This window comes from Gordionus sp. m RMFG-2023, chromosome 4, assembly GCF_954871325.1.
Source record: "Gordionus sp. m RMFG-2023 chromosome 4, tfGorSpeb1-WG-v2, whole genome shotgun sequence".
Lineage (NCBI taxonomy): Eukaryota > Metazoa > Nematomorpha > Gordioida > Chordodea > Parachordodidae > Gordionus > Gordionus sp. m RMFG-2023.
In genome coordinates, this window is record NC_088778.1 from 1,582,837 (window position 1) to 1,727,015 (window position 144,179).

At 28.7% G+C, this 144,179-nt stretch overlaps 3 protein-coding genes and 4 long non-coding RNA genes across 8 annotated transcripts; 6 read left to right on the forward strand and 1 right to left on the reverse strand.

Annotated features, from left to right (window-relative positions):
* Positions 1 to 14,187: 14,187 nt before the first annotated feature.
* On the forward strand, positions 14,188 to 34,957 carry LOC135927916 (uncharacterized). The gene is made up of 11 exons (XM_065464184.1): positions 14,188 to 14,413; positions 19,050 to 19,264; positions 20,070 to 20,263; positions 20,934 to 21,032; positions 25,690 to 25,794; positions 26,127 to 26,237; positions 32,086 to 32,172; positions 32,289 to 32,486; positions 32,687 to 32,809; positions 33,679 to 33,893; positions 33,978 to 34,957. The coding sequence occupies exons 1-11, from the start codon at positions 14,246 to 14,248 to the stop codon at positions 34,386 to 34,388; spliced, it is 1,926 nt and encodes a 641-aa protein (XP_065320256.1). The 5' UTR covers positions 14,188 to 14,245; the 3' UTR covers positions 34,389 to 34,957.
* A 3,071-nt stretch (positions 34,958 to 38,028) lies between these two features.
* On the forward strand, positions 38,029 to 65,882 carry LOC135928154 (protein sneaky-like). Its single transcript, XM_065464520.1, has 15 exons — positions 38,029 to 38,149; positions 38,249 to 38,452; positions 38,667 to 38,884; positions 39,049 to 39,117; positions 39,977 to 40,172; positions 40,657 to 40,776; positions 41,089 to 41,228; positions 42,616 to 42,702; positions 42,801 to 42,955; positions 43,330 to 43,661; positions 44,043 to 44,159; positions 44,232 to 44,374; positions 64,384 to 64,497; positions 65,229 to 65,426; positions 65,793 to 65,882. Exons 1-15 carry the CDS (start codon positions 38,029 to 38,031, stop codon positions 65,880 to 65,882), a joined length of 2,304 nt encoding a protein of 767 aa, XP_065320592.1.
* A 1,701-nt stretch (positions 65,883 to 67,583) lies between these two features.
* Positions 67,584 to 81,232, forward strand: LOC135928999 (carboxypeptidase E-like). Its single transcript, XM_065465484.1, has 9 exons — positions 67,584 to 67,889; positions 67,936 to 68,135; positions 76,965 to 77,195; positions 77,402 to 77,565; positions 77,868 to 78,004; positions 78,141 to 78,280; positions 78,599 to 78,722; positions 78,929 to 79,182; positions 80,903 to 81,232. The coding sequence occupies exons 1-9, from the start codon at positions 67,631 to 67,633 to the stop codon at positions 80,915 to 80,917; spliced, it is 1,524 nt and encodes a 507-aa protein (XP_065321556.1). The 5' UTR covers positions 67,584 to 67,630; the 3' UTR covers positions 80,918 to 81,232.
* Positions 81,233 to 90,845: 9,613 nt separating this feature from the next.
* LOC135929076 (uncharacterized) lies at positions 90,846 to 91,615 on the reverse strand. The gene is made up of 3 exons (XR_010572478.1): positions 91,504 to 91,615; positions 91,381 to 91,438; positions 90,846 to 90,965 (listed from the first exon to the last, which is right to left on the reverse strand). It is a non-coding gene; the product is annotated as an uncharacterized LOC135929076 (long non-coding RNA).
* A 3,499-nt stretch (positions 91,616 to 95,114) lies between these two features.
* LOC135929158 (uncharacterized) lies at positions 95,115 to 101,290 on the forward strand. Its single transcript, XR_010572498.1, has 4 exons — positions 95,115 to 95,302; positions 95,365 to 95,422; positions 96,118 to 96,168; positions 100,964 to 101,290. It is a non-coding gene; the product is annotated as an uncharacterized LOC135929158 (long non-coding RNA).
* Positions 101,291 to 129,323: 28,033 nt separating this feature from the next.
* On the forward strand, positions 129,324 to 131,037 carry LOC135928375 (uncharacterized). The gene is made up of 4 exons (XR_010572301.1): positions 129,324 to 129,454; positions 130,046 to 130,097; positions 130,300 to 130,347; positions 130,767 to 131,037. It is a non-coding gene; the product is annotated as an uncharacterized LOC135928375 (long non-coding RNA).
* A 7,626-nt stretch (positions 131,038 to 138,663) lies between these two features.
* On the forward strand, positions 138,664 to 140,485 carry LOC135928438 (uncharacterized). 2 transcript variants are annotated; one of them, XR_010572327.1, is made up of 3 exons: positions 138,664 to 138,780; positions 139,096 to 139,314; positions 140,090 to 140,485. It is a non-coding gene; the product is annotated as an uncharacterized LOC135928438 (long non-coding RNA). The 2 variants fall into 2 exon arrangements; XR_010572326.1 differs by lacking the exon at positions 138,664 to 138,780 and adding an exon at positions 138,876 to 139,010 and having other exon boundaries at positions 140,090 to 140,483.
* Positions 140,486 to 144,179: the final 3,694 nt, after the last annotated feature.

Consider the following 144,179-nt stretch of genomic DNA (forward strand, 5'->3'; position numbering starts at 1 on the left):
AAATATAGGGAGCAACAATATCGCCGAAAGAATTTCATTGCCAGGAAGGAAATCCCTAAAATGTTGTAAGACAGATGTGTTTTCCAGTGTTGGCAATTTTAACGTGAAGCCCAAAGAATATGATTATTTGTATTTCATCGACCCCTCCAGATCATCCCCTAAACCAATTAAGAGAAATGGATCCAACAACATAAATAATTACTTGAAGACGACTACAACCAAATTGGAGATTTTAAAAGCTAGAAACAAGGAATTAACTTCCATGACCATATGTTTAAGCGTTACGTCTCTCATATGCTCTCTTCCCTGGATTATTTTTCTATTCATGAAATCGCCATCTTGGGAAAACGAATTTCTGGAAGATAAATCCCCGAGCGAGTTGAAGATATACATGTTGATGTACAGTCAATACTTTCTGACACCTTATACGATAATTCTAACTTCGGCTAAATACAGGAAACATCTATTCAGAATGCTAACTGATCGGACCAAATGCTAAAGGATATCAAAGAAGCTCAACTTATTAATTTATTATCATTCAAATTAAAAAAAAATAAATTCATGAAAAGCTGTGATAAATAAATGTCAATCAAACTTTAAATCCATATGTACCACATGTGATTTTTGTTAGTCTTTTTATTTTTCCTCTCAAAGCCTTAGGGAGGAATTTAGAATTGTTCGAAGCATTTTTGTTTAAACAATATATAATTATCGAATAAATAGGATATATATATATCGGATAACTGTTTTAAACGCTATAGATGAACATGGGATGTACTCACTAAACTCTGGGGGTCTGTATACAGAAAAAGTATATTACACAATTGAACTCTCTCCTGTTTTAATAATGTTAAGAGGGGTAAGCAACGCACAATATCGAGATCAAGGATATCGAAAACATTTTAGAAAAAAAAAACAAAGCCATAATTTAGAATTTCAGTTATGAGAAATAGGCAAAGATATGTCTTATTTTTTTTTCTAATTGGTTTCTAGGAATCAAGTGTAGACTTTGTCGATGTATTCATTGCCGTGCTGAGTAGTTCTAAACGTATCCCGAGTATAGGTTGCTCAATTATGGAGTCTCTTTATTGATAATATACGGAGACAGTTACTTTATTCCCAATGTTGTTAAAAGCTACTTTTATAAAATATCGCTCTATAATGGAACGTTAATTTATATTCTCTAAATATTATCATTGATTTTTTAAAGAATATATTGATCAAAAGTGTACTCATTTCTTTCATTTTACTAAGTCCTTATCTTAGTATTAAATATTATTTTTTTTACAGAAATAAAGATACTAAGAGCACTGATTCTACACTTTGTTAGTATAAATTAAGGCCTAATTCAAATATTTTTAAACTTCAATGTCCACCACCAGTTCAGAAATTAAAAATATGAAGGTTATAAATATGCTTTCAAGATTAAATTCCGATAGATATGATCACAGGATCTGACCATTCTTTAAATATATTAAGTAAATTCCGCCAATTCAACCCGCCCCCTCCTAATCGCCCACATGAAGTGAGGATCGTTAAACCCGTTTGTTTACCCGCGATCAAAATTTTGAAAATCAATTATCGCATAAAGAAATTTAGTAATTTTTTATGTTAAGTAACGAGCGAGTAAAGCGATACTTTTTCTTTGAATAGCGGGTATCGCGCGCCTTGTAATTAACGTCATTATTTAGATTAACGCTTCCGAATAATTCGCCACTGATTCACTTTGCCTCTTTCTATCTCGAGTATATAAATGATATTGGTTATATAGTATATATATGTGGAAATGGAAAGGTTTGAGAGTGTTGTTAAACGGTTCGATTTTAGCCGATGCCAACTCGATATTTTATCCAGAAAAATATTACGCATGCGCAAAGATTTTGCTCATAGATGGAAACTAAGGCTTGGACATCTATTTGCGAAATTTCTAGGCTTAGGGAATATTTTCCTATTTACAATACTGAGCCAGCTGTTTTTTACGAGCCGTTAAAACAATGCTAGGTATGAAAGTTCGAAAAACAATGACATAATTTATGGTTTCATTTATTTCATCGCCGTTAATTTATTATAAAAATTTATAAATTATATAAAAGTAAATTTATTATGTAAAATTACAATTTGGCCGGGCCGGTTAAAAAAAATATCCGGCCCTGGCCGTGCCGGTTAAAAAAATATCCGACCCTGGCCGTGCCGGTTAAAAAAAATATCCGGCCCTGGCCGTGCCGTATATTTTAAAACCAAATATTTGAAATCGCCATTATTAACTATAGATAAAAATTAAAAATGAATTAAATTATATTTTTAAAAAAATCCGGGCCACTGAAATTTTTTTTAAAAAAAAACCGGGCCGGTACCGAAAAACCAGTCTGGGCCGGGCCGTAATTTTTTATAAAAATTTTACATATCTTCCCACAAATTAATTATATAAAACAAAAAAATTTATAAAATGAAATTAAAACATAAAAATTAGAATGATATAATAAAAAAAAAACCATGGTTAAAAATCACAAAAGTAAAATTAAAATATTATATATAATATTTTAATTAAATATAAATAACCACACCCATATACCCAGCGACCATTTTAAGGCTACTAACGAGATCCAAAAACATAATTTTTTTTAAAAAAATTTTAAAAATATAATTCTAGCCACCCCTAGTGAAACGAATATATTTAATATTAAAGATTTTTAAACCTTTCTATTTGTTATACATTAAATAAAATATGTAATTATCAATTTTAATGTCTACTTTGGGCGAGCAATATGTCCGATATTAAATTTAATTATAAAATAAGTTATTTAAGTATATAAGGTACTTTAACCTTGACTATCTCTATCGTGTCTCAGTCAAGCTATTAGAACTAAAAAATAAAATTGAATTAAGCTTCTAAGCTGAAGCCTCAACTTGAAGATTGATTTGAATATTTTTGGTTGAAAACATGGCCGCGCTGTTTTATGGGTAACTAAAGATAGGTAGTTTAGCTACACTAGTAGAGTTGTTAAAGGATCTAGATACAAGTATCTAGATCCTGTATCTTGTGGTATCTGTATCTAAATAGATTTTTGATAAATAATCTGTATCTAGATATTATTTTAGACGTTGTATCTGTATCTAGATCCATTTAAAAAGTATCTTTTAACAACTCTGTACACTAGTATAAGGAGATGACTTAACTTAATTCATTAGAGTTAATAAATAATTTAAACCACATATCATTTTGCGATTTTCGTAAGCGATTAGCAATTTACCATCACAAATATAAATAATTAATATTGATAAAATACTATTTATAAACTTGCTTTTTTTTAAAAAAAAATATTAAAATTTATATGGCTTTTCCCAAACATTTTGCCAATTTTAGAGATTAAATTAATTTTTTATTTTTTTTTTTTTAAATTTATAATAATAATATTTAAAATAATTTAAATAAAAATAAATATATTTAAAATTGTATAAACTTTGTTAAAAAAATATTTAATAATTTCGTAATTTAAAAAAAAAAATTTTTTTTTTTTAATTTAAAATCACATGTCTGTTATTTTCAAATATTTCTTCTAGAGGTTGCAATTCTATTTATTTTTTGAAAATCAAAGGCTTATCATTTCATCCAATAAATCAAATAAATCAGGTATTGATAATTTTTTGAAAAATTAAAAAGAAAAATCAAATTTTATTATTTAATAAAATCAAAAATCACTTTAAAAAATATTTTCAAATTTCTTCAAAAAAAAATTCTTTCAAATAATACTCATATTGGAATCTGTTGTAAGATAAGGTCTTAATTATCTTATTTACTTTATAAATTATTCAGAGACCAGAAAGCCCGGCCCTATATCCGGCCCGACTTGGTCCGTTTCGGGTATACTAATTTTTTAATATACCTTACCGGGTCGGTTCGGGCTTGAATATAAGCCGGGCCGGGCCGGGTCGGGTCGGGTCGGGCCGGGCCGAAAAAATTAATTTGCATTCCTTTTTTTTTAAAAAAAAATAAAATTATTTATATACTACCCAAAACCAAAAATATGTCTCTTTTGTCAATCTTTGTACGCAAAATTTTATATATGTAAGGGAAAGTGTTTACCTAAAATGAGTTCAATGCTGTATTCTACGGTTAGTTTCCCACATTCCGATGAAGATTTAATATCATTGGATGAACTAATTTCGAAATTATGGTGATTTATAATAGGAAAAATAGATGTTTTAATCAATTGTTTCAAATGCTCATCATAACTAATGTCAGAATGAGAGTCAGTAAGATCATCTGCTTTTAAATATCTTCGAAGAAGACAATAGTTGAACCTTAGTTGTTGTTGTTTACAGAATCATTTTGAATTCCAATTGGACCAATGTTTCCGGGAGAAAATTGGTGATGCACAGGAAGAAAGAATGTCTAAGCAGAGAAATGCTCAGAGACAAAATTAGTAAATTAAATTGACACCCGTCAAATCTGTTAGCATTCGCCTTCAAGAGGGCGTCAATATGTGACATGATTCAGGGATAAACGCAGTTTGCAACAAATTACCCGGGAAAATAGCGGATCTAATCTTGTTTGGCTCAAAAAATTAAGAGATACTCTACCGGAAAGCGAATGCTACATTCTTTGGGTCACAAATTTTATAAAGTCATTTTTAAATTTTTACACCGTAACTGAATACTTCGTTAGGTTAACTATGAGACCAAGAATGGAAACCACATACTATTTCGCATATAAAAATATAAAGATTTGATCATTAGCGAAGTGGACACAAAGTTGTTTTTGGCTACGGATCTAAGTTTATATCGGAATTTGAGAACATCGCAGCAATATAGTACGTAAAGGCGAATGAAGCATCTTCCGATGCCAGGCACTGTTCGAGAACAATGTTTTAGAAGGCTTGAGTTTCGTAATTAGAGTTTTGTATTTATTATAACTTACAATTACGGCAATGTATAAAATATTCATTCCCATTCTTAGCAAAAAGTTACTAGGGTAAAATCAGGTGTTTATTTTGGTTTTTGGGTGGTATATAAATACATATTTTTAGCGTTTATTGATTCATAAATATCATTAAATCGATAATTATTATGTTAATGGAGAAATTTAATAAATAAAAATACCTTTTCTCTAAAGGACACAAATCTTCTTTCTCATTCACACCAAACGATATTTTACAACAACAACAAAAAATGGCGATGTTAAATGAGTCCTTCTTACAAGGATTAGATGTCAATCGGACAATCCTGTCAGATATCAATACGAAATTAAGAGAAGAACATCTGCGCGGTACTTTCGCCCGATACCTAAACGTCATCATAACAATGGGAATATTTGGTAATGTAGTGCTATTACTTTTAATCTGGAAAATGGACTCTAAGAATTTCATAGAAAGAAGGTCAAGATTTTATTTTCTCGTTTTAGCTATATCGGGGATATTGTTATTGTTGGTTATTCTTCCGTGGATAATTTACGAGGCAAGGGATCTCGATAGGATGATAACAGTGGCCTCTACCATATGGTTCACCCATTTCGAAAGGTTCTTGGAGAACTTTCTAGTGGGTTTCACCAATTATCACTTGGCCCTTATGTCTTTGGATAGGATGATAGCAATCTCGCACCCTTTCTATTACAGGTCCCATTTTAAATTGAAGCAGATCAAAAGATACGTACTGGGATTTTCTATATTTTGCCTAGTTCTAACGATTCCTTATTTAATCTATTTCAAGATTTCTAGGATCATAGTTATAGGTGAAGAAAGGAATGTTACCAAAAATATTATAAATCTACTCAATTTTACCAATGATAATCAAAACGAAACTTTTAGCCTAGTTAGATATATAGGGTTTCAAGGTATGGCCAAGATTAAATACAAAACCACAATTGCCCAGTATTTAATTAAATTCTCGATGGTATACGATAAAATAGAAGGCGTTTTAACAGATTTGCTACCTTATCTAATTTTGACCGTTTGCAATGGCATAACTATTTGTGTATTCTTGCGACGATCTAGACTCAGAATCAATAAAATAAACAATTCGTTATTAACTATAGGCAGCAATGAGAGACATGTCAACCCAATTATAAGCATTGAGATATCTATAGATCTAAGGGATTCGAATAAAGGTTATAGTCAGTTTCAGTTCGACAACCATTTGAATGCCTATAAAAATAAGGTCCACCTTATCCTACCGGATATAAATATTGCTAATAGGATTTCATTGCCTGCAATCAGATTACCTAAATTCTATAAGGAAGATTTTTCGTCAGGTGTCGGCAACCTTAATAATCCCAAAATTAAAAGTCGCTCTTCTGTCAATCCATCTAGATCTTCAATCAAATCAATCATAACAAATAGATATAACACGAGTAATTATTTTAAGATTATCGGATCACCTAAACTGGAGGCTATCAGAGTTAGAAACAAAGATCTAACGATCCTGACCATATGTTTGAGCATCATGTCAACCATATTCCTACTTCCGTGGATCATTTTTTTGTTCGTAAAATCGCCGTCTTGGCAAAACGAATTTTTGATTGGTAGCACCCCATGGCAGCTGCGGATATACATGCTGTTATACAGTCAATACTTTCTGACACCTTACGTAATAATTTTAACCTCGGCTAATTACAGGAAACCCCTATTCAAAATGATAAATAAATGTTTTAGCTAAATTGAACGTTTTATCTATAGATTATTCATCTCAAAACTTCGTTCCTATACGTTCATTAATTACTCGGACCCCTAGTACTAAATCAAGGAGATAAAAGTTTTGGAGATCGAAACTTTAGAAAAAAAATATAAATATAAAATTGGGAAAATCCGAAAAAATCGGGAGAAAGCGTATAAATTTAAAAAAGGCGGGAGATTATGCCAATGGCAACTTTGACTAATAACCCCTATTTCTAAATCACCTAATTTACAATTATTCTTCTTGTTAGGGAGTTTAGCTAATTTTTTTTTGGATGATATCTATGTTTGGAGGATATGTCTAGATCTTAAGATCTCTAGCAGCTAAACTAATACTGTATTAGTATATCCATTCCTTTCATCAATCATAATAGTCAGGCGATAATCATTTCAAGTAGTGGAAGAGAAGGAATTGTATTCCTTGGCAGATTTCAGCCGGCATTCATATGATATTCCGGGTCACGCCACAATCTGAGTCTCCATTAACAACCTCGTATCGCTTAAAAGCAACTTATAAAAATTAAAATGTCAGGTTTAAAAGTTCTCCAAATTATTCGTATGGAGAAATTAATCAAATATTTGTTTTATTTAATTATTAATAAATCGTTCATTTATTAATAATTTGATTATAGTATATATCAAAGACCTGCAGGACCGTCCCTAAAACCGGCCCGGCCCGTATTTTAATTTTTTTAAATTTACCCGGGCCTGGCCGTATACAAACCCGGTTTTTAAAAACCCGGTTTTTAAAATAAAAATCCGGGCCGGTCCGGGCCGTACAAATGGTACCTCTGCAGGGTCACTGGTATATATTAAGTTCATTTATACTCGTTTCGTGTTATTCGTTGATTAGAATATTTTTTTGGACAAAAATTAAAAATTCAAATATTAAAAAAAAAAAAGTCAAAAAAAAAAAAAAATTAAAACCACAGATTCCCTCGAAATATTTTGAGAACAAATATTACGACTTCTTACTGTCCGACCCAGGTCCAAACCAAAGGAAAAGGTCTTTAAAGTCCGTTCCCTATCCAAGCCCGAACCGAGATCTAGGGCCCAAATGTCCAGTCTGGATACCCTCCTAGTTAATTTATACGTTTATAATGTCCATTTTTTAAAGGACAATTTATTTTTCTTAAGATCTTAATCAAATCGGTAAGCCCCATATACCGGTTAACGTGACAGAAAGATTGGTTGGTTACAAACTTTCTTTGCAAAACCTGTCCCTAACTCTCCAAGACCAAAACATCCCTGCAGTCATTAAACCAAGGTAAATAGTTATGAGTGGTTAAAAAAAAAACCTCCATTCTTATGATATTATTTCTAGGTATATATTCTAAATTATATTATTTATAATCATAAGCCAACAGAATCTTAAACAAGCATCATTCAGGCATCACAAAAAAAGGGGGAATAACAGAAATAGACATTAGTTGGCAACCCTATATACATAAATAAACCGTAATTTTTTTGAGTAGCGGGTATGACTCAGCCCCTAAGTACTCTGGCACTTTGACCGAGGAATCACTATAGGCTAGAATGTCGATTCGAATCGAGGTAGGAACTAGATTTTTTTCTTCTGAAACCTCAGGAGTTTAGGAAATATTGAGTATATATATACTTGTGTTTGGTGTTTAATAGATACCAAAAAACGATTAAAATTGTGTATTAGTTTATTTATTTAAATGATGATCTTATGATTAGAGTTTACAGAAAAAGAAAAAAAAACTATAGATACCTTATCTGATTAATCTTCATTTTAAATAAGAAAACTGAAGAAAAAACATTTTTCGCGAGATGGAATTATAAGATGTAGATTCCATTTCCGCTGAGGATTATTTATTTTACTGTATTATTGATGTTTATTAGATAATTTAGTAAAGCATCGAAAGGAGATAACTCACCACATTTAGAAATGTATTTTTTTTTGCAAAATCTTCTGAAATGAATGATAAAAATAATATTACTTTTTCTCGAAATCTTTTGTAGGCCTTTAGAATTTATTTTCTATATATATTCAAATACATTTAATTTGAAAAGTTTTCCATGTTTTTTAAAGTTAGCAGATATAAAACCAGGGCATGATGGACCAAATGTCCATCTATTAATACATACCATAACTATGTCTCTTATCGCATTTTATTGTTCAGTTAATTGCGGTATGTTGATTGACGTTATTCAACATCCCACGCATGTCATCTATGAGTGAATGATTTAAAGAATTTATTTTTCAACATTGAAAAAAGAAATAAGAAAGAAGAAAAGAAAATTATATTACTATCACGAAATATTTCACTTAAAATGTATAAAATATTGTTTATATAATCCTTTAACCGTTAATTGGTTCGGTGGAAAAAAAATAAAGAGATTTGATTGGCTAATGGCATAGCTCTATATCTCTATTAAATATTTACTACATTGGTTTATGCAATGACATATAATATTACCTAGACTGACGATGCATTCATAATACTGCATTTGAAAGGTCAGCTGGATCCGCCATTTTGGAAACCTATATAGTAATTATTCTCATGTTAAAAACTACTATCACAAATTGATAAACTTGCTTCCTTATAATCTCGATGATCAGGCAATTCTTTTAATAAAGTTTGTGTCCGACATAGGAACAAATTGGACTCTCGTAAATTTCTTAATAATCATATGGGAATTTAAAATGGCATCCCCAGCTGTTTTAATAAATGCATCGTCAGGTCATTGGATTTATGATAACTACAAACTTAAAAACTTTTTATGGCTTAGTTGCTAAAAATAGACAGGCATCCAATTCGTAACAAATAATGATTCGGTTCATATTTAGGTTCAGAAAAAAAATAAAAGTTGGTGGTTCGGGTTCGGTTAATAAAAAAATAATAATAATATCGGTTCGGTTTAAACTTTTAAAGGGTTCGGTTAAAACCAATGCGTAATAGATGACGATACTATATAAAATATTGAGGCGGTATAAAAAAATTAAAATATTTTAAGATTTCACTATTCTGTCAAATTATATCTATTTGGAGGATCTGAGAAACACATTTTATAGGCTAACTTGGATTTCCAACAAATGCAATATACAAAATTATTCTAAAAAGTAATTTTACTGATACTTATCTGTCAGACCTGATTATTAATCATCTTTTAAAAGAGTTAAAATATCAAAAGAGGTTTAAACCGGTTCACAGTCATTTTCAGAGGTTCGGTTTAAGTTTGGGTGACAAATTCTTTGATAGGTTATAGCTCGGTTTAAGTTAGGAAAATAATAACGGTTAATACAGGTATAATTAGTAAGAAAATTTATATACAAAATAAAATAACATATTATAATAATACCTAGACTGACGATTGATTCATTAAAAGTGTACATCAATCAAGAACAGCTGGGGACGCCATGTTTGTTACCCGTATCATTATTAAAAACTTCAAACGAGAGGCCAAAGATTCCTTTTTCTGTCGCAAACTTTATTAAAGAATTGCCTGATCATCGAGATAATAAGGAAGCAAGTTACCAATTTAATAGTAGTTTTTTAACGTGAGAATAATTACCATATGGGTTTACCAAAATGGCGGATCCAGCTGATTCGTATTCAACGACGCCTTCAAACGCATTATTATGAATGCATCGTCGGTCTAGGTATTATATTATATGTCATTGACAAAATGCAATATATTATAAATTAAAAATTTGCATTTTTAAAAAAAATAAAATAATAAACAGATGTTTGAAACGCGACATTTTTGGGTAAATATTACAAATTGAATATAGATCTTACGTGATACGTGATAAAAGCGTTTTCGCCCTCTGGTTGTGTGGATACAACAGAGCTACGCTAGGTTTTCCTCAAAAATCCATCAAACTGGATAGTTAATTAAGGGGAGGAAAAAAAAATGAGAAGCCCTTCACACGTTTGTGGGCAAGCCGCACGTACTTGTACGCGCAACAGTCCGAGAACTGTTGCTTAAACGTCTATAGGCTAATCAACAAAAAGAAAATGGGCAAAACAAAAGCCTATACCCATGAACTGCCAAAATAATTTAATTACTTTAAGGGTGGGTGGTGGCTAATTTTAAGTTTAACATCTAATGTAAGCCTTGATAGTTACTAACAATAATTGAGAATGTGTTCATATCAATTGAGATTAGAATTTATTCATGAAAATAAGGAAAAGCTAAATGGGTTTACCACAAATTGTTTAAAATAGGTGAAGATTCCAGTGAATAGGCAAAAACTAGTCAGTAATGAAATAATGCATATCCAATAAATAGAATAAGGGGTCCTTAAACAAACACATTTTTAACTTCCTGTTCCTTTCCATAGTCTGAATCGTTCTGGAAGGTGCTCCTTAAACAAAGCAAAAAAAATCTAATTTTATTTACATTTTTATTAATTATACAATTATTTTTTTATTGAATAATCCTTACAAATAATAGCTAAATTAATACATCTCTCTAAATATTAAATTTTAAACATTCTCTAAAATATTATGATTTATATTTTCCTAGTGTTGTTAAATGGCTCGTTTTGAAGCCGATTTTTAAATGACTGCTGACTCAATATTTCATCCAGAAAAAATATTACGCCACCCTGAAGATTTTGCTCATAGATGGAACAAAGGGTTTATCGACAGAGTTGTTAAAAGATACTTTTTAAATGGATCTAGATACAGATACATTGTCTAAAACAATATATAGATACAGATATTTTAATCAAAAATCTATCTAGTTACAGATACAGATACCACATTTTTATATCTAGATCCTTTAACATAGACAATCTTTTTCCCGCTAAAATCTTGAGTGAGCCGTTTAACAACGCTAATATTTTCGCTGTGGAATTAATAAAAATTTGAGCGCCGAAACGTTCCTCAAACACTAACTAGGTTAGTGAAATTAATTTAGAAAATTTAAAAACTTTTAATCGACAAAAATTATTAATCTTACGAGAACAGAAATAATTTTAAATTTAATTTTTATTTTTTTTTATAAAATATTGAAAGTAGAAGAAAGCAAAATTTATAAATAAATTTACGTGATAAAATTAAATAAAATATTAATTATTATTTATTTATTTTTGGAATGTTCCGAACCGTTCCACGAACGTTTAAGGAATTACAGTTACATTCCGCTAACGATTCTATTTCCGTCCGTTACATTTCCGGAAATATAATATATTTTAATAGGTGGTAATTTGTGTGGTCGGAAATATTTATGCTAATTTTTGAGTTTAGCTCAATATTGACAATTATCTGATTTGTATAAGCTCATACCTGATATTCATGTTGGGCAAGATCTATAAATAGAAACAATATATATATATATGTGAGAAATGGCACATTAATTCCACTAGGTAATTCAAATTGCGTGATGTATGGAATATTATGGAAAATTTACTCCATTTTGTTTCACCCATTCCGAAATCTAAATTTTTAATCATTGGAAATATATATTATAATTTATCTAAGAAAGTATATATTCTTTTTAAAATTTAAAATTAAAACTTTCAACCTTCCTAACTATACTTTCAGTTTTATCTAGGATTTATTGCATTGCCAAAATAAAAAGCTCCATTTTGGAAAATATTGCTCTAAAAATATTTTAATTTTATTGTTAACAGCTGATTGCTTTTTTAAAATAATATTAATTATATCTTTAATTCTATACATGATAATAACCTAAGAAATATTGGTTTTAATAAAAAAAAATTGATTCTTATAAACCGATTTAAAAATCGATCAGCTGTTAAATAGTGTTGGATCGGATCCCACCGCGTAATCGCTTAGCCAATTGAAAATATTTATTTAATCGAAATTCAAAAGTATTCATATGTGAGATTTATTAAATGAATGTAATTTAAAGCCCTAATTTTTTATAAATCAAAAAAAAAAAAAGGAGGCAGAAATGAAAAATAAAAATTAATAAATTTAAAAGTTAAAAAAAATAAGAAATAGTTTTTCTTAAAGAAAATGAATGTGCATGAATCAGGGTTGTGCATTTGACCTGTCAAATACGATTCGGTCAATTGACCGACATGTCAACCCGGATATTAAGTTAAACTTTTTAAAAAAATAATAGAAATCAAGCTAATATATTGTGTTAAAAAAAATATAAGACAGATTTTTAAAAAAATTTATAAAATTTTGAGCGAACGAGAACACGTTCCTTTTTTTTGGAAGTGGCGAATGTGTTCGATTTTTTTTGGAAATGTTTACATCACTAGGAATCATAAATAAATAGATATCACATAAATGTGAAATATTGGATAACTGAGAACAAATATATTCTCCAACATTCTCATTTTAACGGTTTAAACATTGATTTATCTTTTCTTGTTATTATAACCCATTCTAGAAAAAAAATATCTCTAGCTGTTTTGAATGGCAACTTTAAATATCCATTAAATAATAATGTAAATTTTTTAAAAATAAATATATTTTAAATGAAAATGTTTTTCAAGTTTTATTAAAATATAAAATTAATTATTTAAGGATATAAAAATTTTATAAGTGAAAAAAGTGGTTTATAAATACACGCGAACCAGTTTGGAATATACAGGGTCAAAATAACTGGAGAAAGGCGAAGGGATTTGAGGAATTTCTCCTCTATTAAATTTCTCCCCTCCAGAAAAATTGCATTTTTTGTCATTTATACACTAAGTGAATATTAATTTAAATTATATATTACATAAATTAACCTTAATATTACAAAAATTATTATTAATATTATAATTTATACAAATTATTTATATTTAAATATTTTTTTTGCTTTATTTATATAATAATCTGCTCGCTCATAAGAGAAATGATTAAAATATGCAATATCCGGATGATCCTATCGAAATGTGCGATTTCTGATTAAAATACCAAAAATACTAGCCTCTTACCCTTGCCCCTCGAGGAAAATTTTTAGTTACTGCACTAGGAGCAAAAAAATAGACGGACATCCCAGCCAAAAAATTCTTTATATCTTAAAATCCATTCATTAAAATTAAGGAAACTTTATGGTTTCGCATACAATAGTAGGCTACCAAAAAGACCATATCAAAATAGCAACATGCATTTTTCTAGCTACAACTTAAGTTGCTATGTCCAGTAAACCATTCAAGGTTTAAGAATTGGAGATAAATGACTCCCCCTCCCCCCCCCCCCCACTGCTCACTCAGGCGCTACTCCTATAACAAATCAAATTGGCCTGAATATTTTACAAATTCACATATATGAGCTTAGGTTTATATAATAATAGGATATATATCACTAACATTTTATTTAATTCAACAAATAATTTATACTACACATTTGACAACTTGGTCATGGTATAGTGCTTTTTAGAAAAATATTTTATCTATAAATTTTAAGATAGGAATAAACGTTAAAGATATAACAATGGTTACATTTTAAAATAAAATCAGACTACTTTGATATGATTGTTTTATATGAATCAATATCATATTTGTATAAAAGCATTATAAATTAAAATCTATAGTGTAATCATTATGATTACCATTCATTCATTCTAAAAATCTAATTTTTTAAAAAAAACCTAACAATAGAATCTTAAGAAATAAATGACATATTGACGTATCCCTAATGATGAAAAGTGTAGTATGGAAACATTTCGATATAAGTCCCATGGATGAAACTAAAGCAATATGCCGAATATGTACCACAATCATATCACGAGGCTCGAAATTTTCAACATCAGCTCTTCTAAATCATTTGAGGACCAAACATAATCTTGAACTCAAAACTTGGGAAGTAAAGATCACCTATTTTATATGAAATTTAATATTTTTTGATTAAATTACATCAATTTACTATAAAATATGGGAATATAATTTAATATTTATTTAATCTGCATAAAATAATGTGAGATGTGATATTCTATTTAAAGTTTGAATGTGATTTTTTAAACTGCCTTGATTTCTAATTATACTTACCTTTGCTTTATGTCAGAAATTATTCTGATCTAATTTTTTTAATATTTTATAATAAACAACTGGATCTGTTATAACCAGATATCAGAGCCTATAAAAAATCATCAAAATAAAATCCTAGTGATTTGGGGTTTTATAATTAATCACTCAATACGATTATCTGAAAATAAATGTTATTCATAAGATTAAATTAAAAAAATTTTTTTTATATAATTATCTCTTATTTTTATATAGAAATGAATAATATTGTTCAATATAAATTTACATAATTATCAATATAGAAAATTAAATTTGTCTCACATACATTTTAAATAAATTCTGATGAATCTTTTTAGAACCAGAACCTAAAAAAAATCTGAAATAAAACTTTAAATCACCTATAATTAAATTAAAACATAAAATTATTTTCAATTTTATGAACATGTTCACTTATTTAATTAATTTCTAATAATAAATATGCTGATGTTTAATATTGGATTAGATTACGGTGAATACCTAGTATTTTTAAAAATATCTGCCAATATTTTCCTATATTAATATTAGTTTTGAATATTTTATGATTATATATATTATTATTTATTTTATTCATAATTTAATAATAATAAATTAACAATATGGTATTAAATGTATCTGCCACAAGAAATTTTTAAAGTATCAAGCAAGTCACATTCAGTTTAGTGTTGAAATTTATTGACCAAATTTTTGGCAAAATTTTTAATTTAACCTTAAAAATTGCCCACATTGTTTTAAAATGAGATTATAGAATTCATGAAAGTCAGCTGATTTTTTTTGTATGACATTGATTTATAGATAGATGGTAAATAAATACTGCTTTCGGTTATTGGAATCAGTTATGTGATAATATCGAAGTGGGTTGGTGAAAAATTTAGGGATGGGCACAGTCCTATATCTAATGGATGCCTAAACAAAATGGAGTCTGTCTGCCTACTCGAATATTTATTATTAGATATGCCCTCTGAAGTAATAATTCTAAATGTTAGATTCCTATTTCAGGCATATTCCGATTTGATTTTATATATAACAAATTTATTGGCTCCCTATTTACTGTTAGTTGGTTGAACATATTGATTAATTGAATACTAAGGCTGAGACACCTGGGTTGCCTTTCCTCTGATATTCCACTATTTTAAATATAAATCATAAAAAATAACTTTTATCCCTTACCAAAAGTAGCTGGATTTTATATTTTAAAAGTACAATAAAAATTATTTGTCCTTTCATATTCTGTTATAAAAAGAATATTTGTTTTTTAACCCCCCCCCCCTTCATAACCTCTTCCTTTCTCCCTGAGATCATTTGATTCTTGAAATAATTTGATAAAAGAGTATTTTAGATTTTTCGTAATAAAATGATATTTTTAGAGAAGAGGAAGAAAAAAAAACATCAGTTAAGTTAGAACCGCGTAAAATCGAAATAGATTTCTATTCGCTCAGTTTTAAAACGATTATCGGATAACGCACTTCGATTTTCGAATTGCGAATATTCGAATTATTTTAGATTCGAATCAATTTTTTGAAAAAGAATAATATTCGACGATTAAAAGAACGACAATTCGAATTATTCTAAAAATAACATAAATTTAAATTGTCAATATTTAAATATTTATAAAATAATTTTTCTATAAAAAGACAAGATAATTTAACCCTCCTCCGAACACAATATTTGATTTTGTGAACGGTTAGCTAAACGTGATTTTCTTAAAGTATCAAATATGTGTTTGTACGTTAAGTTGGAAATTGAATTCCAGCACCACAAAACCATTGAAACTATGATGCCTTAATTTATATTGTGACATTTCATTAATGGCGAAACGGTCTGAAATCAATAGGTTGTATAGGTGGTTGTCTAATGTAACTTCTAATTCATTTCCTGGTCAAATTAGGAAATTTTTCAAATTTAAATAATGGGCCCCATCTAAATTATTTAAAATAGAGGAATTCCAAATCATCGCGAGGTTCCCAGATTAATCCCAATATCCCGCCTAGACTTGCCACGTATTATGAGGCAATGTCAATCATTTACCCTTTTCACAAATTATACAATTCTCTTTGACAATGAGAAGTCGAAACATTTCTAGTCTCTCACAACTTCAATTCAATTTTAAACCGGAAAATGTCATGTTCGTCGACACATTTTTAAAATAAAAAAAGCGCGCTTATTTTCCTTTAAAATTATTCGAATCGACTAAGATAAACGGACCGAATAGTTCGAGTATTCGTTTTTGAGATTTCGATTTTGTGTTTGGCGCGAATAATAATTTCCCGGTTAAATTTTATATTTTAAAGTGGTAAAGGGTAGGTTTCTTCTTAATCGAATTATTCTCCCCTCACTAGAGTCGTTGTTTTTTCCGGTTCGGTCTAGGTAATTATACGCTGTAAGAAGTCCAATTTCTTAAGTATTCATTCATCTCTAGGGTCGATTAAAAGGAGAAAAGAAAAAAAAAGAATACATTTAAAAAAAGAGAAATGCAAATAAAAACCGATAAATACCATTTTTAGCCGTCCATTTTGAAAAATTACACGTATAAAAAACCGATATTACCATTTTTAGCCGTCCATTTTGAAATATTATTACTTATAAAAAACCGATAAATACTATACACGAAAAAAAACCGATAAACACCATTTTTAAACGTCCATTTTGAAATATTTATATACGTAAATTTTTTTCTAAAAATTTGGAAGAAAAATTCCACCCCTCAGCCATAAAAATTTTTCGGATTTCGAAAATAATACAAGAGCGAATATATTCATTTGTATTATTTTTCTTTCTTTTTTTTAAAAAAAATAAGAAATTTATAAATTGTAAAAACGAAAAAACGAAAAAAAAAAATTTCGTTATCGATTTTTTTCAACAAATCAAAAACTTGTTATTCGTTATTTTTTTTTTTACATCCGCTTGGAATATCGATTTTCCGTTTGTTGATGTTTTTTAAATTTTTTTTTTTTTACTCTTAGCCATTTTCTGTTTTGTTTTGTTGTACATTATTAGCGAGATTATACGAAACGAATAAATAAGCGACGCTAATTCAAAAATTTAAAACGCGTGTACATATAAGATACCCGCGTCGCGTTCTTAAGATCAAATCGGCCGCCAGAAAATGAGGGCGATTTTTGACCGCGTTTGAAAAGGCGCGTATTTTTTTTTTTTTAAATCTCGGTTTTAAATGGAATTTTGGAATACTAACCCCCCCCCCCCCCTCGAAAATCGAAAATTTTCTAAAGGCGCTGCATACTTAGAATCGGTATAGCTATGGGGTATATATTAACCCTTTATTTTTTGGTAAGCAACCCAAAGAATTCTTCTACAGAAAAGTAAATTATTTTAAAAAAATTTATATATACATATTCAGTGTTGAAGTATTCTCGGAAAGATGCGCTCTATAAATGCTAAAACCCATCCCCGTTTTACTACTTACGTTTAAATAATTTTAAATAATTATTTTGTTGTTAAAATTTTGAGAATTAAAAAATTCTATATAGATGGCGCTACGAGTTTAAATTATATTTGAAGGGGGGGGGGTGAGGGGGAGACAATTTAAATAACGAATGCATACAATGGTAACGATATTACCATCGTGATTACATATGCAAAAAATAATCAAAAATAGTAAAATTAATAAAAAATAAAATAGGTAAAAGGATTTTACATAAGATGAACTCACAATTAGGAGAGGGGGGGATAGATCAATAAATTTTGAGCATATGTTTTTATAATGCCTGTCACTTAAAATTGTCAGAATGAGTTATCAACTTAAACAGCTGTTGGTGGGAATAATTCGAGATTTCGGTTGGCAGGATGGTCGCATACGGGGCAAACCGTTTTAGTATACGAAGAAACGTGTAAATTTTCCGCACCCCGTGGCGACCATCACTCTCATTATTTTTATTCGAAACGGTACGGTTGCTCCATTTAAAACAGATGATCGTAGCGGTAGATTCTAAATAACTTTCGATAAATACGCGTTCACTATATTCCTATAGGGAATTTAACGGGGTTCTAGGCGTGCCCTGGAACTATCGAATGTTCCATTTTGGGGCTAAAATTTACGACCTATTTATGTATTATCGCAAAAGTTCCACTTATTTTAAAGAGTCTGAGTTAAAGCAACTGTCGATTTTGCATGGAATGACTCATTCAGCTTGATCTTTTCATCGAGCACAGAAAAACTGTTTTAGAAGAGGTTTTAGGATAATCTAAAGAACAGCCGTGAAACTTTTATCAAGTCACGTGGTATACTTTTGTGGGGAGATAATTTATCGAGATGCTGTGGTTTTATTTTTACGAAGGGCATATGTATCTTAATGCATCATGGCTTTCATAAAGAACGAAAGAAAGAAAGAACGAAAGAAAAGAAAAGAGTGTTGAGAATTTTATAAAACTTTATAAATAACTCGTAAAATAATTTATACCATTTTTTTTCTTCTTCCACCTAGTCTTCGGATTCGGATTGTTTAGACGGCACTAATTTCGCCAACGGTTACCGTTACCCGGTTCTCATCCAATCCGACGATGGTTCCGGATCGAATAAACCATCCCGTAGGCCAGGCCCTTGCGAGGCGGTGTTCTCTGGTAAAACGGAGCTGGGCGGGGCCCTCAAGGCTCGCGATCCGCGTCTCGGTCTCATCGCCCGCGGCGGGAATACCAAGAGGTGGTGATAATATATATATATTTTTTTTAAATATCTTTTCGGGGAGAGTTTTTGAATATTTTTTCGAAATGCTGACCCGAGTTTCGATTATTGGAAGCACTTCCGGTTCCTAGAAATTAGTATTCTATGAGATTTTCGTTCAAGTTCTTTGATTTATTCACAGTTAATATATAACTCGCATAAATAAGTAAAGCCTGCCTAATTTGGGCAACTCCTCAATTTGTCTTATAATATATATTAATTAATTATTATTTGTAATTATGGCTTCCATATAAAAATTTGGCGCGTTACTAATTAATTACTTTTTTGAAAAATGTATTTGAATTCCTTCTTTCTTCCCTGAACTAGATTGCCACATGGATGGATGGCAACAAATGTAAGGAATATATATTATAGGCATATTCGACAACGAATCGAGTAAGAATTCATCCGCATTCAATTTTTTTAAACGGATCGAATAAATTACTATTCGTGATTATTCGAATCGGATACGAAGAATTTATTGTTCGATCCATATTTGTTTTTCGAATAGGCCTATCAACATTTAGCATTCTATCCGGCAAAAGTATCGTTCCCCGGACTTTGAAAAGTATCTTTATTTAAAATTGATTGCACAATGCAAGTTATAATTGAAACAATTTCAAATCGTTCAAAAATGGTAAATTTATCTATCCATTTCCGGTCATTGATAAGGTAGACTTGTTTAATTCGAGCGAGAATAACTCGTCCCTACTGCGTTACTGTTATGGTTTATTCATTCCATCATTTTTTAAAAAAAAATTTTTTTATATTTAATTATTAAAAGCCCGGTGTGGCGTACGTTTAGGGTGGTCACGTTCGAGGGCAAAAGGACCAATCACATCGCTTGCCACACGTGCTTGCAGGTCTATAGATACGATTCTCATCACATGGGAACTTCCAACCTTTATCGGCATAAGTGCATCCTCCTGAATTGCGAGAATTCGCAAGAGGAAGGCGAATACGCCAATGGCATAACTGGTAGTTTTTTATGACTCGAATTTTTTTTCAGGACTTTTTATTTTGTAGTAATCAAAATTAAACTCAAAATTTATTTCACGACGTAAAACGTCGAACATCAATCTAAATCAAATATCATAAAGCTTGCAAACAACGATTTACAGAGTTATTATAGGGGGGAGGGGGTTCAAATAGTGAAGGTCAGCCAAACCTGACCGCTCCATGAACCGAAAAAAATTGCTAAAAAACTGTCGAGACCGGGATAGTTGGATTCTATGTGGTTTCTAAACTAGTTCTAAATGTAGCCAACCTTTTGGATTATGGAGCTGTTAGAAATCGTTCAGGAATCACCTTCACTAGGGTCAAATATTAGGAGCTTTAATTAATTAGGATTTGTCCCTAAATATAGAATAAATTCGAAATCGATATCATTATCATAATTACAAGAAGGAATATCGATTGAAGGAATTAATATTTAGCATTCAGCATTTTTCATTGTAAATTATTATTTCTTTGTAAAGAAAGAAAGTAAGAAAGAAAGAAAGAAAGAAAAGAAATAAAGAAAGAAAAAAAAAAGAAAAGACTTACTTTACATAATTTAAATTTAAAAGATATTCATAAATTCCTAAGTAATACACTTTGGATTATATTTATCATTTTTTTTTAATAATTCTAATTTTATGAATCTTAGTTGATGAAGATCAAGATTTGATGGATGCTTCCTACCATGACCACCCCTTCAACGAATCTAATCTCAATTCTCAAGATTCTTTCTTCGACGATAAACAAGGTTCACTTATATAAAATACTCAAAATAGTTACTTTTATTGAGCCCCCCTTCGCCCTCCCGCCATTTTTTTTGGGTGTATTTGAGTTAGAATGAAAAGGATACATCTGCTAGGCGTACAGCTTTAGGAATATCATTTTTGAATTCTCTAACTTAACCTTGACTGGCATCGATCAATCAAATCTTTCGAGTTGAAATGAGCCAGCTAGGCTAAGTACATGTCAGTTCCTTTCTACCGGTTAGTGAGTGAGTGTTATAATAAACCCCCCATAACTCCTACTACTTTCAACCTGTCGTTAATAGATCTTTAACCGAAAAGTAATTTTAAGCGACTTTCCATTTTTTAAAAGTATTTTCGGTGTTTTGCGAATATATTATCGAAAAACCGCCTTCTACATTCTATTTAATTTACCGGTGGGCCAATCATAAGTAGGGATGAAGAAATCTCCCCCAATTTTTAGCCATTTAATAAAGACTCATTTGAAACGGTATTTATTACCACCTTCCCTAAAATCTATCAATCATATTTTAGATAATTTTTTCGTGATATAGAAATATTCCCAAGCCAAAGTTCTAACTCTGGGAAGGATTGATTCTGTTTAATAAGACGATGATTTTTTTATTATTAAATTTTAGTCCTATAGTTCTTTTTTAGATGGAAATATTAGTTAATCTCTTAGGTTTAGGATTTAATATTCAGCGTTTTCTCTGTTAACTCAAATATATTATTTTAACGTGGAAACACTATCACTTTGAACGCTACAGTCAGGACGCGGCCTTAAGTGACTATCGAAATATCGCATAGAGCTGCACCGATATTAATATCAACGTTGATACCTAACTTTTGATAGAAAACGTCAGATCTAAGCTAATCTAAAAGTGTGTTTTGATTGTGTTTTTTTGAGCGCTTATTAGCAGTTAAAAAACTCATTTTTATTAACTTTTATTTTGATGAAAGATTTAATATATATATATATATAAAAATAAAGTATTTTTATGAAAATATTTAGACCTTTTTTTTTTGACACGCTTATCAATGAGGCGTTTGTGTCAATCACGATCGATATTTCTAGTCATTCGGATCTATTTTGCTATTTTTCCTTTGCATTTTTTTTTAGGCATCCCTAAGTCTGGCCTAGTTCTACATTTTTTTTTACCGCAAGTGGTATTTATCTTAAGATTAAGACTAAGGTCCCTAATTGGAAATTTATTAGACTTCGAGCGAATCGCAACATATTTTCAAATTTCTTACCGAAAGCACTAACAGTGATAAGCCTGCATCTTCGAAGTAATTTTATAACTTTACAAAATATTACGGATTCATCGAAATTAATATAACTGCCGAACAGACGATAAAATATTTAATGTGCGAACGCGTAAAAATATCCCAAATATTTATATTTTTTTTGAAAACGATATTTCCCAACCGATCTTTGACTCGCTATCTTTTAACGTTTTATGCCCTTAAACGCTTTAGTATGGCCTTAGCCCTAAAAAATATATTTGTGACCTTAATTTTGGAGCGGTAAATTCCCTCTCATTTTTAATATAATGCTGTCCAATGTAAAAACGGTATGGGATGAGTGGCATGTAATAATAATATGGTCTAATGTAAAAACTAAGTGGTCTAAATTGCTATGTTCGCACACTGGCCATCATCGATTAACACTGACTCTATTAGATCAATTTTTCAAAATTTGTCAAAATTGATATTGAATTAAAAACGATCCACAAATATAAATATATTTTATTATTTTTTAAAAAAAAAATTTATTTAGTCCACTTTCTAGGAAAATTACGTTTTACACTTCTTTTTTGGTTGGCGGAAAAATTTCTCATTTAAGTTACTGATATTATGTATAAATATTAGGCGTTTAGCGTTATTCGCACAAATTTTTTTTTAGGGATTATATACTTATTAAAGGCACTCAATAATAATGGACAAGTGAGTATTGCTTGGCCAAGTGTTGAGTGGCCCATATTCGCGATATAAATCTTTCATACAAATTTCACAGTATCAGTGTCGATTAAATTTAATATTCCTAGGACAACTTTTAGAGCGATAAAGAAACGCAAAAAAGATCTCGCGGTTATTATACAGGACGGAATTCAAATAGATTAATATTCACCAAACCTCAAGAGGGAATTTGAAAAGATTATATAATACAAGCTGTCAAATCATTTATGTGGTTTAAGCATAAAGTAGTTGGAACTTTTAAATATAAAACATTTTTTTGACGATATTAATTATATTGTTAGAATTACTTGTTAGATAAGTTAGTTTTCAATAGATTTTTTTATGTAAACTTTTATATTCATTTTCATTGTGTAAATCATTTATTTTTAGCAAAAAATATGAGTTTTTCCCTAAATCTAATGAAGGATCTGCATTTATTTGCAAGAGAGGAATATTCAAAAGAACGAGAAAAGAGGAAAGATTAAATGCAGGCATCGTGAAGATTGGACTTATGCTCAATATGCCGTTAAGTTTAAGCATCACGAACTTTTAAATTGATGAAGGATCGAAATAAACATTGCAATGTTGTGGACGACTAAGAAGACACCAGGCCAGAAGAGGAGGGGTCTGAAGAAACTTGTAATAATCGTCAAATAAAGGGGTGGTTAATTTTATATTGAAATTTAGCCATCTTTAAACTATATAATCATTATAAATCGAGATATAATTTATAGGTTTTTTAAATATATATTTTTTTTAAAAAAATGAAGAAATATTATTGAAAATTATAGTATATTTTACAATAAATATGGCATTTGGAGCATAAGCCCATTTTTCACGATGCCTGCATTTAATCTTACCCCCACCCCCTTTTTTTTGCTCTTTTGTTCCTGCTGGCATACATTGCACAGGCAGCCCCACATTTTATCTTTATTATATTCCGTATTCATAACAAAATCTTTAAAATAATGTATTTAGCGCTGGCCGGTTAATACCTTCGAATAGATTCGTCTAATCTCGAAAATTATTGATAGATAGAGCTTTGATTCATAATTGTATTTTAAAAGAAAATAAAGGTTTTGGGGCTACCATTGATATTAAATTTATTTGAAGAAAGGCGAAATCCGTGTCAATCATGCCACTTCACCCCTAATTCCCCCCCCCCCCCTGTTTATGTCATAAATAGCTAGAGTGAATTTAATATAACTTGGATATTTGCTTCCTTGCGTAATCGCGGCCTGGAAAATGGCAAGATTATTTGAAATGGCTTTTTATCGCGCGGAAAAAAAGGTGTCTAGGACAGGGCCTAAGCTCATTCTTTTAAAAAACTCGGAGTAATAAACATAATAATTATATAAACGAAGGGTGTAATTTAATATTTACCTTAAGGTTAAAAAAAACATTTCAAACACAAAAAAACAATGTTTTTTTAAAAACAAAAAAATATTTGTTATTTTAAACACAAAAAAACATTTGTTTTTTTTAAACACAAATAAAAACAATTATACTCAAGTGCCTTATTGTTATTTATATATAGTAAATAAACAATTGGTTAATGGGTTATTATTTATTGGACGTTGAATTTTATTGTAAACATCATTTTATAAATTTATTTATGGCTTTTAATTTTATTTATTTTTTTTTATGAAATAATCAATTTTTAACTTTTAAATATTTTTACAAATCGCGAAAATAAAATTTAAATAAATATTTATATTAAAAAACTTATATAATTTTTTAAAAAAAATGTCAATCATTTGGAATTTCTTTACGGTGGAAGAAAATAAGGAAAGTTTCGCGAAATGTACGCTCTGCGATTCGCTCGTTTCGAGGGGTGGGACAGCGAGAAAATCATTTAACACTACCAATTTGAGAAAACATCTGGCAAGGTATCACTCAAAATCATTCGAAGAGCTACGAGTAAGGGAAGACGGGACGAAATTGAATCACATGAAAACCGACATTTGCCAAGAATTTTCTATTAAAATAAGCGATATAATTTTGGACCGGAAGGATATTCCCAATTATTCCACCAAAGATTTACTATGGGCATCAAGTTCTGGCGACTTTTCCCCGATTGGTTTTTTATTTTTTTCTCACAAATTATGATATATTGAGCGTTAAGGGCCACGTAAGACCACCCTATTTTGGTTTATTTATTTAAGTATTTTATAGCCTTGCTATTTTTCGTATTTTATTCTCTTTTTTTGTGTTTTTTTTGGTTGTTTTTTTTTGACTATTTAGTCGATACTTAAAAGTCGGCTAAATTAGCCGGCTATTAAGTATTAAGCCGACCTAAGGACAACGCCCAAACCCTTGGTAGGTTTTAGGGTGGGGAATACATCTACAGAGCCTTTCTTGAAGGTTGTTTTTGTTACCCATCTTTACATTCATTCATACCCTAAAATCATCAGTGTGCGAACAGAATAAATGTAAATTAAAGGTACAATAAAATTTATTGTGTAAACCGGCAATCTACGCAAATTTCGGTTAACGGATAAGCTTTTTTTTATCCCCAAAAGAAATCCGGTTTATTTAGCGTCGGACACTTTTTATCGATATCGGTATCGGCGTTTAGGCCCTTAAAAATATTTATTTATTAATCATATTTATACATTAGGTATAAACAAACAGGAAATACTATTATTTTGGGTTCGTTATCCGATAATGAACGAATGTTCTTTTTTTCCCCCATCGATTTAGATGCCCCTCATCAATTAGTGGCCAGTCCCTCGCAAATCAGTCCGCTTTCCGAGTTGGACTACGCCCTCGGCTCTTCCCGGTTATCCGGCAAATCCAATTTGAATGGTAAACTAATTATTTCGATGTTACGCATTACATTATTTTTATTTATCCTCTCCAAAAATAGGAATTTTGAAATTCTGAATTAACAGGTGATCGGTTCCTTTAGAATTTGATCCCCCATCACTATATTCTGGTTTCCAAATAAAAAAATAAACCCACCCCGTAATAAAAACGGATAACCAATATTTGCCGCTATCCACGGGAAGTTCCTAATTTCGGCGATTCCTTAACCGGGGCAATGTGGGCTAAGAGATAAAAAACAATGGCTATTCTTAATGAAGCGTGAAAATTTTATGCAAATGATAATGAATTTTTTGTTATATAAACGAATACAGGGCACGATAAATATTTCAAATCCCATCCCAAATTCAATTCCACGCAAATATCCGAAAATATCGCTTTCGCCGATCCGACTCAATCGAACCAAGAAAGCGTTAAAGTTGAATGTAAATTAATTTATTTTTTAAAAAATAAATATGATAAGCTAAAACAAATATCAAAAAAAATGTGACATTTTGAATCGTATGAGCTTATTAAGAAGACATGGTGACAGATTTCTTAATCAAATATGCTATTCATTATTTACAAAAGAATATTATATTTTTTTTATTAAAAAACATCAAACCATTTTAAAATTGCATAAAAACAAAATTAGCAACGACCTTCAAATATAAATATAATATGAACGGCGTAAAAATACGGTTGAAAAAAAAAATAAAATTTCTATTATTTTTTTTGAGGGCAACATATGATTAATTATTCGATCCGGTTAACCTCGAGGGGTATCTGATTTGGATCCTTTTTTTTTCTTCTTCTAAAAGCTTTTTTTTATTATAGAGTGTGCTCTGTTTCCCAAAAAGTTCCAGTGGTAAAGATGACTGTAAAAATCGAGAGAATATTCTGCAGAGAAATGCCTATATTAGTGTACTCTGTTTCCCAAAAAGTTCCAGTGGTAAAGATGACTGTAAAAATCGAGAGAATATTCTGCAGAGAAATGCCTATATTTCTCTTTGAAATCTTTAAGGGCGGATATTTCGTTCAAGAGTTTTTACACGTGAATTGTTATGCTAAAGGGGGTGGGGAAAAATTTTGTAACATAAATTATATGAAAATATAATAATTTAAAATTACGATTCGTGAAAAATAGTTGTTTCTTTCAAATGACATATATTATTACTAATCAGTCAATACAAATCAGCCGGTGAAACCCCCTTCCCCCCCCCCCCCAATTTTTGGGGGTATAAATTATTATTTTTGAAAGAAATTCATAAAAATTCTTTTACGTAAAACCCAAGAGAATAGCTTATAGCCAGCTGCTGATTTATGTATTTAGCTACTTTTCCAAAAAAAGTGAATGTATCGTCACTCTAGAGTATTGTATGTTATCGGCCTCTTTATGAGGTGCCATAGGGGTAGGGTTACCAGATGTCTTCCTTTGAGATGGCATGATGACATGTCCTATTTTGAGATGACATGTCAACAAAAATTTATTAATATTAGAGTGAATTTTTATTTTTAAAAAAAAATCAATTCATTCTGGTTACTTTTTTTTCTTCTTCTAAACTTAATTCCTATTTTTAAAATCTTATTCTGTATTAATTTTTTTTAACTTTTTAATGCAAAAACAATTGTACTTTTCTTTCGACAATAAATAATCACCTATTTTCATAAATAATGTTGGAATTTTTTGTATTGTAAATTTATGAGTACGTTTAAAATCGAAAAATAAGGGAAAACATTTAAGGCACATGTTTGCTTTCGATGCTTATACATACGTATATAGCATTATCCTAAAAAATATTTTGATTTGACCGATAACCGACCGGTAACCGACCCAATGACTAAGCACCGGCGTTGCTGGCGTTATCCGTGAAAAAAAAATCTTCATTTTTGGGTTTTTATACGCGTATATCTGTGTTGAGCATTATTCCTAAAAAATATTTTGATATGAACGATTGCCTAATTGAGAAATGTTCATTTTTATTTTTATAAAATCTAATAAATATACGTGTTAAACATTATCCTCCCCCACCCCCCAAAAAAAATATATTTTAAAAATATCGTGATTTGACCGATAACCGACTCTTAACCGAATAAAATTATTTGTTTATTATTATTACCTTTGCGTACTTTTCACTAAATTTTTTTTTTATTTTTTGGAAAATTTTAAATTTTAACGAAATCGGAACTTAGCTGGCGCTTAGCCGGGAATTTTCTACCGGGGGGGGGAGGGTGAGAGATGTTTTGTGTATAATTCCGTATTAAAATTAACCGAAGATCCTACCCTATTAAATTTGTTTAAACGATTTATATTATTTGGAGCGACCAATAGAGATCTGCGAAAGTAGCCCAACCCGAACCCGGCCCGAAGCCTAATATTTTTTAAGAAAATTCGGGCCGGACCGGGTCGGGTCTTAGAAATCTCAAATTCGGGCCGGGTCGGGTCTTAGAAATCTCAAATTCGGGCCGTCGGGTCTAAGAAATCTCAAATTCGGGCCGGGTCGGGTTTGAAAAATTAGACCCGATGCGGATAACATACTACCGAAAAGCTGGCATCAGATATCACGATACCCCTTAGAATAATAACTTGATATACGAGATCAAATCAGGTATTTGATTAAGTCTGTTAAATATATTATTACTATCGTTAATTAATACATTTTTAATTTTATCTATATCATTTTCAAATCCATTCAATATCTTACAACAACAACAATCCGGAAGCGTGAAGATATTGCTTAAAATGTAAACCCTTGCGGTAAGACTCTAAATATGAAATCTGGGTATTATTTTATTCATTCCAGCTTTATACCGGCATATTTTAATTTTTGGTAAAATATAATGATTCAATAAATTTTACCAATGGAGCACTTATATGTGTAATAAACCCTTGCGGTAAGACTCTAAATATGAAATCTGGGTATTATTTTATTTATTCCGGCTTTATACCGGCATATTTTAATTTTTGGTAAAATATAATGATTCAATAAATTTTACCAATGGAGCACTTATATGTGTAATAAACCCTTGCGGTAAGACTCTAAATATGAAATCTGGGTATTATTTTATTTATTCCGGCTTTATACCGGCATATTTTAATTTTTGGTAAAATATAATGATTCAATAAATTTTACCAATGGAGCACTTATATGTGTAATAAACCCTTGCGGTAAGACTCTAAATATGAAATCTGGGTATTATTTTATTCATTCCAGCTTTATACCGGCATATTTTAATTTTTGGTAAAATATAATGATTCAATAAATTTTACCAATGGAGCACTTATATGTGTAATAAACCCTTGCGGTAAGACTCTAAATATGAAATCTGGGTATTATTTTATTTATTCCGGCTTTATACCGGCATATTTTAATTTTTGGTAAAATATAATGATTCAATAAATTTTACCAATGGAGCACTTATATGTGTAATAAACCCTTGCGGTAAGACTCTAAATATGAAATCTGGGTATTATTTTATTCATTCCGGCTTTATACCGGCATATTTTAATTTTTGGTAAAATATAATGATTCAATAAATTTTACCAATGGAGCACTTATATGTGTAATAAACCCTTGCGGTAAGACTCTAAATATGAAATCTGGGTATTATTTTATTCATTCCGGCTTTATACCGGCATATTTTAATTTTTGGTAAAATATAATGATTCAATAAATTTTACCAATGGAGCACTTATATGTGTAATAAACCCTTGCGGTAAGACTCTAAATATGAAATCTGGGTATTATTTTATTCATTCCGGCTTTATACCGGCATATTTTAATTTTTGGTAAAATATAATGATTCAATAAATTTTACCAATGGAGCACTTATATGTGTAATAAATGTAAGAAGGCCCAAGAATTCTGCAAATTAAATATTTTATTTCTTTCCGAATTTTACAACGACATAAAAAAATAGTAATCAATAAACGCCGATTTTTTGCAAAATATAATATATTTCTCTTTTAATATTATTATTTTTTTTTATCAATTATTTCTTATATAATAGATAAATATTTATTATAATACAACAATATTAAACCAGGATTTGTTGAATGTTGCTTTATTACGAGTAAATTTTGCTCTGCGAAGTTTGGGAATAATGGGGAAAAAAAACATCCTAAACAATATTATATTAGAATATAAATCATTAATTTAACCCCTTTCCCGAGAACTGATTTAGCAGCTGCCTCAGAGTCTGTTTGGCCGAATTTAGGAGTAAAGGATATCTGGCGTTAGGCACCAAAATTAATAATTTGAAAAAGTTTGATATATGTGTCCCTTGTTTTATTCGGAAGCAGCACATAGACGAAAGGTATCATAACACCTTCCAGTGCCAAAAACTTATAGGTTGCCTGTTCCATGGATTACAGAGTCTTTATTACTAGTCGTAGAATATTCTGCTGATATCTCAATCTTCGAAATCGATTCAGGCATAGGGTGCCGGTATTTCGTCAGGAAGTGCACTCCTCAAGTATATAAATGATAGTATGGCCTCAGGATAGTTTTCTATCTATTTTTGATCAAACATCTTTTACCCATCCTTTGTTCATAAATATTTAACCGTGTCTCGAAGGGATTGTGAGCTATCATGTTTTTTAGTGCTTCTTTTTTTAAGCATCTCGAATGACCCTATTTCAAATAGATGATCATGTTTACCAGAGGCTATGCATATACCATCACATATACATTTGGCAATGGCAATCTGCTACCTATGGAACAGGGCAACCTATACGCTTTTGGCATTAATTCCATATTGCGCATGACCGGAAGTTCGGACATGATCTACGTGGATGGAACTGTTCATGTAGCTCCTAGCTTGTTTTATCAACTATATACCTTACATGTTATGTACGAAGGTGCTATGACACCTTTCGTCTACACGCTGCTTCCGGATAAAACAAGGGAATCATATATCAGGCTTTTTTTCATCAATCCCTTGGGTTAGTGAGCATGCACTTGAACCACACCAATGTTCACACAGTTGTGAGGCCCGGGATAACTGCCTTTTTGTAACGAGGATGACATACATCCGGTAAGGCAAAATTTCTATACTATGGCCTCTGAAAGTCCCATGCTCCTGGATTTTATGGAATATATGGATACGACACGGCTAAGCCACAATGCCACCCCATGGCATATATACAAAAAGGTATTTAAAACATAATTAATAAATTCAAAAATTTTTCTTATATAACGGTCCCCGCACCTATAAACAATTTGGAGGGGTTTCATTGTGCCTTAAAGAGAAAAGTAGCGCACCAAATGTTTATAATCTCATAAAATTTTTTAATAAATCTTCAGCATTTTAACAACCTTAAAATTATTCGGATCAACAGTGGATCTATGGTGTGGCGAAGACATTTAGAAATATGAACGAATTGATGAACAATTTAGCAGGAATGTATGAAAGAATGTTTGAAATTTTAAAAAAAATTTTTGAGATAATGTTTTATACGTATTTATAGCTAGATATTATAAAACAAAAATGAATATTTTTTTCAATTTATATTACTATAACAATTTTGATCAATTGAATATAAGTGCCCGGTTTTGAGTGTGTCAATTGATCAAATGTTTTTTTTAAAAAAATTTTGGAATAATGCTTACCACATAAAATATACGCGTATTAGACCAAAAAAAATGGACATTTTTCTACGGTTAACGCCATAAATGCAAGATTTCTACAAACTTTTAAGGAAGGGGACAAATATAATTGCCAAAATATATGGAATAAAAAAAAACATATGATTTGTAATTTATACGAATTTGATTCGAATTTCAATAATTTATTTTAAACTGACTGCTTCGGTTAAATTTTTCGAATTCATTTTTAACGCCTTCACATAAAATGCTGTTTAAAAAGAAATCTTCTTTTCCGCTAAGCAGCATCTGATGACCCTAAATGGAGGCGATGGGGGGGGGGGGTTTAATACACGGATACATCAGACCATACAATGAACAACAAAAAATTAATGTACATTTAATAATAGAAGCAAAGAGGTAAAAACAACTAATTGCTTTTTCGTATATTTTTCGATTGTTATTCATTCTGATTCGCATTAAAATGAAATCATTTAATAATTTTCCGCCGGTTCCTTATCGCTCCCCGTCTTCTCAGATTCCCCCCTCCCCTTCAAGTAGGAAATAACCCTCTTCTTCTGTATCTTTTTCTTTCCACTAGGAAATAAAGAATGGTTGAAGTAAATGGTATGAAAATGTCTTGGAGAGATCTACATTTTATAATATATATATGCGTGCCAAGTAAATTTTTTTAAAAATTTAAATTCAGATATGTCCAACGAGGAGATGGATTCCGCTGACCTGATTTCATCGAGCGTAACCGAATTTTTCCGCGATTTCTCATCCGATAACGAGAGTAAAAGAAACACCTTTTTTCTTCTCTTTATTTCTTCCATTCTCTTTTTTTTTGGATATTTGTTCAATTTATTTATCGATATTTTATTTGGAAAAATACACCTTTTTTTTCTAAAGGGGCCCTGGATTTCTGGAAAAAGATATCGGATCTGGGGTTGATGAAGCATTTCGTGAGGGTCATCAAAGACAGGTTGGATCATATGGAAGGTATCATATCCAAAAGTAGCGCCGCCGATCAATCGCAGACTAAATTGGAAGATTCCAGCGCCGATAATCGCAAAGATCCTCTAACCATGCTTAACGAGCCCGTTATATGTAAAACTTTTATCGATTAATTTTTTATTTTTTTGGTTAATATTGAAATTCGAAGCGAGTATTTTAACGGATCCAATGAAAGATTCCAATGATGAAAGGAAGGGAACAAGGAAAGAGTGACTTGCAGAAAAAAAAAATATCCTTAAATTTATATATTTTTTTAAAAAAAATTTTTTAATTATAAAACATTTCGAATAAAGGCGCCAAAAAGTTGAGTGTTTTGGTCAACAGCTTAGGATTGAACGCGACACTCAAGCGGATGTTTTATTATCACCGTAGAAACGTCGTGATCGAGCAAGACAAAAATAAGAGAGAACTCATTAGTATTGGAAAAAAATATATATATATTTATTTTTATAACGAATTTTTCCACTTTTCTTCTTCTACGCCGTTTAGGGACACTTTTACAGGGTTTTCCCTGGTAATCTTCAACCTTTCTGAGGTCCTGGGCAGCTATGGATCAAACCTAGCGTTTTCGCGTTCTTTTCTAACACTTTCACCCAGCGTGTTTTTTTGGATGCCCTCTGTTCTGAGCCCTGTATAATTTCTACAAGAAAACGCGATAACGAAAGGGATATTAGTTTATATATTTATTAAATCGTAAGGGCCACAAACGTGATCCTCGTATAAAACCCCCCCCCCCTGTTATTGACTTTTTACGCATTTAAAATAATAGGATAGCTGTGATTGCCTTAATATCTAGATTTCTTATCATCATTTTTTTGGAGGACTACCTAATTCTTTCCATTCCCATCTCATTGTGCCCTGCCATCTTTAATCTAATCTTAACAATCATCGAATTCCTTCATTTTCTTCCTGGTTAACTTTAGAGACCTGTAATCCGATCTTTTTATAGGCTCGGTCGTTCGCTTGAATTTTTCTAGCGAGATTAGCCATCGTCTTGCCCGAAGATTTAGAAAATTTTTTAGCTGGCAGATGGATGGGTGTTTCTAGCCCACCCTTCTCTCTTACCGTCTATCACCAATTCTTCCCTTCGCTATGTATATGTGACATTAAAACCGATACTTATCTTATTACCAGTTTAGTTTTTGCGATATTTCTCAAACAGAGAAGAATGTTTTGATGTCAAAATATATTGTCTTTGTGTCTTAGATACGAATATCCAAGATACTTGCAGAACCCTGGTTACTGTTTTATTGCAGATTTAATAAATTATTTAAAAAAATGAAAGATTTGAAGAGAAAACTGGAGGCGGAACAGACCAAGGGCGAAAGATTAAAAAAGAAAAACGCCTGTTTCATAGAATTGATCCAGCATCAAGATCAATTGCAAACTCTCACCGACGATCTGGAAGAAGCAGAAAACGGGAGGAAAGACGTCCCGTTGTCGCGCGACATTGGAAAAAAAACTCCCAACTCTAAACCTCCCTCCTCTAGCGATATAAATGTAAACAAAAAATTTTTTTTTATATTTTTTTTTGATCTTTTATAGGCTATATTAATTTTTCTCCATCTTTTTCTGTATATTTAGCAATCTGAGTCATACGGTAGCAAGAGTTCGATTAAAATCGAAATGATCAACAAGGATCTTAAGGAATCAGAATCGGAGGTTCTATCCGAAAATCAGGATTTGATCGATATATCCCGAGCGTTCTTTCCCGATTCCAGCTCTCCTCTCACTTGCCTCACCTCTTCCTACCAACCTCTTCCGACTCACTCAGCACGATCTCATACCCCGGTCACCGAAACCGAGCAACAGCCAACGACAATCGAATCCGATGACAATAAGATCGGTAACGACAATAATTTGGAAATCGTGGAATTTATGTCGCCAAACACCGTCGAGGAATATGCTCACTTCGTCAACTCGAACCGCGATTTGGATGACGAGAATAATTTGAGGCCCGAAGTTGATAGGACAAATCTTAAAGTGGCGGAATAATTTTTGTTTTTTTTAAAGTTAACCAGTACCCCTCCGCTTACCTTTGCTTCGATTTCTTAGGATTATAAAATACGGTAAAATTTATCTAATTTTGGCTCTCTCGATAAATTCTGGGCAATTCCCTAATTTTTGAATAAGATTCTGAGTATCACTTCAAATATTTCCTATTAACTGCTATCGGCCCTTGATAAATATGGTCAACTGTCTAAGTTAGGAACCCAGCGATGCCAAAATTAGACATGTTTTGCTGTAATATATATACTATATAATATTATTTTTTTAAATAAAAAATTTGCATATGTAAATATATATATATATATCCTTTTTGTATTAATTAATTCTTATTTTATTTTATTTCATTCTTTTGCATTCAACCAACTTGTCATTTTTTTTTTCTCGATTAATATAATTATTTATATTTTACAACATTTTTATTTTACACCCCAATTGTAAAAATACCCCTTTATGATATTATTGTTTAATATATAAGTGACCTGTTTTATAATTTTTTTTTTCTTTAAAAATGAATCTAAAGTTATGTGCAAAAATTTTATCTTACACCTTTATTTAAAAATAATTTTGGCGCGAATTTTTTTTGTTTAATAAAAATTTAAGCGAGGTTTGAAGATTAGGCGCGATAAATTTTTGACGAATACTATTTGAATGATTAATAAAAAACGTTTATTTAAATAGTTAGTTTTGTGAGTGAAAGAAATTTTTGAAGTTTTATACCCAATCATTTGTTAATAAACAGATGTTAGGAGCCTGTGTCCAAAATTTCGCTTTCCGCTATCTAGATTTAACGCGGTGGTTTTTTTGGTTTAAATTTTTCTTAATAAAATAGTTAGAACCGATAAGACCTAAACAAATTGATTCTTTTTATTGAGTCCTGTAAAAAAAATTTTTATTCGGTTATGTGATCATTTTATGAAACTGATAAAGCCGCCATTTAATATAGGTTGCGTTTTTGAGATCACAAAACACTTTGCAGAAATTTTAAATTCAAATTTAGACTTATATAAATATAATTTAGCTCACATTTAGCAATTTGATCCTGTTCGAAAGAGAACACAAACAACTAGCAATAATCTCCCATTGAGAAAATTAAAATGAAATCGAATAAAACTGACTGCAAAATTTCCCAGTAATTATCTAGGAATAAATGCCTATAAATTTCCCCCCCCACAGTGGCAACTCTTTTTGTCGGCTAATGTAGACCTAAAAGGTTCTCTGGGGTCTGAGTCTAGAATAAGGATCACGGTCTCCTCGATGGGGTGTAAAATCCACATAAAGGGTTGATGTCAGGAAGGGCATCCGATTGTAAAAACCTTGTTACAAAATTTGCTAATGATCAAATCACAGGGTAAACCTACAAATGAACAATAATATTTGCCGCAAAGGAAGTCGCTGTCGCTTTTAAAAAGGATGATAAGCCAGGTCATTCATCAAAATCCACAAAAAAAAAATTATTGTTAGAATCATTGAATAAAGGTTTTGGAATACTCACTTTAAGGGAAAATATTATGAGATATTAAAAAGAGAGAGATATGAAAGTAATGCAAGTGATGTGGTCTTGCACTGAGAATTTGTCGATAAAAGTTTTGGAATCTGTAGATAATCGTATTTATCTAAAGAAAAAGTTTTTATTCTATCTTTTTTTCATTTAAAATACATATATATATCAAAATTAAACATAATTTAATATAACTAAATGCCCAATTTACATATCACGATCTACAAATATTGCTTTAAACAGTAAACATTTAAATAGACATGTATATCAACGCTTTAGACAATAATAAATAAAGAAATATATTATAATATGACATTAATGTCTTTATAAACATTAAACTTTAAATTGAAATAAAACATCATTATTAATTACGTGTTACCAACATGTAACAGAAAGCATCCTTGTAAAAATATAACAGATTTTATAAATAGTTAACAGAGATTTAGTATAACATTGTATCGGAGACCTTAATTCAAGTTAGAATGATTAGGGTCTTTCAAAGCAAAAGTTGATATAACATTTAAGCACTAAGTTTTATATATTTATGTGGTGATCTTTTTTTTTTATATATATTGAATTACTTCCCACTTTGTTGATAGTTCGGAATATGGCTAGAGGAAACAACTTTTTTATCTATACTTAATGGCATCTATGAATGCCTGCACTAGTCCTATATCACTAGGACTTTATTTGGTCCTTTTCGAATTTGTGCTGACCCAGGGATCTATCACTCTAATAGGGTATAGAAGGAATATATATTATCATTTCTCAAGAGCTTATTTAGAACGAAGACTTACATGTGTTTTTTTTAATGATATGGAAGTTGTATTATAAAACAACATATGCAATTTATACATTGGTAAAGCTGAACTTAAAATTATTTCTGATGAACGATGATTCTAATACCAGTTGTATCGCTAATTTTTTTTGTCCACTCGAAGTAGCTCGCTAGTATTAAAAAAAACGTTAATTATTATCTAAAATGAATTTTTAAAAAAAGAAAAATTCTATCTAAAATTAGAAAAAATAGTAAATTCAACATCTAAATTTTTAAAAGAGAAAATTATGTCTATCATTAGTGTTGTTAAACGGCTCGTTTTGAGCCTATTTTCAAAAACGGAAGACTCAATGCTTCATCCAGAAAAATAGTACCCAAGACTGAAGATTTTGCTCACGGAAGGAACAGAGGTCTAGACATATATTCTCGAAATCCGGAGGCTTAGGCAATATTTTTCCGGTTAAAATATTTAGTTATCCGTGTTTAAAATCGGCTCAAACCGAGCCGCTTAACGACACTACCTATAATTATCGAAAACTAGTAAATCCACATCGAAAATCAATTTTTAAAAAAGAAAAATTCCATCCCAAAATTAGATAAAAACGAATAAATCCACATCTAAAATAAAAAAAAAATTCAGGGGGTGTTTCTTCAAAGTTCTAAAGGCGCGCGAACACATCGGCAAAGAGAGGGTTAAAAAAAATTAAACATATAGTGGGTGGGCCAATGGGGTTTAAAATATTTTTTAAAACGATAGGCGATTGGGTGAATTTAAAATTGGCCTTTTAAACAAAAAAAAAAATAGACCAATCAAATCATTTTGAAAACGATAACGCTGGCGTTAGGGTTCAAAGACTTATCTATTTCAGACCTATAATCCGCATCCCCTCCCTGCGCTACTCTTTATAATAGATTAAATGAGGGTAAGGGAGTATAATATACTTTTAGAATACTACCTCAGGTTTTGGCGGTAAAATATCTAAAATTTTCTTAACCCCCATAAATAAGGCTTGCTTTCATTTATATCTACAACTTCAATATGTATAATGAACCAATAGGGAGCGCACACATTATCTAGAATGGAACAGATGTTTTTTAACCACATGAACATAAATCTTTTGGTTGGGGAAAAATTGAGATGGATAAGGCATTAGTGATCACCCAAAATCTACTTTTATCGTGTAAACAAATTTTAATATCTAATGAAGTAAATATTTTTAAAAATTAATCGATTGTTAAACGTTATTTTTATCCAAAAAATATTGTTTTTCTAAATGACAATCGAATTTGAAGAAGAAGAAAATAAAATGGAACTGAATTTAAATTCGATATATTAGCAGATACATCCAATGGGTAACTGTATTTGTTCGCCATGCTCGTTTTGCAAAAGGGTCTTGACGAGTCTTCCCAACGAGTACAAAGTTATCAAACAGCTGTTAGGATTTCCTTTCGGAATTTCTTTAGGAATAGGTATCTTACTTATTCTCATCTTTTCATTTATGTTTGTTATGGTATATGATATTACAATTACAATTACTAAATGGATGGTAAAAAAATGAAATAAATTAGGATTCCATTATCTGGTGGTGGAGAACTTGAAATTAGAAGATTCCAGTAAATACCTATTGTCCGGAATAATATGCCTATCCCTAGGATTCGGGTACGCCCTCTCCGTGCAAGTCAGATGCATGGCCATTTTACTTGTCCCCGTCTTGTTCACTAAGGCAGGTCGAAGTGTTATAAGCGCGGTCATTATAGGCATGTTAATCGCAGGTTTAACAAAAAAATTTTTTATTTTTTCTAAGAAATATGGCTAACTTCAAATGTTCTATCTATAAACTCTATTGATCGCCCTTTAGATAATTTTTATATTGAACCATTGTAGGAATTATGAATTTATTAGATAAATTAGATAAAATTAAGTACTGTAGATGGGGGGGGGGGGTGGTGTTTCCTAAAAATGAATAATAAATTGCTTGTAAACTAGTTAATAATGATGGGCTAAGGGTCAGCTGTCCACACTTAGCCACTTATACTGAGTATGCTATTATTCAAAATAAACAAGGCCCAATCGGGAACATAGTATACAATGCCAGAGAATCAATCCGTTCGTTAACTTGCACTGTGTCTATGGGATACAATTTGACCAAGCAGATCATGGAACTCAAGTACAAGCCCATCGCTAACGTCTTGTCCGATATCATGGTAAATAAATATTTATAAATCTCTTTTCGAGCGGTTCTACAAGCGTAAAGCGATACTTTTTCGTTACTTTTAATGTAACTAAGGTGTCCAACAGCGTTACTTTTTATTAACAGCGCCTTCCCTAGACAAATTAGTAAAAATTCAAATTTAAATTTTTGTTCTAGGTTCAAGCTCCTAACCTCAAAGATATATCCAAAGAAATCAAAAAAAACTTTAGCATTCTCAACAAAGAAGTAAAATAAATTAATATGAAAATATAAAAATTAATTATAGATTTTTTTTAAATACGATTTTCTTACTTATTATATATGTGAATATCATAAATGTTAGCTATAAGAAGCTATTAGGATTAACTCAATTGCCAAAAAATATTTCCTAAGCCTCGTGATTTTTATAATATATATATAGATCCTTTGTTCCTTCTATTAGCAAAATCTTCAGGGGTTGGATAATATTTTTCTGGATGTAGCATTGAGTTAGCAGCCTTCTAACAACACTAGAAATTATGATAAAATAATAATTTGGGTTATGACAATATTTCTATTTGGGGGTTAAGAGTTTAAAAATAAATATAAAATATAATTTTCCAATATATTTATCATTCATAATTAATAAATTGCAAAAGATTTGCTGTTTAACTCAGTTCGCTATGGATAAAAACTTGCATTCTAGGTAAACCACCCCACCTAAATCTTTAAACAAATTTTAACTTAAAACAATAGAATCAGCCTAACAGAGATCCAATTTATCGCTCATAGATTTTCCCCATTCTCACTCTAGATCTTATTAAAATTTCTTCGTTTTTAGATAAATTTTGACACTGCAATGAAATAGTTTCATAATTTGTAAATTTATTTAACTTTAGAACCGACATTTTTCCGGGTTTTTTAAAACCATTTTGCTAACTCAGTCCGTTTCGTTACGGATAGTTGGGCCGGTTTCCTAGGCGGACCTGCGGGTCTCCGCTGTATTTTTCGGGGAAGACGTGTTATTTATAAGGTTCTTGAAAGTTTTTATTTTTTTTTCAAAATTGATTTTGAAGAGGAGATGGGCTTGTTTAAACCTTACATATATAATTTTTTTAAACGTCAGGTAGAAGACAACAAAGAGATAGAAGAATCTAGAAATCGCACGAACGAAGTTGACGGCAAATTAGAAGGTTGGGGTCGGGCGGCCATAATTGAAAAGAAATTCACGGAAAAAAGGACTAAAATCGCCACGAAAGTCGATCATAAGGGTTCTTTCGTAGAGTCTTTCTATGCTAAAAAACAAGCCTTTAGATGTCAGGGTATGATTTATTTAAGACTAATCGACTTTTTCCTAATTAAATTGTTTACTCGCCTCAAAGAAAAAATAGGGGAATTAGGCAGTGTTCTGGGCCCGAATTCGTGTTCAGATATCAAAAATTGTTTGGTCGGGCATTTTGAGACCGCGGACCAAACAGAGACCATGGGCAACCCATCAAATTCGGAATAATATGGACCTGGGGTGGATTCGAACCTCTTTTTTTACCGTTATTTTCCGTTAAATAGAGTTTAAAATTTCTGAACCTGGATTCAGGTCCAGAACCCTAGAATTTAGTTCAGCGAACTAAAAATGTTTTTATTATAGTGTCATAAAAGTTTTTACGAGGTAAAGGCACGGAAACAGCGAAGAATTGAGATTAAGAGAAGCATTTTAAAACTATTCCAATTATTTGGAACCGGAAATTGGAAAATTCGTTTTTAAAAAAATTTGAATGTCTTATATCCATTATTTTATTCTCCCAAAAGATATATTCAATTTCGCGGCAGATAGGTGCCAAACGGTGTTCAAAGACATGGAAAAAAAATGCTTCAAAAAAATCGGCATCTTAGGAGTCACTTCCGTCATATGTTTGGCCTTCCGCGTCCGTAAAATCTGCAATCTGTTAAAACGTAATTAAATTAATTTTTTTTTTATAATTTAAAATAAATTTGACAAGCTCCCGATTTAGATGCCACCAAAATAAAAAATGGCGAAATTTTCTTAAATTTATTTAATTAATCATAAAAAATCAATCATAAATATTGTTAGTGGCTGAAAGTTCTAATAATTGGCGCCAAAACTTTCACGAACGAGAAGGGTGGGGGGGGGGATATAATAGATAATTTAATAGGAAAGCCCTTTTTAATCTAATTGTTTTTTTTTGGTCTAATCATTTCGCGAAATTCTATCATCTGAAGTGATGCCAACCACTAGCAAAAATGAGAGCTGCGAATCCTCCGACGACGCTGTGAATCCCGGATTCGGGGAAGGGTTTGTCGAAGCCGAAAAAGCCGCCCAAGATTTCGACAAAAATTTCGATGTCGACATGAAATATCAAGTTAACCCTATCTCAAATCCCCTTTTTATTTTTTTTAAATCCTATCATTAGTCACGTGACAAGGGATCGAAGACTGGCTGTTAGCGGCCATGGCTTCCCCTACTCCTATCTCTTCGTTTGTCCTTTACACTATAACCCTAGTATTTACGGGTGATAAGGTTAGCCATATTTTATTTTGGGAGTTATAACTAGTACAGTTAGTTTGCTAATACGATACCTTTTTTGAGGCAAATGTATCGATTTCTCGTTACATGTGTGAAGGATAGTGTTGTTTAACGGCTTGACTAGAAAAATATACGGCTCACTCCAATATTTTAAGCCAAAAAATATCAATGCACAAAGCCTCGATATTTCGTTAATAGATGTTCATATCCTTTCTTAGCAAAATCTTCAGTCTAGTGCAATATTTATTGGCACTAATATTGGATGTTTCAGTTTTTTTAAAAATGGAGCCATTGGGGAGGGTGTATTAGCCCGCATTAAGTGTTTCAAACGCCGCGTTGCGAGTGAAAGTAACGCGTTTTAAATGGCCTGGTACACAAATTGGTAAAATTACCGTTTTGGCGTTTAGCAACCATTCTAAAAAATTACGCAAGTAGGTTTTGCTAATTCAATACTTTTCTGTATTCTTCGCTTTGTAATATTGCATAAAAATGTAATATAAATAAACTTACTTTTGAGAATCCTAAAAATGGAATATTCTTTTCTTTCTTTCTTTTTTTTCTTTCTTTCATTTTTTCTTTCTTTCGAAGAATTAAAAGAAATAAGAAGGCATACGATAATATAATTTTTATAACTTATTTAAAATAAAAGGAATATTCAGAAAATTCAAAGAAATAAGAAAGCAGACGATAATTATAATTTTAAAAGACAAATCCCTTTTTTTTTTGTTTTAGAACTTTTTTAAAATTTTGAATAGGCGGATATTAATAAAAAGACAACCTCAAATTTAAACGAGGGACGCGTTATGTTTTTCTCTTCTCTTCTCTTCTCTTCTCTTCTCTTCTCTTCTTCTTCTCTTCTTCTTCTCTCTCTTCTCTTCTCTTCTTCTTCTTCTCTCTCTCTCTTCTTCTTCTTCTCTTCTTCTCTCTTCTCTTCTCTTCTCTTCTCTTCTCTTCTCTTCTCTTCTCTTCTCTTCTCTTCTCTTCTCTCTCTTCTCTCTACTTTCTATGACTACGAATTGTTTAAATAATTGATATTAAAAAAAATAAGAGATTAAAGCCCGAAACCATTCATTCAATTAAATATATATCGATTACAAATCAGCTGTTGACAAGCAATTTTGGATTTTCTATCTAAATAATTTGTGACAGTTTCTTTTTTTTAAAAAAAAATTATCAATCACATTTATTTTGTAAAAATTTATTTACAAATACTCGAAACCAAGATGGCGTTATCACCAGCTGTTTTGTATTCCACGTCCCTTCAAAACGCATTTTACTGGATCAATCGATCACATGAAATCTCTAGAAAAGTATTATTATGACACGTGATTGATCAGAGTCTGATTCAATTCTAGAAATTTCTTTCTTAGAATTTAACGATTTCAATGATTCTTTGTTTTTTTTAAAGTTAGTTTCTGAGGAGGAGCCTTTAGATCTGAAGACGGCGGAGGACGTTTCCGCTCAAATCGAATACGAGTTCAAGATCAGGCAAATGTGGTTCGAAATAATCGCCACGCTTTTGCAGAGAATCATGGCCTTGCTGATTTTAATCATCATTAAAGGGTTTTGATTTAAATCAACTTATTTCTTTTAATTTTTTTTATAAAAACAAAAATGATTGGTCCTGGAAAATCTGAGATTAACCTGCCAGTGCTGGATCAAGCTAAAATAATTTCTTAAATTTAATAAAAATGAAAGTGATAATAAAAATTTCCAAATATATTTTAGGAATTTAAGATGAACGTGATGTTAAAAAATTTCGCGACAAAATTGGCAAAATCACATACCTTTCCATAATAATAAAATATTTTTTAAAAAAACAGAAAAAAACAACATTTGTTTTTTTTCATTTATTTTTTTTCTTCTTCAAATAAACCGGCTTGAATAAACTATTTAATTTCGATCAAACATTTTATATCAAAATAATATCCGCGAAGTGCTTTCGATTATACCAACGGGTATTTAAGCGATTTCCGCTTTGACAACAACTACGTGACGAGTTACTTCAAGAAGATAGATGAAAGACGTTACTTAGCCGGCAAATCCAATTTAGATATCCGGAAATCTAGGAAGGCCCTAAAGTACGCGGATCTCGTCTACCCATGGAGTCCCCATATTTCCCAAAGCGAGAAAAAAGGGGTATTTTCGGCATCGATCAAAATATTTTTGGATATCGTGACAGCTGTCATACTCATCCTGTTCGATAGGTTATTTTACGAGATTTTGAGCATAGTCAAGGAACACAGCACGATGACCGTCACTCAAAAAGGTTTCGCTAGTTTTGAAGATGAATAATTTTGGGGTCTTCCTATAGAAGTTGAATGCCTAATGATAAAGAATCAGATTACTTATATTAAGATAGAAAGAAAGAAAGAAAGAAAGAAAGAAAGAAAGAAAGAAAGAAAGAAAGAAAGAAAGAAAGAAAGAAAGAAAGAAAGAAAGAAAGAAAGAAAGAAAGAAAGAAAGAAAGAAAGAAAGAAAGAAGTAAACCAATCGACCAATATAAAACATTTATTTCGTTTATTTAGGCGCATAGCATCCTTTATAGTTAGTTGGATTGGGGAATATTAGTTTTTTTTTTTAAAAAATCCACACCACGTGATTAAAAAAAACTGTACATCTTCCTTAGAATATCTAATTTTAAATCTAGGAGCTCACAAGATATTGTTCCAAGTCTACGGGAACAGCATATTGGCACATATTTTCCGAAAACTCTTCAAAGGGATTAAGTCGGATCATACGTTAGATTCCTACACGAGTAATCTAGGTAATTACTTTCGTTAATTTATTTGATAAATAATATATTTTGTAATTATAATTTCGAAAAAATATAAAATAGAGTGTCTACCGACTGCCAGAAAATTAGAAACGCGATTTATAATCCGTATAATTCTGATGAACGTTTTTGCTTTGATCATGCTGTATGTGCAGGCTTACGCCCTGAGAACGAGAAGGATCATCTGTTCATTCTTTTATCCAAAAGTATCGTCTTTAATATAAATTGTATCGTTTTTTCTCTCCCCCCCCCCCTTCTTGCTCTGTAAAATGGAGAGGAAAATATATTAATTTTAGAGGCCCTATTCTTTTTTCTTTTTAAAAAAAGCTGAAGGTTATAAATAAAATATAAATGACACATGACTATCAATAAGGGTTCATTTTTTCCTCAAAATTCTCTCTATCATTAATATCATAATTTTTAAAATTTCAAAATTTAAATTATGATTTGAAAATTTACACAAAATTGTCTAATTTTTGGTTTACCGGCTACCATCCATTTTTGTGGTTGTCAGTTATAACCTGACAAATTTAGGAAAAAAGGGGGAACCAATAGAAATAGAGAATCGGGTTTTATCGATCTTGAAATTTCTTTATTTCCGGTATATAGTTACACGATATTTTTAATACGATACATTTCAAAAAAATGAGATATTTTTTGAAAAATATTATATGATTTGTGTGGGGAGATTTTATGTAAATTTTTTTTTTATTTGTAGTGTATTTCTTGAAATATCAAAAATGTAAGAAATGTGTTGAGTCGGGATGTGGTATAATCAATATGGTAGACCTTGAGACCCTGACAGGGGAGGGAGATGTCCATTTTTATTAAAAATATCACCCAATATTTTTTAAAAACAGTGTAATTTTATTTATTTATGAAAATAAATACTTGGAGTTTATTGATAATCTAAAACGAACGCGTCCAAACTAACCGCGTTTCGCCTTCATCAACGATAACTACATTAAAAAAATGTTGACGAACGCGTTCATTCAGTTTCAGAAAATCTTTTTTTATTTTTATTCTTTTTGATAAAAAAAAAGGTTTATTTTCTAATCAGCTGTTTCAATTATGCATTGGAATCTTTTTTTTTTATAACCAGCCATTATTTCTGTCCTATCATAAAAGTTTACTAATTTGAATATCATTATTAGGTTATCGTAAGCATGGATGTTGTTATTTCGTCATCATCATCATCCGATTCTGAAAATTCGGACTCAGACAAATTAACATTTCCATAGCCTAAATATAATAATTATAAATTTTACAGTAATATTATATATTCAATCAACTAGTTTTATTCCTTACTAAATGCAAAAATGTGTTCTAAAAAGGAATCATATCAGTTCTCAAAATATTTCAAGTTTTGATTTAAAAGAGATATACTTGAAATGTAATTTGCATTATTTTGTATAATATGACTATAAGTTGTATCGTCAAACGGCTAAATTTTATACAGAAAAATATTAGCAAAGCCTAAAGATTTTCTTCAAAGATGGCACATGGGATCGAACATCTATTGGCGAAATTTCGTCGCTTAAGCAATATTCCTGGCTTTAATGTTGAATTAACCGTTTAACAACACTAACTATAAGTATCCTGTTGATATAATTTAGCTTAGATTAATCGTGATAATTTACGATTATTATAATAGATACATAAAGTAAAAAAAAAAATCGTTACGGAGATATAAAATAGTTAATATCTTTTTATAAATTTATTCATTTTTTAAGCCTAATTATTTGAAATTTCGTTAGGGCTTTGTATTGTAATAGTCGAACAATAGCACATCAAAATTATATATATTTTTATAAATAATTAAATTTTGTATGATATATTATATATAAAAGTTTTTCTATATAATTAAAAGAAGAGAAAATTAAAAAGTTAAAAATAATATAATTTAGGTTTAATTTTGGTGGGTGGGGCTTAATGATCCATGTATAGTTAGTTATATACAGTTGGATCCGACAAATTTCGATTCATATTCTTTATCGTGGCGTTAGGGTAGAAACCTTCTTTAAAGATCACCCGTGATCTATTGTTTTTTTAATAATTTTAGGGGCTCAGGGTCCAAATGATCCACTGGCAAAGGATTATTATATTTTGCCTTTGGCGTTTTCAGCTTTCATGTTGGAAGTTGAGACAGAAAAAAAGGATCTGACATGTTTATAATCCCCAAAGCCAGGAAATATACATTTTGAACGAACACGTGATATACTTTTATAATAATTATTGATAAAATATAAGAGATTTATTATAAGTAAAAAAATTCATAAAGTAGAATTTATATTCTAGTGTCGTGTGCAACCTTTTTTTTAGACGGATATTTTAATTCTCATTTACATTTGTATGTATGCTGTTATTTTTGAAGTTTGTAATATCGTTTCTTTAAATTTGTAATGCATACCATTTTCAAAGTTTATACGAATTCATTAATGAGAATCTACGCATCTTAGTTAGGAATGTCGTTAGGGCCATAAAAGCTATAGCCTTTGAATAATTAATATTATTTTTACTTCATTAATGTTTATAAAAATGTTAACAAAATTTGGTCCGCTAGTGGGCGCTAAATGTTAAAAAGTGATTCAAATATTTGTTTGAGGAAAAAATAAACTAATTTATTGGAAATTAACACAGGATCTATACACGAGGAAAGTTTAAAAATAAAATTAAAGATTTTAAGATTCTTTGAAAATTTAACCTAATACTAATAAACCAGAATTTGAAAAAAAAAATCTTAAATATTTAATTCAAAAATGTGTATTTTGTTTTTTAAAAAAAGAATAGAGAATTTTAGATCAAATTTTATCTAAAAATACCATAATCTTGTTTTAATAATATTCTCAAATTATGAACCAATTCAATATTCCCAAAATCTTTTACTATGCCCTGAGGTCTTAAAGAGAGCGGCAAATGCAGAGATTTGCTAGGTTCTCCTGAAATTCAAATCAAGAGTCTCTTTGAAAATATATTGAACATTAAATTTTCGTACTCATCCTGGCTGAGGACCACACTCCAAGGCAAGTCAGGTGGCATCGGTTTCCGATCCCCGTTACAACTTTCTCTTTCAGCCAATATCCCTTCTAGCTGCTCTAGTTAGCATCAATAATGTATCCAATTCTATAGATCCTTACCTATCTCAAGCCCTTACATTATGGGATAACAACTACTTGACCACCTCCTGCCTTCAACCTCCAGCATTCAAAAAAAAAACTAGAATGCACCTTTGATAGCCTGTTTCGTTAAATACCTCATTTTGAACAGCAGGTACTTCGAGGAAAACCCAAATAATATAATATTAAATGCAAACTCTGGCTCTGAATAGTTGTAAGCCATCCCTAGTTCCAATCTCGTCCTCCTCATGAAAGATGAACAAATATATCTATAGCTCTTGACCTTGGCTATAAGGCAGTTGTACCCTCCATTTATGTCAAACATGGCCAGTCCTTCGAATGGAATGCCCGCCCCCACCTTGCACTGAAAGTTTTCACATGGGTGACAACCGCGCCATAATTAACGGCACTCTCCTAGCCGCCCCTCAAAAAAATAATATCCCGTCCACCCTTGAACCAATGGGCTTTCAAAGGATTTTTGCCCTGATGGTATATCACGTGTACCCTGGACGGATGGTCCCACTGACCTCTACATCTGTATCGATTTCGCAGCTAAGACTGACTTTCCATTCTTTTGCCATCAAAAAGGCAAAAGTCCTTAGGAAAAAATAAATACGCGGGTCTAACAAACAGAATCTTCATAACACTAGTTGCCAACCCTTAGGCATGTTCGGAATTGGGGACCTAAGTTTTATCGAAACCCGGAGACAAAGAAAGGAGACAGATTACAGGCGGCCCCAATGAAGAATTCTAGCTTCGTCAGCAAATTTTACTCGAAATCTACCGATCCAATTTCCTAAACATTCGCTCCTCTCTAGAGTGATATGCACACATTTTTATTTTAGTTCTTTTTATTTTATGTTTCTTGTATAAATATTCAGTTTTTTTATATTTAATTTATTTTATTTGGATATCGATTATAATTGTATTTTATTAAAAACGTTTTTTTTTTTAAATAAAAATTTTTTTTAAAAAAAATAAAATTTGTATTTTTTTTATGAAGATTAAAATAACAAATTTTAAAAATAATAAAATAAAATTTTGATTTTCTTCCCGGTTAAGATTTTAGCTAAAACAATGATGTAAGCAACGAAATTTGGCAAATAGATGGCGGACCATTTCTGCCAGCTGTGAATCTTTAGGCTCACGTGATGTTACAATGGTTATAATCATAATCGGGCCGGTTTTTAAAATCGATCCTAATCGGGTCTTTTAACAACACCACTGCTCACAACACCGAATTGTGATGAAAAAACTTGCACTAATTGCTGGCAGCTGATTGCACAATTATTAATTATTTGATTGGGCAAATTGGTAAAGCGTATTTTTTTTGGCTTATATAAAAACGCTGACTTTAACGCAGCGTCATACGCGTCTCTATCAATTTGTAAGGAGATTATAAGAACGGTGAAATTACGAAGCCACCTATTGGCTGCTAATTTTGATTTGAAAATAATATATATTGTTTTTTATTGGTTGACCTTTTGAGAACATTAGTATGGCGCTCATACGAATGGCAGAGTTTTATATAATAACGCTACTGCGCAAAATCCTATAAGTTATGACAATTTAGAATTTTTCAATAGTTAACCCTTTACCACATGAAGTTTGCAATAAGTTGGAAAAAATTCTCAGGTATTCCCTTTGACATATTAATCAATAATTGATTCAAAAAATTATTTTTCTATTTTTATTTTGACAAATAATAATGTATGATATGCATATAAGTCACAAATTGTATTTAACGAACAATTTATTTCATTTTATATACTGGTAATGAAATAAAATAAAACAGTTTTTTATTTGCATGGAAACATAGTGTGCATATTAGCATTTCGATCATTTTACATGTGTAAAACGCCTTTGCATAGGGGATTTTTGCACCTTTCACGATTATTCGTCTATTTTCCTGCTCAGAATATAGTTCAAAATCATAGGCATATTCTGATACACCGCATGAAAACGAAGAATTTAAAGCCCCATTTGTGAGGCTTCATTGGTATATATATATTGTTTTAAATGTATACGAGTTTTATTTGAGCAAATTAGCTCATCGATTGGTAGGCATTCCTCTTTTAAGAATTGTACGAAATCTATCTTGAAAGTGTTTCACAATTGAATAAGCCTATTATGGCCTCTGGTTGACCTTTTGCTATAGAATTGTCATTTAAATGAAGAATGGATCGATTCTATCAAATTTAGTGATAGTCATCGTCTTTTTTATAAGATCATTGCCAATTACATTTTTCCAATAGTCTCTTATGGTGGTAATACTTTCTTTCTTTCTTTCTTTCTTTCTTTCTTTCTTTCTTTCTTTCTTTCTTTCTTTCTTTCTTTCTTTCTTTCTTTCTTTCTTTCTTTCTTTCTTTCTTTCTTTCTTTCTTTCTTTCTTTCTTTCTTTCTTTCTTTCTTTCTTTCTTTCTTTCTTTCTTTCTTTCTTTCTTTCTTTCTTTCTTTCTTTCTTTCTTTCTTTCTTTCTTTCTTTCTTTCTTTCTTTCTTACTTTCTTTCTTTCTTTCTTTCTTTCTTTCTTTCTTTCTTACTTTCTTTCTTTCTTTCTTTCTTTCTTTCTTTCTTTCTTTCTTTCTTTCTTTCTTTCTTTCTTTCTTTCTTTCTTTCTTTCTTTCTTTCTTCTTTCTTTCTTTATTTCTTTCTTTCCATCTACATGAGAATATTAATCCCAAGGTAAACCTTTTTTAAAATATAAAAAAGGAATAGAATATAGGAATATTTTAGTTATCTGGTTCATATTTTTTTTTGAAAAATGATATCAGAGTTTTTAAAATACATGTAATTAAAAAATTTCGAAAAATGTCCATTATGAAATATAGAGAACAGCTGACATTAAATACTTGCACTTTAAATAAATATAAGAATTTCTATTTTTTTTTAAAAAAAAGATTTTTATATAAAAGAAATGTTACTTATAAAGACACAATTTAAATTTTCGCGCCAAAATAATTTACGCGGTGAAATAGGTCAGAAAATTCACTATGTGGCTGATATGGAGTTAAGCGACCTATATGCAAAATTTAGTTTTCATTTTGATGATTGCTTTATGAGATATCGATTTTACTAAATATTTACAGCTCAGAATTTTTTTTGAAAATGATTTTTTGCTATAAGCGTTTGTTTTTAATTTATTTTTATAAATGATTTAAAAAATATATAAAGATTGTATTTAATTTAATGCTAAAAATAATGTGTAATTAATGGAAAAATAATTTTAACGGATGGTTATTTTAAAAATTATTTTATCATATTAAATAGATTTTATTTTTTAAAAAATATATCATTGGCGATATGGTATCACGTCAATTCGGCGCGGAAAATTCTGCGCGGCGTCAATTCGCTTTTGACGCAGCCCCGAATTGACGTGGAACCATTGGCGATAAATAAAATAATGACTCTAAATTTGAGGCCATGTTTTTAATTTATTTTTATAAATGATTTAAAAAATATATAAAGATTGTATTTAATTTAATGCTAAAAATAATGTGTAATTAATGGAAAAATAATTTTAACGGATGGTTATTTTAAAAATTATTATATCATATTAAATAGATTTTATTTTTTAAAAAATATATCATTGGCGATATGGTATCACGTCAATTCGGCGCGGAAAATTCTGCGCGGCGTCAATTCGCTTTTGACGCAGCCCCGAATTGACGTGGAACCATTGGCGATAAATAAAATAATGACTCTAAATTTGAGGCCATGTTTTTAATTTATTTTTATAAATGATTTAAAAAATATATAAAGATTGTATTTAATTTAATGCTAAAAATAATGTGTAATTAATGGAAAAATAATTTTAACGGATGGTTATTTTAAAAATTATTATATCATATTAAATAGATTTTATTTTTTAAAAAATATATCATTGGCGATATGGTATCACGTCAATTCGGCGCGGAAAATTCTGCGCGGCGTCAATTCGCTTTTGACGCAGCCCCGAATTGACGTGGAACCATTGGCGATAAATAAAATAATGACTCTAAATTTGAGGCCATTCATATCCTGAATGCTCTTCCGTTATTTAAGTTAGTTCGTATTTATAAAAATATAAACTTATGACCGAAATAGTCGGACCATGAGTGATTGCTGACAACCATGATTGATGGAATTATTTATTCAGCAGTTTAATCTCGAATGACCAATCTCTCAATAAAATATTTTTTTCAAAAATTATATTAAAATATTGTCCCAAACTTAATCATAAAAGGGTCCTTAAAATTTATATAACATATTGGTTGCCAGTTTTTTTTTGATTATAATATTGATTAAAAATTCTATTAGGTATTATGGATCACGTGCATTCTTCGAATAGTAAAAACTTTTGGCAGTTGCATTTCAAAAAAAAAACTAGTTACAGTTACTAGTTACAATTTTTAAACTTACTAGTAAATAATTAAGCCAGTTACTAGTTATAATTTTTAAAATATAACTTTTTAATCAAAAATGTAACTAGTTACAGAAACTAGTTACTTTTATTAGGAATTTATCGTTTAAGAAGAAAAAATGTCACCAACATTACTATATCACATGTTTTATTTGATTAAAATGATTAGTTTAAAAGTAAAAATTTATTATTCAAAAAATTGGCGCAGTCGACAAATTTGATTTATGCTTTTTGCCCTGATTTAAACTTAATTTGCCCATTTCTTTAAGATACTGGGTTGGATATCAATTTACACTCATCAATATATATACTGTTCCTTAATGTCTACGTCATTTATTAATGGGATTCGATGCATCTTATCCGCCACTCAGAATGTCGTTAGGCGAACACATCAAATTTTAATATACAAAGATGGTCAAATTTTTTTTTAAAAACTTATCCAATCATTAATATTAATGTAATTTGGTCCGCTAGATGGCGCCAAATGTCAAAAACGTTTCTATAGAAAAGTCATTAAAATTTATGCGGGGAAAAAAAATAATAAAATAATATAAAATAATGATTGTAAAATGAACTATTTTAAAATATATTTTGAGGTCTTGAGGAAGGTTTAAAAAAAATTTTAAATTTCTTTGAAACTTTACACCTCGTGATTTACAAATTAGTTTTGAAAATAATCTTTTACAAAAATCACAAATTTTTACAAATTAAAAAATTAGAAAAATTTTTGAAGAATTTTTTTTGAAAGATCTACTTACAAACAAACACCTGATTGTGGATAGCAAACTTGCGATCATCACAATATTATGCCGTCATTTTTATTTTACATAATTAATCACGTGACATTTTTTGGCATTTGACGGGGTTTCCAATATCCGTGGTTTGATATACTTTCTCAGAATCGTTAATTCGAATGAAGCAATCAAATTTTTTATAATTTTTAGAGAAAGGAAACAAATTTAATTTTTTTTTTCGATATAAGATTTTTCTAGGGGGGTGATAAATGGATTTCGCGCTCCCAAGAGATTTGCTCCAAATAAAAATATCAGGATCATAATAGTTAGGTGCGCATGCTCACTCCGGATCTTTAATCTTTTGGGCCATAGCTGACATTCAAAAAAAAAAATTAAATAAAAATAATTCACCCAGCTTATGGGGATTTTTTTTTCAAAGATATTTTTTGCCATTTATGTGATGATTTTCACTGGACTTAATTTCTTAAGCCCGACCGACCTAAAATATATATTTCCAAAAAAAATGTCCGAGTAAACCCGATCCCGATATGGATTTTGATTTATCGGTCCCGAATAGCTCGACCCGAAATTAAAATTATTCGACCCGAATTTATGTAAATATGGAAACCATTTTTGATTTTTGATTTTGTCCGTCTCGAAATTTTTCTCGACCTAAGCCCGAACTTAATATTTTTTTTTTCAGAGGAGTAATCAGAGGTCCGCGATGGGCGGAGTTTTAGTTCGACCCACCCACACTTCGGAACGGGCGTGGTCGAGTTTTCTAAAATATTTTCAACATTGGGCGGATGCCGGGCGGGTTATAAATGTGTTAGAATTAATTCTACATCGAAAAGATCATCAGACTCAATGATCCTGATCAACATCGGAACCTTAAAATATAATTTAAAAAAACGTTCGCTCTAATTCAAATAAAAAATTTGTCCCTCTTTTCTTTCTTTCTTTTCTTTCTTTTCTTTCTTTCTTTTCTTTCTTTCTTTTCTTTCTTTCTTTCTTTCTTTCTTTCTTTTCTTTCTTTCTTTTCTTTCTTTCTTTCTTTCTTTTCTTTCTTTCTGTAGGGCTAAACTAATCTTTCAATACTTTATAAAATAGATAGATAGGTTATAATAATTCATTAAAAATTTAATAAATTTTTGAGTATTCATTTAAAATTCATATAATTTATATTCTAAATCCTGTTGTTATCTTCTCTTTTTTAAATAGTTTTTTTTTATAAGAATTATCAAATATATCAATAGATATTGAAATATGAGTTTTAATGTTTATAGAAAGAAAGAAAGAAAAAAAGAAAGAAAGAAAGAAAGAAAGAAAGAAAGAAAGAAAGAAAGAAAGAAAGAAAGAAAGAAAGAAAGAAAGAAAGAAAGAAAGAAAGAAAGAAAGAAAGAAAGAAAGAAAGAAAGAAAGAAAGAAAGAAAGAAAGAAAGAAAGAAAGAAAGAAAGAAAGAAAAAGAAAGAAAGAAAGAAAGAAATTATCAATGAAAACATATTTATTTATCTAATGTAAAAAAACATCCTCTTTCCACCATAATTTGAAGATGTCTATTTCAGAGACCTGCAGAGGTACCATTTACCCGGGCACAGCCCGAGCTTTTATATTTTCAGGCCCGGCCCGGATATATTTAAATAAATTCGGGCACTGCAGGCCAGGTTTATTATTTACAAATATGATATATAAATTATTTAAATTATCAAAAAAATTAATGTAAAAATTTTACATTTTTTATATTTAAACTGAATAAAATTTATATGCAATTAAACGCAATTACATTTAATTACTTTTAAATCTATGGAAATGTATGTAACATTATTTGTATCTGTATTATATCGTTACTCTTATTTGTATAGTTTAAATGGGATTCATTGTATCTTATCCACTATGCTGAAACTCGTTTAGGGGCGATGAAAGTCCTAACCTTCTTATCTAATAAAGAGTGGTGATATTTGTTTATTCAAACATGTTTTTGAAGGTTTATTTAAAATTTAATAAAATTTGGTCCGTTAGTTGGCGCTAAAGACAAAAAGTGCTTTTTAGAAAATATAAAATGAGAAGAAAAAAAATATATGAAAATTAACATTTTGAAAGATTATAAATTTCTTGGAAATTTAACTCCAATCATCTAATAATGCTTCCTGCCACCCCTCCCCCCTATTAGCAAAATCCTGGATACGCCTCTGTCAGAGATATTTGCATCAAATCTTTGTAAGATTTTTTTTTTATACTGAACTAAAATTATGGCGGCAAACTCGCTGCTGGCAGTAAAAAATGAAGTTTTGTAGCTAGGTTGGACTTGTTGAAGAATAATAGTTCCTTATAAATTGAAGCGTTTTACGTTTTTACATTTTATTTCGAAATATTTTTGAATAATAACAATGACAAGTTGTTACTTTAGATAACGAAGCTTTGTGTTTTAAGAGGCAACATAACCGTTAAACGCGTCGGCTCAATTTGTAAGCGTTTATAAGAACGGGTAAAATTACGAACCTCCTTTGCGGTAGTTTCGATCTTAAATATTTATTCATTTTTTTTGTAGTTTAGTCCATAAATTAGTTATTAGCAGCACTAGGTATGACGGATCAAAATATACAGAAGAATTTCATAGATCATCTAGAATTCTCAGTAGTCTAATAAATTTTAGCTAAGCAAAACAAAATTTATTTACTTTTTGATAATTCCTTTTTTTTAGGTGACAAAGATTTTTTTTTTATCAATTTCTTGATGCTCAAATTTTTTTTTTAAAGTTACATAATTTAAAAAAAATTGTAAATTTTGGGGCTAGAAATTTGTTTTAATAATTTATAATGATAAAAATAGGAATAATGTTTCAGGTCCGCGTACAAGGATACGGTCCAAAAGGATTTAACAGCTGATCGATTTTTAAAATCGGTTTATGAGAATCGATTTTTCCTCATTAAAACCAATATTGCTTAGGTTATTGTGTTATAGAATTAAAATTGATCTCACGAACAGATTTTAAAAATCAATCAGCTGTTAAATAGTACCGGATCGGATCCCACTTTGAATGCGACCTTAATGACTAATTCCAATAGTTATCTCGTGATATTGTTATTAGTCGATGAAGTTTTTAAATGAATCACAAATATATTATTTATAAATATCATGAACAAAAAAAAAAGAAGTTTAATAACCGTTAAAATTTAAGTCCGTATTTACCCCATAAATATTTACCCCGTCAATGTTCTCTAGCCTTATTTTTTCTTGCCCATTTTTTTTAGCATGCTAAAAAAAAAGGTTACGCATCTGGCTTTAAACTTATTAAGCCCGGCCCGGCCTGCCCCTTAAATATTTTTTAAAAATAATAACTAAATTATTACAAAGATGCAAAACTAATTAAAAACCTGTGAAAATAATTTTTTTTTTAAAAAAAGTTGTATTTATTGGGTCCACATGCATCCTACAAGTAAGTGAATTTAATTAAGTATTGATGAAAATGCAAGAATTAGGAATCATTTTACAAGGTGGGTGATGATCAAAATACTTCAAGTGTTATCATAAATTTCGGAGGTAAATGGCGGAATGTTTAATATTAAATTAAGTGAAAAAGGAGTAATCTTCGATAAGAAAAAATAAGATTCCGGGTTTGCATACCTATGCCTATTGAGAGGAATACCATTTTACTGACAATTCTTGGTCTCACTTTTCCTTCTTCAATAAAGAAATTGGTCGATTCGGGTTTAATATTCTTACTAAAACAGAAATCGATTGAAGATCTCTCGACAACAGTAAAATTGATTTTAAAAAAAAATATTAAAGAAATTGATTATACTTTGAATATGAATCAGAACAAGACTCTGAACCACTGAAAGCGAAACATTAAGTTATTGATTGAAAATGAAATTTAAAAAAAAATATTTATAGATTCATTTAATTATTATAATATATGAATATAATAAAATTAATAACGTCTTAATAAAAAAATCATCGGATATTTTTTTAAAATTAAAATCAGTGCCGGGCCTGGAGATCTCTGGTCTTATTCACAAATATATCATATATATCATTAAAATATGGAAAAAATTAAAAGAAAAATTTTACATTTCTATATTTAAAATATGGCATTCAAAAAATCCAATAATCACTTTTAAATTTATGGAAATGTGTATAACATTATTTGTACCTTTTATTGTTATCGCTACTCTTAAATATTTATATAATTGGTTAATGGGATTCATCTGATCTTATCCACCATTAGGAATATGGGTGGGGGGATGAAATTCATAACACTTTATCTAACATTCACTAAGAGTAGTAACATTCTTGAAAGTTTATTCAAAATTTAATAAAATTCGGTCCGTTAGTTGGCGCTAAATGTAAATGAGAAAAAAATAATTAATTATCGAATTAGAAGATTAAACAAAGTTTAAAAATAAAATAAATGGATCAAAAACGTGACCCTTCAACCCCGGTCAGACCCACCCCGATTAAAACAATATATAAATTATTGAAAGATGAGAAATTTAATTTTTTTTAAAAAAAAACCTTAGATAAATAATTTTTTTAAAAAAACTCGTTAAAAAATCATCATATTGAAGAAAAAAAAGTGCATATATTTCCCGAAAACCCGACCGGAATAAGTTCGACCCGAGTTAACCCTACCTGCATAAGCCCGACCCGAATTTATGTATTTTACTATTTCCCTTTTCATATATTTTTGATTTTGTCGAGCCTTCGCGTCTTTTCCCGGAAATGTGTCTATTTTTTCAGCCTTTAGATAATTTTTTTTAGCGGGGTTCTAATCTGATTTTTCCTGAAATGTATTCCATCTTGTTTGGAAATACCTACCCTATAAATTCCCGATAATTTTGTCATGAACCTTTGATAACTTAATATTAGTTATATTTTCCATGAATTTTGCGTATAAAATTATAAATGATTCAAAAGTTTAACCGGTAGAATCTACCTAAAATTCTTAAGATAGATTTAGATTTTTCTAAACATTCTCAGATACATTTCCCGCTCTCAAAATGATTTTAAAGTTAAAAACGTCTATATGGAAATCGGCGGCGAATCGGTGTGAATTTCATGAACGGTGGCGTTTTCGGATCGGTCAAAAGTATGCCGACATGAAATTGTGAATAATAAAACTAATTTAAGACGTTTAAGGCTTGAGATTAATAAGACTAAATTTCTTTTAAACTGGATATATAATAATAATTAAAATTGGCAAGTCGGTTAATTGACCGGTCAAATTCAGTCAATTGACTGGAGAATTGACTGAAGGAGTAGTTGATCTGGTCAGATATGGTAAAATACTCAGAAAAAAATCTGAAGAAAAAAAAAATTAAAAAATATGTTTTTAAAAAAGAGCGATACATATACATGTGATCACAATGCTGCTTATTTATTGGGTCCCCAATATCAAGGGGAGTATCTTATTAGTAGTGAATTTAATTAGGGCAACGATATTATACAAGAATTAGGCATTTTACAAGGTGGCGATGATCAAAATATTTCAAGTGATTTACCATAAATTTTCGAAGTAAAATGCGGCACATGTTTAATAGCAAATTATGTGAAAAGAAAGTAACTTCCATATGTGCTAATCAGATTCCGGCCTCAAGTTAAAATCGGCTTTGCGCGACATGCCCATTAAGAGGAACCGCATTATAGTGACAATTCCTGGTTCTACTTTCTTCTTCAGTAAAGAAATTGATCGATTCTGGTTTAATATTCTTACTAAAACGGAAGTCGATTGAAGATCTCAACAACAGTAAAAAATGACAATATTGAATATCAATCTGAGCATGCGCCACGGAGAGCGAAAAGTTTTGATTGAAAATGAAATTAAAAAAAGAAAGAAGTATATATTTATTTAACTGTTATTATATACAACACATATATAAAATAAAGTTAGTAATATCTTAATAAAAAATCATTTATTGGAAACCGGTCAAATACCGGTTATTGACCGAATAGTATTTGACAGGTCAAAGTTCAAATACCGGTTATTGACCAATCGTATTTGACCGGTAAAAAAGACAACCCTGATGATAATAAATATAAAAAAATTATTATATATATATATTTTTTATATAATAATCCTTGAAAATTGCATAAACAATCAATTAACCCAAAAAAGCATTAGGAAAAATATTACATACTTAAACAGTAATTACATAAAATAGATATCTTATTTACAAAAATCAAAAAAAATTGATGCCATTATGGTTACGATAGCCAGCAGAATGTCGTTTAGGCGATGAAAGTCTCTCAACCTACTACATTTAATGTTCAAGAAAAGTGGGAATAATTTTTTTTACTTAATTTATATGTCACCGAAAGTTTATTCAAAATTTGACAAAATTTGGTCCGTTAGTTGGCGCTAACTGCCATAAGTATGGAAATTCAAATATCATTTATATCTATATTATTGGTTAAAATTTCTATGAACTTTTTGAGATATCAAGAATTTTTAATCAATATAACCACAAAAAAGCAAAATTTTAAATGAATTATTAAAAATATTATATTGAAATTTTGTGCTAGAAGGGACATTATATTTAGATTTTATACATGTGGAAACTTTAAAAAATTAAAGTTAAAGATGATAAAATTTTCTTTGAAATTTTAACCTGGTAATCACTTTAAAAAAAAAATTTTTGAACAATTTTTGTTTTAAAAGAAATTAAGATTGGTTGACCATAAATTATCTTATAATAAATATAAAAATCTTTAAATAATTAAATCTATTACTCTCATAAGTAAAAAATATTTTCGATATGAAATCATAAATTTAATTAAAAGTATCAAAAATTTATCGTATTGGCATCAATAATCTTGTCTTTCTTTCTTTCTTTCTTTCTTTCTTTCTTTCTTTCTTTCTTTCTTTCTTTCTTTCTTTCTTTCTTTCTTTCTTTCTTTCTTTCTTTCTTTCTTTCTTTCTTTCTTTCTTTCTTTCTTTCTTTCTTTCTTTCTTTCTTTCTTTCTTTCTTTCTTTCTTTCTTTCTTTCTTTCTTTCTTTCTTTCTTTCTTTCTTTCTTTCTTTCTTTCTTTCTTTCTTTCTTTCTTTCTTTCTTTCTTTCTTTCTTTCTTTCTTTCTTTCTTTCCTTAATTATTTTTTTTTCTAAAAAGACTTAAAAATCTGATTTTTCCGGAAATATATTCCATCAATGTTTGGAATACCTACCCTTCTATAATTCCGTTAATTTTATCTTGAACCTTTGATATGACTTAATATTATATTTATATTAGTATTTTTCCATGGATCTTTTCGCATAAAATTATATATGACTCAAAAGTTTAACCCGGTAAAATTGTCCCTAAATATTCATAAAGATAGGTATTCTCAGCATGCTGAGATCCATTTCCGGGCAACAGATTTTTGAATATTTTAAAAGTTGAAAAAAGTAACACACTTGGCTGTAAATCCTTAAAAAAAATAAAACATGGGAGAAAAAGAAAATCTCGATTAATCATCAAGATGGAATGGCGCATTCCGGCAACGACATGCCTAGAAATTCCAAATCTTGATTTACTGAATCTAGTGTTGTTAAACGGCTTCTAGAATAATGTTACGCAAGCCTGAAAATTTTGTCTGTAGAAGGAAACAAAGGTTTTAGACATCTATTAGCGTAATCTCGAGGTTCAGGCGATATTTTTCTGGCTAAAATATTGGGTTAGAGTTAGCCGTTTTTAAAAATCGGTCAAAACGCCGTTTAACAACACTAAACTGAATCAATAATATATTGTTATACTCAGAATGTTTACATAATTTATTAGTGTGGGGTTTTAATGCGTCTGACCTGTTAGGAAAACCTAAGGTGGCAACTAATGACAAGACCTGTGCGCTGACAAAAATAACGGCAGCCATGCCGCCAGTTTCTTAGAAAAAAAAATATTTTCTTTAAAGAAAAATTAGATTAAAATATACACTAGACTACAAAGATATCTTGGGCACCCATTTTTTTTTAAAGATTATTTATTGAAGAGATAAAAAGGCATTTAGAAATTCAAAAAATCGATTTTGAGATTTTACTTAAAATTATCACTTATAAAAAAATTTACAATTTATTTTTAATTTTCGGGATATATTGATGATCTCCTATAAATTCGACGATCACATTCTGATTTAAAGTTAGTGGAATCGGTTTTAGCGTAATATGCCCATCAAAGAAATATGAGCACTTTACTGACAATTCCTGGTTACACTTGTTCTTCTTCAGTAAAGGAATTGGTTGATTCGGGTTTAATATTCTCACTAAAACAGAAATCGATTGAAAATCTTTCGAACAACAGTAAAATTGATTTTAAAAATAATATTTAAAAAAAATGATATCATTGAATATCAATCAGAACAAGACTCCGAACCACTGACACTGAGAGCGAAACATTAAGTTATTGATTGAAAAAAAACAAATTTATTTGAATTTAACCGGTCAAATATCGGTTATTGACCGAATAGTATTTTAGTGGTCAAATACCGTATTGAACGAATCGTATTTAACCGATCAAATACAGAATCTTGATGATAATAGTATAAAAATTATTTTATAATCCTTGAAATTTTATAAATAAAATCAACTAACGGGCCATTCCATGTCAAATAGATCAAAAAAGGCACAAGAGAAAGCCATTTATTTTAGCTCAGTCCTGGTTTTCATAAGGGCTCATAAGTACAAAAAAGAACCACTTTGGGAATCTAAAATTTTTAAAATGCTTATATCTCAAAAACTATTTATAGTCAAAATAATTATAATATATCATATTGTAGGTAAAATAAATCTCTAAAGTGATATCAAGAAAGAAAAAAAAATTGGAGCCGATTTGAATCTTTAACAACCGGTTTACCTATATTGCTTTACCTGTGTTTTTAAGCAAAAAAAGAGTTTTGTTTTTCTAAATTTTTTTAAAGCTTTTTATTTAGACAGACACCTTTGATAAATATAGACATGATGTCAAAACTTTGGCGACGCTATCGACTCTTACAAAATATACATTTTTTATCAATAATTGGAAAAAAATAGATGGCTCTAATTGGTTGAAAAATATTATTCTAAAAGAAAATGAAAATATTCATATACGTTTATAAGAAATGTGATAAAAAATTCCCAGTTCAGCACCCCCCCCCCCTTCCATTTAATCCTTAAAAAAGTTTTACCTTTTTTTAGATCTATACTTTGCTACTATAGCGAATGACTTATTGACTCGATAATGTATAACAGCTGCGTTATTTTATCAGGCATATTATCGATTATATTCCGCGAGCATATTATTTTACAAAATAAAACTGTTTAAAACGACCTCCCTTTCTGCATAATATTTTTAAAAACTTAGCCCGTTCAGATAAACTTGAAACAACCTTTTATCGTCTATCTACCGACAACATTCGGGATTTGGAGAGTGCAAAAAGCATATATCCTAGATGCAGATCAATAAAATTTTATTCTATAAAACATATAGGACGTACCAAAATGTTGCAAACCCATTTAATCTAACAAGGACATGCTTATTTATCGCAAGAATATCTAAGAAAGATTCAACCCTGGATGACCCAGAAAAAATTTACCAATCAATTTAGATATGTTATAATATGTTGTTTCATGGCGATAAAAATTAGCAAAGATTTCTTTATACTTCAATTGACAATTGATATTGATTCTCCCTAATTAATCAAGAGAGGCTATTAAAAAAAATAAATACATAAATATAACGTTATAAACATTAATTACAGAAATTAGATATATTAAATACTGAAACTCAAACATAAAATGGTTACCATTATGGTCACGATACCGACAACGCAGAATGTCGTTAGGCGATAAAAGCCTTAACCCTTTCATTTAATGTTCAAGAGTAAGAAATATATCTTTACTTAATTCGTATGTCCAACAAAAGTTTATTTAAAAATTTAACAAAATTTTGTCCGTTAGTTGGCGCTAATTGCTATAATTGAAATTTTAAATCTATTGGAAAAAGTTTTTTTTTAAAAAAAAATAATATATATTTGGGTCTATACATGAAAGAAACTCTAAAAAAATAAAAACTTTTACATTTCTTTCTTTCTTTCTTTCTTTCTTTCTTTCTTTCTTTCTTTCTTTCTTTCTTTCTTTCTTTCTTTCTTTCTTTCTTTCTTTCTTTCTTTCTTTCTTTCGTTCTTTCTTTTTAGAAAGTTTCAATGATAGATAGTTTTGTTACATAGCTCGATTTTGAGAAACGCCCTAATATTTTAGCCCAAAAACTTTTATGCAAGCCCTAGAATATTTTGTTCATGGATGTCAGAAAAGTTTGGACATCTGTTAAGAAATCTCGAGGCTCCCGTAATAATTTTTTTGACTTAATTCTTAATTTAGCATTGGTTTAAATCGAGTCGTTTGACAGCACTCTTGCTAGGTTGGACCTTATTGAACCCTTGAGCTAATAATGGTTTGTACGAATTGAAGCGTTTTCATTTTGCGTTTTAAATGATAACGTGAAAATTGGTAAACAATTTTTTTTAGCGTTTTTAAAAAATGAATAAAAAAGTTGTTTTTGACATTTTTTAAAAAAATATGTGACTTAAAACAAACTAAAACTCTTAAGATAAACACAAAAGTTAAACCCTACTTCATAATTTGTAAGCGCTATAGGGACCGCTAAAACCCTCTTCGTAATTTGTAAGCGCTATAAGAACCGCTAAGCCCTTCTTCATAATTGTAAGTGCTATAGGAACCGCTAAGCCCTTCTTCATAATTTATAAGCGCTACAAAAACCGCTAAACCTATACGCCGCCTATTGCTTCTAGTATTTATGTTTATAGTTTAGCCCTTTACAACATTCTTATATATCCTACAGTGTTATACAAAAAAAAATATGCTAGATTATCTTGATTTTTCAGGAATAAAATAATTTTGACTAAACTACATTTATTCAAAAATTTAGTTAATTTTTTTGATGTGCGCCTTTTGAGATGCCAATTAGAAAGAAAGAAAAAGAGGAAGGAAGGAAGGAAGGAAGGAAGGAAGGAAGGAAGGAAGGAAGGAAGGAAGGAAGGAAGGAAGGAAGGAAGGAAGGAAGGAAGGAAGGAAGGAAGGAAGGAAGGAAGGAAGGAAGGAAGGAAGGAAGGAAGGAAGGAAGGAAGGAAGGAAGGAAGGAAGGAAGGAAGGAAGGAATAAAGAAAGATAGAAAGAAAGAAAGAAAGAAAGAAAGAAAGAAAGAAAGAAAGAAAGAAAGAAAGAAAGAAAGAAAGAAAGAAAGAAAGAAAGAAAGAAAGATTAGAAATTCTTTTAATTTTGTTATTATAAATTTAAATCGTAAAAAAATAAATTATTTATTTTCAATGTTAAAATATCGTTTATGAATTTTTTTAACCATAATTGGTATCAATTTAATTTCTTATATACCTTTTTTACCCGAATTTAGAAAAAATATTAGATTTTTATGATTTTTTTAAAAAAAATTATTTATATGCTGTGATTAATAAAGTGATTTATTTTAATAAAAAGAAAGTCGTTGAGTTATTGGAAACTGTTGTTCCAATGATAATCGGTAAAATAAAAATTTTAAATTAAATATCAAACCATTAAAAAGTTAATATTTTATAGCAGTCTACTTATGGATATATTTATTTTCAAAATAGCCGATTACAGGGAATTTATATGTTGTTTGTGATTTATTGCTAATAATAGATATCGATTTTTAGAAAAACGATTTCATAACTATTGTAACATTATTTTTTGTAACAGTGTTACTTTTTTTTTAAAAAAAAAGAAGCTGTATAAATTTAACTATTATACTAGTAAGAGTAACACAAAATATACAAATACTGCACTATTTTTAAATCTTGTATCGTTCTTGAATTTTCTTTGTCATTTTTTATTCAAAAAGTAGATTAAAGGAAATTAAGCCTCCCCATTCCATTATCTACTCAAAATGTCGGATGATTAGGATCATAATAAGAAATTATATTTTTATAAAAAATATAAAATTTATAAAAAATTTATTTTATATAGCGCGAAAAAAAACGAACCATATTCCTGTATAACGATCTGATATCCAAAAAGAAAACGAAATTCGAATTCATGAAAGAAAAGGTTTTGCTTAATGCCAAGATCAAAAAACTACAGGTTCATAATAAAACATCCAATTAACTTTTTTACTATTACTATTTTATTTGATAAGAATTAACGTCTTAAGATGGGATTGTACCAATAACATATAATAATACCTAGACTGACGATGCATCCATTAATGGTGCACATCAATGAAAACAGCTGGGGACGCCATTTTGATTAACCATATCATTATTTAAAAACTAGAGGCCAATTTATTCCTATGTCTGACGCAAACTTTATTAAAAGAATTGCCTGATCATTCAGATTATAAGGAAGCAAGATATCAATTTAATAATTACTATATGGGTTACCAAAATGGCGGGTCCACAGCTGATTTGCATTCAACGACGCTTTCAAAAGCATTATATGAATGCATCGTCGGTCTAGGTTATTATATGTCATCGGATTGTACATTATACTATTAGATAGGCGATTCATTAAATGCATTTAAAAGTTTCAATACATATGAGTCAGCTGTAGCAGCATTTTATGGTTTGCACATCCGGTTAAATGACATTAATATGTATTCGTATAATAATTAATATCAATTAGTTGACTTGTGCAAACCAAAAATGGCGCAATAGTATATTCATATGTATAGACATCCTTAATTAATAAATCGCCAATCATATAGTAATTGGACCGTTGCATTCAATAAAATTAGATTTAGAGATAGTGGTCTAATAGCAATTATTTTTATAAAGTTGTTAACAAAATCAACCATAAATTATTTTTGTTTAAAGCAAAAATCTGGAATGTTAGTGGCATTAAGAAATCAATTCCCCAGATGCCTGTTCTGGTTAAAATACCTCAAATCGGGGAAAAGGAGCTGCTTGCTGTGCGATGATCTAGAACGTGGAACCAAAGAGGATTTCGTAAAGTGCCCGTCTCGAAAAGGCTGCCCCTTCGTTTATTGCTCAGAATGTTGGAAGGATTTAAAGGTTACATTTTTAATTTTAAACAAGGAAAAAAAAATGAATTTAAAAATATTGATTCAAAAATTAAATATTGGGTTCTAGTGAAGATCAACCCAGGACCTCCTCAGACCACTACGCTGAAAAATTTTCAAAAAAAAGTTGTCTGATATCGAGTTTAGAAACCAATTGAACTTTAGCTATTATATCTGCCAAAATCCCAACTACCCGACTTGATCGACAAAGTTACTAGATATATATTCGGTTTCTAAGCTCGTTCCCAAGACTCCAGAACACTTTTTTTGATATTGTTTTCTAAATTATTAGAGTGATCTAAACCGGTTCGGTAAACTTTTACCTTTTACATAATTTTTAAATTTAATAAATTCTTAGGAGACATGCTACGGCTGCATTTCCCAGGAAAAATTACGGGTTCTCGAGTACGATTTCAAATTCGCTCAAGAAGAGAATGACGAAGAGTAAAGAATAAAAAAACGCCACGAGGTAAGAAATTTTAGGAGATTGATGTACCTTCAAAAAGATATAATATTTCAAGAGACGGGCATTTCAAACTGATAATATAATATGCACAATAATGATTTACCAAAATAAATAGTATTGATAAAATGTGAAATGGTTGTATCTAATATATTTGAAATTTATCTCAATTCGTAAATTTGGTGTGCTGCAGAATTTTCAAAAGTTTTTTTATTATTACTTGAGGTCTATTAGTGTCAATGATACATTGGTTAAAGTTTTAGTAAAACTAAACATGATATTTACAGAGGTTATAAGGAGAGATAAATGTAAATAATACATGACCTTCCTCTTTAATATCTCATTTATAGTTACCGGATGATAAATGGATACCATCACCAGGATTAAATTGCAAAATTAATAATAGTAAATACATCAATGTTAGCGATGATGCATCGCTTCCTTTGTCGCGGTCAATAAAATGAAGCCTAAGAAAATTTTACATATATTAAACGAGATTTAAATTCCTGTGATTCAAAAAAATTTTTATTCTAAGAATTTTAAATACTCCACAATATTTATTTTGATAATTAAATAGTGCTGGCCTGGGTTGTTGAATTGATGTAAACGAAATCAAATAAGATGGAGAAAATGAAATTAGATTTATTATGAGTTATTTTATAATTCAATTTTATAACAATCTAATATGTAAGAAACAATCGAAAAGGAAGAATTTGAATATTTCTGATCCATGGTTTCAATGTATGCACATAAACAGATCTTGACACGTTTTATAGATAAAGAATATTCATATTACCAAAATATATATGCTAATTATTTTTAAAAATAGTATGCAATTAGCTTATTGTTATTAGATTTTACAAAGTAGGCACTGAATTTAAGACACTTTAGCGCCCATGCATGCAATAAACAATTATTTGATTTAATACTAAATTTTTTAAATAGAATAAAATATTTTTTTGATAAAGTTACAGATCTGTCTTGAATAAATCGCATATCAAATGAGGAATCATTGATAATAGGCCTAAATTACATAAATATTATCTAAATTAAGCAAAAGTTTATGTCTTGCTTAATATCTTATATTGATTACTTTCCTAATCATGCTATGGGGAGTATACACAATGTCAATGTATTTATATAGAAATATTTCATTCTGGGATATAAATCAAATTACGGATTTGCTGAAAATGCGTCTACATGAATAAGGGGGTAAATATTTGCCTCCATGTATCTTTCAATGGAGTGGCCGCAAGAGGAAATAAATATTTGCCTCCATGTATCTTTCAATGGAGTGGCCGCAAAGAGGAAATAAATTTTAGCTTAGTAGTATAATAAATCTTTCCGCGATGCCTACAAATATTTTTTTCTCCTGAAACGGACAATTATACTCTTTAATTTATCAATTTTATATTTTATAAGTGTACATGGATATATAAAATAATTTATTAAATCTGCCTAATTTTAAAAAAACATACGGATGTAAAAAGATTATAGTTTTATAAATGATAAAATTCTACTGTAATTTCTAATATTTGGATATATAAACAATATAAACTTTGTATAGTAATGCAAATAAATTTGTTTAATTTATTAGCTTTTATAAAACTTTATTTATTTTGTTTGTTAATATTGTTATCTATAAATTGGATTTTATGTCTAGATAGATATGTTATTTTTTTTTATTATGGGTTGATCCTTCAAATATTTTTATTTTGAGTTTCAGTAGATTGATGATGATAGTAGCTAATTTTCTGTACCTTAATATATTTTTAATTTTTTTAACTATCGTTCATGTTAAAACATTCCCTTTCAAGCCTATTCCTTTCGAATCAAAACACCATTCCAATCAGGAGATGTATGATATACTGGGTCAAGTTCATCAAAGCTGTAAAGAAATTACAAGAGTTTACCCCTTAAATATGGTCAGCAATAATAATAATACACTCTTAGTCATAGAATTTACCACAAAACCTGGCCATCATGAATTGAGTAAATCATTTATTCTCTAATAATGATTTTTTATATTAATTTTTAGCTAAGCCTGAGTTCAAATATATTGGTAATATGCATGGCAATGAAATCGTGGGAAGAGAAATATTGTTGTTACTAGCAGTTTATATATGCAATGAATATAAACATGGAAACAAAGATATCCAAAAATTAGTGAACTCAACAAGAATTCACATATTGCCAAGCATGAATCCAGATGGGTGGGAAGAAGCTGTTTGGAATAAAGTTAGCTTTATATTTATTAGACTTTTATAATTAAAAACAATTCAGACATATATTTTCTTATTCATAATTAATTTTATATAGCAGCATTTAGATTTTTTTTTCTAAAAGGAATTCAACAAATTTATTTAATAACTTACATTAAATCATATGTCCTGACTTATAAGGGGCAATGGGGATTGTGCCTCCATTTAAATATTCTAAATAGATAATATTGACCTATTAATATTTTAAAAATCAAACATTTTTTAATAATTTACAGCCTCCATAGGAATTTTTATAAATTGCTGTTTCTTCTCTAGTTAAATAAACTTTATTATTTTTGACTGCTTACTTTTTAATGTAAATATATTAAGTACTTCTAAAAATATAGTAAATAAATATTAATTAACAGATAATATAGGAAATTATTACAAATTTATTTTGGAAATATAAAACTTTTGATGAATTATGTTTATTTATTATTTTATTTTATTATACTATTAAAAGGTTGTTTAGCCATAAATATATAAAATATTTATTGGCTTTTTGTTTTCCCCTTGATTAACATATCCAGGATTGTGACAAAGTTTTACCACAAACTCCGAACTCTAAAAATAGATTAATATCTTATTTTTCACAAATATATTTCCTTTATATTAACTGCTGGATATTAACTATGTCAAGTGAAATAGTTATCCATTTTGAAAAAACAAATACTATAATTAAATTAAATTCCTCCTTCATTCTTTAAAATGACAGGTTTCACAAAAAATCTCCATTTGAGGACAACTAATGATAAAACTAAATATTCTAATCCAACAAAAATTCACTACATTGTCATTTGTATTATTTGATTTTAAACAAAGATTTATGATATCAGATGTAGTATTTCGGCTCACATAATTATTATAACTAAAATCACCTATCACTGATGCAACTTTTATTTCCTTATGAAATTATAAATTCAATCTGATTGGAATATCCTTTATCCGCCAATCAAATGGCTTTCCGTTGATCTTTCGGCATCCAATAATGTGGATCATAAGGCCAAGGCTTACTCAAAGAATCACTATCCCATTGCTCATAGGTAAATCTCTAATTCTAAATTGTACACTAAGCCTCATCCTTTGTACACTACATCCTTCGAAAGATCAACATATTTAAAAATCTCTGCAATTTTATTTTCCTGACAATAGCTACTTCCACTTTTTTCCTATCACTTTTGCTTTTTTTTAAAAAATAAATTTACTCACAAAATGCAAATATTTGAACCTAAGGAATTCTTATTCCTTAGACAGAATAAACAATTAAATCTAACTGGATTGTTCCTTTTTAGGAACATAATTATGTTGTTTTTAACAAAAGAAAATTTTTATTATTATTGGAAATTTTTTAATTCTTACTTTTTTAGAAATACAAATTATTACAATAAATTCTTAACTCAATCGAGTATTGTTATTGTTATATATATATATTTATTTATTTTAATGTTTTAGTTTTAATGTCTTACGGCAATAACAAAAAGTTCAATGACATTATTTATATTTAGATTTTGCTTAATATCATCATTTAAATTACATTTTATTTTCATTTTTTGTTACTTAAAAATGATTGATCATTTAATTGAATTATTAAAAAACATGTAAATTGTTGACAAAAAAAAAGATATATAAAGATAGTGATGTATTATTTAAATAAAAAGTTATATATATTTTGAAACATGCTTTAATAAAGGATATGTTAAATATTCTCTAACCACCAATTCTCTCTTTATATAACAACATTATACCAAAATTTTAAAATTTATAAGAATAATAAAAGATGATAATTTTAAGCATTCGATAAAAGGCTTATTTTTCAAATAAAACATTCATTTTGTCTCCCGTTTGATCTATTACCTAAATTTTCATTGTATATTTACATAGATATAAATATGCCTTTTCCTCCCTAAAATATAACTATTGGTTGATTTAACCAATTATAAATTGGTATATTAATGTTTATGTTTAACCTCTTTTATATCTTTTTACCACCTAAGAGTAGCCGTTCATTTTTCTTCCCCTCCTAAAACTTCAACATTGAAAAAATCCGATTAGATATGCTTATACTTATTTTATAAACGCCTCATATATATATCTCTTTTCCATTACCCTTTTAAATCTGTTTATTTATTTATCTTAAAACTCCATTACAGTAAACACACATTACCATACTGGCTTAAATAATTTTCCTTAATTTAGATGGAATCTTAAAGGAACATTATTCACTACCTCCCCTATGCCTATATTCTCGTTTCAGCTTTTATTTGATCATATCCCTTGCATGATTCTAGCCTGGGTGGTAGTACAAGCCTCCAGTTTTGTTTAGAAATTAGCTGTCCCAGAATCTATTTAAATTCCCCACATCTCTCCTAAACAATTTTTCTTCTATACCCTTTTTAGCTAATCAACTCTTTAAATTCTAACTCTTTCCTTAGTAGATTGATCTCCGAAAAAGCCGATTATGGCGATATTAAGCGATACCCTTCTATTCCCTTTGCAGTAAGGATTCGGTGCCATACATGGTTGCCAAGGAGCCTATCATCTTTCACACAATTTATTCAGGTTTTCTATATATTAGAATCAGGTGGCAAGTCGGTCAATTGACCAGTCAAATTCAGTCAATTGACCGGAGGAGTATTTGACCTGTCAAATACGGTCAAATACTCTAAAAAATTTAAAGGAAGAATAAATTGAAAATATGTTTAAAAAAGGGAAAAAAGATGTAAATACATGTGATCACAATGTTTGCTTATTTTTTGTGTTCACAATATCAAGAGGAGAACTCACAAGTATGTGATATAACAAGAATTAGCTCTTTTACAAGGTAGTGATGACCAAAATATTTTAAGTGATATAATTAATTTCAGAAGCAAAAACAGCATGTTTAATATAGCAAATTATGCGGAAAGTAGTAATTTCCAGAAACAATCAATTCCGACCTCTAGTTAATAGATTAAACTTTGTCCACCCTGCCCATTAAGAGACTAACAATTCCTAGTTCTACTTCTTCTTTAGAAAGAAATAGGTCGATTAGGGTTAATATTCTTATGAAAATGGAAATCGATTGAAGATCTAAGACATCAGGAAAATTGATTAAAAAATATTAAAGAAAATGATAATATTGAAAATGAATCAGAACAAGAACTCCGCTACAATAGCTACACGTTAGTTATTGAATGACAATGAATTTAAAAAATTAATATTATAGATTTTATTTTACTATTATATTCAAAATAAAGTTAATATTAACTTTAAAAAAACATATATTTGAATTTGACCACATTTGACAGTATTTGACCATATTTGACCGGTCAAATAACGGTCAATTGACCGAAACATATTTGACCGGTCAAATGCACAACCCTGATTAGAATTCTAAAATTCCTTCAATAGTCCCCCCTCCCCCTTCTTGCTTTCCTGAATATGGTCAACTTTTGGGATTGCGTCCCCTCATTACTCAAATTTGGAGATTCCATTTCCTCGAAAGGGAATCAGCAAAACGATCCTTTAAGTAGAGGTGGGCGCGAGCCTAATTTTACATTCTAAAAAAAATATCACGCCCATTCACGCTTATCACTAAAAAAATTTTCGACCCGACCCTACCCTTCCGCTCACGACAAGCAATATTTTGATTCACACCCGAAAATTCACGGTGTTCTTAAATTTTTCAAAACTATCGCTATAATTTTTACACTTTTTTTTTTGAATTCATTCTATTTTATTTCTCTAATTTAATCCATATTGATAACAAAAAAATAAATACAATCTATAAAATCGAAATTTATTTAGAAAAAGAAGAATGCCCATCTTTTTTTTTTATTTCAATTGTGTACCCCTTTCCTCTAATAAGAGATTGGCTACAGAAAATAACCTTTCACTAGAAGCCTAACTTATCGAGGTTGATAAAATTACTCGCTAATTTTCTCAAAAAAAAGGAAATGAATATTCCTGCTGCCAAAACTTCAAAATATTGTCTTGTTATTTATCTTATATGCATCTTAAGTTCATCCTCACAGCTTCCATCGGTGATGTTGATGCTTCATCAGAATCATCTAGAAATTCTCTAAGTTTTTTTATTTAGAATATACGGTCTTTTATGAGTGTAGGATGAATTAGGAAAGTGATAGTTGGTATTGATCATTTAGAATATACGGTTTTTTATGAGTTTAGGATAAGTTAAGAAAGTTATAAATGATAGTTGGCATTGACTTATGCACATCATCTAATTTTATATCATTTAGCATTTTTAAGATTGTTTTATATTTCTATCGTTTTCTTCTTTTATTAAAAACTCAAGTCTTTTGAAATTCGGATCTAGGATTAAGCCTACCTTATGTAGTGGCTGCATAATAATCTTTTAAAAGAAATCTTGTTCTCTATTTTAAGGTTTTGATTATCATTGTAGTACGTTCAGAAGGTTAACAAAATTTTATTAATTTTTGTTTCCATAGACAAATTTCATTAACTGTGGGTCGGGAATCTGCTCTCAGATTATCCTAGCATTCTTATAAATATTGATAAAAATTTATCTAACTCGCGTATGATGCTGATACCAATTGTGGCTAATCTATTTAATTCTTGCTTGCTAAACGAGTACACCTGTATTTCAGAATATGATTTTAAGAAACTCTGTATCATGATATATACAGAGTTCCATCCCGTTATTCTCGCTGTTACATCTTGGCTATTTCAGTTAAACAATTGTCAAAAATATAACGCATAATATTATTTAGTATATGGCATATATATGCTAGCGTTTCGTCATCTTTGAATGCACTTATAAGATTTGCTCCGTTATCACTCACAACTATACATTTATTTAAGTAATTTTCTACTTCTGTATATTCTCCTAAAATTGAATTGACTACACTTATATTGTTGACATTTTTTTCATCCATTGCCTTGGTGGCCAAAACAAATGTTTTTAATTAAAATTCTTAATGATAATATGTCCTATAATGGTTAAAAAAACTTAGATTTTTATAGTCATCTGTCCATCAGTGATTATCGACAAGTAATTATTATTGATCATGCTTTTAATCTTAATTTTATTTAATGGTTTATTTTTGGACCTATAGTATTCATGAGATTTTTCTAGTTTACAACTTTTTTATTTTGTTATCCATATGCAACACCAACATTTATCTCTTGACCTGGCTTGTAAAATTCTTCACTTTCTGTTTAAAGATTGAAGATCTTTACAAATAAAATAAAACTGACTTTTCTGTAAAAAGTTTAAGCAAAATTTAGCATAAAGTTTCGCGATAAAAAAACACCTAAACATAAAAAGAAAATAGAACTAACGAAATGATACCGGATGTTGTTTATAAAATGCGGAAGATTTTTAGTGTTCATAAATTTTTTCTTTTTTTTTAAAAAAAAGAACTAAATTAAATAAGAAAATATATAATATAATTATAAAATTGCAAATTTATATTTATAAATAAAAAACAATTTTAAAAATTAAAATTTCCGTGATTCGCGGGAAATTTATGTTCACGCCCGATCACGCCCGCGGAAAATTTTGGGAAGGCCCGTCACGCCCAGTCACGCTTTTCACACTCACGCGTGACCCACCGTGATACGATGGGTCACGCGTAATTACCTTTAAGTCCCTTTTACTTTAAACATTCATGACTTGGTTAAGAATCTGGATGATGATTTCAATTTAGATTTAAAATTTATTGAATTTTGACAACATCTCTTTTGGCTGTCTGTCCTTTAATTATACAAATTATTTTAAATCAATCAATTAATTTTTATAAAAATTATTCATCCAAATTTATTTCATAAATGTGTACATGTATTTTTGAAATGTTTAAAAGTTTATCTTTGCCACTACACTATAAATTCACATTTTTTTTTTACAAATTGTTGTGAAAAAAATAATATAAAGGTTCTTTCTTTCTTTCTTTCTTTCTTTCTTTCTTTCTTTCTTTCTTTCTTTCTTTCTTTCTTTCTTTCTTTCTTTCTTTCTTTCTTTCTTTCTTTCTTTCTTTCTTTCTTTCTTTCTTTCTTTCTTTCTTTCTTTCTTTCTTTAAAATAAAAGTTAGCCCTGATAAAAATTACAAATTTTACCATAATAAGTAATACATATCTGTGCAAAAAAAATTGTAAATGACTTGAATGAATAGGTGTTTTTAATCATACAAAATAAAAGATTTATTTAAAAAATTCTGGGTGAATGATGTTTAATTATATTAATTTTAAAAGATGAATCAGCTGTTAAATGTATTATTTTTTTTTTTATAAATTCTCCTTGTCTTAAAAGTATATTTCTTTTTTTTTGATATCCTTGTTTGCTGAAGTTGTTGAATATTAGAATTGGCTTGATGATTGAGGGGTACCATTCATTCAAAATTTTGATTGACATTTTTCTGAGAATCGTGATTTTCAAAATTTGTTGTTTGGGTAATATTGTTCGTTATGTGGATTAATTTGCCTTTGTAGTAACTAATATAACCGAGCCATGATTCGACAATTTTTTAAATTTAATCATATGTCATTTCACAGATTGGACACAAATTGCAAAACAAAATATTTTTACAACAAATTTAATATTACCTTGCATATAATATATTTGCTATTAACGACACAAAATTGGCTTTTATACACTAAATAATTAAAATTTAGTCTTGGATAAGTGCTAAAATATTAAATTTTTCGGTCCCGACGCGTCTCATTTATTCGGTTTTGTGCTGTATCGTCAACAGAAAAACTTGAGGGATAGGTCTCATAGCTCATGGCTAAAAAGAAACTTAGGTTCATATTTTTAAGCCTGCAAAGGCAAGTTTATCTAGCCTACGAAGAATCCTTTTTGATTTTATTTTTATAACCTATTTCTAATATGCATTTGATTGACATAACCTAATTTTTCTGACATTTTTTTTTATCAACCACAAAAAAAAGTAGTGTTCTGGACTTCAACCCTTATTTAGAGGGGATTAGATTACCGGAGCTTATTCGAAAATCGATTTATTGAAAGAAAGAGGTCGAACCCGCCCCTGGTCCATATTGCCCCGTGTTCGATGGGTCTCCCCATAGATCGGTTTTTTCGTTTGGTCCTCTGGTCTCAAAATGGCGACCCATTATAAGAGAGCCTTTTATTCATTCTCATATTTATTTCATATTCTCCCGCAAAATTTTAAAAAGATATTTATTTAAAAATTATCCATTACTCCAATTACCGATTTAATTCTTCGTCGGCATTTGTCAGACTTAAAAGAAAAAAAATTTTTTTTTTCTCCCTCGATCGATAAACGTATTATAATAATTCCTTAAATATTTAATGATTACTTTAAACTTGGCATTACCGTGATACGTGATAATGATATGATAATACGAAGAAAAAAAATATTATGCTTTTTTCATTGTTCAAATTTCTTTCATTGTTAAAAGATATTATTTTATATATTATGGGGAGGGGGTTTAATTAAAAGATTAAACTTATCTCCATATAAATAATATTATCTTGAAAAACCGATGTAGAACCGGATATTCTCGAATCCGGGTACAGTTTTATTTTTTTTTAAAATTAAACCGACATGTCCGTTATAACCCTTTCTCTGCCTCTTTATAAGTGAAATCATTATTCACTGTGTAAGCCAGGAATGTGTTGAAATATGGCATATTTGTTGGAAATCCTCAGTGATCCTGGTGGAATATGGTGCACGTCTTTGATAGATGGGGCAAAGTAGGCACCAGTGAAAATTAAAGATGCAGCTAAAATAATTGTCAGTATTATTGGTACGAAATGTGGATAGGAAACCACGGGGAACGAATATAAGAAGGTTTTGTATTACACAACTAAAATATATCTTATATTAAAATACTAACATTGAGTTTATTCACCGGGGTACGTGTAAGCTATAATGATTGATTTCCATATACTTATACAAATGTAATGTTTAATGTTGAATTATATATAATTTGGCGAGTTAAAATGGTCTCAGAATAAGTCTCTCATTTCTCTTGCATTCGGCAACTCGATCTTCGAATCAGGGCTCTAGCTGAACCCTCCTCCAGGTTCGAGTTTAGGGTACGATGTCCAGAAAAAAATCCAAATTTACAAAAAAAATGGATGTCAGCGTCAACGTATTTTTTTCAACTTAAAATCATTTTTTTGAGCGCGCTTTTCAAAAATTCAAAAATCCGATTTTACCGGAAGTGTATGCCGCCATTTTTGGAATACCTGCCCTACGAAATTCGGACAATTTTCCCATGAACCAATCATGATAGAATACATTTCCGGTAAAATCCGATCTTGAACCCTGAAACCCTTACATGTCAGGTTCGCAGTTCTGCTTTGAATATTTAGGAATGGGTATAATATTTGGTCGCAGATATCGATTTTTATCGTGATCAATGATATAAATATATAAATAAGCGCATTTTGTTTTTTATCCGCATTTAGGACTGAGCTCTGTAGCTTTAGGGGAAAAAAGCCCGCGTTTAGCGGTTGATATGCCAATTGTGCGTTCAACCCGCGTTCTGGCACTACTTGAGTTATAAAATCAGAACGTTTTTCTTCTGGACTGGTATCATTCGTGGGATGAGTTTTCGTAAGATGCTTCTACAAGGAGCAAAGGCTAGATCAGCCATAATTCCGTAAGGAACAATGGAGGGAGAATATAAAACATCGAATTTTCCAATTCTTAAATAATTTAAATATCATTTATTAATGATATAAATTCGTTTTGATGCCGATGCGTTACGTTTTTTTTTTGAAATAAATTCGCCGCGAATTTGCGCTAATGTCGAATGAGTCATAAATGGACCGAAGAGTTAAATATTTTAACGCTTAATTTAGGTTCACGGCGGAGATGATTGGCTCAAGGGGAGGGACAACGCTAACGGGGTTGACCTGAACAGGAACTTTCCCGATCTCGATAAGCTGGCCTACGGAAATGAATTGGGGAATTTGGTTTACCGCCCTTTGCCCAACCACATCGGGAACTCCAGGAAGGCGCAATTCTTCGATGTTCCGGAAAAAAGGCAGAACAATCACTTCTTCAAACTCATACCCAAACTAAATTACCGGGTAAGTTCTTTAGACGCGTTGTATATAAATTCATCGGACGTTCGATTTAGTTTATTTTTTTAATAAACTCGCTGTCGACAAATCAGCTGATCGTAACACGGTTTCTACGTTTGTAAAGTCGGATCATTATATTATAATATGGATATATATATATACATATATGTTAGTAATAATCCTGTGAATTTCTGGATACAAAAATACGTAAGTTACAACCCGAGACGGAGGCCGTCATTTGGTGGATGTTCGATTATCCCTTCGTGCTATCCGCGAACCTCCACGAGGGGGACATTGTCGCCAATTACCCCTACGACGAAAGCCGGACCGGGAATATTCAGGAATATTCCCAAACTCCCGACGATATGACCTTCAGGTTTTTGTATAATAAAATTGTCTATTTAATGATTGACGTATTTTTAAAAATTTCATTTACCTTTTACTCCACCCCAAAAAACCTACTCATCTCTCTCTCCACTAGGTTTAAAAATCAATAATCAAGGGTAAAATATATTGATTTTATTATTCGATTGCTTATTTCACAATGAGATTCCTTAATTTCTTTTTTTTAAGAAAATCTATTAATCCACTAGGAAAAGCGAATGATTCCACTCTTAATATATCATGTGAATTCTTATTAAAATCCCATTGAATCTTAAAAATATGTCGATGGTGTAGATATTTGGCCAAATCGTATTCGCTGCTTCACCCGATCATGTCCAACGCGTCTAGGCAAGCTTGTAGCATGACGGATAAAAATTTCGGAGACCAAAACGGGATAACTAACGGGGCAGATTGGTACAGTATAGCCGGGGGTAAACTGATTGACTCATTATTTTTTTTTATATGGTAGAATCTACTTGATATGATAAGTGTTAAATAAGCCCCTTTAGGGGCCGTTAATATACGTTTTATCCGTTATGGCTTGCTATATGTATACACGCCATGCAGGAATGCAAGATTTTAACTACCTGGCCACGAACGCTTTCGAAATAACGCTCGAGCTGAGTTGCGACAAGTTTCCGCCCGCTTCCAAATTAACCCAGTACTGGGACGACAACAAAAACGCGCTGGTTAATTTTATTTGGCAGGTTTTTCGATTTGAATTTATTATGCGTTTATTTTTTGGTAATTTAAAGGGAAAATTGTCGTTCCTCTCCAATCAGTTGTGCCGAATGTTGGGATTAAAAACAGAGATTGAAATATGCACTAAGGAAGGGTTCCCGTTTTATGGAATCCGTCTTTTACATTTGAGCCGATTTCGAGAATTTTGGTCGGTTTTTGAACTGATCATAACGGATTTATAATTTTACCGGTTATTAATTATCGAAATTTATGCTTCGAATTATATAAATAGTATTTTTTTTGTAATCAAAAATTTACGGTTTAAATTAAATGTATCGTAAAAGGTACACAATGGGGTCAAGGGCGTCATTTACGACAAATCGAACGGAAATAGAACGATTCCCGGAGCACTGATCCACGTCAAAAATCTCACTGACGGGCTAGACATTGATCACGATATAACCTCCAGTAAATATCTAAACTCTTTTAAAGATCGCGTGTTGTAATATTAAATGAGATTTAGTTTGTCGTTACGGATTCGTTGTATCAAGAATAAAAGATATTATATTTGGATTTCAATGTCAAACACTTTATTTTTTAAAATTAGATGTTAAAATTTTTGTTTTAAAATAAAGTAACATAAAATTATTATTTTAAATGAATGCGTTTTTTAGGCTCTTACGGCGATTATTTTAGACTGCTAACCCCTGGTAGCGATTATTTGATATCGGCCTCAGCCCCGGGCTACGTTAGTCAAAAAGCCGTCGTTCATATCCCCGGTCCATATAACCCCGCCGGCCCACCACCCGGACCGGCTGTGGTTCACGATTTTTTCTTAGAAAATATTGAACTCTCCAAAAGATCAATGGTTTCTAGTTTGGATTACGACGGGACTTATTTGGATCCTGATACATTCCCGCCCTATCAAGTATTCATATTGGCAATTTTAAATTTATTGATTTTATAATCGTTTTCATAGGAAGATTTACATTGGCAAATCATTTATTGGGAGAAGGAGATTCGTCTATTTTTTTTTAAAGTTTACTATGTAATGTGTAATATAAGCTATATAGCAGAGTTGTTAAAGTATCTAGATCCTGTATTTAGATTTAAAAATGTGGTATCTGTATCTAGATAGATTTTTGATTATATAATCTGTATCTAGATATTATTTTAGACGTTGTATCTGTATCTAGATCCATTTAAAAAGCATCTTGCTATATAGGTCTAATTAAAATTATATCATTTAATTAGGAAATTAGTGTTTTTGATATATTTTGCAGCTAATTAACTAAGACATATTCTGCACTATGTACATCGCTTTTATTTATCCAATACATGAAAGAATAGTGTTTCAATTTTCACCAAAATAAGACGCGAGATTTTTAAACAAGCATATTCTCAAAAAAAAACTGGTAATGATAACGATTATAAAAAGATGGTGGGTGATAAGGAATAATAACATGTGTAATGAAATACAAATTAAAGAAATTTCGATATCCAACATAAATGCATAATAATTAATTTAAGATAAAATTTATATACGTAATAATTTATCTAAAAATATAAATGTTAATTAAAAATTTACCATTATTATTTATTTTTTTTAAAACAACTATTTTTCCTTTTGACTTAAGTGTTATGTTATGAGAAGAGATGCAGCGGTTTATGTGAGGGCCTATAGAGATTCTAGGTAATACTAATACCTAGGGATGCACCGATATTTTTTACAGGATTGGATCGGGCCGATATTTCACCCATTTTAAAATATCGGTTATCGGTCAATATTATACAATTTCCGATCCGATACAAAATGGCGTCTTTAACAAAAATAAAATGTTATGAATTTTTTAAAAAACAAGTTATATCTAAAATCATTTATTTTTATAAATAAAATCGAAATCCATTTTTATGTAATATTTTTTTAATAATTAATTAATTAATAAATATTCTGCCATATTGTTATTTTTTTGGCCATTCTGTTTATAAAAGTGTGTGATAATCTCTTCACAATCAGTTTTTAGTGAAGTTGATGATATTGTCAGTAACCATCGCCGCATGCTGACCTCTGATAAATTGGAAATTTTGGTATTTCTGTAAAGGAATCTTTGAGATTTTAATGTTAAATATTATTTTAAATATTTATTTCAAATTTCATATATGTTTGTTTTATTACTTATTATATATATAGATTAATGTATTACTTATAAGAATTGAATATAAACATAATATATTTAAATGATATAAGTTACAGTATTATAGTTAAATTATAGACTAATAAAAAGTATATTAAAAATTAAAACCATTGGTATCTTTACAGAATACAAAATTATACATGATATTGGATCGGTAATAGGCCGATATCATTTTAATATTGGGAATATCGGATCGGATTGGCCTCCAAAAAGTGATATCGGTACACCACTACTAATACCTATATAAATACCTTCTTATGGAGCTTTCCAAATCAAGGCATTAATATATATATGTTTTTAAATGAAATCGTACAAATTGGTAAACGCCCCCCCCCTGTTTTATCGTAATTTTTTTTCACGTATTATCAACAATTATGATTTGAAAGCACTATTGTACACATTTTAGGATTGAATTTTTAATACATAATCATTTGCTATTTATTATAAAAATAGGTGTACATGAAATAACGTCTTGCCTGTATACTAATCAAATCCAAAATCATGCTTTTGCACACTGAATCTACATTCCCCAAAGAATTATTTAATATAAAACATCTATTATTTGTAAAAAAAAAAATTTTTTATAGCATATCCCAATTAATCTATGTCAAATATTTGCGTAAAATTCGTTTTTATATTACCATGTATACTATATATTTTTTAAATAGATATCGAAATTATAAGTGTTTCATAATCATTATTAACGTATACTTGAGACACCATTATAATTATTTATATAAAGTAGATAATTTATTTATATAGGAACAAAGGGTTATTTATAAGATTTTTAAGGTATAATGTAACTTTTATTTTAATTGTGTCATTTTTTTTTTCATTCCCGTGTTTTTTTTAAATAATAATTTTTTTATTTCAGCAAAAATTGTTTTTAACGATGTCTATTTTATATTTGCTTATGTTCGTAATGATGTCCGTTTTTTCATTAAATAAAAAGGAAATTTCTTTATCGATGTTAAATTTTAAATTGATTATTAAGCATATGGAACCTTCTAAAAGAATACCGGGGATACCGAATATCAGAAATGAATCGTTACCACGCTTTTCATTGTAGTTGGGTAGTGGCTAAATGTTGGCTCAATTTACTGTCGTGTGCCCGAGAAAATCCGTTAACCCTGTGAACCAAGATAGTTTTTGGGCTAAAAAGTCGGTTTAATCCGTTAAAAATATAGTAATTATTACCCAACTATACTTTTCATCGATACAGTACTTATTTTAAAAAAATATAACGTAGTGTTTAATAATTAATCATTTTTAAAAACCACACAAAAAAAAATAATATATTAGTTATTATACGTCGGTTTGTGTCAACATGTCTTTAAATTTGTGTCTATCCTAGATTTGTATCCTGTTTAGACTATTTCCCAATCTTTTCAGATACATTATCCGTTTTAGCTAAAAATTACTATACTTCAACTTTATCATAAAGGTTTGGATCGGATTTCAAAAAAGACCAAAGTCAAGATAGTAATTAGGAAAAATGATAATACGAAAAAGTTTTTTAAAAAAAATAATGTATTCAATTTGATAATTTTTTTTTCTTCTTTGATTTATTTAAGATTCTGGGTAGAGAAAAATTTTCCATTTTTTTCTTGTCTTGGATTTTAACATTTATATTCAGGCTAACTCAATATATCATTGCAAGCCTGCATATTTTGCTCGTAGATGGTACGAAGGTTTGGACATCTAGTAGCGAAATCATAAGACTTAGGCAATATTAAGCCCAATACCAATACAATATTTCGGTAATCTTGGTTTTTCAATTTTGGTTCCCAGCTCTGGCATTGGTGGCTAGTAGACAAAGATGCAAGAGCTGCTATGATTATTCCCGATTCGAATGTAAAATATCTATGTTTAAATAAAAATGTTTGTTTTTAATTCCTTATCATTCAAAATGGGAATAACTTAAAAATACGCGTTCACCTATCAAAGAAACTTAATTTTTAGTCAAAAAATGTGTTTTTTTTTTCAAAAGCCCACTAAAGTTATAAAAAGTTTGATCCCTTTAAATGATTCTGCGTTCATTTTTTTATAAATTAAGCTATTCTTTTATATTATTAAGGAAGCAAATTTACACCTGAGAACTTCAAAAAATATAGATTGAGTTTGATCAATTTCAGGAAGATGCCTAACATGGATAAAATTTGTTTCAATCACTAATACAATTTTAATAATATTCCCAATACAATTTGTATGAAAAAAAAAATAGTAATATTAAATTATTTCATTAGTTCGTTTAAGAATAGTTCTGGTTTTTAATAAAAATTTAGGGATAATATGTAAAATTATGGAATATTTAATATGCCTAGAAAAAATTATCTTACCTCCATATGGCTCAACACCATATATTTTACAGTTTGTGTTTCTTGTGCTTTATTGCAGATGATATGCCAGCTAAAATCTATCCATCACCACAAGAAACAATAACATTATCAAAGTAATTGAAATTGTTGAATTGAAATATTTCATATCCACAACTTTAAAAAAAATTATAACCTCGCGTGACCAGCTATTAGATTATAATCATCATATGAATGCAAAAAAAATCATGTTATCAGACTTTACGTGATCATCAAGTGTTTTTTGTAATAGATTTTTTATAGATGCCCGGAGTGAACCCTAACGTACCGTTATAAATATCTGAACCATCTGTAACCGACCTTTATAAAAAACTGTTAAACCGGTTCAGTTTTTATGTTTTAGAAATGGAAACAATTCGAATATCCAGAAAATATATAAACTTGCTCTTATAGTACTGGCGGTTCCCGCAACACAAGTTTCTGTAGAAAGGGCTTTTTTCGGGGCTAAAATTTATCTTATCGTCACAACGAACAAAAAGGAATCCATTTATATTCCAAATAGTATAATTAAAAATGAGTTATTTTGAATCTTATATATTTATTTTTTTTATATATAATTCATAGATTGCTTATAATAAAAATAAATTAGAAAGATGGTGCGGCTTCAATAAAGAAAAAAATTTCTAACCCCAATGAACCTTTATAAACCTTTATAATTAGCTAAACCGAACCTTTATAAATTTCTTCTTAAGAACCGTAACCATCATAATTTTTTACATACTGAACCGTTATCTGGATTTTTATCAACTAATTCAACATTCGATCCTAATTCCTAAGATTATCTCAATTTGATAACATTTTTAGGTTTTACTTTTATTATTCGAACTCTATCGTTGGAAACATTGTTTGGCATAATTATTAATGAAGAATCTAATTAGAGCTGTTTTGATATAGTTGCCAATGCTTTTCCCTAATTTCCTGTAATATAGTTACAGGCTTCTTTTTTTTAAAAAAAATTATCATTATCTATATTTGAAATTTGATTTAGGACGCCAGCCCTTATTTTAAAAGAACCTCTTAATATATTCATATATTTAAAAAAAAATTTATGTAATACATTATACATTGCATATTTTCTAGCTTTAAGCGTAAGCCGTCATGTAGTGGTAAATCTATTGTTTTGTGTAAAGGTGTTATTGGTGCTAATCATGTCATAAACCTTTTCCAATATTTGCACATCCGTGATATATTTTTCAGTGGTTAAAAATATTTTTTAAAATTTTATTTCCAACTAACTGTAACTATATACAGAAGCTCCTAGGGTCTTTCCTTCTTTTTATTAACTTAAGCCGTTATAAGAAATGATAATGACCACTCATATCAATTATAATAAGATGATCATGACAAGACTGTTACCCCAATTTTTTAATGCAACCAATGCGTATGCTCATGTCATTCGAGGCAGCAGTGCTATCGTAATAAAACTTAAAACTAGTTGTTAAAAAGCCCTATAAGATTTAAATTAATATCATGTGAGCATCAAAATTTGGCAAATAGATGCTGAATAATACCTAACAATACTGGAGCATGCTTATTTATCTTCAGGTGATGGCTCGAAGCCAGATAGTTTAAACTATGTGCCTTGATTTTTTTTAGGTAAATCTTTAATTTGGGACTTCACATATGCCTCTTTATTTTTCAAAAAAATATATAAATTCTAATCCTTGTTGATAAAAGCCAAGAGAAAAAAAATATATAAATAAATATTCTAAATTAACATATGTTTTTTTTTTACCAATCTTCATTTCTTCCCCTAGGCATATATGAACCAATGACATATAATAATACCTAGACTGAACGATGCAATCATAAGAATTGCTAATCAACTGGAGTCGCCATTTTGCTAACCCTCATAGAAAATATCCTCATTTTAAAAAAAACTACTATCAAATTTGATAACTTTGCTTCCTCGTTATTTTCGGTGATCGGGCAATTCTTTTGATAAAGTTTGCGTCAGACAACAGGAATAAATTGGCCTTCTCGTTTAAAATAAATTTTTAAATAGTGATATAGGTAACCAAAATGGCGTCACCAGCTGTTTTCGATTGACGTACACTTTTAATGGATGCCTCTTCAGTCTAGGTAAAATTTTAACAAAAAATATAGCTCGAAAATTTCTACCCCTTACACCGGAACTTAGGGAATTTTACATGTTGAAACAAAAGTTTTTTAATATATCTATTTCCTGTTTTTGGGAACTGTTAGTCCCAATTCCCTTTTTTTTATATATAGAGGGCGTTTTTATATACCAATAAACTGTTAGAAAAAAAAATTGTAATTTTAAGTATATTCTCGTAAATAATATTAGGAAAAAAAAAATCAACTAAATATTTACAAGGGAAGCCCCCCCCCCCACCTCACGTTACATCAGGTACGATTTGCAATGAATAGGTATTTTTAAAAACGATACATATTCCGGTTTTAAATGTTGAACGTCAATTAACGGAATTACTTTAAATATAAATTTAGGCTGGAATTCGAAGTGTCCGTTCCGTCAAAAGTCAATCCGTTCCGATACCTTCCGTCTTATAAACGGATCGGTCCAAATTTTGAAGTCAAAACATTTCGACTATCCGATCCGGCAAATTATAATGAGAGATTGACTTTTGACGGAACGGATGTAAAATAAATGAATCCGTCTCCATTTTGAATGCAGCCTAAAAAAAAATTAACTACTTTCTATATATGAGTTAAGAAATGTGTCTTCTCCTTTATCCTAAATCATAAATAAAATTAAATATCTTTACCTAAATATTGGATTAATGGTTTTATTTGTGTTTACGCGCTAAATATTTGTTATATAAAAAACAATTTTTTTTTTTCTCCTCGAAAAATATAAAACGTTTATAAATGTCAATTATAAATGGACTGATACAACACGCCCCCCCCCCCCCCATAAAATTTAGGTATATATATATATATAATCTATGTAAATGTTTACATAAATTCTAATAAATCATTAAATTTTCTTTCTTCAGTTCGAGGAAGTTCCATCCATTTTTTTTCCTTAACCATATATAATTGTCATTTGTGCTGTTGATTGGCATTTAATTTTAACGGTCATTTGGGTCATAACTTGATGGATATTGTACCGTTGATTGTCATTTAATCTTAACGGTTTAGTGGGGGTCATTGATTGATCCATTGTATCATTGGTCAGTCATGATCAATCTTATCTTAGGGCTTGGTAAAATAAATCCAGCATCATTGTAGTTGATTGGACAGAATATTAGAAAGAGTAAGTTAGTCGAATGTTTTTTTAAAAAATTATATCCAAATGCATTCTTTATTCCTTCCTTTTATCATTATCTCAGATACACTTCTTCCCTGTCAATCATAATCTAAATTTCTGATCCCCAATGTTAACATGAGACATTTATTTTACTACGGACTACTTTTCCCCCTTTCCTTGGGTCTAAAATAAATATCAAAATGAGGACTTTCATAATTGTATCGCGATTCAATACATTTGATGTATCGTTTATAATACTCTACGTAAGTAATTTATTTATTGGTATAAAATTTAAAAGGGAAGTCAATTTAAAAAAAATATGTTGTTTAATATAGCGATGTACAAAAATTTTTAAAAATCGTGATTGATAACTTATCAATCAAAATTGGACGATAATAAATTTTTTTTAAAAAAACAAGCAATATAATAACTTTCATATTAGTTTTAAAGGTTCGGTTCAGGGTCGGCTCGCCTAACCCTAAAGAAAATCACACAAAACAAGCTTCGTCACTTTTCTAATAGGAATTGAACAAGAAGCTTAGAATGTTGAACAAGAAGCTTAGAATGTTGAATAAGTAGTATTATTTTTAGTGAGGGCCGCAAACATTCTTTGGGGAGAACTTACTTTTTCGCGTGCCGCGTTCATTAACAATTATCGAAATATGTCCACGTTCAATGTTTATTTACCAAATAAAAGAAGTTGAATGTGTTCGTATTTTATACAAACAAAACGATATGGATTTATAATATTTAAAAAGAAAGAATGAAAGAAAAGAAAAGAAAAGAAAATAATGCCACCATTGGTTTAATATAAAAATTTTGGCCTATAGCAAGTCTAATAAAAAAAGGTACATGTTAACCGTAAAAAAGAGTTTGAGAGAGTTGCTTTTGCCATGTCATATACTTAATGAATATTTATTTTATTTTTTTTTATCGTTCCTTTGAATTATTTTTTTCTGATAAACAATCTGGCCTAGCACGCACTTCTTATGTCGCCACCCAACCCCTCACCCCCAACCCACCGCCTGTAGAATAATGTCTGTTTTTTTTGGAAGAACATCTTTCCTTACGGACATTGAGCATTTTTAAACAAAATGTGTCCTTTACCCACCTAGAGTTTTGGGTCCAACCCAATAAATAATCTCTTTTCCCCCTTAACTACGCCATTTTTGATCAAGGTTTAGCCCAAAGTATTACAATAAATATGACAATATCGCTAAAAAAAAGGGCAGACAGACCCTTACTGTCATCTTTTATCGAGCGATTAGCCCAAAATCTTTACTTGGCCATTTTTTTTAAAAAATATTGACTAAATCAAAGGTAAACAATCCAAGTGTATAGATCAATGATAAAAACAGCTTTTCTCTACTGATCCTGATGCAAAGCTGAATGTCAGTATTTTTCTTTATGATGAATAAAGCAAAAATGTTGTACAAAAATACCTAAACCCTATAATAACCAATAAAATTATTTACAACATAGCTAAATTATAACGAATTTTGATTAACAAAACGATTCCTATAGTTATTATAAGTTACAAAGGCGAAATATTCCAAATAGAATATTCGCGGTTACATTTATCATTTTTTCTCTGGTCTCTTGATAACTCATGTTCTTTCTCGCGCGCTATGCCACGAAGCAAATCATTTTGATCTTCCAAAATATTGTAGGAAATGCCATTGGTCATTAAAAAAAAAGACTTCAACTTCCTCCTTTTAATTATATTGGTATACTTATATTTTCCTTTCTTTTTTACAAATAATATTTAATTATCTAAATAACAAATCAAAATATAGCAGTTATAAATTGTCAGTGTTGAAGTTTGAACCGTTTTGTTCAATAAATTGCCTTATATTATATTATATATATATATTGGCTTTATAAAATAGTTTTTTTTTTCTATTAGTTCATAAATAAAAAAAGTATAAATAACATCTGTTACAGATTGATTGATTTCTAGGTGAACCCCGTATTCCGAACCATTATTGATTATCCATGAGCAGTAAAGAGCAAATGGCAGATATATTGTTATTGACATATATCACCATCTTATTATTTTGTTTTTTAAGAAAAATAATCTAAATATTACCTAGCGAAGGTCAACAGTCCGGTCCTATCGGTTTTAAACCGGGACCGAACCGATTGTCGGACCGATCTTTTTTTGAGGACCGTGGTCCGGACCGGTAAATTATTAACATTTAAGTTTGCTTTACTTTCGATTAATATAATATTTTTGTACATAAATTAGACTCTTATTTTGGGTACTATGCTATACAATAGCAGGACACAAACCTATGTCTTACTCAACTAACAAGATGTATATAATTTTTATTATAGATTAGTTTTTTAAATTGTCAAAAATATAGAGAACAAAGTTTGGGGATACAAATTAATGCATTTAGAAATAGATGGATCACGTTCTAGCCTAAATTTTATTTTGGATCCTCATCGCCTTTTCTATATTCTATTTTTTTTAGGGGGTCAATATGACATTCGCAGTTGATGAAATATAAAAATTATCCCAGTAGTTCAAAGCTAGCTTCATATCTTCAAGTGGTATATCGAATATTGTCAATTTGTAACTAGATACGAGCTTCCATAATAATGAAGACTGGAGGTGTAAGTTATATCTACGAATCGTGTGGAAGGATAGGAATCTTTGAGAATAAATTTTAAAAAAAATATTAAAAATGGAGTGAATGAATTAAGTTGTTTAAAATTTATTAACTTAACACTTCACTTAATTGGAAATTTGAAAATATTTAAAAATGTCAAGTAAATTATTAATATTTGTATTTACAATTATACAAATATCTTATATGTATGTAAACAATACACTGAACCCGGTTGAACCCTGATCGATATCTATCCAGAGAAAAAATTTGAAATTAAAAATACCTATTTTTTTTCTATTTTAAAATTTTAAAGTTCCGCTTGAACTTTAAAGTTTTTAAAAAATATAGGGGATAAGACAAGAGCCCTTACATCAGAACCTAAAGAATTTTATTTTTTAAAACAAAACCTTCAAATCATAATTTTAAAATATAATTACTCTTGTTTTTTGGGAACTTGTAGTCCCACCTCCGTTTTTATATAATATTGTTTCATTTTATATTTGATGTGAGAAAACTATATTAAACCTTATTTAAACCTAAAATTTTAAACAAATTTTTTTCTATGGGCTTTGCCGGATTTATACATCCGGTTTTCGATATTAATGATTTCCATCATATTTATCTTTATGTCACATTAAAGAACTACTATTAAGTAAGCTAACATAATAAAATTTAAACTAATTTTTCTAAAATAATTATTATACACGAAATATTCGATAATAAATTAAGGTGTCAAAAATGTATCTGTACCATTATCTTAGCGGGTAGGCAGTGTTGGGAGATAAAATATAATTTTTTTTTCTTGGTTTAGGCCATGTATACCGGTCAGCAATGGTAGAAAGAAAATCTCGCTCAATATTTAAAAAATGTGTAAAGTAGTAGAGAGACTTCTTTGTTTGAATGTGCTGATATTTTACGGACCTCTGGCCCCAAAGTTCTTCATTTTTTTTTTTTACTTATAAACTAATTTGTGACCACCTATATAAATTTGTTCGAGTGTTTAGATTTATAATTTTTAGAAGGGAAAAAAAGGGTATTATATCATATAAACATTTCAATTTTATATTATATTTTAAACAAAATCCTCATTAAACATTATTTTTTTTTTTTACAATCATCAAAATTTATAATTTTATCCTAAGGAAAGACGATCCATGGATTAGAGATCCCGATTATGATCAAAACGAATACATTGGGAAATCACGGTAAAAGTTACATAATTAAATCAATTTGTAAAACTTTTTCAATAGGATTTGAACAGTTTTGTGACAATAAAGGTCCTAATTCGCGTTATCCGCGTTGCGTTGAATGCCCTCCAAATTCAAAGAAATAATCGAGAAGAATACCATGATTATTTAAACCCTGCACCTCATTTTTCTGATACGATTTTCCAAATTTACTTAACTGCTTTATTTTTTATAACATGCCTTTTTATAAATATCAATTTATGGGCTTACATAACGTTTCTACCGAATCCCCAACTTCATTTGAATTTAGTAACAAATTTATCATGTAACTTAAACACATTTTTTTCATTTTAAAAAATATCGCTTTTTTACAATATTATTATTCTATATTAAAAATTCATAATTATCCGTATGCATATATTAACTGCCAGTGTGCCAGATATATATTATACAATTAATACGTGCTTATTTATGAATGGACTTTTAGTAAGAAATATAATATTTAATTTTGGCGAAATAACTTGAGAATAAGGAGGTTTCAAAAAAAAAACAAACTTCAAGGAGTCTCGATTAGAATTCTACGAAACTAAGTGAAGTAAACAAGATATATGCTAAATTTTGGTGATAAGACCCCAGTTTAATATAGTTTTTTTTAGTCACGTGATATCCTTATTATACACAAATAATATAGTGAGACTTTAAAAAAATATTAATTTAGCGTTTATTCAGATTTTAGTGGTAAGTTAAAATGGTCGCCATATTTCTATTAAAAAAGTTCTGATACTTCTGAAGAAGGACACCATATTGGAACTAAATAATCCCTATAGCAAAGCAAATAGATTTTTTTTAAAAAAAATATCGTCATGTTTATAACATATGTTAGGTTTAATTCCTCTTTTATTGATAATGATATATAAATAAGAAATTATTAAAATATTATTGGATAATTAAATTTTTTTTTAAAATAATAATTATAAATCAATTGTGAGATTTAGCTTCCTTCTCTTCTTTACGCTTTTTAAAGTTGGTCAGCTTATCCAATGCGAATTTTTGGTAAGTAGGCGCTTGATACAGTTCTCCCTACATAGTAACTTCTAATGTGACGATCTAAAGTTTATATTTATTTTTTTGTGTCCAAATTTTATCTTTCTATGATATTTGTTTTAAAAAATAATAATTATTATAAAATATTAAATAATAAAATTTTGAAGCCCCTTAGTCTTATTTCCAAGAATTTGTTTTGGGTGAGGAGGTCAAAGAATAAAACTTAGAATAATATTTTATATCGTTTTGGAATAAAATCCTATTTATAAGCCTAAAATATAAGTTTTAGCAAATAGTTAAAATTAATTTTTTAATATATTTTCCTATAAATATTTGAAGTATATTTTCTTACATTTTTTTTTTTTGAAAATTATTATTAAGATTATGTTTTGAAAGTCAAAAGATTTAATTATATAAATTTGAAGTCTGAATTAAAATTCAATAATAAATTCATTTAGATTAATTTATAATAGAATACTTTCAGTTTCACTGCAACTTGTTATCGACAAGGAAATGAATGCAAAAGCAATTAATATCTGAATTGTCATTATAATTAATATTATTTAACACTTATATATTTATAAAATAAAATAATACCTACCCATAGGAATAGAGAATTAATTTTTAACATTTTTATAAATATATTATCAAATTAAACCAGTAAAGTATATCAAGAATAATATTTTTATAACTAAAATTTCCTTAATATTTTGCTTTTAATTAGTTTCCAATGTCCTTGACTTTCAGAAATTTCAGTTAAATTAAAATATCAATGAAAATGTACCATAGAAAAGTAACTAAACGGGGGGTCAATATTTTCTCCAATAATATGTTGTGTCTACATTTTTAGATAAACATATTTATATAGCATAGGATTAAACATTTATAATTTATGCAAATTTTTAGCCAAAAAGTATCACAAATTTGTAATCAATTTTTTTTAATCATCTAGCTTTTATGCAAATAAACTCTTTCTTACTTATAATAATAGTATGGCCTGTCCAAACAAAAAAATTTAGCGAAGTCCTTGACATTATATTTTATCGATATAAAAAAACATATATTTTGTATAATTTAATTTTTATATAATTGTCACCAATAATATTATTCATATAGCTTAATGTGATTAGTTAAATATATTTCAAACTCAAAATGTTTTATTTTATTCTTTTATATCTTTCCTATTATAATAATGCGTTTAATTTAATTAATCTTATATAATTTCAATAATAGCGTAAAAAATAATGAATGGAGAATAAAATATATCAGGATTTAGACGCATTCTTCTTTCATATAAAATTTGGTATACAAATCGAAAATTTTACTCCATAATAGCAAAAGAAGCCTAAATGATTTTAAATATTTTATTGATGTAATGTTAAGGTCCCCTATATCATATTCACATGCTGGTGCAGCATGAATCTAGCCTACCTAAACCATGTTCTGCTTGATCATTTCTACAAACTTAGTCTATATTGTTTGCATATATTAGAATAATGGCAACCTTATCACTGCCTATTTGATTATAAAATTTTTAATAATTTGTCAATAAAATATATATTTTTAAAGTAATAATGGAAATTAATGAATTTTCTAGCAGTGAAATGATTTTTTTTTTGAAGACATTATAAAATTAGTTTTTATTGTTGTATTATCATAATGTAAATAATTTCCTCCTTAACAAATGTATTAACTTCATATTAGCTATTTGAATTATTATTATTATTATTACATTGGAAAAGAAATTGTAAAAAGAAAATTATCATTCATTGATTATTGTAAAAATTGATGTTTAATTTATGTTATAAGTATAAAAATATAGTTAAAATTTAATCACCATCAGAAGCGATACTCTTGAAATCAAATAAATTATATTTTAATTTTAATTAGGTAAAGATTTTTATTGTTATATCTGGAGAATTCAGATTACAATTGAACGTTATTTGTTCCTTTTATTCGACTTATAAAAAATATTTAAAATTAACTCCTACTTGAATCAACGTTATATAACCTTAAAAATCATTTGATTATAAATATGAGAGAGTAACTGCTAAATAATGTCATTCAATAATCAAAACCATGACTGGGGTTTTAAGCTTATAATATTTAATATAATAAAATTATTTTAATATACTTAAGGTATAATAGAAATTGTAAAGAAAAAAAATATATAAAATAAAGATATTAAGTAACTTATTAAATTTCTCAGCCATTTTTAGGCTATTATAAATATAAAACAATTTAATACTCTCCGCTTGTGATTTTTGGTTCTTGACAAATAGTACAAAAATTTTCAATAGGGTGGAAAATAGCAAGGAGCGATATTCATCTAGGTGCCATTTTAGAAACAGCTATTATTTTATTAAAATAATATTTCATAATTGTTATATTTATTTGTATACATTATCTGAATATAGATGGCGTTAAATATTTGTGTTTATTTTAGAAAATGATCTTAAAATGTTTCAAAAATAGCATTTTAAAGCATGTTATTATTTATTTTTTTTACTAGCAATGTCTTTTATAATATATATTTACTTGTATTATATAATATTTTGCGATATATAATTATAAACGACTACAATCGGGGGTAAAGTTAATTTGTATAAGTTAAAACTGATAATAAATCTTACATCATTTAATATAAATCGCATATAAAAATTTTATACTGTGTTCACTCATAAAACAATTTTCGGAAGTTAAATTAATAATTTTTAAATTTCATTCCAAACTTTTCAACGAATAATATATTTTTCTTATTTGAATTCGATTCAAATATTCGAATCGAATAATTGTTCGAATTGAATATCGAATAATGAATAATTCCTTCTAGATATAATTCGTGCGAACCAAATATGAGAGACAATAATGAGTCGGTCTAAAGATGGATACTCCACTCGACATTTTCAAAATTTTTGAGTAAGAAGTGGATAAAAATTATCTGTTGTTATATAACCAAAAATATTTTCTAGTATTATATATATAAAAGCATTTAATTCCCGAAATTTTTCTGGTATTGATTTATATGATGTTAGTCCACTTTTTTTGTTAAAACAAATACCAAAATTTGTAAAAAAGCAATAAGAATCTACTTATTATTTCCACAGGCACCACCCATAAGCAACAAATTATTTTGCATGGAATATAATTGCTAAGCTTTAATAATACACATACAAAGTAGATAATACATCATTACAAAAATAATTGATCTAATTCGATGTCTTTTATATCATCATTTATTCAACTTCCTCAAATTCGAATTTATTAATAAACAGCGTCCCTGTAAATTTCTGCATTTATTCTTTGAAAATCAGCAATTTTTTTTTTTACTAAACTATCGTTTTAATGAATTTATTAGTTTCATTTTGAAATGATGCAATTTTATCATTATCATCATATTTTCTATGAATTTATCTAACAATAGAGTCATAATATATCTTACAAGAGCTGGTTTTAATGATGGTCATTTATTTACAACACTTCATAATAGAAGTTTTGACCATTCCTTATTGTTTGGGAATCTCCTGAATTATCTTATCATAACATTATCACATTCTAGGCTACTTCCTTTATTTTCTGCAAATGAATTGTATAACAATAGATAATCAATGAGGAAATGTATATATTCACTATTAATAATTCAGTCATTATATTTTGCTTCTTTCCGAAATTAACACTTGTTCTTGCATATCAGCTCAAAGGGTTCTAAGAATTCTCAAAATTCTGCGTATAGGGAAATATTTTTCTATTTATCCTGTGTAGTTAAAATTTTAGAAGTTAGTACAACTGGGAGGTTTATATTTACATTATTTGATGAATGCGATAATAAAGAAGGGTGGTCTCATTGGAAAGGAGAGTGAATAACGTGCGGACGAGCCGGTGCAACGTATAGGGAGAACGGCAGAGCCCCAGTCCCGGCCGGTGGCGAAACTTCTGGGAACAAGGAAATCGTTTAATGTTTTTGCCGATTAATGAATCAAAGCATAGGTCATAATTTTGTAATACAATCTGTAGATAAATAACTAAGCCTATGTGCACTAGTATGTAATAGAGGAATTTCGTTTCGACTATTGTGGTATTATTATATTATTAATTTTTTTTAAAGTAGTGTGTTAGATATTGTAATTTGGTCTAGTTAATATTTCTCTATCGACTAGCCAATGTTCATTTTAAAAAATGAAAATATTATTTTTTTGATTTAATGACAAGAAAGGACACAAATAAAAAATAATCAATTTTTTTTCGATTTATAATTTTATATAATATATATAAAAATTTTTTTTAATATTTCAATGTTATATTTATTAAAAATTTATCATAATATTTAAACCTTAATATTTCAAAAATCTACATAAAAAAAAACTTTTTAAATGTTACACATTAATTCTTTATTAATAAGGGTAAGTATATTTTAATAGATAATTACGTACAATTACTTAACACTAATTTAATATCAAACCAGATATTCACCATACTAGCCTTCATTTGTTTAGCAACAATTCAATGTGGATTACTTGAAGGTATGTCTATATAAATCACATTAATTTATTATATGTTAATAATATGCTATAGCTGATTTCGGTGTTGGTTTAATATCTCGATCTGAAACGATTTTCAAAAACTGCCAACCTATTTTAGCCATAAACACATTGTCTGAGCCTTGTAATTTCGTTAATAGATGTCCAGACCTTTGGGTCAACTATTGTTAAATTATTCAGGCTTATATTTTTAAGGAGTTAGTTTAAGAGGTCGGTTCAAGACTGCTCGATTTTTAAAAATGGTCAAACCGATATTTTAGCCGAAAATATATGAGAGACCTGCAGGCCCGCCCTAAGCCAAGCCCGGGTACAGAAGTCGGGCCATTTTAATAATGCCCGGGATAAACCTAAAAAAAATTTAAAGACCTGCAAATGGAACCTCTGCAGATCCCTGAAATTTATAACACAAGCATGTAAATTGCTGAGAGATGACAGAAGGAATCGAAAATCTTTCAACAAAATCTTGAGTCATGCGCAGTATACTATTTTTGGTTGAGATTTTAATTTAAAGTTGGCTATATTGAGTCGAAGCAACACTATATACAATGCAATAATAATTTATGCTACTAAATATTATTTAATCAATGAAAAAAAAAATATTTTGATAGCAACTTAAGTCACAACATAACCAAGATTTATATCCTATTATTTATTAATTAATATAATTATTTTCTTAGAAGAACGCACACAAGTTCAATCTAATAAAGATCAAGAAATGAAGATGACTGGTAAAAAAAACTATGAATAAACTTTAAAAAAAACAATTATGAACTTTTATACATGATATCATGAGTTGACAAGGGTTTTTTTCAATAATTTTAAAAACTATATATAAGGAAGAGCTCGTAATAACATTATAAGAATTACTTAAAGACATTATAGATATCTTACATATTTTTACTCTGTTACGAAAGATCTTCTTCTCAGCTAGCAATAATTACTTTATACAATTTTTTATAAATGTTCTATTCATTGGTCGAATTAAAAGTATTGTGCTACTTATTTCAGTAGCGGTAAATATAGAGCTCTAATTTTTTAAAAAAATAGCGATAGAGGTAACGCCATCCTTTTCAGAGAATAGATAAGTAGCGCGCTATTTCACTCCTTTCAATTTCATATAATATTACATAATAAAATTACTAAAATCTATTTATAATTTCATAATTAATTTCAAAATTATAATCTTCATATTTATTAATTTAATTTAAATATAATTTTGAAATACTAAATTTACTAAGTAATTTGAAATATATATTGCAGCTAATAGTGGTAGATCTAGAAATGAGATTTGAGACACATGCAGAAATTTCCCTGATAAAAAATTATATTGTGGAATTTCCTTTTCTCAAACTTGCGAAATATTTTTAGCTTAATAAAAAATAAGGAAGATATTAGCTTATATTAAAGTTTATATGTTTTGTAGGAAAATAAAATCAATCAATGAATCAAGAAGTGTTTAAAATAATTGATGCTTATTTAAAATATCCATATCTCAAATTGCAGAGAGAATAAAAAATATTTTAATAATTTTGGTTATTAATAGGAATATAAACAAAATCAAATTTATTTCAAACTAAATTAATCAACTCTACAACATCATTACTAGGTGTTTTAGACCTTCAACTAATTGACTTGGTCGATCTAATTTGCCATTCTGTTAATGGCATAATCTCCTGATCTCAAAATATTTTACAGGCAAGCATTGGTGGTAAGAATTTTGCCTAAATTTTAAGAATTAAAAGTCATCAATATTAAATTTACCGATGTTTCTTACATCTGAACAATAGAAGATTGTTGCACTCATTAATAGAAGGAAAAATAAAGTATTTTCTGATTCATAATTTGATAAAATATTTAGTAGAGCTTATTTAGGAGTAGGTAACTGCTTATTGGCTAGATCCTAAAACTTAATTGACTGCCAGACTTATAATGTTTATACAAATATTTATTTTGTATCCAAAGATTTTATAAAATTCAGTTTATTCAGGATATTTTCATGGATACTCTTGAATTAATTTAATTTTATATTATAGATGTTTGTTATAAAGAACTTATTCATTTCAGGTCTTCCCATTCCATCTCGAGGAAATGATTAAAATTCAAAGATTTCATCCAGGGATTTAGGATAAGACCTTTCAATTTGTTATATCTGTATGCAAAATAAAAAATATTTACCTTCCTAGTGAGGTAAATAGAAAATCTGATTTAAGATAGTCAACTATTATTAAAGATCTTGTATTCCAAGATAGAAATCATTTTAAAAAAATCTTAATCAATTTTCCATTCAAGAAGATATAGATACTTTTAATTAAAAATTATATTTTTAAATACCATTAAAATATAAAATTATAATAATTTTTAAACTTATATAAAAAATTTCATCGAACCAAGATGTTTCAAGATAGGGTAATGATATACGATACAATTTGCGAAATAGCTTCTCATGATTTATAGTGAAGTCTATGATGCATCACAAGATACGAACTGTTGAATATGTTGATCGATGTTATTTTATTATTTATTTTGGCAATTGATTTATTTTTTTATATATCAATTTGTATTTAAATTTAATCGGTGAAAATTTTATATTAACATTTTTTTATACATCAATTTGTATTAGTTATTTTTATTATTGTTTAAAAAAAAGATATATAAGGAGAAATTGTTTTTGTTGAAGAGAGATAATCTTTGAAAATAATAATGTAATATATCATATAATAAAATTTAAATTATGATTAAAAATAAAATGATAATCAATGAAAAATGTGAAATAATTATCTATGATAACTAATTCAATTACATCATGGAGGCCAATCTACGTCTGAACTCTGCGTAAGTTTTATCTCAAAATTTGATCTTGATTTTACAATGTACATTTATTCTATTTCACGCCTTTATTGAATATAATTCTCTTACGATGGATGCTTTGAACAATTCCACATATATAACTGAATTTGTCAAGCTGGATTTCCCCAAATTTAGTAACCAAGACAGCGCCTACATAGGGAAGTTGCAGAATTTCTTCAACACCAGCAAGATCTCCAACGGAGAAAAGACCGCTTTATTTCTCCGAAGTCTTCCTTATGACGAATTCAAAAATATTGGGGCAATTTGCACTGAGGCAGACTTCCAGCACCCAATCGCCCTGCTTGGAAAATTAAGTTACAACACCCATCGAAGACTGAGAACGCTAAACTATCATTATTTTATGCTGCAACTCAAGATAAGGATGAGACGTTCTCGGCTTGGGTCACGCGCGTAGCACGACTCAATAAAGAATGTAAATTCAATGGTATTAAGAGAATTATTGAGAAAGTGAGACTATGTTCGAATTCCAAAGATGTCAGGAAAGCGGTCAAGAGCTCTTTGACTATAGAAGACATTTACAATCTTGGTCTAGAGGAAGACACCGCGGAGCCAAGTGGCATCAAGGGCGAGATGAAATTGTTTCATTTGAATGAATCACCGCGTGTACAAGAGGTTAATCACATGGGCAAAGTCAAAAATAGTTACGTAACAACAAAACCCATTCAAGACTCTCACGCACATGGTAAATCTCCTATCAAGCAACCCCAGTTCATCAATGCCAATCGCCCCGCACAGCATTTCGATGAACGCTACGATTTACGCTGCGACTATTGCCGTGACAAACGATTTGATGAACGTTACAAGATACGCAACGATAACGGCCGCGACAAACGATTCGATGGAAGGCACAGCAACCACGAATCGTTTTGATCAAAGCTATGATAATTGTCACTATAACCGACTAGGACGATCGATACAACAATAGCGGGTACAAAGTCCATGGCAATCGCTACGACTAGAATTGTGACCATCATCAAAGCCCTGATCAACGGGATACTGCTATAGAGGTGATAACCGAACCAACTATCCCCGTCGTGGTCAGCACTGACACAACCCTCAAAATATCAAGTGTTTTCCCAAATATTCGTCGAGGCCCCAACCAGTACAAAAATGACAATAATACTTACAATAGATCTTCTGATTACAAAGATCGTGATTGTCAATTGAATACGAACCATGCTATTAATAATGACGACGACTCAAACACAGAATTAAAGAATATAATAGGCAGAATTTTGAAGTGTACAATCTGGGGGTCAAGGATACCATATATGACGCGTACAACGTGACAGTGAGCATCAATAACATACCAACGTTGATGCAAGTTGACACCGGTACCAGGTACAGTATACTTCCAAAGCTGACAACTGAGACTGTACGCATAACCGCGATACGTAAGACGGACATGAGACTCACCGGTTATGACGGCAGCGTTATCATGATATTAGGTCTTGCCAATGTGAACGTTAAGTATGAAGGAAACTCACATACACTGGAGGCCATTGTAGTGGATTGTGATAAAATCCCCCTGCTATGACGTATGTGGCTCCACGCCTTTAACAACATTTAAAAAACGTTCTTAGTGGGTAATGTAGAAAATGATCTCGAGAAGATCGACAACAAAAAAAGACCTCGAATCAACTTACTCCTACAAACCCAAAGTTCACTTGAAGCCCGATGCTGTGCCTAAGATCTTACCTTCAAGGAGAATTCCGTGCGCCAAGAACGATGAATATCGACTCAGAAATTGGGTTGCTGGCTGAAGCACGACAAAACAAACTTTGCTCGAAAGGAATGTAGATGTCCAATGCCATGCACAAGCGACCCGGTTTGGAAATTAGCTAGGGGTTGTCTTTACTTTACGAAGCCATCATTGGTTTTGAAAAGAAGGCTGCACCATGAAACATGGGTGGCGTATTGCGTGGTGATCATGAATGTTAATGACGTTACCACTCAACTTATCCAAGGAAATCATAAGCCGAATTTCTTTGGAGGGTGGGATGTTGAATATGTTGATCGATGTTATTTTATTATTTATTTTGGCAATTGATTTATTTTTTTATATATCAATTTGTATTAGTTATTTAAAAAAAAAAAGGATATATAAGGAGAAATTGTTTTTGTTGAAGTTTCCCGAAATTATCGGAGACCCTTTAAAATAAATAAAAAGTAATTTACCTTTGAAAATAAAAATGTAATATATCATATAACAAAATTAAAATTATGATTAAAAATAAAATGATAATTAATGAAAAATGTGAAATAATTATCTATGATAAAACGTGGAACTAACACAATTACAACACGAACAAAAATAAATCAAGGATATTTAAAAATGTAAAATTTTTTTGAAGTTCATTCCAACAGATTTCAAATTTTTATATATAAATTATGATATATATTTCAAATACTTATTTAAAATAAGCTTTGATTTAATTATTTAAAAATCTAATAATTTTGCAATAAAGTATTTAAGACACTGTGCTGCTTTTAATGCTCCTTAAAATATTTTTAACGGTTTTGATAAACGTAATAAAGTTGCAAAAAAATAAATCAACAAGGGCTCATTATTTTATCAATATTCTTAATATTTTATTTCAAAACAATTGTTTTAGAAAAATATAATTTGAAATATTAAATAAACAAAAAATTCAGACCATGTTAGAAGTACATATTTACTGACTACAGAGATTCCTCTTTACCAACGTATTATAGGAGGTTGATTCAACAAGATAAAATGCTTTGGCACAATTGTTTATTTAGGATGTGATGTGATGGGGAAAAAAATTTTTACATTTAAAATTTATATATGATTATAATTATTGGAATTAATAAATTGTAAAATTTTAATCTAAATTTTGCTGTTGTCCGAAAACCCATTTTGGGTAATCATTAGGCTCAGAAAATCTCATTAAAAAAATGATAGATATCAGTTTTTTTTTGTATCATTTTTTGTTATAAGATAAATTTTATTTGTATTTATATTTATTGGTTTCCAATTTGTTTTAGTTTTATGTAAAGGTTTTCGTTTTTTTCTGAATATTCAAAGCAAAAATTGTTTTTGGTCTAAAGCCAATTAATAAAAGAGGAAGATAAAACAACAAAAGGATAAATGTGGTAATATATTTATTGCATAAATTGGTGCTTATTAATGCCTCAGCCAGTTTTTCCAGCCATATGAATATGCATTTAGCCAGAATTCATAGGGCGAAGAATACAAAAATAGGAGAGAGCGGGGTAGAACGATTGGCATTTTGCAATTTAATACCACTAATTAAACAGAACAAATCATATATTAATATTCAATTAAAACTTTTATCTACAAAATAATTTTAAAAAGGTGTAGCTCTTTACCCCCTAATATTTTAATAGCTGTCATTAATTATGTGAAGCATGTCATTTTCTCCAATTTACCTCACTCCCAGGGGTAAAGTGGCTAGACATTAGGGTAAGGTGGTTAAAACAGAACATAACTATTTATTGTTTAATTGAATAAAATACTTTAATTTTGACATCTATAAGTATAAACTAATCAGTAACAATATCGGATTATATCAAAAATAAGTATCAGAAATAAACATATTTTGCATGTACCCATTTTAGGCATATCATACATTCAATTATTCTTCCTCTTTGCGTTCATAAAATTTTATTCCAAACACAGACACTATTTATTAAAAATTCACCTTTGCTAAAAAATATTCTATCTACATGGTGTAGAAGTTAATATTTAAACAATTAACTTTCTACAACTTAAATCAGATGGACCAAACCGTTTTACCCATAACAACTTTACCCCAAGGTTATGTACATTGTATATATAATTGTTATTGCGTGACTTTTAGATATGCTTTATATGGTTATGGCTTTAAGGAACATGTATACAAATTTTTTTTTAATTTTCAGCCTTATAATATATTTTGTCAAAAGCAAAATGAACTAGAGAATAGTTTTTATGATTTTAGGATTTAAAAAAAACAAGTTTTAGGCAAAAATAATGTCAAACCAAAAAGTTTTTCGAAAGCGTCAATCGCTTTAGCAGGTTTCCTCCTCAACACATTTAGTATAACTTTGCCATGAATTCCCGTTAACCTGAAATCAGGGTCACGATAAGAAATACAAAAACTCTTGGGCTAGCTTGAAGTTGCAGAATCATTGTTATTTTAGAGTATGTAATCTTTACGAAATTCCTTTTAGTATCAGGTACATTTTCTTATATTATAAAATTCCCCTTAAGCTATAATTTAACCCTTTTTATTTTATGTTGAATCTCACAGTTTAATGTTTCATTCTAGTTCGCGATTATACAAACACAAATAAAAGGTTAACATAAAATTAAATACGCTAAATATAAGCTTAATAAATTCATTGTTATTATTTGTATAAGATTAACGATAAAAAATATATAAGTTTACACAGTATACATATTTTTTAAAAAAAGTCTTATAGTGACCTCTATCGCGTAATGCCTTTTTTTACAAAGAAATAGTATACTCGTCATCTGATTAGTATTGAGTTAGGACAATAATGTTTCTGAAAAAGTATATATTCTTTTCTAAAATAGATATTTCAGCCCAATCACATATTTTTTTCTAACCAATCGTGATTTTTGCCAAAAGATTATTACTCTTTTTTCCTATCATTTGGCGAAATGCATAGTCGATCTTAATCCAAGCTTTATTTATCCCAACTTTTATTTTCCACTTTTCTCTTAAAATCAAGGATAGTGTAATAAGAACACACCAAATTGTATAAATTTAATGATTTTATTCAAAAAAAAAAATCACAATATAATAATTTTAAGATATTTTACAAATGTAAATTTAATAAATATCGAAAAATTTAACATCAAAAAATTTTTTTTTATTTTTTTGTGGTTAAGAACTTATAAATTTTCAAATAAAACTGGAACTAGACACTGTACAAAAAATAAAAACATGAAAATAAAATTTTTGACACAACTTAAAAAAACAAAAAATTTTTATATAAAACTTATTTCGTTATATTATGTTCTATAATATACACATGCTAATAATTTATTCTCTTTTTTATGATTCAATGTAAGTTTATTTAAAACATTTTATCATAATAGTTAAAACACCATAATACTTACAACACTAAAAAAAATTATTAAAATTACTATGATAAAAAAACTTATAAAAATGTTACGAATTAATTATTCTCTATTATTATAATTGAATATCGAACCAGATATTCATCATTTTAGCCATCATTTGCTAATCAATTATTCAATGCAGAATACCACCACCAGGTATGTATGTTAAATAATCTTGCTATTCGCTAGTTTATTTGATTATTTGTTAAATATCTCTATTTGAGCCGATGATATAAAAACGGTCAAACCAATATTTTAACCAAAAATATAACAGAGACCTGCAGGCCCGGCCCTAAGCCAAGGGCGGTTACAGAAACCGAGCCGTACTCTAGTTATCTTAATTATACCCGGACTCAAAACTATTTTTTTTTAAAAAGACAAACCGGGCCGGGGCAGGTTGATTGCTGATTTGGCAGACTATTTTGGCTGAGATCTTAATTTAAAATGGGGTAAAACGAGTCATTTAGCAACACTTATATATAATGCATTATAAGTTTATACTACTATAGATTATTTAATCAATGAAAATAATGTATTTTAATATAGTAGCTAAAGTCATAATATAACCAATATTTATATCGCATTATTTTTTTTAACTTAATATAATTATTTTCCTAAGAATATAAGACAAGTTCAAGATAGCAAAGTTCAAGAAATGCCGATGACTGGTAAAAGCTTGAAATATAAAATATTTAACAATTTTTGCGATAAATAAACTTAAAATTTTAATATATTATATCATGTTGACAGGAGTTTTTTTCAAAAATTTAAATTACCGAGATCTAAGGTTTTATAAGAATTACTTAAACACATTATAGCCATCATACATATTTTTACTTTATTACCAAAAGGATGTTAAGATTCTTCTTATCTGCTAGCGATAATTACTTTATTCATTGGTAGGAGTTGAAAGTAGGGTACTACTTTTTTCCTTAGCGGTAGATAAACAGTTCTAATTTCTTTAAAAAAAAGAGATAGGTAACGCGCTCCTTGTTAGAGAATTACTAAGTAGCGCGCTATTTTGCTATATTTAAAATTCCCATAATTAATTTTAAAAATTATAATTGATCATATTTAATAATTTAAATATAATTTTTGAAATACTAAATTTACTAAGAAATTTAAAATATAAATTGCAGCTAATTGTGGTATATCTGGAAACAAAAATTTGAGACTAATTAGTAGAAATTTCCCTGAAAAAAAAATTTTGTGGAATTTTCTTTTCCCAAACTTGCGAATTCTTAATATTTTTTCTTTTTTGAAAACAAATGTTTATACAAAAATATAATTTGAAAACAAAAATTAATAAATTCAGTTTATGTTGGGAGTATATATTTATGAGTACAGAATCACACTTTGAATTTTTATAGCTGAATATATTTCGATTATGTTATTTTCACTACTTGTGAGAGTCATCTACTAATTAAAGAAAATACAATTGTTTTAGCATGTGATGGAGATGAAGAAAAAATTTTTACATTCAAATTTTGTATGATTATAATTAATATTATAATATAATAAAAATAAAATATAATTTTTTTTTAGTAGTTTTGCTATTTTCCCAAAAACCCATTTTGGTTAGACCCAGTAGGTTGAGAAAGTCTTCTTTTTTAAAAAAAAATATGATAGATTTGAGTTTTTTTGCAAGTTTTTTGTTTTGCTTTGGTTTTTTTCGTTTTTTTTATTGAAATATTCAAGCAAAATTAGCTTTCTGGTCCTATATTTGTCAATATAATAACGGAAGAAAAAAACACACGAACAGTATATTAATATTTTGGAAATCTATAAGTATAAACTAATAAGTTTATAATATCATATCCCGAGATGTAAAAAATTATATCAAAAATAGCAAATATAAGATTTGAGTTTGATGTTTTATTTTGATCCCTGTTATATTTGAATGTTTATATATATTTTAAAAGGTTACGCTATTTGAATTATATATTATTATAACTATCTTACATTTAATATGATCTTATGGAGGTCAATGTAATTGCATATTAGTAGAAGTTAAATGACATAATTATAAAAGACTATATATAGGAAACAATTTTATAATAAAGAATCTATTGTTTTGACTATAAAAATCCCTTCTCGGTGTCCTTTATTATTATCCTCACACTAATTCCATTAAATGCACTACTATATAGATTATATTACATACTAGAAGATGTAAATAAACTTTTTTTAATTACGACATACACTTAAATTTAAAAATAATAACGGTTTTTCTTTTTATCAATATTTGGAAGAAATATTTTTATTTATGGTTTTATTTTGACACATAATAATTTATTTCGGATCACTAATTTCAAAGTTATGCCAGTTTATAGAAAATTAGTTAAAAATAATAATCCGCATCTTTGAATTTCGTATTTTTAGTCGTTGCTTTAATAGTCACAACTTGTTAAAATCAAGGTAAGATGGTCTGATTTTGCATATCCGCAAAAACAAAGTTAAAATTTGGTGTTACACAATTATTTACAAATTTTTATTTTCCAATTCCCAAGGAAAATTTCAATCGATTAAATAACTGGGAGAAAATTCTTAACTTACACGAAGAAGAAGGAATAATTCAGCCATAGCCGAAATTCTGTACCTATAAGCCTAAAAACATTCAGAGACAATATTAATAATTGATTGGTTCTGTTATATCTGCTCATATTATTCTCAAAAGGCATTGTGGACTTTATTAATGTAGAAATAAAATGAGAAAATATATGAAGAAAGAGGTTCTTTTACAATAATTTGTTAATATATTCATCGAAAGTACATTACGATAATCAATCGAATACCATGAATTGTATCCCATAAATACCAAAAACCAATTTATTTAAAGTTATTACATTACAGTTCTCTCCACTACAAATTGAATTTGTCGTGATAACGTAGTAAGGGGTTTTGAAACTCTGATTAAAAAAAATATAGAAAAAAATGTTGCTTATATAATAAAATATATAATTTAAATTGTTACCGAAGGTAAAATAAAATGACCTTTCAAAATAAATTGAAACATAAAAACTTAAATTGTTTATTGAATGTCATTGACAAATAAAACTTTTATAATTTTTTTCTTGAATGTCAATAACTTATAACTTGTATTATTGTTTTTTGAATATCTAATAGTTTAAAATTAAGAAGAGAAAAAAAAACAATTAAAACGACTTATTTACTATATTGCTGAATCATTATTTCTATAATAATATTCCTAACATTATTCAGCCCATCATTTTTGAAACCCGCTTGAGAATAAACAAAACTAATAGGGACATTAGACCCATTGCAGTAGTAATTTGATACACAATTGGAGACTTGGATACTATCGATCCACATCATACGGCAACATTAGAACTCTGAAGCAAAAAGGCTTCGAACCACTCATATCCAAATTCTATAAGGCGAAGAAACTGGAATTTACCATTGATATAGGATTGCATCGAATAATTACACTTCAAAGCTGTTCAAAGAAATTCTCAATCACTAGTTCTGCACCTAAATCCAACCCCGAATATACAGAATGAAATCAATACGACTCTTTTGCCAGATCAAATAATTCCTCAGTCTAGTTTACCGGTTTCTTCGTCATTCGTTGCTCATTCGTTGAGCTTGAATCGTATTGTCAAATTTCAATCACGTGTCCATTTCATCGGTTTTCGTCTATTGAATTTACTGTTTATATTGTGTGTAGCATTTTATGTGTATCTTAAATTAAAATTTTTTTTTTGTTATATTCATTATGAAATTTTCAAATTTTTTGGCACTATTTTATTTCTGATTGGTCCTTGATTGTTATAACTTTGATCTTGAACTTGTATACTTTGATTTTCCTACTTGTTCATCATCACTTTTTCCCCTTCTTAAAATTTAGAGTACAAGGAGTTGAATTATTAGTATTTATTTTCAAAATCTGTTACCATTATGAGTTATTCTTTGATCTCTTTTTTTAAACTAGTCTAAATGTTTTTAACCTTGTTTCCAGTGTTTATTTTGTATGATAAATTCCCATCTTTATGTGTTACTATGCCTTTGTTCCATATGTTTTCCTTAAGAGTTTTATACCAAACTGTCACCTATCTCGATATTCTATTTGACTATATTTTACGATTTAATTCATCATCTTTACTTTCTAGTGGTTTAATTAAGTCCCATCTTGTTCGAATTGTTCTCTAAAACATTAATTTGCTCGGTATCATTCAGATTGTAGCGGTTGGAGTATTTCGATAATTAAATAAGAACTTTTCTAAATCTATACCTAAGTCAATTTTATTGCTGTTTTCCATATTCCTTTTCATACTCATTTTCATAGATCTCTCTATCCGTTTAAACAGGCCATTAGAATGTTGGTTGTGGAGCAGTTAGTGCATATTTTATGGCATGATCTCCCAAAATTTCTTAAATAAGTGGCTTGTAAAGTTAGTTTCATTGTCATTGACTATTTTTTCTGATATGCCAAATAAACTGATAATTTTCATTAATTCTTTGATAGTTGATTCTTTAGTTTCGTTCTTTTAATTATAGGGAACTTGCTATATGCATCCTCAAATAGCATCCATTTATTAACTTCAAATTGCGCATAATCTATGTTTTCTCAAGGATTTTATATATTATGAAGACTACCTATTTGTGGCATGAATCACAAATTTTTATTTCTTGATCTATATCCTCATTAATACCAGGCCTCCATTAATAATTTTTTGCTATTTGGTTTTCATAACATATTAATGTCGCAATTCTTGTAACATCTCATTTTTCATTTTAGTTGTATTATAATTCTATTTTCTTTAAAAAAAACAATCTTTCTTCAAACTCAATTCCATTTCCATATTTAAGTTTTGTTCTTTATCGTTTCACCTTTTCTAATATTATCAATAATCCCTTAATTTCAAAAGCTGTTTCTTTCATTATCATTTTGAATTTCACCGGTATATCTTATAAATTATCATATTTTTTTGTCATTAACATTTTTTATAATGCCTTCTGTATTCATTTGTAGTAATTGCGATAAACAATCTGTTACAAAATTATGTCTTCCAGGTCTATAAACCATTGAGAAATCACGAGCTCCTATCGTCAAAATTCCATTTTTGTAATCCCATGGATATTGAAGTATTATATTTTTTGAAAAAATACTGTAATCATTGCAAACTTTCCAATGAGATATTCTTGAAATTTCTTTATCGCAAATACTATAGATAAGGCTTCTCTTTGAATGTTTATGTAGTTTGTTTCTGATTTTAACGATGTTCTTGATGCAAAAGTAACTGGTTTTTCTTTACCAACTCCTTCAATTTGTATAGAACAGCACCTAACCTTTTTCCGTCAGCTGCTATCCCAAGTAATAAATCATCGATATAAAATATAATAACTTTCATATCACAAATATTTTGTCAAATCTTAGATTGAAAAATAGCCGTTGCACTTTTTATCCAAAAGAAAGTCAAATCTGAAATATCTTTTGTGCATTGAAATCGTGCGTATATCTCTTAACTTTTTATATACAGGAACTTCAAGAAAGACGTTCTTGAAATCAATCTTCGTAAATTTTTTGAATTCTGATAATTTGGAAATTAAATTGTTGATTCGTGGAGTTGGATATTTGATATCTTCTAGAGCAGGGATTATATTATTTTGGAAGTCGGCACAGAATCGAAGTGAGCCATTACTCTTAGAAACGAGAGTGAGAGTACTAGCCCATCTGGTTATATGATTTTCGGTGTTACATTTTGTTTTAAATTTAGTGAAGTAATCTAATAATGTGCTTTTCTGATATCCATCTATCATTTTTTTTAAAATCTGTTATAAATTTTACTTAAATAATAATATATTTTAATACTTTTTCAGATGCCTATAAATTTTTCGCATAAACTGTAAGGCTATAAGTTAGTTATGTATATAAAAACTTGTTCCAATTAATACCTATTTTGTTTTATTATTTGTCAATTCTAATATTAATTCACTAAAATTTTTTTAGTTTGTAAAAGGGATTAATATAAATAATAAATTTTTTCCGTAATAACAATTCGCACAATCTTAGTTAAACAAATAAAATGCAAACTTTTCAACATGTATAAATTAATTTTTTTTAAAACTTTTACAATTTTCGATCATGAAAAACGTATAAAATTTAATTAAATCTAATATTGTACTTCAAAATTTATGTTCAAATGCCCGTCATTAACTCATTGCATGCTTTAAGGCGATTTCAAAACGATTCCATTCCTCCAAAAGTCGTTGTTTATTGTGGGTGCTCCATATTTTGTGATCTACAGAATTGAAATCAGGGTTACTGGGGAGCTAAAGAGTGGAAATCTGTTTCCCTAACTCAAAGCTTGAACACTATAATTATGTGGAAAATTAACTGCCCGACAATTCTTTAATAGCAAGCAATAAGTGCACAACGAGTAAAACATCACTATAGTATTTAATATTTGATCCTAACATCTATTAAAATGAGTTCTATGTTACTAAGATTTGGTGCCCAGACTAAAACTATTGACTTAATAGAATTTGGGCCATTCCAGATATCGATTAGCTGATAATTGTTTATTTCTCACTAGAACTGCAATATTATATACCGTATCATTTTAATACTTATGAAGTAAACTGCTTTTCATACGAGAACCACATGACATGAAATATAATATCTGAGGATATTTTAGTAAAAATTAATTTGTCCAGCAGGCAATTCTCTTTGGGCGTGTTTCTTTTTTTAAACATGTCAGCTCCATCTCTTTGTAAATAATCCAATGCTTTTATACCACTTTCTTGGAATGGTATGCTGTCGGTTTCAAGGTTCTGACTCAATATAAGTGTTTAATCAATATTTTCTATAATATGCCCTGTGTGTAGTCAACCACTATTGTTTTTCATCTAATGCAGTAACATCAATTTTAATCAATCAATTAAGGCTGCCAACCCGTTTCTGTTAGGAAATTCTTCTTCAAAACCTTTTTTCTCCTTAATGTTTTTATTATTTTAAAATTGTGATTAAACTCAAGTCATATTTACAGAAAACCATTTTTTTTATTATTAGCTTTGTAAAGTTTAATAAATCTAGGATCGCCTGTTGGAGGACACGAGGCAATAAGCACCTTTCTTCATTCCACACTTGACATACTCCTTAAACTAGAGGACATCTTTACACTTCTTCCATCACACAAGTCCTTTTTTTTGCTAAAAAATTTCTTTTTTATACCAAGGATTCTTTACGCACTTCGGTCAACACCAATTTTTAAATATCCTATTCCTCTCCAAACTTACGAAAAAGGAATAAAGGACTTTACCGAAAAAATAGTAAATATCAGATTCAACGAAACCGCTTGGGCCCAAGCAACTCTTCCAACCAAATTTGGTGGTCTCGGCATCAGATCTCCACTTGACTTAGCAACAACTACTTTCATATCGAGTAGTCTCTTGACAAAGCCAATAACCACCGCCCATAATTCTAAAGAAGACCTTTCCTTAATCGTGGCTATGGATATTTGGAAAACAAGGATCAATGCTGATTCTCATCCCCCCACAACCCATAAACAGAAAGACTGGGATGCACCAGTGGTTGCTCGCTGCGTTGAAACTCTCTTATCTAGCATGCAATCTACCGACCGCACCCTATTCTCTACCTTGCTCAATGGTACGGGACATGAGTTTCTTGAGGCCATCCCATCTACCAATCTTCAGCTTCAACTATCCAACAATGAATTTACCCATGCCATCGGCATTCGTCTAAATTGTTCCATCACTCACCCCCACATCTGTTCAGGGTGCAACTCGCCAGTTGACTCGAAGGGTAGACATAGTTTACATTGTCGCTCCTGCAATGGACGATTCATCAGACACAAGCAATGTAATACAATCATCCAACATGCTCTGAAATCCGCCCAAATTCCTTCCACGTTAGAACCACAGGGTCTTTTTAGATCTAACGGTAAACGTCCTGATGGGATCTCTCAAATCCCATGAAGGAGAGGCCAACTTTTGGTATGGGACTATTCCTGTATTGACCCCTTGGCCCCATCCAACCACGTAATCAACATCCTTGACCAGAAGGAACAACTTAAAATTTCTAAATACACAGAAATAATAAACGATCATTGCTTCACATATCAACCACTCTTGGCACCTTCGGCAAACTCGCCTTAGATTTTTCAAAAACTTAGGATCACAAATCAGCAATCTCTCAGAAGAACCTCGAGAGGGTTTTTTTCTTCATCAACGATTATCCATAGCGATTCACAAAGCTAATTATATCAGTTTCAATGGTAGCCTTCTAGCCAAAGAGCTATCATAGACAACGCTTACGTTCCTATTTTTGTTTCCCTGCGTCACACCATCTCCGTTCTTTTTTTTAAATAGTATTATTATATATTTTTCAAACATTTTTAAATATATTAAAATTTATTATAATAAAAATTTAAATTATTATATCTTATATTATAATATATAACTATGAAAGATTAAAAAATTCAAATTATAAAAATAAATAAAATGAATTTCTACATGTTGGAAGATTTTGTTTGTTCAACTTTAAATATGCGTAACATTTGACCCTTTTGATAGATAATAACGAAAATTAATGAAAACATTAATAATTTAACCCTCTCTCAAACTTTAAACCCCTATTTAATTATATTTAGAAATGGGAGATTTATCGCTAAAACAAAAAGAGTATAAATTTAATTTAACATAGTGATTAATGCATAAAAATAATATGTAATATGATAAAATTTATATAATATCCTATGTTATTGAGATATTTTTTAACGAATTTATCAATATTCAGTATAAAGCCCTATATATATATTTAGAAAGACTACCCCACACAATCTATTTTGCAATTTTTCATTTGAGCGAAGGTAATTGTAATTATGATTTATCTTACGAATAAAACATTTTACATCTTGTATTAATTGTGGCCAAAAATATAATTTATGAAAAGGTTGTAAAGAAGATTTTACCGATTATTTTATGGTATATAATTATATCTTACTAAAACAATTGAATTTTTAAAGTATTTATTTTAAATAGACCGATTAACAAAATAAAATGAATATGAAAAATATTTACACTTTCAATTTAGTGATAATAAAATTTGATTATTTAAAAATTATTATGGGTGTGTTGAATGAGCATTTTCTTTCTTAAGATATATATTGTCAGATAAAACGTGAAAATCACCGAGACAATATTTTAGGCGATATCATAATAATTCACTTTAAATAAAATAACAATAAAAAAATATAATAATTGTTACAATTACGTATATACTCAGAAGCTAACAACTGCTTTGTGGGAAGAGCAGGTATCAAAGATATATTAACTATGTATAAATTAAACAGACGATTACTATTATGACTAAATTAATTAATAAATGCTTACTATAAAAAGAACCTATAATAACATAACATAAATATAATTTAATTAATTTAATTTTATTAATTAACTTTTATTACCTATTCACTTTATCGAATCACAGTACAATTAATCGGAACTCTTCCTTTCTATAATTAATTTATTACACTCTATCTAAATCAAACAAACCTCTGTTTTTTTGTTTTAATTTTGGCCAACTATTTATATACATTTTTGATATTCAAAACCAATAATATTATCTTTAGTTTAAAGTTCATTTACAATAATATTTTCCATAAAATAATATTCAAATTTATAAAATAAAATAAATATTTCATTTGAATACATCAATAATCTTTTTTATAATTTTGTATTATTCTTATTCTTATTATGATGATGAATGCTGGATCGTAGAGTAAAATTATTGATTTACAATCATATGGAATACACACAAATTAGTAGGGAGACTAAAATGTAAGTTAATCATGCTAAATAAAGGCATAATAATCTATATGATTATAAAATATTTATAAACATTGTTAAAACTAATTTATTTACAAGTAGAATGGCTTTGCATTATTTTGATCCGTTAGGTAGACAGTATAATAAATGAAACGCAGAAAGACACAGCTTATATAGAGAAACTTAATATAGGGTTTGAGCTAGTACTAAGTGGCTTGCTCGTACTTATTTATTCTTAAAGTTTTGTGAATTATAAAAAAAGAGACCTATTAATAAACAACATGAAAACTTTGGCATTAAACTTTAAACAAGAAGTGAGCCAAGTTCTTAGAAACATAATTTATAAATTTATGTCAGGTAATGCCCAATTATTATAAGTTTTGATTTAATTTATTAACTTTAAATCAGGAAAAACCATGGTAAGATCTAAGAAATATTGGCATTATGACAAACTAAATAAATATATATTTAGTTAATATTTAATGGCTTATTTTATCAAGACATTCTATTCAGCCACAAAAAACCTAATTATGAGCTAAATAAATTAAATTTCATGCCTAATATTTTTAACATCAGGATATCTTAACTCCGAAAATTATATCAATAATGGTTGGTAATTTGTACATTTTAGTACCCACAACCAGATTAGGAAAGTCTAAAAATGCATTATTGGTAAAAATAAAAATGAAAAATACCAAGATTGATATCATTAAAGAAAGGAATTAATCACGTTTTTCTCGGTCAATAAACATAAAATTAATTTAAAAATTTGATTAATTCTTAAAATTATAATACGTAAATTTGAAAAATAACCATTTTTCTGTGGGTTTCAAATGATACACGTGATGATCTTTTCTCACGTCAGTTATTTTCTGACAGGGGAATTAAGTTAAATGATTCATTTCCATTTTTATATAAATAATTTGTTAGTATTAATATATTTTTAATTTTATTTCATCACAATTTAAGAATTATGTTTATATAATAAATTAGTTTTTATTTAAAATTTTCACTCAAAAGATATATGAAAGGAATACATTGGTGCCATAAAGATAAAATTATTTAATGTAATTTGACGCGAAGACTCTTACACAAACAATATTAATTTTGAATCCCTCTATCACAAAGAAAATAACGGTTAAGAATATTAGTTTTTTTTTAGCATTGCACGAATAAGTTTTACATACTCCAGGATGAAAATGCACGATGAATAAGCTTAGTAAAACATCTAGAAAAATTATTCCAATCATCATCATAAAGAAAGATAACAAAAATGTATAAATGTGTATCCAGGTGTACTATGATTTTATTGTTTTAAGAAAATTTCAAAAACTCACATATTTCAACAAAATAGTATTTTATTAAAATTTTCTACAAATATGTTTTGCTTATAATATTTTAATTTTTCTACTATTTTTTTTTGAAAAAAAATAATTTATTTACTTTCATGGGGTTTTTATTAAAATTTTTAAGTCGTTTTCTTCTTCTTCAGATTTTGAACATAGTCTTAGACCGCCTTCATAGTAAACGCGTTATCTTCAAGCGTTGCGCTTCGTTTAAATACCTCAAATTACGAAGATAATGCATATACTATGAATACAGCTACATTTTATGAATATAGTATATGATGTAGTAGTAGCATATCAAGTTCCATGGGAATTCAGAATCACGCATTTTGATGAAAAAATTTAAATATTCTATTTGCCTGGAAATGTATCCCAAAAGCAAAGTTCCTATCCTATAAATTAGAGATAATTTTAGCCATCCAATTTCGGACAGAAGTAATTTCAAATTTACAGTTTGAGATACTCTATGCTATGTGTATTAATGTTAACAATTTACAATGTTATGTTATTAGATTATCGTTAAATTGTTTATTTTTGTAAATTGTATGATTAATTTCTATTTAACAAGAGATGCTTTATTTTATTTATATAATAGCTAAGTTACTTTAACATTAATTTTTTACTTTTACATTTTTGAGAAAATGAATGTTATTTAACTTCAAAATTGGAAATCGTATCTTTATTTTAATCACATTTGCGACATCATCATATTCTTTGTACTATCTTAAAATAAAATCACTATCGAATATTCTGGTTATACAAGCTAATGAATTATTTTTCTGGCATCCCCTTCCTTTAAGTCCTGGCGTAATTACCTTCCAAAAATTAAAAATACGTATTGGGTCATCACAAATTCGAAAAGGACCAAACTAAAGTCCTAGTGATACACTATATATACAGGAATACGTTTCATAAACTAGTCGTCAGGTATTTTAAAAAATTAGGAAATTCCTCAGTTTTTGAATAGAAACACCACATATCTAGAGCACCGAGATAATCATCGAACAATTCCTATTAAATTTTAATATATATATATGTCGTATGTAGATTCGAAATCTTTTCATTTTAAATCCTTTATCGAGGACTCTTTTAACAGAAATGTTGTCTAGCATGTTTAGAGTACTTACGTTGTAAATAGCCAATTTCAGCCATAGACATTTTAGTATTTTTTTTAAAATTTATATGAAAAATAGGAAGTAGTTTCTAAAGTTCATAGCGAAATTGGCTGAAATTTATAGGGTAAATACTCTACACATGCTAGAACACATTTCCGGTTAAATCGGATTACCCTCGGTTAAGAATTCTAAATGTATTTTTTTTTAAATTTATATGAAAAAATAGGAAGTAGTTTCTAAAATTCATAGCGAAATTGGCTGAAATTTATAGGGTAAATACTCTACACATGCTAGAACACATTTCCGGTTAAATCGGATTACTCTCGGTTAAGAATTCTAAATGTATTTTTTTTTAAAATTTATATGAAAAAATAGGAAGTAGTTTCTAAAATTCATAGCGAAATTGGCTGAAATTTATAGGGTAAATACTCTACACATGCTAGAACACATTTCCGGTTAAATCGGATTACCCTCGGTTAAGAATTCTAAATGTATTTTTTTTAAAATTTATATGAAAAAATAGGAAGTAGTTTCTAAAATTCATAGCGAAATTGGCTGAAATTTATAGGGTAAATACTCTACACATGCTAGAACACATTTCCGGTTAAATCGGATTACCCTCGGTTAAGAATTCTAAATGTATTTTTTTTTAAATTTATATGAAAAAATAGGAAGTAGTTTCTAAAATTCATAGCGAAATTGGCTGAAATTTATAGGGTAAATACTCTACACATGCTAGAACACATTTCCGGTTAAATCGGATTAGCCTCGGTTAAGAATTTTAAATGTATTTTTTTTAAAATTTATATGAAAAAATAGGAAGTAGTTTCTAAAATTCATAGCGAAATTGGCTGAAATTTATAGGGTAAATACTCTACACATGCTAGAACACATTTCCGGTTAAATCGGATTACTCTCGGTTAAGAATTCTAAATGTATTTTTTTTTAAAATTTATATGAAAAAATAGGAAGTAGTTTCTAAAATTCATAGCGAAATTGGCTGAAATTTATAGGGTAAATACTCTACACATGCTAGAACACATTTCCGGTTAAATCGGATTACCCTCGGTTAAGAATTCTAAATGTATTTTTTTTAAAATTTATATGAAAAAATAGGAAGTAGTTTCTAAAATTCATAGCGAAATTGGCTGAAATTTATAGGGTAAATACTCTACACATGCTAGAACACATTTCCGGTTAAATCGGATTACCCTCGGTTAAGAATTCTAAATGTATTTTTTTTAAAATTTATATGAAAAAATAGGAAGTAGTTTCTAAAATTCATAGCGAAATTGGCTGAAATTTATAGGGTAAATACTCTACACATGCTAGAACACATTTCCGGTTAAATCGGATTAGCCTCGGTTAAGAATTTTAAATGTATTTTTTTTAAAATTTATATGAAAAAATAGGAAGTAGTTTCTAAAATTCATAGCGAAATTGGCTGAAATTTATAGGGTAAATACTCTACACATGCTAGAACACATTTCCGGTTAAATCGGATTACCCTCGGTTAAGAATTCTAAATGTATTTTTTTTTAAATTTATATGAAAAAATAGGAAGTAGTTTCTAAAATTCATAGCGAAATTGGCTGAAATTTATAGGGTAAATACTCTACACATGCTAGAACACATTTCCGGTTAAATCGGATTACCCTCGGTTAAGAATTCTAAATGTATTTTTTTTAAAATTTATATGAAAAAATAGGAAGTAGTTTCTAAAATTCATAGCGAAATTGGCTGAAATTTATAGGGTAAATACTCTACACATGCTAGAACACATTTCCGGTTAAATCGGATTACCCTCGGTTAAGAATTCTAAATGTATTTTTTTTTAAAATTTATATGAAAAAATAGGAAGTAGTTTCTAAAATTCATAGCGAAATTGGCTGAAATTTATAGGGTAAATACTCTACACATGCTAGAACACATTTCCGGTTAAATCGGATTACCCTCGGTTAAGAATTCTAAATGTATTTTTTTTTAAATTTATATGAAAAAATAGGAAGTAGTTTCTAAAATTCATAGCGAAATTGGCTGAAATTTATAGGGTAAATACTCTACACATGCTAGAACACATTTCCGGTTAAATCGGATTACCCTCGGTTAAGAATTCTAAATGTATTTTTTTTTAAATTTATATGAAAAAATAGGAAGTAGTTTCTAAAATTCATAGCGAAATTGGCTGAAATTTATAGGGTAAATACTCTACACATGCTAGAACACATTTCCGGTTAAATCGGATTACCCTCGGTTAAGAATTCTAAATGTATTTTTTTTAAAATTTATATGAAAAAATAGGAAGTAGTTTCTAAAATTCATAGCGAAATTGGCTGAAATTTATAGGGTAAATACTCTACACATGCTAGAACACATTTCCGGTTAAATCGGATTACCCTCGGTTAAGAATTCTAAATGTATTTTTTTTAAAATTTATATGAAAAAATAGGAAGTAGTTTCTAAAATTCATAGCGAAATTGGCTGAAATTTATAGGGTAAATACTCTACACATGCTAGAACACATTTCCGGTTAAATCGGATTACCCTCGGTTAAGAATTCTAAATGTATTTTTTTTAAAATTTATATGAAAAAATAGGAAGTAGTTTCTAAAATTCATAGCGAAATTGGCTGAAATTTATAGGGTAAATACTCTACACATGCTAGAACACATTTCCGGTTAAATCGGATTACCCTCGGTTAAGAATTCTAAATGTATTTTTTTTAAAATTTATATGAAAAAATAGGAAGTAGTTTCTAAAATTCATAGCGAAATTGGCTGAAATTTATAGGGTAAATACTCTACAAATGCTAGAACACATTTCCGGTTAAATCGGATTACCCTCGGTTAAGAATTCTAAATGTATTTTTTTTAAAATTTATATGAAAAAATAGGAAGTAGTTTTTAAATTCATAGCGAAATTGGCTGAAATTTATAGGGTAAATACTCTACAAATGCTAGAACACATTTCCGGTTAAATCGGATTACCCTCGGTTAAGGATTCTAAGTAAAGAAGATTCCGAATCCAACGATATATATATATATATATTAACAAATTTTAATATTATACATTATAAAAACAACCAAATTATATTAAATATTCTTACTAAATATAAATAAGAATTCAATTTAAATTTTTTTTTTTATTTCAAGCATAGATTCACCATCGTTCATCCACTCCATCGCCATACTAATTCTCTAAATATTAAAAAAATAAATACACATATTGAATACATTGATATTATATAAGTTCAGAAAATTTATTTTTAAAAATAGATTAGATCTTCTACGGCCATTTTCTAATGTTTGTCGAGCCAAAACTGATGCCTCAGCCAATGCTTATAATTAGTATGGGGAAAAAGAAATTCCCAACCTTAAAATAACTTAAAATATTTTCCCTAAACCCATATCCTAAAAGTTAGATTATTCTTTCTTTCTTTCTTTCTTTCTTTCTTTCTTTCTTTCTTTCTTTCTTTCTTTCTTTCTTTCTTTCTTTCTTTCTTTCTTTTAAAAACAATATTACAATGTTTGCAATGTTCTCAAAGATAAAAATTTTTTAGCCCAAGCCCATTAAAACTTTTTTTTCAAAAATCCAGGTCTAGGTCCGCTAGAAAATATAAGACCTAACCTAACCCATGGGTCGGGTAGGGGCCGATGGCTCGCGGGCTGGCCCGTAAAATTTTTTATTTTTCTATATAAATAAATTATGTTATTTTTTACACATCATTTTCTGATCAAGCAATTTTACCATTCTTACAGTTCATATTATGATTTAGTCTACTGCTACTTGAAGGGGGAAAAACTTGCCTTTTGAACAAAATTGACATTCATATTAAAAGGTTGTCGTATACCCATGGGTTCCACTGCCAATATGAAGAGTTGGTTCAATAGCGCATAACTAACTCTAACCACACGGCATAAATTTATTAAAATTAATATTGCTACTTGCATTCCTTAGGAGTTTTGCAAGCGTTTGTATCTTTAAGTGGTCTTTCTGCCGAATCGTCAGATGAGCAAGCTATAAAAAAAAAAGGATTAATAAATTTTTTTTGCATGATTATTTACATTGAGGGCGAAATAGAAAAAAAGGAAGGAATAAAATAATATTTAACCTTCGCGATAGGAACGACAACTTTTTCTTAAATTTATACAATACACGCGGCATGCCATTGGTCTATTGTTAAAAGCTTTAAAGGGAATAAAAGGGTTAGAGATGAAAAAGAAGAAAGATGGAATGATAATTTGAAGGAACGAGAAATTTTAGAAATTTTCTTAAAAAATAAGGCTCTCTCTAAGACTTTTTTTAAAAAAAAGGCTTTACAGGAAGGCTAGTTCTTAAACTGTTAAAACTTAGAAATTGTGATTTTAATTTCGGAAACTGGCATATTAATGATAATGAACCAAAAAAAATATACATATAACATCTTAATATTATTATTATAGTTAATTTTCTTTTTTTTATATCGAAAAATGCAATTGGCTATAACAAACTTTACATAATTTTAAAAAAAAAGTAACTGTAATATAGTAATTATTCTTTTTTTTTCTCACAAGTTATCGGGTAACCGAATTATACTTATCCGAACACCAAATTATCTTATCTTTATTAGCTAACAATTCCTTAAGAATTATAAGTATTAGATTAGATGATTTCTAATATTTTTTAGTAATTTTCGTAACTTTTAGAAAAATTTTGATACCTCCATCAAGACAAGGTTATTTTTAAAACAAAATTTGGGGTCTTTATAGGGCTAAAGAGCAGCAGATGGCCAAATTATACCCAATTATGCTGATAAACTGTCTCTTTTCCCCCCTTAATGTTTCCACACCAAGTTATGGTTAAGTTATATTTTACTGCATAACGAATTAGTAATTATAAAGATATAAGGGGTTAAGAATATTAGTTTTTTTTACCATTGCACGAATAAGTTTTACATACTCCAGGTTGAAAATGCGAGATGAATAAGCTAAGTAAAACATCTAGAAAAATTATTCCATTCATCATCATAAAGAAAGATAACAAAAATGTAAATGTGTATCCAGTATACTATGATGTTTTAGAATACTTTCAAAAACTCACATATTTTAACAAAATAGTATTTTAAAAACTTTCTAGAAATTTGCTTATTGTTCATCTATTTTCATGGGGTTTTTTTTTCAAAATTTCTCAGTCGTTTTCTTCTTCTTCAAATTTTTATACATAGTCTTAGGCCGCGTTCATAGTGAACGCGTTATCTTCTAGCGTTGCTCTATGTTGCGTTAAACAAAGCGGATTTCGAAGTTAATGCGTATATACTATGAATGGCAGCTACGTTTTAGTAGTAATAGCATATGAAGTCTAATGTGAATTCGAAATCAAGCATTTTGATGACAAATTTTAAATATTCTATTTTCCAAGAAATGTCCCACAAAAGCAAAAAAAATAATCTAATATAAAATTAAGAATAACTCAAAAGAAGTTGAATCTCGAATATACAGTTTGAGCACTCGATGCTATGTGTACAGGAATACGTTTCAGGAACCAGTAGATTTTTTGAAAATTAGGAAAAAAACGAATCAAATTATTTATATTTCGGCAGATAACAAGGAAAGGTAATGATTTTTTAATAACAAAATCGTAAAATTTGGAAAAGTTTTTACTACAAACACAAATAGAGGAAAAATGTTTTTTTTGATCTATTTTTGTAAGCGATGATGAGTAGATGGGTTTGGATTGAATTAAACCCTTCCTTGTAAAATAGGGCAAATATTTAAAAAACTAAAATGATAGGGAAAATAACTCATATTATATAAATTAGATTATTAAATAACAACGATATAGCTTTCAAGCCCAAAATATAATTATAATTAAGTGGTGTTGTTAGACGCTTCTACTTGATCTAACTCACAATATTTCCTCCAGGAAAATATTACCTAAGACTTTAAGATTTCGCTAATAAATGCCCAAATCTTTGACATCTACGAGAAAAAAGCTTGAGTTATTGAGTTGTCCGTTTTTAAAAAGAGGTTAAAAACGAGCCCTTATTTATCAGCTGTTGGTATTGACAAAAACCAATATCAATATCTTATTTTATATCGAATTTGTTATTGGTAAATTATAAACTAAAAAATTGAAAATTTCTAGAATTTGTCATCTCCTAATTTCTAAACTCCTAATTTCTACATTTAAAAATTACGATGAAAGCAAGCTTTTAAAAATAATTGACAGCAGAATGTGAATTATCGTGTCATTGAATTAATATTTACTAGAAAAAAAAATAAATATATATTAAGATGAACGTAGAAATGAAAGACTTAATAATCCTATGAGATCATCGTAGAATAGTTTTACTTCGGATCATGATTGATTAAATGAACAGTAGTTCCAAGGATAGATGCTCTAAGAATAACTACTTCAAAGAAATTGCTGGCTACCCATTCTCGAATTAAGCCAATATTTAATTTCATTTGCTAGGATATTTTAAAAAAATAAATCCGAGAATTGTAAGTAAGAATTTTGGGATAGCAGTAGATCTTGTTGTAAATGAATATAAAATTGATCTGTTTCATTTACAATTAATTTTTGCTGTTAGTATACATTACATACATTAATCTATTTCTCGCCTATGAATTTATACATACCCACATTGACAGTTACACAAGTATAAGCCGGAGCTGTAGCAAATCGAAACTAATAGAGAATATAGTTGATAATATTGGAACAGGGCAAATTAAACAAGCAAAATCTTCAGGCTTGAGTTATATTATTCTGGATAACCTAGTGACTTAGAAGTTTTTAGAAATCGGCTCAAAAAGTGCCCTTTAATAACACTAAATATAATACTATTAAACCGATTGAATTTGTTGGTGTATAATATATTCATTTATTAAGTAAATATTTGCTTTAATTTTGTTAACCCATTAAAACGTAAAATTAAAAAATAGTAATAATTAATTGCCACAATTAATGGCAAATTATAAATAAATCGAAAGCATTTAATCATTAAATACCACTATCGTTGCAATCTATTTACACTATGCTTGAGTATAATAGTATACACATAAGTTTAAAATAAAATATAGTCTCGTATACTTCTGCAGATATACAAAGTTGGCACTCTTCAGAATAAAAATATATGAACAAACTACCCAAAACATCCAGAAGTAAATGTCTAATTGGTATTTCGGGATTGAGGCTTCTTAAATAAATAATATTATATCTTAAGTTGAAGCAAAATGGCATGGCGAGCAAATGTACCGATCAATATATTTTGATATTTTTTAGCGTTTTGTAATAAAAACTTTAATTAAAGTCAAAATTGAGGAAAATTAGTATTACATTTAGCCAACGATAATTCTAATATTATTCATATTCAACCATTATTTTATAATATCCTTTTTTAGAGTTCAAGACCAAATTATCATAAAATAAAAAATAATAATTTTTTTGTAAAGATTTCTTAGGGCATTTTCTCTCTTAATAAAATGTTAAGTTAAAATTTTTTATAATAAATAAATGGTAAAATTTATAATTTAATATTATAGTGAAAGGGAGAAGAATAGTTATTAATTTTCACAAATATAATAACTACAAAATATAGGCATACTTTTTTTTCGATTTAAATGGTACAAATTAATTCCATGTTCCTTATGGTAAGTGTATATCCTATTTATATTTGTCTAGTTTAATTAAAACACTTATTAATTTTTTTTTAAAAATAGATGTTCCTCGTTTTAACTTTCGTTTTTTCATCTATAACACAATGTCGAGTACCTGAAGGTATGTCTTACATAAATCTATTTTTATCCTAGGTTAGTAATCTCACATCTCTGGAATACTCCACTAATCTACCCCAACACTGTTTTTTTTTGCTCCTACTTTTCATTTAGCCCTTTTTGATATAACCCTCCAGTAAATTACCTTTGGACAAAAATTATTTAATCCGGCCTAGGTTAATGGCTAGCTATATTTAAAAAAAAAATATTGACAAGACACAAATATAGAAAATATTATTAAATTTCCCTTAGATATAGAATTAGTTTACCTCCTTTCATTTTGATGGAAAAAATTAAAATAATCATCAATGTCAGTCAAAAAAAATATCCGCTAATTCTATTCATTAAATAAATTAAGCACAAAAATATGTGTTAATTTCTTTGTTCCTTTTACGAACAAAATATTCAGGCTTGCCTAATAGTATTCTGGATTTAGCCGTTTTTAAAACCAGGCTTAAAACGTGCCATTTACAACACTAATCATAAGCCCAAAAATTTATATAATTTATTTTATTTTCTTAGAAGATTTGCAAATTCAATCTAACGATCATAGAGAAACAACTATACCTAGTAAAATTAAAAAAATATATTGATATATTTTTTATATACCTAATCCTAATATTGTTCCTCAAAATAATGAATATATTTAATTTTTTAAAAATGCCATGCCACCAAATCATACGTTTATAAAGTAAAAGAAAAAATATATATACAATCCTTATGTTGACTATTAATATAACTATAATTACATCTTACTTCATTCAAACTCATAAGATTTGGATTTATCAATTTATATTTTCACAAATTTTATCTATAGGCAACTGTCAACTGTAATTTGAGTTCGAAGCTAATAAGTCCAGAAGTGTTACAAGTGTTAATTTTTTTTCTCTTACTTAAACAATTATATATTTTTTTTTTCTAAGTAATAAAAATTGTTTGAATAAAAATAAATAAATGAAAGGTTTGAATCAAGTTAGCAGAATTCACGTATTACGAATTAGGACTACCACAATTGGTCTATTTTTAAAACATCTTGGAAGATAGACATCTCAACGAATACGAGGCTTTAGGATAATAATTTTACCATATAACGGGGATATTATTTACCTCGAAAATCTATATGATTTATATTATGATTATATTTTTAAAAAAAATAAAATGTGTGATATTTTGATATATTTTTTTCCCTATTCGCTTAACAAATAAAAGAGTATTTTAAATTTTATTACTTTATCAGATAAGAGTAAGTCAAATTCTATATAATATTATTTACTACTAATAGATAGCTTTGATACAAAATTTATTAAGACACGTTTAACCTACTCTAAAAATCTTTGACAATTTTACCATTAATTATTTGAGCCATTTGTAATTTATATTAAAAAAAAATTTATCAAAAAACGAATATAAATTATATTATTTTTCAAAGGTTCATGGCGAAATTTCAAAATAAAAATTACACATTACACAATGATGAAGAAAATGAATGATATATATATATATTATTAAATAAAATTGTTATATCGTGAATCTAATAAGTATAGTTACCTAAAGTTGCTTAGAGATAGGAAGGGCCTTTGTAGTTGAAACATCCACTATGGAACATATGTTTAGGTAAAATTTCGCAATTTCATAATATTTTTATAGTAAATCTAGAAATAATTTTGCTTTAAATTTCTTATTTTCTATCTAATATAGGTGCGTGTAAAAATCCCAAAAAAAAATATCTATTTATTAACTTAAAAATAATTTTTATTATTTTTTCTGTTTTAAATGTATTTTACGATTAACTTAAACGAAAATTTATATATGATATATTAAAGATAAAGAAAAGTAGTTACTTCATCATTAAAAATGTAACATTTAAACTTTAAATTGATAGTGATACATCATGAAAAGGTGAATAGTGGCCTGATTATTGGTCTTATTCAAACCTTGCGCATGGTGCTGCATTACAAATGCATAATTTTTTTAAAGGGCTAGTTATCTGAGAATTCGCCAATATATAAATTGGATTTTAATGAGTTTCGAAATAAGGATCGTTGGGAAGCTATAAGAATGAGTAATCAAATTAGTTGGATTTTATCAACATTTTAAGAAATGGTATATAATATAATATACATTCTATTGAATTCGCATATCAAATAATAAATAATTAATTTAGGTTTATGATAAATAAAATATTCAAAATTATTTAGCCAATTAATTTTAAGAGAAAATTTAACCAAAGTATTATATAAACAACCCCCCCCCCCCCCAAAGAATAATAAAGTCAGGGCCATTCAAATAAAACATTTTTTTTCTCTCTTTAGCTTCCACCTTTTCTGATGGTAAGCTCCATCTCTCTCCACTTTATGTTATTCATTAATCTCTTTTGTCTAATTTATACTTCTTTATATTGGCTCTAACTTTATGGCCCCATTGAAGTTTTGGCCTTCCTCTTTTTCGTTTGCCCATCACTTCCAAACTCTCAACCTTATTTCCTATGAAGTGTAAGGCCTTCTCATTTTGTGCCCATACCACCTAAGTCTGTTTACCATTAACTTAATCTTAATGGGCACTACCTTTAAACTACTTAGTATTCTTGTACTGCGCACTTTATTCTTTCTTGTTACCCCAGCAATCATCCTCAGCATTCTCATCTCCATAGTTTGTAGACTTCTCTCGTCTGATTCTTTGGTTGGCCATGTTTCCGAACTATATAGAATAGTTGGTTGTACTATGGAATTGTAAATTTTTTAATTTGTGTGGGATTCTTTTGTCAAATAGCACTCCAGATAAAGATCTTTACTTTTACCACCCTTGATTAATTTTACTCTTTATCTCTTTTTCTTTTGTGCCGTTTGTTTGTATAGTGGAGCGCACATATATGCAGCTTTCAATTGCCGATATATGCCATTCATTTATATCAATACTCTCTGTTCCATCTCCTCCTATCACCATATACTCTCTTTTCTCTATTTACTTTTAGTCTGTGCTTTTCTATGATATTTATTTAACTCACTAATCTTTCTTACTTTTCATGCTTGGATTCGGCAAATATCACAATATCAGCTGCAAATATCATATCTCACGGAACTGTTTGAGGTATAGACTGTGCTAACTATTACTGTAATAAAGAGAAGTGGGCTGAAAGATTACCCTTAATGAACTCCTTTGGATATTGTGAAGCCTGCTGAAGTCCCTGTTGTGCAACGGACTATTGTTGTATGGCCCATATACATTATGTGCTTATTTCTTGTTCTGTTATAGGTTGTACAAGGTTTTGACATGGGGAGTGTTAAATGTAGTATGTGGGGATTAAAGTTGAGAAGCTCCTGAAAATATTCTTTCCATTTATTCATTATTTCTTTTTCCTTTATTATCAATTTCCCATCTTTATTTGATTACTTTCGGAGCTCCGTTTAAATCCCTAGAGTTCTTTTTTTGGCTAATCTGTATATTTTATTTTGCCCTTCTTTGGTATGTAGTTCTTCATACATGTCATCGTATGCCATAGATTTGGCCCTAGCCACGCTTTTGTAGCTAATCTTTTGGATTTTTTGAAATTTGTCTTGTCATCTGGGTTTTTGGATTTCATATTTTATATAGGGCTTTTTTCTCCTTTATAGTGGTTTGTACCTCTTCATTCCACCACCATAGTTCTTTGTGTGATTTGTTGCCTCCCCTTGTCAAGACAAGTGTCAATTTGACAGTGTCTATTAATATGGATGAAAGGTCTGTCCAGATTTTTTCACTGACTTGTGAGGAATCTATTGTTTCGATGTTTGCATTGATTGCAAAGGCATCTGTCATTGTTTTTAATTTGCCCCATTTGATGCATGGTTCCAGTTTTATCTTGTTTTGAGTGGATTTATTTGAGATGTGTAAATCCATGAATAGTAGCTTGTGTTGTGCGGCTATGTCTTCTCCTGGGATGACTTTGCAGTCTATTACATCTTTTAATCATCTGCGAGTACACATGTAATCTATCTGGATTTTCCTTGTACCATTTTCATATGTTATTAAATGACTGTCTTTTTTTCTATAGTAGTGTTGGTTATGAAGGTCAAAGCGCAAATTTCAATACGTGCTCTCCTTCATCATTTTTTTCTCCATATCCAAAACCACCATGTTGCCTTTCGTAGCTATCTCTTGCTTTCCCCACATGCGCATTTGAGTCACCACCTATTATGACTAGGTCATCCTTAGGGATTTCCATTACAGCTTCATCAAGGATAGCTCTAAAGTCATCTTCCTCTTCTTCCTTGCAAACCATTTGAGGAGCATATAAAAAGGATGTGTAATATTGATTGACCAATGCAGAGTTTTATCTTCATTAGTCTATCAGAGATCCTGTTGACTTCCACTACTGAGGAGGTTAGATCTTGAGTGAGGATGATGCCGACACCGTTCCTATTGCTAACTACCATTATAGTACAATTTATACCCATCTCTAATCATTAAAGTCTTTTGACCTTTCCATTTCGTCTCTTGTATGCACGCTATATCAACTTTTCTCTGATTCAACATTGATGCCAATTCTCTCATCTTTAAGCGTCCCAATATTTAAACTTGCTAATCTTGTCTTCTTTGCATTGACCTTTACTTTACTTTTAACAGGATGGGGGTCTACACCCTGCGCGTCGCTTGGAGGGAACGCCCTACCTTTCATATTCATCTTTCCATTTGTTTCCTTCATTTTGTTTATTGCACAGGTATCCTTAGCATCCGGTTGTCCTAGCACCCCGGGACCGGGGTGTCATCTCTAAGCTCCGAAATTCATCTTTTTACACATCAGTCAACGAAGAAAAACTTGAAAGTTTTGATGCTCTTTACCAGGATTGAACCTGCGTCCTTCTTCGTCCTTCTGTTTCCAAGCATACATCTAATCCATCAGGCCTTAAAACATAATTTTTAAATAAAAATTATTACTAATATATATTCATTAAATTAAATACGATCATATTTATGTTTAAATTCATATAATAAATGGTACTCTTAGACCCCCTTTCATCGCTGTCTAGGAATTTGTTCAGTCTGAAATACATCTACAGAAAAGAATTAAATCTTTATATCCATTTCCTATTTTGTATATCCCGTTGTGGGTATTTATCGGGTTTCCATCACATTAATTTTAAATATCATATTAAAGATCTATATAATAAAATTTAAATATTTCTCTATTTTATTCTTGAGATATTAATGATGGAAATCACATACGCCATATATGATAATATTTTTATATAATAATTGAAAGTGTTATCATTTTGATATTACATTTTGAAGAAAAATAGCTAACAATCTCACAAAATTATCAGAGATAATGCTTATTATTATTAAATTAAACGATATGAGATTACCAAAGGGAAAAGATTAAAGAACAAAATAAGAATATATTTTGAGTTTTAAATATGTATATATATCCTAGTTCAATTTATAATAAAGCCAAGTCAAGAGCTAGCTCCATTGGGCAGAGCAGGCCTTACAGTTTTGAGCCATGGGTAGACTAGAGTCGAAAACATCGATTTTCTCAGGTTTCTAATATAGGATAAACTAAAAAATTATAGGTGAAAATAATTGTAAATTGAATTACATAAAACGTGTTTTAAAATATCCAATAGAATATAATAACAAGGACAACTCTAGATTATCATCTTTGGATAGGTCATACTATTTTACCTTTACTGTAGTAAATAAATAAAACCAAACAATTTGACAAAACCGATTAAATTGTAATTTATGATTATTTATTTGGCCAAAAATTTTATAGTAAATCTATTTTTTATAAAAATATTTAATATACGCGATATAAATATGTTTATCAAAAAAAATGTAGACATGTCATGGATGATGAAAATGAAGCGATATTTTAACAATCAAGGACATTGCAAATTATTATAAAGGAAAAAAATTTTGGAAATATTAGTTAGAAAAATATATTTTATTACATTTGATAAACCTTGCTGGTTTAATTTATTAAAACTTATAAAAATATGTTGCAAATTAATTCTTTATTCCTATGGGTATGTATTTTAATTTTTCAATTACATATTAATAACTTAATACCTTTTAATGGCAAAACCAGATAATTAATTGCCTTAACATTAGTTTGCTCCTCGATAATACAATGCGAACCCTAAAGGTAGGTTCTTATTTAGATGTAAAATTAAAATCAGTAATCCACTGTGAATATTAGTATCCCCTCATTTGAAATTTATAAATAAAAAAAAATGTTTTGTTATAATGATAATTTTAAAGATGATAGGTCGTTCTAATGCTCATAACGAAAATTGATTACTGGAATATTTCTCATGAATTTTATTCAATTGGTGAATAATATACTGGAAAATTTCTTTCAAAAGAATTTTATAACAAAATATAAATGACAAATTTAATTTAAAATTTATATTTAGATATTATATTGAAGGGAAAAAGATCATTGAAAAGATAAAATAATTATTAATTTTTCTTAGAAATAAAATAACTAGGCATACTTTTTTTCGATAAGATTTATTTAATGGTGCAAATTAATTCTATGTTCCTCATGGTAAAGTATCCTCATTTATATATTGTCCAGTAGAATTAAAACACTTATTAATTTTAAAAAAAAACAGATGCTTGTTTTAACTTTCGTTTTTTCATCGATATTACAAGTCCGACCTGAAGGTAAATTACAATCTAATTAATTTATTATCGTTTAATAATCTCACATCTCTGAACTTCCCCACTATCTATCCAACACTAATTTTTTTTACCCTTACTTTTCAAAGGCCCTCATCTATTTTTATCAAAGGTGATAAATTTATTTCCAATTTTTTCGATATTATTAAACCAAAAAATTTATATAATTTTTATTTTATTTTCTTAGAAGGCTTAGAAGTTCAATCTAATGATCATCGAGAAACAACTATATCCAGTAAACAAGAATATTTATATTTTTGTATTTTCCAGAAATTATATTCATTTTACAATCATAAATATACATTTGATATGATATTCATGCTCAAAATTCATGAGAATATTTATATATATATTTTTTTAAATGCCATGCGAAATACTCCTGCATATTGATGTGAAATAAAAAACATTTGTAAACCTTATGTTGACTATATATATTAAATATATTAAATCTCACGTCATTAAAAGTCGTAAGATTTCGAATTACCAATTATTTTTCAGCAAAATTTTATCTATAGCATGGCAACTGCAATTTGAGTACGATGCTCAGATTTCATGAGTGCTACAAGTGTTAATTTCTTTTTTCTTACTTAAACGATTATATATATATGTTTTCTAAGTATAAATAGTTTAAATTAAAAATAAATAAATAAATAGATTTGGGTACTGTTAGATGTTTTCATGTAACACGAATTAGGACAACTACAATTGGTCGATTTCTGAAACATATTGGTCGTAGATGAATCTTTCAACTTGTACGAGGAGGCTTTAGGATAATAATTTCAGCATTGGGGACATAATTCACTACTAAATTTTTATTATTTATATTATTTTGATGATATTTTAAAAAATTATAAAATGTATGATTATTTAGATATTGTTTTTTGTTTCTAATTTCGCTAACAAATAAAAGAGTATTTAAAATTTTGTTATCTTACCAGATAAGAGTAAGTAAAATCTAATTATATTAATATATATATTTGTAACATTTTTAATGCATTTTTTTTCACCAATGTATTAAAAATATTATGTAAATGCGTATATTTTTCTAGATTTAAATACATGATTTTTAGCGGGATATTTATTGAAACATGTTTAACCTCCTGTCTATATTTTGTATAATTTTGACATAGTCAAGAGCTAGTCTGGCCATTGGGCAGAGCAAGACAAACAGTTTTTGTGAGCCATGGGTAGGCTAAAATCGAAAACATCGATTCTCTCAGGTTTCTAATAAAGGATAAACTAAAAAATTACAGGTGAAAATATAATTAAATCTGAATTACATAAAACGTGTTTCTAAATATCAAATAAAATATAATATCAAAGACGATTCTAGATTATCATCTTTGGGCAGGTCATACTATTATGCCTTTACTGTAGTAAATAAAGAAAACCAAACAATTTGACAAAAGGATTAAATTGTAATTTATGATTACTTATTTGGCCAAAAATTTATAGTAAATATATTTTTTTTAATTAATAATATTTTGTTTGTTTGGGTAGTCTAAGACACCTGTATATCATTTGGACCCCAAGCCCTAAAATTATTCAAAATAATAAGGCAAAGGTCACGTTTAATCATAAGTGATTCAAAAGAAGGCTTCTACCCACGACAAAGAATATCAATAAAGTTTTCGATCAAACTGTATATCTATACATGGTTCATTAAGCCCCGCCGACCAAACTTAAAATATTTTTTTTTATTTTTTTTTTCTCTCTTCTTTTAATTATATATTTTTATAAAGTTATAGTATATTAATTATAATTTTAATATTCTTTTAATAAATGATCTATTCACATATTAAAAATAAAACTAATTATTTGTATATTATTTAGATTCATTCATACATATTTTTAGAAGTAACTAGTTACTTCTGGCAGTTACATTTCAAAAAATATAACTAGTTACAGTTACTAGTTGCAATTTTTAAAAATATAACTAGTTACAGTTATTATTTTTAGCAAAAATCTAACTAGTTTTACTTTTAACTATTAACTTTAAAAAAACTAGTATAAATGAATAAAGGAATATTATTCGATATATAATATTTTCTTCTCGTGATTCGAATATTATTTATTTGATTCATGAAATCGAAATAGCAAGTCGTTATTGGAAATATAATGTCCGATTTATTTCAAAAATATGCGCCCCGCATATGGAAATAATAAATTAATAAAATAAGAATCATACACAATAAATATTCATTAGAATTGCTTGAATTTTAATAGAAAAGCTAAAAAAATTGCTAATTTTCATATCTTCCCTTAGTAAATCATATCGATTTAACTTATTGGATATAGCGTCTATTGTCCCCAGCCAAGATCTCACACTTCACTTTAATATTTTGTGTTATATAACTTAAAATCCTAAAAGTCATGATAAGAAATTATTTCTCAGATATTCTATTTAAAAGGCGACAACTGAAAAATTTAGGGAAAAACTTAGATCCTAACGCAATGAGCTACTTTTTTTTCAATTTGAGGATACTCGTAAAAATAAAAGAGGAAATTTTTTCCAAAATTATCCAAAAAGGAAAAATCTTAAAATAAAATTACATATTCAAAAGTAAAATTCTTTTTAACCTTACTCATATTTTACCTTCCTTCTTCCCATCTTCTTAAACCCCAACGACACTCTTTCAAATTTGTCATAAGTTGTTAGTATTTATTACGTACATATCATTACTAGCATTTCAATAATTTTGAAAAAAAAAGTAGATTCAAATAATGTTGAATAAGCTGGATCAAGGTCTTGGGGCACAATTAACAGAAAAGGTTAGCTTAAGTGTTGATATTTATCAATGCTAATATTGTTTTAAAATTTGGATTAAAAGAATAAAGGCTTAGGAAAATACCCGTGTGTTTCATACCAGATTTGCATTGTTTGGGACTTTCATGAAGGAATAGCTACTTTTCGACCGATACATGTTGCGATTGTTAATGATGTCTAAATATAATATAGAATTTATATATATATAAATATTATAATTAATTGGTTACATAGCGACGGGAGAAAAATAATCAATCAACAAAAGGAATATGACTAATTAAAATTTAGACTTATTATTGTCAAAATAAATATCAATAAATTGATAATAAAAAATATATAAATTTTAGTGTCAAAAATAAAATATTTTTGTTTCACTTTACCAAAGTATGGTGATTGGATATTAAAAAAAATTATTTAAATATGATATATTCGCTATTATTTTTTATATTAATTAATGTAAATCATTTTGGGTATTTATTTTTGTATAAACTACTATAAAATGTGTAAATATTAAGAAAATTTTTTTTTTAACTAACAAATGGTAGCTGACTAAATGAGATGTATACCTATATAGTTAATTTTATTTGTAAATAATTTGTTTTTTTTTTCAAATGAAAAATAAAACCAGGGCATATTTGGATGAAATAATAACGATATGTGATATACCACTATAATTTTTTAATAATTATTAATGTTATAGAATTTTATCATTCTGTCTGACTCTAATCAAATGAACCTATAATTAATAATGTAATTATATTAGTTTTAAAAATAATTTTTATATATAGATTGAAAGCTGGCTTAAAATGGATTTAAATATTGAACGGTTCTACTTTGGTAGAGTTATGTATACTATAACCTTTAATGGAAGATGAATTTCTTGGACCCAACTGTATCCTAAGACTCCAATGCGTTCTTATCCATCTATCGTGATAAAAGATAGATTCAAAGTATAAATAGATAATCTATGATAGGCTTGAACAGGTGTTGGAAGTGGATTACTTCATATGATATAATTTTATTAGCCACATGTGGAATAAATCGAATTAAAAAAATTTAGAAAAAGAAAAGCTTTCTTTCTTTCTAAATCGTTCAAAAAATTTTGTATGTCAGACCATTTAATATATACACACACAATTGTGAGGCAATGGAAAAGTTTAAATAATAATATCTTATGAACTATCGAAAAAAAGGCAAATAAATATTTAAAATAATACATTTTTTGTTAACACATGCAAAGGAAAAATTATTGTTATTTGTACATGTATATTAAATAATTATATTGAGTAATAAAATGTTTGAATATTGATAAATTTTAAATATTATATTCATTATATTTTAAATATAAATAAACCAAACAATCAATGGTATTTATTTATGATATTGAGTATTTTATATTTGTAGGTAAATGAGAATTATTTCAACGATTCGTTTAATTAAAAATTAATTAACACTATATTAATAACCCGTATAACAGTTGCCATGTTGTAGATAAATTTTGTGAAAATTTTTTGTGTACCCTAATCAAATCTCATGGTTTTTAATGACCTGAAATAAGTATAATATACTTGTAATCATCATAGGTGTCAAATTGTAAATTTTTCTTTTAAGCAAGAATAGGCTGGGCTATTTCTACACACCAGCAGATCTCTAATGTAAAACTTATCTATTAAATTGTTTTTCATGAGAAAGATATATCCCAATTCATTCTAAAAAATTATACGACTTATAAAATATTTTGAACCATATAATATTAAAAGATTTTATTTAAATCATAAAATCTTAAACTAATACACTGCAAATCAATCAAAGAAACCATTTTTAAATATTTGATGGACAGTTTTCATTAAAATTAGGTTAACGCTGATGAAAAGTTATAGCGAATAAAACAATGGTTACACCGTTGTAGTATTTTGAAATGTTACTATTAACCGATAATAAATTTATTAGGACACCTTCAGGTATTTCAGCATTGTGTTATCGGTGAAAAGACGGAGGTTAAAAGCGCCTATATCTGTTTTTAATAAGTTATTATTTATTATATATATTTAGCCTCAATGTGTTTATTTTTTTTATAAAACTTTGACTCAATTTTTGGTTGCGTTTACAGGAATGTGAATTCCAATCATATCTTGAATACCCTATCCTATCTTATGTATATTCGGCAAATTGCAGTTTAACCATTGAGTTCATTTATAATTTTAAAAAATAACATTATGTTTAAAAGTTCACTAAAAATACAGATTTTTAAAAAATTTGATAATTACCCTCTCAAAGTATTATTTAAATATGAAATGAATATACTCCATACACTGAGACATATTTTATAAAATAAAAAATTATTTTTAAAACCTACCATCATTAATATATAATTATTTTGCACTATTTGATAAGTTTCAACTAATCTAAAGAGTATAGGTCTACGCCTAAATTTATAGTAATTAATTTCCTTATGAATGTTTTATAATTATTATTATCTTTCAATGCCTTTCTTCTCTTTATCACCAACGTAATAATTAGATATGATAATTATGATAATTTATCATTCAGGTGTTTATAAAATATGTTTTAATATTAATATGGTAAATATGGCCCTGACAATAATAATGACATCAAAAAAATTATTTTATAAATTTTTATAAATTTTTTATAAGTTTTCAACTATTAAAAAGAATTATATAAAAATATAATAAATCTTGTTTATAAAGTTTTTTTTATTAGTAGGGGCAAATCAAGATGGCCTATTTTCAACTAATTTAGTCGCGAGACTTCAAAATTGCATTTTTTTAAAATGAAATCGCCAGTTAAGGTAAATATTAGTTATTGCTATCATGTCATTATTATAATTGATGGCGGACAGTTACATAAATAAAGACTTATTGTAACAAAAGGGGGTAAATTAGAATAAAAATATCGATAAAAAAAACAATTCCCCCATTTTCTAGAAAATATCTTATTAGGAATATATAATTAAAAAAGATGATATTTGGGTATCAAGTTTTACGCATGGCAATTAAAGAAGTTTTAACTTTATTTTGTTTGAGATTTTACCTAGCTTATTCATTTGGGTTATGTTGTTTAGAAAAGTTTATAATTCAAACTAAACCGAAAATAAATCTGAATTTTGTATTAATGATATATATCTAAGATCTATATCACCGTCATGCTTGTCATAATGTTGGCTTTGTTAATAATGTTGAACTTCTTATGAATGCCCACATTGCCGAAATAATAAATTGACACTAACATATATATACATATATATATCATAATAACCAAAGTCCAGATAATGTTTAAATATAGATTTTTAGTATATATAATATCTAATGAAAATATTATATGCGACTTAAGTAAGGCATCATGGCAATGACCAGTTTTTAGTGAGATGAATGTGATGATAGAAAAAAAAAATAACACCTTTGTTCAAAATTTATTAATATGATTGTGCTATATGATAAATAAAATTTGGGGTTATTAGTGGATTTATATTATTGGTGATATAATATATATATTAAATACAATTATTATACTTACCTTTGTTTATCTTTTGATAAACTTTAATGTTTTGACATATTTTGCCATAACCCCGTTTTTTACCCAAAAATTATAAAATTTACCCTCTAGTTATACCAAAATATATAAGGTTTAAAATTCGAAAATTGTATACATGTTTCTTATAGCCATAGCTTATAAAATAGCTAATCTATCTAGAAGTCGCGCAATAACCATTTGTACAATATAATAACCTTCTGGTAAATTTTTAGGTAAAACGGTTAAAATGTTCCATGTGATTAAATATTGATGTGCAAACTCAAAATGTGCCATTAATTTTAAACATTCAGGTATTTTACTGATTAGTTTATAGTTATACATGTTAAAATTGCAATATTTTGTTAATTCTAATGTTTAGCAACTTCACTCTGGGTATGGAGTAAAATGGCGAACATAGTTCACATAATTGAGCACATCTCCTAAAGTAATATAGATAGAGAGCTACACTTTGTTTTATATTGAGGATGAATGTTTTGACTACCATATAAACATATTTATTTTGTTCTGTTTAGTTAATGTTTCAAAATATTATGACAAAATGCAAAAATATCAACTGTTTTATCACGGTCTACCCTATTTTGGTATTCTTCCCCGCTAATTCTCCTAACAGTGAATGTGACCCGTTTAGACCTTTATGGCTGGGAAATCTAGCTGAGGCATTACTAAGCACCATTTATGCAATTAATTTTGCTACATTTATTTCTTTATCATGTTTTTTTTTCTTTTATAAAACGAAAAAAACTATAACTAAACAAAAACCTGTAAAAAAACAAATAAAAAAAACTTGGATCTATTATTTTATTAAAATAGATTTCCGTCTACTGTTTACCAAAATGGGTTTGCAATAGCTAAATTTAGATAATAATTTGATATATTTTATAATTTTTTTGTTATTATAAAAAATAAATAACATTTTACAATTATTAATTTCAAATAATTATAATCATATTCTTTCTTTCTTTCTTTCTTTCTTTCTTTCTTTCTTTCTTTCTTTCTTTCTTTCTTTCTTTCTTTCTTTCTTTCTTTCTTTCTTTCTTTCTTTCTTTCTTTCTTTCTTTCTTTCTTTCTTTCTTTCTTTCTTTCTTTCTTTCTTTCTTTCTTTCTTTCTTTCTCTTTGGTAAAATCACATTGGTGCCATAACCAAACTGATTTGTAATTTATACGCATTTAAAATCAATTAGATCAAGCACTTCATTTATATTTTTATTTTACACCCAATGTATTAAGATGCAACTATCTATATGTTAGAAGAAATTGTTGAAAGCTTATCTTGCACTAAACTTGTTATAAAAAAATCCTCATTTCATTTGATAGACAGTTGCAATTTATTACTAGCAGAGTGTCAATCCGATCCCCGAAGCCGGAGAAAAGTTTTTGAATTTTTAATCCTCATAAAAATTTTGAAAAATGAGGAGAACTTAACCGCTGTAAATAACAGACTAAATAAAAAGGTTAGATCATATGTTTTTTTTGATTCCTATTAACTTTCAAAAAATTATCTACTGCATAATTCAGAAATACAAAAATGTCGATTAAATTCTGGCTAATATAAAATTCGCGAATTAAAAAAAATTAAATTAATATGACCTTTATTTTTGAATTTTATATTAGATAATAAATAATATATAATATTTTTATTTTTCAAATTCATGTAGAGAGACAGTCGAAAGATGGTACAGTTGCAACTTGGATATTTAACTCCGTATGCTGATAGAGATGCACCCTTATTGCACGAGCTAATATTATTTATAGATGTCTCAAAAATACCCATACTAAAGGAGAGAAATTTTAGCAATGGAAACAAGTAAATATCCACAAATAAAATTTAATGTTATAAATATATAATCTAATATATAAAAAAATATTTATAATATATATATATATATTCGAATTCCCTCTCATCCAGTGAAACATTGAAATTAAAAAGATAAACATATTTATAAATTTAGTAGATTTTGTATAGAATTATATGCATATATATTTCAAATTAAATATTTGGTGGGGAAATTAATACAATGATGGGTAGGGCTGAGATAGAACCTCGCCAAAACCCAGCTAAAATAATGTAATGTAATGTAATAGAAATAAATATATTATATTTATATTCCAGAATAAAAGTCCCAAATCATCTTATAACGGGTATAATATAAGGGAAAGTTGAAAGAAATTGCATAGTCATAAACCTACAAACCTTAATAGACGGATCCAGAATTTATAAGATAAATCAAACGGACAAGCTCATAAAATTGTCAATTATTTCTAAAAAAAAATTATCGTAGCAAACGACTCATTAACTCTTGGAGCAGATACTGAGTTTTTGGTTGTCATTCATTACAATATTGATATAAAGTAATAGAATTGATTATTTTTACAAATATTATTTTTTTTTTAACTTTTAATTAAATTTTAATGCTTATTAAATTTCAAAAAAATTTTAAAATTATTATTATTATATTTTTTATATAATCTAATTTTTATAAAATAAATTTTAATTTCCATATAAATATAACTAAATATGAAATTTGATATGAAGCCAAGCTCAAAATTTGAATATCTTATATAATTTTAATTTAAATAAGGTGAATTTACATTTTTTTTAAAAAATATATTACTAAAAGTGTAAAAAATGTTTTTTTATAACACATTTTGATATATTTATAAGAGATAAAAAGATACCTTACAGGGGCATAACTATTCAAAAACGTACCGATCCTGAAACGCGTGAATATGATTTGGAGCCTTATCCTTTGGACAAAAATTTTTTCTCCTATAACCAGGCAAAGTCATTGACTTGCGGGTTAAAATTGATCAAGATAACTTGGTATAGCGAAGTATTATCCACTTATCTGCATCCCAATCATCTGACCATCAATAGATGCATCGGTAAAAATTTGTTAATCCTCTCACGATATTTTTCGATTATTTAGTTTATAATTTACCTATTACACAAAATACATAAACTGCTCACTGTTTATTGATTCCGTAAAAATCATGAAAACATATGGATCCTTCAATTATCGAATTTTTAAGTTGTAAGCCTGCTTTGTAAGAAGGAAAAAAGCATGATAGATAAATGGTTTTTATGCCATAAAACCTTATAGGAATTCAGTTTTTTTTTGACATGGCAAAACCATTAGTAGAACGATCGGTATTGCAACTATTTTGTGAATAGGTTATAACACAATATTTGTCGATTTTCTTTATACTCCACTTTATTGGAAAGAGAAAAGATAAGAAATTTTAAAACTAGGACTTTCGAACCGGATGTTATGGGGTAGTCGAAGAGCACAAACTATCACTTTTTATCCAGATTAACAAATTTTTTTTAAAAAAAAGATTCCCTTCTTAAGATGTAAGAAAGATTGGCATAATTTATTTCGATATTTTGGTATTAGTATCAGGTGTCAATGGTAGGGGGTATTCAATAGCGGGTTTTTAGCCCATAAGCCCGCCCTAAAACTACAATAAATATTGATGCGAAATTGCGTATTAATAAAAATTTGTTGGTCATTCAAAGATGGCCTCCTAGATTCATTTTTTTTGCATTTTAGATTCGGTTAGGATAACTTTTCTAGAATATTCAAGTCGAAGAATAGTCTTCTATCTTTATTTTTTTACTTCTTAATGCTTTATTTGTTTATTTTTTTAAATATTGAAGGATCATGCGACGTAGGATATACTGATGTTTCTACGGACGAGATATTTAATATTCATAGTTTTTCTGACTCAAGGAGAATTTATTAAATATCAAACTCTCTCCAACAAAGTTAAAGGGAAAATACAAGTGAAATCAATTCCAAGGGCTTGCTGTGTGGTCGTAGAATACAAATTTATAGATACTGTTTGGCAGGATAGCGATAATAAAAATATTTTCAATAAGATAAGAATGGTTAATGCTTCGGCTAAAAAGTGTGCTTGTCTTTAAAATTAAAAAAAAAAAAAATTACAATTTATTGGGAAACTATACATAAGATACAATTATTTTACATTAATTTTTTACACGGTTTTATATATATTTTCTTTTTTAAAAAAATGTTTAAATATTAAAAACTGAATATAATATTATGTGGGATGCGAAATTTTATTTCGTGCTTCAGTGTAACTGAATTAGGATTAGGGAACATATTAATCTGCCAAAATCTCTTTTGATAATTAAATTCATATGGCCCCAGAGGAGAATTCACCTATCACATTGTTTAAAATATTTTTATATGTTGTAAAGTATAAATATAAATAGAACATTCACAAAAAAAGGGAAAGACAAGAAAGGAAAAGTATTTTATTGAAAGAATGATCCAAAACACTTAAAATATAATTCAAATAAAAAAAAGGTTAATTTAAAATATATAGGATTATTTTAAAATATTCGATTTTTGAATATTTTAATGATATACTTCCCTTTAATCTGATTAAGTATATATAGGCAAGCGGGGAAGGTCTTGTCCTGAGAATTTTTATGGTCTCTCTAGTCGGTATTGGGGGGAAATTAGCTTGCAGAATTGGTATTAGTCTGTGTAGAATATTGACTCTGATAGCAATAGTTAAAAAGAATATTGATTCTGAATGAATTATATATTATGTCTTTAATTATGTTATAAAAATCTTAAAACTATAATAAGTCTTTAATTATGTTATAAAAAAATTTTTCAATCTTTACGCCATATTTATATATAAAAATATATTTAATTTTCAGCCTCAAAGTAAAAAATTTTTGTAAAAATGTATTATAAATTGATTAGGTAAATACAAGTAATATAAAGAAAAAAAATAATATATTAATTAAGTAAGTAAATTGATTAAGTAATCACAATTTGTTACTAATCTGTATCAATATATAGATATAATAAATATCATTTCAACTGCAATATTTCTTAAAATAAAACTCGCTTCTTAAAAAAACAAATTTTATGGAAGAGTTTGCTCCAAATTCAACCGCTAAACCGGAATGTTTTATTAAACCTTACCCTAAGCTAAACCGCATTTAGCCGAACTTGAACCTAATCTGTTCGAACCTCATGACTCTATGCATATAAGATATTGTGTAAGTTATTATATATTACAAAATTTTTAATTTAAATTGGAATTATTTTAAAGATTATTATCAATCACATTTGATTGATAAGTGGCAGTCATGATTTTTATAAAATTTTGTATATTGCCATTTTACAACATTTTTTTAAAAATATTTTTAGCTAATAAATTATAATGCCCTAGAGAAAAATTAAATCCAACGAGAAGTTATTGAAGGGTAGTGACGTTGATGGGGGACATAGTATCAACAGAAGTCAATCATCGTGCAGCGCAGTTAATATCTCCAAGATCTCAAGAGTTAGGATTTATAGAGTAAGATGGAGAAAATTTATCAATAATAGTATTGCTAAAATTGGACACTTTCTCTTTGTTTGAGGCAGATAAGTTATTTATTCTATTCTTGGGCTTAACTAAAACTCTAAAACAAAAACTAATTAGTTCTAACCAAAAGGGTGTTGAGGAGAAATCTGAGTTTAAATTATTCAAAAGATATGTCAGGACCTTGAGATCGATTCTCGGGCAGCTATAGGGATCCTAGAAAGAACTGGGAGCTTAGGTGAATCAAGAAATAAATCAATAGAGCTCGAGGAACAACATACAGGAATGGGGTTTCGTACGAAAGAGAAGCTCTAATAAAAGCATCCGGGAGAGAGGAGAGGGGAAATTTTCCAGAATTGAGGTAAGCGGGTGAGCCATGTTTTCCTAAAACGCCATTTAAATTAAGCTAAATTATTTTTAATAATAAAATATACAAACATATAATATAATTTTGATAAAATAATAGCTTTTTCTAAAATGGCGCCTATCTTGTTTTTTTCGTCTTGTGGAAATTCGTGAACTATTTTTCAAGATCCAAAAATGATAAGCGGAACTTATTGCAAAGTATTGGATTGTTCTATATTTATAAGAACCTTAAAATGGCTGAGAAATTAAACAAGTTGATTTATATTTTATTTTTTATATTTTGTCCTTACAATTTCTATTATACCATATGTATAAAATATAATTTTATTATATTTAAAATTATACCCCTAGAACCCTCTCATGGTTTTTGACTATTGAATGACATTGTTAATCACTTGCTACTCTCGGATTTATAATCAAATAATTTTTATGGCATGCAACATTGATCAAATTAATTTTGGTATATATCTAAGATTTAAAGGTGATCAGTAAGTCGAAAATAAACTATTACAGGACTGCCTCATAGTAAAGAAGAAGCTCCTAACGTATATAATGAACGTTAAATTCATATCTATTTTAAATTTATTTTTATGTGATTTCTGGAATAATTCTGGAGGTGATGACTTTGTATTGGTTCTCTAAAAGATTTAACATATGCAGATCTAAGGATGGAAATTAACAGGCCAGAAAAAATTTACGAAGGTGACAGAGGTATAAGACTAAACAAAATGGTGTGATCAAGAAAAAGCTGTAACAGGGTCTAGTTACCTCATAAAATGTAGCTTACCAAATATTTCAGATAGAACCATTTGAAGCTACTAAAACTATTTACAGGGTTTAATCAATTGTTTGAAAAAGTATTAAAACTTAAAACTTTATTAGTTGCAAACATTATCTTTTAGAAATTTTCCAGCCTCGCTCTAGCTTATAGACATTGTTCTAAATTATTACTCACCTTAAATTTGGATTTTTATTTTTGAAATTTTTATTGAAATAAACAAAGGGTATGGGTGGTATAAAAAAAACAATTAAAAAATGCTCGCCTATGAAAATGTTACTACTGGTAACATAATGATGAAATATGAATTTATCTTAGAAATGGTTGCGCATAAAAGAATATATTCCGATGAATGCAGAGATCCAAATACTTAATAATCCTAATTAGTTGGACTTGACTCTTAAAAACGACCAAATCATGATTTTACCCCAAAATAATATTATGTAAAGCCTGAAGATTTAGCACATTGATGGCAGAAAGGTTTGGACCTCTATTCATCAAATCTCTACACAATATTATTTTGGCTAAACTGTTAAGGCCATATCCAATTTCCTACCCTTTATTCAATTTTTTATAAACCTTTTTGGTTTAAAATATTTTGCCAAAAAACGGTTTTTTATACCCAAAAATTATAAAAAATATTTTCTAGATTTTTTTTTCTCTTTAGCTTTCACCTTTTTCTGGTGGTAAGCTCTTTCAAATCTCTCTCCACTTTTATTATTCATGCTATCTATCGCTTTTCATCTCTGATATCTCCCACCTGATTTTTCATCTATATTCCATTTGTATCTACACCCGTAGTATCGCCATCATTGTATCTTGATCTCACATATCAACAGATATCCTACCAGAGTATTCCATTGACAGATATCCTACCGGAGTATTCTTATAGGTTCCTTCTATCATCCTTGAATGGCCCACGAGGTTGCTGGCCATCTTTCATTTTTGGTTTGTTGGACTTATCCTAGCATCTGCTGTCCAAGCCTGTCGGTGACCGGGGTGGCATTTCCCAGCTCAGAAATTTATCCTAGCATATATCCTTACATATCTGTCATCAAAGAAAAACCTGAAATTATTTATGTTCCTTACCAGGATTGAACCTGGGACCTATGCTCCAAGCATACATCATTAACCCACAATGTCACTCCGGGGACTTGCTTTTACGAAATATAAATTTAAAAATCTGTAGTATCTTCTTTAAAGCCATAGCTATAAAATTAAGTATATATAAGTTTATAGCATATTTAAAAGTCAC

Excerpts from the sequence above, each read along its gene's own strand:
- LOC135927916 (XM_065464184.1), top strand. The coding sequence starts at position 14,246 with ATGATGAAAAGTGTAGTATGGAAACATTTCGATATAAGTCCCATGGAT. Across the intron at positions 26,238-32,085 it reads AGAAAGCGTTAAAGTTGAAT|ATATGTCCAACGAGGAGATG; the intron begins GTAAATTAATTT and ends ATTTAAATTCAG. Across the intron at positions 33,894-33,977 it reads CCTCCTCTAGCGATATAAAT|CAATCTGAGTCATACGGTAG; the intron begins GTAAACAAAAAA and ends CTGTATATTTAG.
- LOC135928154 (XM_065464520.1), top strand. The coding sequence starts at position 38,029 with ATGGGTAACTGTATTTGTTCGCCATGCTCGTTTTGCAAAAGGGTCTTG. Across the intron at positions 38,885-39,048 it reads ACGTCTTGTCCGATATCATG|GTTCAAGCTCCTAACCTCAA; the intron begins GTAAATAAATAT and ends TTTTTGTTCTAG. Across the intron at positions 44,375-64,383 it reads GTTCATTCTTTTATCCAAAA|CGCGAAAAAAAACGAACCAT; the intron begins GTATCGTCTTTA and ends TATTTTATATAG.
- LOC135928999 (XM_065465484.1), top strand. The coding sequence starts at position 67,631 with ATGATGATAGTAGCTAATTTTCTGTACCTTAATATATTTTTAATTTTT. Across the intron at positions 68,136-76,964 it reads AAGAAGCTGTTTGGAATAAA|GTTCACGGCGGAGATGATTG; the intron begins GTTAGCTTTATA and ends CGCTTAATTTAG. Across the intron at positions 77,196-77,401 it reads TACCCAAACTAAATTACCGG|TTACAACCCGAGACGGAGGC; the intron begins GTAAGTTCTTTA and ends AAAATACGTAAG.